The 124,453-nt window shown below is 43.1% G+C and overlaps 1 protein-coding gene across 1 annotated transcript; it reads left to right on the top strand.

Moving 5' to 3' along the window:
* The first annotated feature begins 51,229 nt into the window (after positions 1 to 51,229).
* Positions 51,230 to 116,491, top strand: LOC100380647 (guanine nucleotide-binding protein G(i) subunit alpha-1). Its single transcript, XM_014125082.2, has 9 exons — positions 51,230 to 51,697; positions 82,684 to 82,726; positions 85,106 to 85,247; positions 87,932 to 88,089; positions 96,319 to 96,447; positions 96,683 to 96,812; positions 99,735 to 99,888; positions 103,032 to 103,223; positions 115,387 to 116,491. Exons 1-8 carry the CDS (start codon positions 51,580 to 51,582, stop codon positions 103,220 to 103,222), a joined length of 1,065 nt encoding a protein of 354 aa, XP_013980557.1. The 5' UTR covers positions 51,230 to 51,579; the 3' UTR covers position 103,223; positions 115,387 to 116,491.
* The last annotated feature ends 7,962 nt before the right edge of the window (positions 116,492 to 124,453 follow it).

The following is a 124,453-nucleotide window of genomic DNA, read 5'->3' as shown; positions in this document are numbered from 1 at the left end:
CTCACGTCGGTAGCCATGAAGTGCTTTGAAAGAATGGTCATGGCTCACATCAACAGCATCCTCCCGGATACCCTAGACCCACTCCAATTCGCATACCGCCACAACAGATCCACAGATGACGCAAACTCAATCGCACTCCACACTGCCCTTTCCCACCTGGACAAAAGGAACACCTATGTGAGAATGCTGTTCATTGGGCCCCCTCAGGGGTGTGTACTTAGTCCCCTCCTGTACTTGCTGTTCACCCATGACTGCGTGGCCAAACACGACTCCAACACCATCATTAAGTTTGCTGACAACACAACGGTGGTAGGCCTGAACACCGACAATGATGAGACAGTCTATAGGGAGGAGGTCAGAGAACTGGTAGTGTGGTGCCAGGACAACCACCTCTCCCTCAATGTGAGCAAGACAAAGGAGCTAATCGTGGACTACAGGAAAAGGCGGGCCGAAAAGGCCCCCATTAATATCAACGGGGCTGTAGTGGAGCGTGTCAAAAGTTTCATGGTACAAACACACCAAGACAATCGTGAAGAGGGCACGACAACACCTTTTCCCCCTCAGGAGACTGAAAAGATTTGGCATGGGTCCCCAGATCCTCAAAAAGTTATACAGCTGCACCATTGAGAGCATCCTGACCAGTTGCATCACCGCCTGGTATGGTAACTGCTCGGCATCTGACTGTAAGGCGCTACAGAGGGTACGGCCCAGTACATCATTGGGGCTAAGCTTCCTGCCATCCAGGACTTATATTCTAGGCGGTGTCAGAGGAAAGCCCATAAAATTGTCAGAGACTCCAGTCACCCAAGTCATACGGCAAGCGGTACCGGAGCGCCAAGTCTAGGACTAAAAGGCTCCTCAACAGCTTCTACCCCCAAGCCATAAGACTGCTGAATAATTAATTAAATGGCCACCGGACTATTTACATTGACACCCCCTCCATTTGTTTTGTACACTCCTGCTACTCACTGTTTATTATCTATGCATAGTCACTTCACCCCTACCTACATGTACAAATTACCTCGACTAACCTGTACCCCCGCACATTGACTCAGTACCGGTACCCCCTGTATACAGACTCGTTATTGTTATTTTATTGTGTTACTTTTTATTATGTTTTACTTTAGTTTTTTTGGTAAATCTTTTCTTAACTCTTTCTTGAACTGCACTGTTGGTTAAGGGCTTGTAAGTAGGCATTTCAATGTAAGGTCTACACTTGTATTCGGTGCATGTGACAAATAAAGTTTGATTTGATTTGATTTGGTGTACAGGGAAAATACTTTAAGAATGGCCCATGTTCTGAATTCTGTTGCTGTACATTTCAAAAGTGCTGAACAAATAGTTATATTGACTTCGTCCATTCTAGCTCACTCATTAATGTCTTAATCGAAATTACAGATTGCCTCTTATCCGCTCGTCGTCCCCTTATGCCGTAGTTTTTACATCTCAATTGTCAGTAGAAGCCACGTTTGTTTAAGCAAGTCAGCCATGTCAGCTATGTCTTTTAAAAAGGCAGTAAATGAGGCTGAATGAACTGTTTCTCTGCCAGACAAGGCTCCGCTGATAGCCAGGTGTAGCAGTGGTAAGGTGTTGGGACTGCTGTTGGGACTCTGCTGTTGGGACAGCTTTATGTAGGCCCTAACACTTTGTGGGGACCGTTTGTCACCGTTATAGTGCAATTAATGTATTGTTTAGTGTTGTATTGTGTTGTGTAGTGCTGGCATGCATTTAAAAAATGTTTTGTTTTCTTTGCCCCACATGCTAAAATCGCCACTGAGTGGTGTAAAGCTCGCCGCCATTGGACTCTGGAGCAGTGAAAATGCTTCTCTGGAGTGATGAATCACGCCTCACTATCTGGCAGTCCGACAGATGGATCTGGGTTTGGCAGATGCCAGGAGAACGCTACCTGCCCCAATGCACAGTGCCAACTGTAAAGTTTGGTGGAAGAGGAATAATGGTCTGTGGCTGTTTTTCATGGTTCAGGCTAGGTCCCTTATTTCCAGTTAAGGGAAATCTTAACGCTACAGCATACAATTACATTCTAGATTATTCTGTGCTTCCAACTTCTTGGCAACAGTTTGGGGAAGGCCCTTTCCTGTTTCAGCATTACAATGCCCCCTGTGCACAAAGCGAGGTCCATATACAGGAATGGTTTGTCGAGATCGGTGTGGAAGAACTTGACTGGCCTGCACAAAGCCCTGACCTCAAGTCCATCAAACACCTTTGGGAGGAATTGGAACGCCGACTGTGTTCCAGGCCTAGCCACCTAACATCAGTGCACAACCTCACTAATGCTCTTGTGGCTGAATGGAAGACAGTCCGAGCAGCAATGTTCCAACATCTAGTGGAAAGCCTTCCCAGAACAGTGGAGGCTGTTATAGCAGCAAAGGGGGGACCAACTCCATATTAATGCCAATGATTTTGGAATGAGATGTTTGACGAGCAGGTGTCCACATACTTTTGGTCATGTAGTGTATCTCTTTGATATAGTACAGACACTTCAGAACAAACTTCCTTTAGATTTTTTTGGGTGACTATCTATTGTTCCATGTAGTGAATCTGTTATTCAATGTGATTGTATGGGCTAATAGCAGTAAGGTCTAAAATATAATTTACATTTTAAAAATTGATACTTCAAGGGCTCCTAAAATTCCAAATCAAAAAGCTAAATGATCCTTGGTGTGACCATCTTAAAACAATTCCACATAGCTTAGTAGAACCCCCTCCCCCCTTCCCCGGCTTGGACAGGGCTTAGACTGTTATTAGTTAATTAATCAGCTTCTTGATATGCCACACCTGTCAGGTGGATGGCAAATAAGAAATGCTCACTTACAGGGATGTAAACAAATTTGTGCACAAAATTTGAGAGAAATAAGCTTTTTGTGCGTATGGAACATTTCTGGAATCTGTTATTTCAGCTTATGAAACATGGGATAAACACTTTACATGTTGCATTTATATTTTTGTTCCGTGTAGTGACCAGGTCGTTGAAGCATGGGGGGATGACAGCTTTCTCTCAAAACAGAGGAGGATGCAAAGGCTGTGTTGTCCAGAGGAAAGAAGAGAATGTAGCGGAGCAGCAAGCAGAGCCAGTGTGTGGATGCATCAGGGGGCAGAGCCAGTGTGGGGATGCATCAGGGGCCACTGGCGTCGGGGCAGACAGGATGCAGGCAGGGTGGGATGGACAACCTGTGGACCAAGAAACGACCGTACAGCTGTCGAGAGCGCTCCAGTATGTGCTGACATTTCACTGTAGGAGCCTTGAGACAGTGACAGACAAAAGCAGGCCATGGCATTCGTAGACTGTTGCGCCACCAAAATGAACGGCTAGATCCATAATGATGGAGTGGGAGTCATCCAAATTCTAGCAGCGAGAAGGGTGAGCCAGGCAGATGACGTCTGTAGTACGAGAAGGCCAAGGACGGGGCCGGAGGGACCTGAGGTGGGGAGAGAGGTTGTCACTGGCAGAGAGAGGGGTGAGCCAGTGGTACCTTTTAGGATCTACTGGTGAAGCGAGGAAGAGACAGCAGTCACAGGGCCAGCGGGACCTAAGGGAAAGAGAGGTCAACACTGGCAGAGAAAGAAGGTAAGCCACTGTCAGAGCACCAGACATGGGGCCAGTGTGACGACCTCACTCTGTCTGCCGAATTCTTCCTTTTTGCTCTTGTTGTACTTAATAGGATGTCGGTGGGTGGAGTCGGGAGTGTCGTCACCGAAATGGGACAAACCTGGGCTCGGGTATGTCCCAGGGATAAATACAACTTTCCCCCATACATTAAGGAGACTCCCTCCACGCAGACACACTGTTATTTTTGGTTGTGGCATTTTGAGGCTTCTTTGTTTTCATTTGTTTTGGCACCTCTCAACACCCCTCATTATCACCGTCTATGAATGCATCCACTCAGTTACACTACTGACTACTGACTACACACACCATTATTAATTGTATATACACTGCTCAAAAAAATAAAGGGAACACTAAAATAACACATCCTAGATCTGAATGAATGAAATAATCTTATGAAATACTTTTTTCTTTACATAGTTGAATGTGCTGACAACACAATCACACAAAAAGAATCAATGGAAATCCAATTTATCAACCCATGGAGATCTGGATTTGGAGTCACACTCAAAATTAAAGTGGAAAACCACACTACAGGCTGATCCAACTTTGATGTAATGTCTTTAAAACAAGTCAAAATGAGGCTCAGTAGTGTGTGTGGCCTCCACGTGCCTGTATGACCTCCCTACAACGCCTGGGCATGCTCCTGATGAGGTGGCGGATGGTCTCCTGAGGGATCTCCTCCCAGACCTGGACTAAAGCATCCGCCAACTCCTGGACAGTCTGTGGTGCAACGTGGCGTTGGTGGATGGAGCGAGACATGATGTCCCAGATGTGCTCAATTGGATTCAGGTCTGGGGAACGGGCGGACCAGTCCATAGCATCAATGCCTTCCTCTTGCAGGAACTGCTGACACACTCCAGCCACATGAAGTCTAGCATTGTCTTGCATTAGGAGTAACCCAGGACCAACCGCACCAGCATATGGTCTCACAAGGGGTCTGAGGATCTCATCTCGGTACCTAATGACAGTCAGGCTACCTCTGGCGAGCACATGGAGGGCTGTGCGGCCCCCCAAAGAAATGCCACCCCACACCATGACTGACCCACCGCCAAACCGGTCATGCTGGAGGATGTTGCAGGCAGCAGAACGTTCTCCACGGCATCTCCAGACTCTGTCACGTCTGTCACATGTGCTCAGTATGAACCTGCTTTCATCTGTGAAGAGCACAGGGCGCCAGTGGCGAATTTTCCAATCTTGGTGTTCTCTGGCAAATGCCAAACGTCCTGCACGGTGTTGGGCTGTAAGCACAACCCCCACCTGTGGACGTCGGGCCCTCATACCACCCTCATGGAGTCTGTTTCTGACCGTTTGAGCAGACACATGCACATTTGTGGCCTGCTGGAGGTCATTTTGCAGGGCTCTGGCAGTGCTCCTCCTGCTCCTCCTTGCACAAAGGCGGAGGTAGCGGTCCTGCTGCTGGGTTGTTGCCCTCCTACGGCCTCCTCCACGTCTCCTGATGTACTGGCCTGTCTCCTGGTAGTGCCTCCATGCTCTGGACACTACACTGACAGACACAGCAAACCTTCTTGCCAAAGCTCGCATTGATGTGCCATCCTGGATGAGCTGCACTACCTGAGCCACTTGTGTGGGTTGTAGACTCCGTCTCATGCTACCACTAGAGTGAAAGCACCGCCAGCATTCAAAAGTGACCAAAACATCAGCCAGGAAGCATAGGAACTGAGAAGTGGTCTGTGGTCACCACCTGCAGAACCACTCCTTTATTGGGGGTGTCTTGCTAATTGCCTATAATTTCCACCTGTTGTCTATTCCATTTGCACAACAGCATGTGAAATGTATTGTCAATCAGTATTGTTTCCTAAGTGGACAGTTTGATTTCACAGAAGTGTGATTGACTTGGAGTTACATTGTGCTGTTTAAGTGTTCCCTTTATTTTTTGGAGCAGTGTAGTTTACTTTATTTAATAAATGTATTTTTGTTATTCCATTATCTCCACGTTGTTTCCCTCTTTGTTACGGGCTGCGAGCTGGTTCGTGACACCAGTGAGACCTGAGGCGAGAAGAGGAGCCAAAGGCTGTGAAGATGGAGCAGGCAAGATAGCTGGGAGGCCAGAGCAGCCAACCGGAAAACCAGTTGCACCACCAGCGGAGGCAGAACGTGAGAGGTATATGGTAGAAGATGCGGAATGCTGAAACGAAGGCCATCTCTGGCAGAGAAATAGGGGGAGCCGCGGCCAGAGCAGCATAAAAAAAAATATTAAATAATGATTTGATAAAATATTTAATTTGGCCTTTACTACTATAGCCCATAGAAATCCATTGAATAACACATTCATAAATGGCAAAAAATGTATCATAAGGAATGAGGTTTTCTACTGTCTGCCCTATATCTAGGAGATATAAGAAAGCTCAGGAAATATTTTGGGTTTTTTGGACACATATTTAACACCTTATTTTTGTTAGCACAAAACTACAGTACCTCCAAACTTCCATTCATTTGTATGGGTTACTTTCAAACAAGTCCCGTGATACATGTGGGGGTCATAGAGCAAAACGGAGAACACTACGTTTCCCTGAGAGTCTACCCTTTCCATAGAGTGGTCATAATAGTTTGTAGGCCAAACCGTTAAGACGCTACAGACATTTTTGTGAGAAGACCAATTTTCAGGATGTCTCATGGTCTGACATACACAAGTAATTACATTATTTCTGCCAGCCAGCAGTCTAAATGGCAGCCTTGCAACACTGTGTTTAGCCTTGTGAAATGTTAGGCTTAACATGAGAAAATGACGGCCAAATAGGCTTACCAATAAGCATTTATCCAAGTTTTTACTTCAGTTTATTTGAGTAAATACTTTCTTAACACTTTTTTCTTAAAACTGCATTATTGGTTAAGGGTTTGTAAGTAAACATTTCACTGTAAGGTCTACACCTGTTGTATTCGGTGCATGTGACAAATACAATTTGATTTGATATTTCATGAGCTAAAATAAAATATCCCAGAAATGTTTATACGTACAAAAACTTACTTCTCTAAAATGTTGTGAAATTATTTGTTTACATCCCTATTAGTGAGCATTTCTCTTTTGCCAAGATAATCCATCCACCTGACAGGTGTGGCAAATCAAGAAGCTGATTTAACAGCATGATCATTACACAAGTGCACCTTGTGCTGGGGGGCAATAAAAGGCCACTTTAAAATGTGCTGTTTTGTCTCACAGCACAATACCACAGATGTCTCAAGTTTTGAAGGAGCGTGCAATTGGCATGCTGACTACAGGAATGTCCACCAGAGCTGTTTCCAGAGAACTGAATGTTCATTTCTCCACCATAAGCCACCTCTGACGTCGTTTTAGAGAATTTGGCAGTACGTCCAACCGGCCTCACAACCGCAGACCACGTGTAACCACGCCAGTCCAGGACCTCCACCTGTGGGATCGTCAGAGGCCAGCCACCCGGACAGCTGATGAAACTCTGGGTTTGCACAACCGTGTGTGTTGATGTCAACATTGTGAGTGCCCCATGGGGGTTGTGGGGTTATGGTATGGCATAAGCTATGGACAACGAACACAATTGCATTTTATTGATTTGAATGCACAGATATACCGGGAAGGGGAATGGGACAACATTCCACAGGCCACAATCAACAGCCTGATCAACTCTATGTGAAGGCGATGTCGCGCTGCATGAGGCAAATAGTGGTCATACCAGATACTGAATGGTTTTCTGATCCACTCCCCTATTTCTTTTGAGGTACTGTATCTGTGAACAACAGAGGCATATCTGTATCAGTAGATTAGGGCCTATTGAATATATTTCAATTGACTGATTTCCTTAAATGAACTGTAACTCAGTAAAATCTTTGAAATTGTTGCATGTTGCGTTATATTTTTGTTCAGTGTAGTAGAGAGAGAGAAAAACATATGCTGCGTTCATAACATCTTGTAAATTCGTAAGTACCAGCATATGAGTGGGAAAAATCCCCTTGAACGCCCCTCCAACTGATAACTAGTGGTGGGAAACTGTTCTATCTTCTCTGAGCTCCGACTTCTCCCACATGATGAAGTCTGACATCACCTACTAAGGAAATGACCACTATAACATCATTTTCGGCAGTTAAATGAAACAACAAAATATTATTTATCTATTAATAATTTGTTTGCTGCAATGATAGCTGTACTGTTAGTTCATGCTTGATGCAGCTTGTTTCCCATTAGCCAATCGGCGTTCTCAGCGAGTTCAAAGCCCCTGAACACACAACACGTTGCTCCCAGTTTACAAGCAGTTTTTTCCCCCAATTGTTATGAATGCAGCGTTAGTGACTATTTTTGTAGCAGGTTAGGAGAACGTACGCAGCAGGTTAGAAGAATTAACAAAGTAAGTTAGGAGACGGCAGTTAAGGTTAGGAAAAGGGTTAGGGTTAGCAAAGTCGAAGTGGCGTGAAAAAACTGCTTCCTGACACCATATAGTGCCAACTGATTCCTGTTTGTTTACATCAGAAATGTCCCTTAAGAGAGTATGTTCTCTAGTTGTAATGCTTTCTTTAGGAGAAGTATCGGAGTCAGGCGCAGGACACAGGAATGAGTGCAAACAAAATGTGTTTACTCAAAACTATAATCAAACTTCTCCCACAGTAATAAAACATAGTTGGGAGAAACACCTCCAACAACTACAAACCAGGAAACAATCACGGACAAGACAAACAGGAAAGCCAGAGGGTTAAATAATGACCATAATCAGGGAATATGAAACAGGTGTGTATAATTAAGACAAAACCAAACGAACAGGGAAACATAGATCGGTGGTAACTAGTAAGCCGGTGACGTCGACCGCCGAACGAACAAGGAGAGGGGCCGACTTCGTTGGAAGTCTTGACAGTACCCCCCCTTGACGCGCGGCTCCAGCAACACGCCGACACCGGCCTCGGGGACTACCCGGAGGACGGGTTATCAGGGCAATCCGGACGGAAGCGGTGAAACTCCTGGATTAACGATGGGTCTAGGATGTCCTCCGCTGGTACCCAGCTTCGCTCCTCCGGGCCGTACCCCTCCCACTCCACGAGGTACTGAAGGCCCCTCGCCCGACGTCTGGAGTCCATAATGGCTCGTACTGTATACGCCGGGGCCCCCTCAATGTCCAGAGGGGGCGGAGGAACCTCCCGCACCTCAGACTGCTGGAGCGGACCAGCCACCACCGGCCTGAGGAGAGACACATATGATAATCAGGGGGGAGTTGTAACCTATAACAAACCTCATTCAATCTCCTCAGGACTTTGAATGGTCCCACAAACCGCGGACTCAGCTTCCGGCAGGGCAGGTGAAGGGGCAGGTTTCGGGTCGAGAGCCAGACCCGATCCCCCGGTGCATAAACCGGGGCCTTACTGAGGTGGCTGTCGGCACTCGCCTTTTGCCGCCTGATGGCTCGTTGTAGTCGTACATGGGCAGCGTTCCATGTCTCCCTCGAGTGCCGAAACCATTCATCCACCGCAGGAGCTCGATCTGGCTCTGATGCCATGGTGCCAGGACCGGCTGATAACCTAGCACACACTGAAAAGGGGTAAGATTAGTAGAAGAGTGGCATAGGGAGTTTTGGGCCATCTCTGCCCAGGGGATAAACGGTGCCCACTCTCCCGGCCGGTCCTGGCAATAGGACCGTAGAAACCTACCCACCTCTTGGTTGACTCTTTCCACCTGCCCGTTACTTTCGGGGTGGAAACCTGAGGTAAGACTGACCGAGACCCCCAGGCGTTCCATAAACGCCCTCCAGACCCTAGACGTAAATTGGGGACCCCGATCAGACACTATGTCCTCAGGCACCCCGTAGTGCCGGAATACATGGGTGAACAGGGCCTCCGCAGTCTGTAGAGCAGTAGGGAGACCGGGCAAAGGAAGGAGACGGCAGGACTTAGAAAACCGATCCACAACGACCAGGATCGTGGTGTTAACCCGTGACGGGGGAAGATCCGTCACGAAATCCACCGATAGGTGTGACCACGGTCGTTGTAATTTCCCTCTGGGTAGATGTCTAGGTGCCTTGCACTGTGCGCATACCGAACAGGAGGAGACATACACCCTCACGTCCTTAGCTAACGTGGGCCACCAGTACTTCCCCGCAAGGCAGCGCACTGTCCGACCGATACCATGGATGACCAGAGGAGGGTGATGTGTGGGCCCAACAGATCAAACGATCGCGAACATCAAACGGAACGTACACACGCCCAACGGGACACTGGGGGGGAGTGGGTTCTGCATGTGACGTCCGTTCGATGTCCGCGTCCACCTCCCATACCACCGGTGCCACCAGGCAAGAAGCTGGAATTATGGGAGTGGGCTCCGTGGACCGCTCCTCTGTATCATACAGCCAGGACAGGGCGTCTGCCTTCACGTTCTGGGAACCTGGTTTGTAGGAAAGGGTGAAAGCAAAGCGTGTGAAAAACATAGCCCACCTAGCCTGGCGAGGGTTCAGTCTCCTCGCTGCCCGAATGTACTCCAGATTTTGGTGGTCAGTCCAAATGAGGAAAGGGTGTTTAGCCCCCTCAAGCCAATGTCTCCACGCTTTCAGAGCCCCGACAACAGCCAACAACTCCCTATCCCCCACATCATAGTTTCGCTCCGCCGGACTGAGCTTCTTCGAAAAGAAAGCACAGGGGCGGAGTTTTGGTGGCTTACCCGAGCGCTGAGATAGCACAGCCCCTATTCCAGCCTCAGATATGTCCACCTCAACCATGAACGCTAAGGAGGGATCAGGATGCGCCAGCACTGGAGCCGTGGTAAACAGAGCCTTCAGGTTACCAAAAGCTCTGTCCGTCTCAGTCGACCTCCGCAGTCGCACCGGTCCCCCTTTCAGTAAGGAGGTAATGGGAGCCGCCACCTGGCCAAAACCCCGGATAAACCTCCGGTAGTAGTTGGCAAACCCTAAAAAACGCTGCACCTCCTTTACCGTGGTTGGAGTCGGCCAATTACGCACGGCTGAAATGCGGTCAGTCTCCATCTCTACCCCTGACGTGGACAAATGGTACCCAAGGAAGGAGACGGACTGTTGGAAGAACAGACAATTCGCCGCCTTGACGTAAAGGTCATGCTCCAACAGTCGACCAAGCACCATGCGTACAAAGGACACATGCTCAGCGCGGGTAGTGGAGTATATTAGAATGTCATCTATATAGGCCACTACATCCCGCCCGTGCAGGTCCCTGAAGATCTCATCCACAAATGATTGGAAGACGGATGGAGCATTCATTAACCCATACGGCATGACGAGGTACTCATAGTGCCCAGAAGTGGTGCTAAATGCCGTCTTCCACTCATCTCCTCCCTTGCTACGCACCAGGTTGTACGCGCTCCTGAGATCCAATTTTGTGAAGAAGCGCGCCCCGTGCAATGACTCTGTCATACTAGCGATAAGAGGCAGTGGGTAACTGTATTTTACCGTAATCTGGTTCAAACCTCGATAGTCAATGCACGGGCGCAAACCTCCATCCTTCTTCACAAAAAGAAACTCGAGGAGACAGGCGAAATGAAGGGCCGAATGTATCCTTGTCCCAGAGATTCGGTGACATATGTCTCCATAGCCTCCGTCTCCTCCTGTGACAGAGGATACACGTGACTCCTGGGAAGTGCAGCGCCCTCCCGGAGATTTATCGCACAATCCCCTGGTCGATGGGGTGGTAATTGAGTCGCCTTCTTTTTACAGAAGGCGATTGCCAAATCGGCATATTCGGGGGGAATGTGCATGGTGGAAACCTGGTTTGGACTTTCCACCGTAGTGGCACCTAAGGAAACACCTAAACACCTCCCTGAACAATGACAGGACCATCCCCTGAGAACCCTCTGTTGCCATGAAATAATAGGATCATGAGAAGCCAACCAGGGAAGACCGAAAACAACAGGAAACGCAGGAAAATCAATCAGAAAGAGACTAATTCTCTCCTCATGACACCCCTGCGTTACCATAGCAATGGGAGCTGTGACCTCCCTAATCAGCCCCGACCCCAAAGGACGACTATCTAGGGCATGTACAGGGAAGGGAACATCAACGGGAACAATAGGAATCCCTAATCTATGGGCCAAGGACCGATCAATAAAGTTCCCAGCTGTGCCTGAATCTACTAGCACCTTATGCTGGGAATGCGGGGAAAACCCCGGAAATCCTATAGATAACCACATGTGAGCAACAGGGGGGTCTGGGTGAGTCATGTGCCTACTCACCTGAGATGAACCACTAGTGTTCCGCCTACCACCTCGACTTCCTGGAGAACCTCCCCAGCACCGACCAGCAGTGTGCCCTCTGCGGCCACAGCTAGTGTATGGAATGGTTCCCCCTTCTCCCTCGTACCAGCCCCTCCCCACTCCATAGGTGTTGGGTCTGAGGGGCTGGGGGATGGAACCAACGGACCCCGATCCGGACGTCCGCGGGAGGCCAACAGGTTATCCAGCCGAATCGATAAGTCCACCAGCTGGTCCAGGTGGATGGTGGTGTCCTTGCAGGCTAGCTCCCTACGAACGTCCTCCCGCAAACTACACCTGTAGTGGTCGATCAGGGCCCGCTCATTCCATCCCGCACCCGCCGCCAGAGTTCTAAAGTCTAGCGCAAACTCCTGAGTGCTCCTCATCCCCTGTCTTAAATGCAACAAGCACTCCCTCGCCGCTCTCCCTTCCGGTGGATGATCAAATACAGCCCGAAAGCGGCGGGAAAGTCCTCATAGTTATCCAGAGTAGGGCCATCCTCTCCCCAGATGGCGTTGGCCCACTCCAGGGCTCTACCAGTCAGACAGGAGATGAGAGCGCTCACTCTCTCGCGTCCCGAAGGTGCCGGCTGGACAGCCGCCAGGTAGAGCTCCAGCTGGAGTAGGAACCCCTGGCACCCGGCAGCTGTTCCGTCATACGCTCCCGGGAGCGAGAGCCGAATCCCACTGGATACTGACGACGGATGGGTGGGCATGGGTGTATGATGTGGTTCTGGTGGCGGTGGAATGGCTGGGTCGAAGGGAAATCCTCTTCTCTCAAATCTGTCCATAGTCTGCAGCACGTGATCCATGGCTGTCCCGAGACTGTAATATTTTCGCGTGCTGCTGGACGCGCTCCTTTACTGGAAGAGGAGGGCTGGCTGCTCCTGCTGACTCCATTATAATGGTCCGTGATTCTGTAATGCTTTCTTTAGGAGAAGTATCGGAGTCAGGCGCAGGACACAGGAATGAGTGCAAACAAAACGTGTTTACTCAAAACTATAATCAAACTTCTCCCACAGTAAAGAACATAGTTGGGAGAAACACCTCCAACAACTACAAACCAGGAAACAATCACGGACAAGACAAACAGGAAAGCCAGAGGGTTAAATAATGATCATAGTCAGGGAATATGAAACAGGTGTGTATAATTAAGACAAAACCAAACGAACAGGGAAACATAGATCGGTGGTAACTAGTAAGCCGGTGACGTCAACCGCCGAACGCCGCCCGAACAAGGAGAGGGGCCGACTTCGGCGGAAGTCGTGACACTAGTCTAAAGTTGGAGGATAGGAAAGCCTGAGTCAAACCTGGGTTTACCAAGCAAATTAAAGTGATGCTCCAAAACCTTTGGATAATTTCAGCCAGTAGTTTTGAAAGTGGAGCACATGAGCCAAAACACTACTATGTCATCCAATTGTGTACTACGTCATCCATTTCGTATGATATGTTACGACCTGCAATTTTTTTTTATTTGCTATTCATATGATATGTTACTTATTCTATTCATACAATATGTTACACATTTATTGTGCTTAAAGATCCCAGACTGCATCTTTAATAAATGTCTCATGTCAACCACTAGGCTGTAAACCTGATATTAATGATTATGGACAGAATAGGCTACATTCACAACATGATAAGGCTCCCCCCTAGCTCGCACAGGGCAATGTTGAAGTCACCTTTGTTTTTGGCAGCAAAGCAGTATATCCCAGTCCATACCACAATGCTCACACTATGTATTGTGTACATCTATTACTAATAACAATGTCTTTATTTTATATAGTGCTTTTCATTACATACAAAATGTCAAAGTGGCTGTAGAAACTGCAGCCAACTGGCATGCAAGTATCACTAAGTTGTTGTGTCCCATCGATTTTACCTCTAGAGAGCACTAACACCTTAATAATCCATGCAAGGGGAGCTGGTAGGAGTTCAGACATCGGAATCCAAGTACAGTGAATAACAGACATGAGCCACTGGAGCTCCCACAACCTGCTACTCATCCTGACACCCACAGTATCATAGTACCATACAGTACATAAACAAAAACACAGCACACATAGGGTGTGTGTGTGTGTGTGTGTGTGTGTGTGTGTGTGTGTGTGTGTGTGTGTTTGGAGAGCTGTGTTACACTTGATGTCCCCCATACAATTTGACAGTCCATTAATAGGTAATGTGGAACAAAGGGAGTTATATCACAATAGGCTACATTGTACATTTACGGGGATGACAGATGTGGTATTATTGGTATATAGTATACCCCTATCCCCCCATAACCACAGAAAGACATGTGCAGAGTACGCACAGATATATGTATACTGAACAAAAATATAAACTCAAAATGCAGCAATTTCAAAGATTTACAGTTCATGTACAGTTCTGTGATTGGGAGTCCCATAGGGCGGCGCACAATTGGCCCAGCGTCGCATGGGTTTGGCCGTCATTATAAATAAGAATTTGTTCTTAACTGACTTGCCTAGTAAAATAAAGGTTCAATTTATACCCTCCAAGGGTGGGCCTTGGAGGGTATAGGCCCACCTACTTTGCAGGCAGGCCCACCCACTGGGGAGCCAGGCCCAGACAATCAGAATGATTTTTTCCCCACAAAAGGGCTTTATTACCAATAGGGGTGCAGCCATTGGTGGGCCTTGGAGGGTATATGCCCACCTACATGGCAGCCAGGTCCACCCACTGGGGAACCAGGCCCAGCCAATCAGAATGAGTTTTTCAAAAGGGCTTTAGTACAGACAGAAATACTCCTCCCCCTCAGACAATCCCACAGGTGAAGGAGCCAGATATGGAGGTCCTGGGCTGGTGTGGTTATACATGGTCAGCGGTTGTGAGGCCGGTTGGTAGTACTGCCAAATTCTCTAAAACGACGTCGGAGGTGGCTTATGGTAAAGAAAAGAACATTCCATTTTCTGGAAACAGCTCTGGTGGACATTCCTGCAGTCAGCATGCCAATTGCACGCTCCTTCAAAACTTGAGGCATCTGTGGCATTGTGCTGTGTGACAAAACTGCACATTTTAAAGTGGTCTTTTATTGGCCCCAGCACAAGGTGCATCTGTGTAATGATCATGCTGTTTAATCAGCTTCTTGATATGCCACACGTGTCAGTTGGATGGATTATCTTGGCAAAGAAGCAATGCTCACTAACAGGGATGTAAACAAATTTGTGCACAACATTTTCGAGAAATAAGCTTTTTGTGCTTATGGAACATTTCTGGGATTTTTGATTTCCACTCATTAAACATGGGACCAACACTTTACATGTTCCGTTTCTATTTTTGTTCAGTGTGTATTTACAGGTGTATTTGTACAGCAGTGGAGGCTGCTGAGGGATGAACGGATCATGATAATGTCTGGAATGGAGCGAAATGAATGGCATCAAACACATAGAAAGCATGTTTTTGGTGTTCTTTCTCAGAAACCTCATTTATACTTACAAATGGGAAGATCTATAACCATGTGTCATAGTACTGTATCACCACATTAACAACAAACCTTTAGTATCTGAAAAGTGCAGAAACAGCTCTGAACAAACGTCTGCCACTGCACCTGTGTAACAAACAGCAAACAAGCGCTGGACAATAACCAATCACAAGACGTAAGACAGAATCACCCAGACACACCCGAGACATCCCTATACATACCTTAGAGTAGACATACCCAATACATACTATAGATACCCATTATGTAAACAGAGTTTGGCCACAATGTTGGAACCAAACACTTCATGATCATAGCATTCTAATTTGGAACCAAATCATAGAAAACCCCCACCACCAACTCCACCATAGATAGATACACCAGATGTTTTTCATTCACAAAAAGTGCTCCCCTCGTCCATCTTTCGTGTTTCTTCTGCCTGTGCAGATCTAAAATGACTGGATAGATGTAAACGATAGCTTTAAGTACTTTCAGCACATTTTCTACACTTATCCAGTCCTGAGTGAATGAAGACAGCAGCTTCTGAGCACTAACCCCTGACCACCTGGTCCTCATGACCTCATTGTGTTATGCTTATGTTCCTGTACTGGCGAAGCAGCAGCTGTCTGAAGGTGTTCTTGAAGGTGGTGTTGCACAGGGCGTAACAGGCTGGATTGATGGGTTGACGTAGCACAGCCAGTAGCTGATGGTCCACGGCGAGTTGGGGATTCAGCTGGAGCAGAAGGTGATGATGAGCACCATCACATTGTAGAGTATCCACATGGCCACGAACACCACCAGGATGGCCATGATGGTGCAGGTCATCTTCTTCTCCCGGGACGGAGGGTCTTCCTCTTGGGGCTCTGCTTGGAGTTCCTGGTCACCTGGAGACAGAAAAGTGTTCGAGGTTTAACTGGGATGCATGCATTTTTTCATGTTGATACATTTTACCCTACCACACATAAAATATCTTCTGATTTTAGATTTTGGTTAGAAATAAAATAAATGTTTAGATCACTTGAAATTTCTCCTTCAGTATTTGCATACACATACTTCATATTCTTACAGTGACGGAAAAAAGTATTTGATCCCCTGCTGATGTTGTACATTTGCCCACTGACAAAGAAAGGATCAGTCTATAATTTTAATGGTAGGTTTATTTGAACAGTGAGAGACAGAATAACAACAAAAAATCCTGAAAAACGCATGCCAAAAATGTCATAAATTGATTTGCATTTTTTTGAGGGAAATAAGTGTTTGACCCCGCTGCAAAACATGACTTAATACTTGGTGGCAAAACCCTTGTTGGCAATCACAGCTTCCTGACTGGTAGTGGAGAGAGCAGGTGTGTGTTTGTGTGAGTCTGTGTTCCTTAACTCAGGTGTGAAATAATAGTTAGGTGAGCAAATGCAGGTCCTTTCCCATAGATGCAGGGTTTAGAAATACACACAGTAGTGTCCTATTTACCTAAATCAATATGCAGTATCACCCTGGACATTTTAAGACAGGTATGAAGGATTATGGTTTTCTAATATCCCAAACAGAATTGGCAGTTTCACCAAATAAGGATTCAAGTAACTTCATCGAGCTACACAATCAATTTCAGTCATGTTGGGATGATTTGGAAACATATTGAAATACATTTTGTAATTTAGGTGAACTATCACTTTAATGCTCTTCTGCAATCCCATGGCCTACTTGTACTGTATTTGGCTCATCTTTGCTATGAATATAAGGGCACAAGGCAAGACCCAGATGCAGACACAGGAGGTCCAAGATGTTTATTAACAATCCAAAAGGGGTAGGTAAGAGAACGGTCGTGGACAGGCAAAAGGTCAAAACCAGTTCAGAGTTGGTACAGAATGGCACGCAGGCTCGAGGTCAGGGCAGGCAGAATGGTCAGGCAGGCGGGAATGGAGTCGAGAAAAACAGGCAAAGGTCAAAACCAGGGGGACAAGAAAAGAGAATAGAAAAAGCAGGAGCACAGGAAAAAACTTGAACATACAAGGCGAACTGGCAAAAGAGACAGGAAACACAGGGATAAATACACAAGGGAAAATAAGCGACACCTGGAAGGAGTGGAGACAATCACAAGGACAGGTGAAACAGATCAGGGCGTGACAATGAATGCATTTTTACCTGTATGGTTTCCCTCCTGGCTCTTTGGTGACATGGATGTACTCACTGGGATAGGATGTGACCTGACAGGTCAAGTGTCAGCACATAATTAGGTCATCCTCAACTCTAAGAGAGATCGTTTCCATTTCCTGGTTTGCCTGGAAACATACAAGGTGACATTTAAGCAGAAAGCTAATCTAGGTATAAAAGCCAAGTTAAGAATTTCAAGTTGTTTCCCTTAATCCTATAGGCCTGTAGAAGTCATTTCCTCAACACTTTCCTGGCCCTCAACACAGAATTGTTTCTGAGGTAAAATTGGAATTTGACTCAGGCAAATCTTGGAATCCAGAACCAAATCTTGTGTCTGCAGAGGTTGGAACTGGTTCAGGGAACAGAACTGAAAGCCAGAAGATAAATACATTTTTCGAAAGAACCGAATAAAAACTAAGAATAAAAGTGATCTATACTGTCCAGGAACAGAACTGCTATTTCAAAAGCATGGGAACCGGATAACTTCTTAAAACCTGTTGGGGCTAGGGGGCAGTATTTTCACGGCCCGGATAAAAAACGTACCCCATTTAAACTGGTTACTACTCTTGCCCAGAAACTAGAACATGCATATAATTAGTAGATTTGGATAGAAAACACTCTAAAGTTTCTAAAACTGTTTGAATGGTGTCTGTGAGTATAACAAAACTCATATGGCAGGCCAAAACCTGTGAAGATTCCATGCAGGAAGTGCCCTGTCTGACAATTTGTTGTCTTCTGTTGCATCTCTATCGAAAATACAGCATCTGTGCTGTAACATGACACTTTCTAAGGCTTCCATTGGCTCTCTAAAGCCGCCAGAAAGTGGAATGGGGTGTCTGCTGTCTCTGGGCAAAGTATAGGAGCAGAGTTTGTAAGTGGTCAGCCTGTGGACAGTGAGACTGAGATGCGCGTTCACGAGACTTCTCCATTTTTTTCTTTCACTCTTTGAATGAATACAACGTTGCCCGGTTGGAATATTATCCCTATTTTACAAGAAAAATTGCATAAAAATTGATTTTAAACAGCGTTTGACATGCTTCTAAGTACGGTAATGGAATATTTTGAATTTTTTTGTCACGAAATGCGCTTGCGCATTACCCTTCGGACAGCGACCTGAACGCACGAACAAAATGGAGGTATTTGGATATAACTATGGATTATTTGGAACCAAAACAACATTTGTTGTTGAAGTAGAAGTCCTGGGAGTGCATTCTGACGAAGAACAGCAAAGGTAATAACATTTTTCTAATAGTAATTCTGAGTTTAGTGAGCCCCAAACTTGGTGGGTGTCAAATTAGCTAGCCTGTGATGGCCAAGCTATGTACTCAGAATATTGAAAAATGTGCTTTCACCGAAAACCTATTTTAAAATCTGACAGAGTGATTGCATAAAGGAGTTCTGTATCTATAATTCTTAAAATAATTGTTATGTATTTTGTCAACGTTTATCATGTGTAATTTAGTAAATTCACCGGAAGTTTTCGGTGGGTATGCTAGTTCTAAACATCACATGCTAATGTAAAAAGCTGGTTTTTGATATAAATATGAACTTGATTGAACAAAACATGCATGTATTGTATAACATAATGTCCTAGGAGTGTCATCTGATGAAGATCATCAAAGGTGGTGCTGCATTTAGCTGTGGTTTTGGTTTTTGTGACATATATGCTTGCTTTGAAAATGGCTGTGTGATTATTTTTGGCAGGGTACTCTCCTGACATAATCTAATGTTTTTATTTTGCTGTAAAGCCTTTTTGAAATCGGACAATGTGGTTAGATTAACGAGAGTCTTGTCTTTAAAATGGTGTAAAATAGTCATATGTTTAAGAAATTGAAGTTATAGCATTTTTGAGGTATTTGTATTTCGCGCCACACGATTCCACTGGCTGTTGAATAGAGTGGGACGTTAACGTCCCACTGGCCCAGAGAGGTTGGATCAGACCCTTTTTTTAAATTTTCGCCTAAAATGACATACCCAAATCTAACTGCCTGTAGCTCAGGATCTCGTAAAAAAAAACAATACAAACAAAATCATCTTTAAAATGCAAGAGAACGGCCATAATATAATATTGCAGTTTAGGCGCAGTTTAGATTTTGTGTGTGTGCAAAGTTTCAGATTGATCCAGTGAAGCATTGCAACACTGGACAATATTTTGTATCAAGTCTGCCCAAATGTGCCGAATTGGTCAATTGTTATATTTTCAAGTACATAACTATAGAGAACATACAAAAATGATATGGCAATACAAAATGTAAGTTTACACACTCTCAGGAATGTCATACATGATGGGTCATTGGCTTGTACACTAACTTTCACACATCTAGATGGCCGGCGTGGTGGGTGTGGAGCCAGAGACAGCAGGGCTTCAAACTGTAGAACCCAGTTCCTACATTTAAATATAAAAATGGATTTTATCAAACAGAACTATGCTACATTTTATCTCTGGGAACCTCAGGATGACAAATCAGAGCAAGATTATTGAATGTAAGTACATTATTTACCTTCAGAGGTGAATGTATCAAATCAGTTGTCACAAAGTGTTATACAGATACCTAGCCTAAAACACCAAAGAGTAAGCAATGCAGAAGCACAGGGGCTAGGAAAAATTCCTTACAAAGACAGGAACCTAGGAAGAAACCTAGAGAGGAACCAGGCTCCGAGGGGTGGCCAGTCCTCTTCAAATGTTCATACTGTAGATGACCAGCAGTGTCAAATAATAACCACGGTGGTTATAGACGTCGCAGCAGTTCAACACCTCAGGAGTAAATGTCAGTTGGCTTTTCATAGCTGAACATTCAGGGGTTGAGAGAGAAAAAGAGAGAGGGAGACCCTAAGCTTTCTCTGATCCAGTCTTGGCTAATCTCTAGCTGACTGAGCGCACCAACCCCAACCCTCTCCTTCTTATGTCTGACAGTAAAAAAGCACATACCTTGGTTTCCAGGTATAGCATTTCCCTATGACAACTACATTTAGCAAATGGAAGAAGACCACTGAAATAGCTGTTAAGGGACAACAACTGAAACATTACTCTGACAGAGATGTGATTACCTGATCTGTCCTGATAAAAAAATAATTGGAAAGACAATCAGGAGAGAGTAAGAATCATTGCTTGCTGCTGAAGCAGCCCCATAAGCTAGTCCATTATAATATGTGATAACATCGTAACTGACAGAAGCTTCCTTCCTGCTCAGTCAGAGACCTGACTGTGTGGTACAAGGACAACGTGATCAAGACAAAGGAGATGATTGTGGACTACAGGAAAAGGAGGACAGAGCACGCCCCCATTATCATTGACGGGGCTGTAGTTTAGCAGGTTGAGAGCTTCAAGTTCCTTGGTGTCCATATCACCAACAAACTAACATGGTCCAAGCACACCAAACGCAGTCGTGAAGAGGGCAAGACAGAACCTATTCCCCCTCAGGAGAAATGATTTGGCATGGGTCATCAGATCCTCAAAAGGTTCTACAGCTGCACCATCGAGAGCATCCTGACTGGTTGCATTACTGTCTGGTATGGCAACTGCTCGGCCTCCGACCGCATGGCCCAGTACATCACCGGGGCCAAGCTTCCTGCCATCCAGGACCTCTATACCTGGCGGTGTCAGAGGAAAGCCCTAAAAATTGTCAAAGACCCCAGCCACCCTAGTCATAGACTGTTCTCTCTGCTACCGCACTGCAAGCGGTACCGGAGCTCCAAGTCTAGGTCCAAGAGGCTTCTAAACAGCTTCTACCACTAAGCCATAAGACTCCTGAACATCTAGTCAAATGGCTACCCAGACTATTTGCAGTGCCCCCCCTTCGCCCACCCCCTCTTTACACCTCTGCTACTCTCTGTTGTCATCTATGCATAGTCACTTCAATAACTCTACCTACAAGTACATACTACCTCAACTAACTGGTGCCCCCACACATTGACTCTGTATCGGTACCCCCCAGATATAATCTCGCTATTGTTATTTTACTGCTGCTCTTTAATTACTTCTTACTTTTATCTCTTATTCTTATCCATATTTTTTTGAAACTGCATTGCTGGTTAGGGGCTCGTAAGTAAGCATTTCACTGTAAGGTCTGTTGTATTCGGCGCATGTGACAAATAGAATTTGATTTGATTTGATTTTTAATTAGCTGTTTAAACAGTACTTTTTTGGAAGAAAAGTCTCCATTTTTGCCATAGCCCTCATTGGCGTCCATGCGATTTATATATGAGCTTGTCCTCGGTGTTGGACTCGACGACATTCGCTATCCAATTGGAGCACTGCAATTGGTTGCCCAAAATTATGGGGCGGGGCTTAGCAAAGGGTCAATTAGCTGCCTGAGTGGCAAACACCTTCATCTATGAAGGGTGGGGGTAGGGGTCAGACCAACGTCAGACAAATTGTTAACATTATGCAATAATAATGTACATGTACATTTGGAATGTACATTTCAGAGCCATTGACTTTTTCCACATTTTGATACATTACAACCTTATTCTAAAATGGATTAAAACATATTTGTGTTCCCTCGTCAATCTACACACAATACCCAATAATGACAAAGTGAAAGCAGATTTTTTCTTTCTTTTGCAAATGTATTAAAAATTAAAAACAGAAATACCTTATTTACATAAGTATTCAGACCCTTTGCTATGAGACTTGAAATTGAGCTCAGGTGCATCCTGTTTCCATTGATCATCCTTGAGATGTTTCTACAACTTGGTTGGAGTCCAGCTGTGGTAAATTCAATTGATTGGACATGATTTGGAAAGGCACACACCTGTCTATATAAGGTCCAACAGTTGACAGTGGATGTCAGAACATAAACCAAGCCATGAAGTCGAAGGAATTGTCTGTACAGCTCTGAGACAAGATTATGTCGAGGCACAGATCTGTGGAAGGGTACCAAAAAATGTCTGCAGCTTTGAAGGTCCCCAGGAACACAGTGGCCTCCATCATTCTTAAATGGAAGAAGTTTGGAACCACCAAGAGTCTTCCTAGAGCTGGCCGCCCGGCCAAACTGAGCAGTTGGGGGATAAGGGCCTTGGTCAGCGAGGTGACCAAGAACCCAATGGTCACTCTGACAGAGCTCCAGAGTTCATCTGTGGAGATGGGAGAACCTCTGATGAAACCAAGATTGAACTCTTTGGCCTGAATGCCAAGCGTCACATCTGGAGGAAACCTGGAACCATGCCTACGGTGAAGCATGGTGGTGGCAGCATCATGCTGTGGGGGTGTTCTTCAGCGGCAGGGACTGGGAGACTAGTCAGGATGGAGGGAAAGATGAACAGAGCAAAGTACAGAAAGATCCTTGATGAAAACCTGCTCCAGAGCACTCAATACCTCAGACTGGGGCAACGGTTCACCTTCCAACAGGACAATGACCCTGAGCACACAGCCAAGACAACGCAGGAGTGGCTTCAGGACAAGTCTCTGAATGGCCTTGAGTGGCCCAGCCAGAGCCTGGACTTGAACCCAATCAAACATCTCTGGAGAGATCTGAAAATAGCTGTGCTGCGACGCTCCCCATCCAACCTGACAGAGCTTGAGAGGATCTGCAGAGAAGAATGTGAGAAACCCCCCGAATACATGTGTGCCAAGCTTGTAGCGTCATACCCAAGAAGACTTGATGCTGTGATCACTGCCAAAGGGGCTTCAACAAAGTACTGAGTAAAGGGTCTGAATAATTATGTAAATGTGATATTTCAGTTTTCAAATTTTATAAATGTGTTAATATTTATAAAAACCTGTTTTTGCTTTGTCATTCTGGGGTATTGTGTATTGATTGATGAAGAAAAAAAACAATTTAATACATTTTAGAATAAGGCTGTGTCACGTCCTGACCAGTATCGGGGTTATTTGTATTTGTAGGTTGGTCAGGACGTGGCAGAGGGTATTTGTTTTATGTGGTTCGGGGGTTATGTGTATTGTAGAGGGGTGTTTTATTTATGTATTACGGGGTTTTGGTGTATGTTCTGGGTTTTGTATTCTAGGTTGGTTTTCTAGTTTGTTTATTTCTGTGTGGTCTGTGTGGCTCCCGATCAGGAACAGCTGTACGTCGTTGTTCCAATATATGATTGGGAGTCATATATGAGTTGCGTGTTTTCACCTGGGGATTTGTGGGTAGTTGTATTTCATTTTAGTCATTTAGCAGATGCTCTTATCCAGAGCAATTTACAGTAGTGAATGCATACATTTCATGCCCTTTTTTTTTTGTACTGGCCCCCCGTGGGAATCGAACCCACAACTCTGGCGTTGCAAACACCACGCTGGCGTTGCAAATACCATGCTCTACCACTGCTAGTGATTATTGTAGCCTGTGAAACTGTCACCTGTCGTTCTTTGTTTATTGTTTTGTTTCGTGTTATCTTTATTCATTAAATATAATGATGAACATGCAACCCGCTGCGCCTTGGTCCTCTCTACAATACGACAGCCGTTACAGAACTACCCACCAAAAATGGACCAAGCAGCGGAGGAGGGAGCAACGGATGGACTATCGTGAGACATGGGCAGAACTGAGGATAAGCATTTCCAGGGCTATGGAGGAGTTAAGGGAGCCCGAGAGGCAGCCCCAATCATTTTTATAGGTGGGGGGGGGGCACACGGGTAGTTTGGCTGGCCGAGGATTGAGCCCCAGGCCAAATCCCCGTACCTTTTTTGGGCAACATATGACTGGACAGGTCCCGTGCTTTGGGGTGATTGGTGCTGTGGCGAGGCTGGGTATTTTCAGGCCGGTATGCGCAGTACCAGCGCCCCGCATGTGCCAGGGGAAAGTGGGCATCCAGCCAGTAGGGATGATGCCAGTCCTGCGTTCGAGACCGCCAGTGCGCCTCTACAGTCCAGTGTTTCCCGCTACACGCACTAACCTTGAGGTGCGTGTCTACAGGCTGGCACGTCCAGTACCAGCACCACGCATCAAGCTTCCAGTGAGTCAGCCTAGTCCTACTCAGCCTGTTCCCGCTCCTCGCACTAGCCCTGAGGTGCTTGTCCCCAGGCTGGTACCTCCACTACCAGCCCCATGCATCAGGCTTCCAGTGCGTCAGACCAGGCCCGAGACTCCGATGACAGTGCCTCGTCCAGAGTGTCCGGCAACAGTGCCTCGTCCAGAGTGTCCGGCAACAGTGCCACGTCCAGAGTGTCCGGCAACAGTGCCTCGTCCAGAGTGTCCGGCAACAGTGCCTCGTCCAGAGTGTCCGGCAACAGTGCCTCGTCCACCTTTAGGGGGGGGGTACTGTCACGTCCTGACCAGTATAGGGGTTATTTGTATTTGTAGGTTGGTCAGGACGTGGCAGAGGGTATTTGTTTTATGTGGTTCGGGGGTTGTGTATTGTAGAGGGGTGTTTTATTTATGTATTACGGGGTTTTGGTGTATGTTCTGGGTTTTGTATTCTAGGTTGGTTTTCTAGTTTGTTTATGTCTGTGTGGCTCCCGATCAGGAACAGCTGTACGTCGTTGTTCCTGATTGGGAGTCATATATTAGTTGCGTGTTTTCACCTGGGGATTTGTGGGTAGTTGTATTTCGCACTGCTAGTGATTATTGTAGCCTGTGAAACTGTCACCTGTCGTTCTTTGTTTATTGTTTTGTTTCGTGTTATCTTTATTCATTAAATATAATGATGAACATGCAACCCGTTGCGCCTTGGTCCTCTCTACAATACGACAGCCGTTACAGGCTGTAACATAATAAAATGTGGAACAAGTGGGTCTGGATGCTTTTCAAATGCATTATATTTCTATGGGTCAGACAAAGCTCCTCCTCCCTCCCTTATACCTCATACACCTGTAGCCCCTCACACGAAGACCCTCTGATTCAAACATAACAGCATTCTAGCAGATACCCATAGACTTCCAGTCATTGTGCTAACGTTAGTTAGCATTGGCTCCCAAAACTACCTCTTTAGTCCTTCATACTGGACACAGAGACATAACAATGGTATCCACAAGTTCATCTGACTGCAGAAATAGATAAAGGGCATCAGTGCCAAAATCCCGAAGTATCTCTTTAAAGCTCCTACTAATTGTCATGGAGGGCATCTGAAGAGTAGAAACAAAACATTTCATTGACAGGCCCACTACCTTAGCTAGTATGATCTGATTCAACAGCTGCTTTCCCCAACAGCTGGTTCCGGTAATATGCTAGTTTGACTGACAGTCCTGCTGAGTTGGTTTGAGGGAAGACTTCTCTCCTCACTGAGACTCTGAGAAGGACTCTGTGTGCTGCTACATTCTGTCCCACCATGTTACAGAGAACGACAAGGGGGCACTGGAACACAGTTAGTATGTCAAATGACATGACTGGGAACGTGTGAGCGTGTGTGCATGTTTGTGTTCAGTCTACCTGATGCAAGTTACTCTGTTTTTCCATTGAGGGCTTGGATCACATTTCTTCCTCTGTCTGTACAGGTAGTTGCAAATAAACAACCTGACATTATTATTATTAAGTCCAATAAAGTTGCCACCACGTGTTGGGAAGTCTGTGCTACACTTGGAGGGGTGGGACACTTCACATCTCTGTGCGCTCTGCAACAAATGGGACTTTGCTTTCTGCATCACAGGAGAGCCAGAAACAACCTTCCAACACTAGATTCTACCAAACACTGTACACACAGGCAGAAAGAGAGTCTGCCTGTCTGAGCCAGGACACCCTGGGGGCGAAAATGAGAGTTAATATGAGAACTTTAGGAAACATAATCAGATCTACCATGTACAATTCCCAGGGAGGTCCATAGAAAATCGAATTTAGCTGTTAAACACACACACAGTACAGCATGGGAGATTCTTAGGGAATAAAACCATTTGACCGATTTTGAGAAATTTAACCGAGACGCACACCGACAGAAAGACGCATCAATCTCTGATAAATCATCCGAACGAGAGAAACAGCGCTCCTCTGTCTCCGTACGTGCAGACCATGTATCTGATGCTGTCTGGACAAAAGGAGTATGGCATGTCATACTTTTTCTGGCCAGACAGCACGAGATACATGGGCTACATATAGTAAGACAGAGGAGCGCTGTTTCGCTCACTAGTTTCAGCAGAGGTGAAGGGAGAGGGCTAACTCTCGTGAAAATCTGTTATGAATAAACCCTGTGCTTTTCTATGGGCGTAATACGCAGACCTAAACTTGTCGCCTGCATTCCCGCCTTTGGGACAATTCCTCGCATTGTTAGGGTGGAGATATGAGCATCTCATCATTATGTACAGAACTCTGGTTTCAGCCACTTGCGAATTAGAAAGGAAAGTTGGCAAGTGCACAGTGCACTATTCGGACGCTGGCTTCCCCTAAAGTAAATTGATGTTTTGCCAAAATTATTTAATTACTTATCTAAATAAAATCATTCAAAATACTTTAACAGAGAGCTTGACTCAGCCACAGAGGATCATTAGCTTATTTAATAAAGCTGTGGATTGTTTCAAACCACAAGTGAAAAGGCCTAGCTGATTATTGAGTTGAAGCTGCCAGTGAAAAGCATCTAAAATGTGTGAAGATAATGTCTTGAGTATAATTTAAAATGTTGAGACAAAAAGAAGGGGAGGGGTGTGTGGCAAAGATATGGGAATCTCTCCAGAATGCATGCACTCAGCTCTCCAGAATGTGCTGCCTATCTCCTGCCAATTATTGTACATTCATTGTTTCATGGTGTGAATTGTTTGCCCTTTGGATTGTTTATTTTATAAATTCCCCATTACATACAGTTGAAGTCGGAAGTTTACATACACTTAGGTTGGAGTCATTGAAACTTGTTTTTCAACCACTCCACAAATTTCTTGTTAACAAACTATAGTTTTGACAAGTCGGTTAGGACATCTACTTAGTGCATGACACAAGTCATCTTTCAAACAATTGTTTACAGACAGATTATTTCACTTATAATTCACTGTATCACAATTCCAGTGGGTCAGAAGTTTACAAACACTAAGTTGACTGTGCCTTTAACCAGCTTGGAAAATTCCAGAAAATTATGTCATGGCTTTAGAAGCTTCTGATAGGCTAATTGACATCATTTGAGTCAATTGGAGGTGGACCTGTGGATGTATTTCAAGGCCAACCTTCAAACGCAGTGCCTCTTTGCTTGACATCATGGGAAAATCTAAAGAAATCAGCCAAGACCTCAGAAAGAAAATGTAGACCTCCACAAATCTGGTTTTCCTTGAGAGCAATTTCCAAACCCCTGAAGGTACCACGTTCATCTGTACAAACAATAGTTTGCATGTATAAACACCATGGGACCACGCAGCCGTCATACCGCTCAGGAAGGAGACCTGTTCTGTCTCCTAGAGATGAACGTACTTTGGTCCGAAAAGTGCTAATCAATCCCAGAACAACAGCAAAGGACCTTGTGAAGATGCTGGAGGAAACAGGTAAAAAAGTATCTATATCCACAGTAAAACGAGTCCTATATCGACATAACCTTTTCAGCAAGGAAGAAGCCACTTTGACCCACTGCTCCAAAACCGCCATAAAAAAAGTCAGACTACGGTTTGCAACTGCACATGGGGACAAAGATCGATCTTTTTGGAGAAATGTCCTCTGGTTTGATGAAACAAAAATAGAACTGTTTGGCCATAATGACCATTGTTATATTTGGAGGAAAAAGGGTGAGGCTTGCAAGCTGAAGAACACCATCCCAACCGTAAAGCACGGGGGTGGCAGCATCATGTTGTGGGGGTGCTTTGCTGCAGGAGGGACTGGTGCACTTCACAAAATAGATGGCATCATGAGGCAGGACAATTATGTGGATATATTGAAACAACATCTCAAGACATCAGTCAGGAAGTTAAAGCTTGTTCGCAAATGGGTCTTCCAAATGGACAATGACCCAAAGCATACTTAAAAAAGTTGTGGCAAAATGGCTTTAGGACAACAAAGTCAAGGTATTGGAGTGGCCATCACAATGCCCTGACTTCAATCCTATAGAAAATTTGTGGGCAGAACTGAAAAAACGTGTGCGAGCAAGGAGGCCTACAAACCTGATTCAGTTACAGCAGCTCTGTCAGGAGGAATGGGCCAAGATTCACCCAACTGATTATGGGAAGCTTGTGGAAGGCTACCCGAAACGTTCGACCCAAGTTAAACAATTTAAAGGCAATGCTACCAAATACTAATTGAGTGTATGTAAACTTCTGACCCTGGGAATGTGATGGAAGAAATAAAAGCTGAAATAAATAATTCTCTCTACTATTATTCTGACATTTCACATTCTTAAAATAAAGTGGTGAGCCTAACTGACATAAGACAGGGAATATTTACTAGGATTAAATGTCAGGAATTGTGAAAAAATGTGTTCAAATGTATTTGGCTAAGGTGTATGTAAACTTCAGTACAGTTTTTGAAGCATAAGGACCTTGTCTTTCATATCAGCGAGAAATCTTAGTTTTTTTAAACGAAAGGTTAAATTGATACACATCTTGATACACATCTTGATAGGATTAGCGTTCCCACAAGGCCATATCTCCATGTGACAGCACTTGTTTACGGAAGACAATTAGATAATTAGATATCTAGCATGCTCCAAACACCTGTGTTAAAGCGTAACTAGGGAAGTGTAGAGGAAGTCGTTTTGTTGGATTGAGGCACCTATAGCCATATGGATCAGTGCAAAACTGCTACAGATGGTATATTTTTTATTTGAAGGATTCTTTCTTGCTGATGAAAAATGAGGGCCATATGTTTCAAAAGCCATATTGCCATGAAGCCTCTTCCAGAAAACATTATTTGTGGTATGTGCATGGGGATTCTTCAAAGTAGCCACCCTTTGCCTTGATAACAGCTTTGCACACTCTTGGCAATCTCTCAACCAGCTTCTTAATGCATTTGAGCCAATCAGTTGTGTTGTGACAAGGTAGGGGTGGTATACAGAATATAGCCCTATTTGGTAAAAGACCAAGTCCATATTACGGAAAGAACAGCTCAAATAAGCAAAAATAAATGACAGCGCATCATTACTTTAAGACATGAAAGTCAGTCAATCCGGAAAATGTCAAGAATTTTGAAAGTGCAGTCGTCAAGCGCTATGATGAAACTGGCTCCTATGAGGACCGCTACAGGAAAGGGAGACCTAGTGTTACATCTGAATGGTCGGGGACCAAAAAAAGGTTCAAGAGAAGCCAGCCTGGATTTTGGAGTCACTCCTATCAAAACCCATTGAGAGCATACGTCATTGACAGAAAAACTTGAATTGTTGTGTTGTTGTCCTCCGCTGGCTAACTAGCTAGCTAAAATTGGCACTTTCCTAAATTAGCCATGGGATTTGGGAGATAGGGATTTGGACTTATGGTTTTAGTAAATTCTCTATACTGGCCAATGATTATAATAGCGATTCAGATCCAACCATTAATTAATACATTGTTGTGCCCCTGGCCTAAAAGGATGGAAGTTCAATACGTAGCTAGATGTAGAAGGCTAATGTTAATTAGCTAACATTGTCCATGAATGGAAGTTAGGCTACATTTACATTTTACATTTACGTCATTTAGCAGACGCTCTTAACCAGAGCGACTTAGAAATTGGTGCATTCCACCATTGGGGTGCCAGAGCAGTGAACAGTTTTAACTGGGCTGAGCGGGAACTGTGCTTCCGCAGAGGTAGGGAGGCGAGCAGGCCAGAGGTGGATGAACGCAATGCCCTTCTTTGGGTGTAGGGACTGATCAGAGCCTGAAGGTACGGAGGTGCCATTCCCCTCACAGCTCCGTAGGCAAGCACCATGGTCTTGTAGCAGATGCGAGCTTCAACTGGAAGCCAGTGGAGTGTGCGGAGGAGCGGGGTGACGTGAGAGAACTTGGGAAGGTTGAACACCAGATGGGCTGCGGCATTCTGGATGAGTTGTAAGGGTTTAATGGCACAGACAGAGAGCCCCACCAGCAGCGAGTTGCAGTAATCCAGACGGGAGATGACAAGTGCCTGGATTAGGACCTGCGCCACTTCCTGTGTAAGGCAGGGTCGTACTCTGCGAATGTTGTAGAGCATGAACCTACAGGATCGGGTCACCACCTTGATGTTAGCGGAGAATGACAGGGTGTTGTCCAGGGTCACGCCGAGGCTCTTAGCACTCTGGGAGGAGGACACAATGGAGTTGTCAACCGTGATGGCGAGATCATGGAATGGGCAGTCCTTCCCCGGGAGGAAGAGCAGCTCTGTCTTGCCGAGGTTCAGCGTGAGGTGGTGATCCGTCATCCACACTGATATGTCTGCCAGACATGCAGAGATGCGATTCGCCACCTGGTTATCAGAAGGGGGAAAGGAGAAGATTCATTTTGTGTCGTCTGCGTAGCAATGATAGGAGAGACCATGTGAGGATATGACAGAGCCAAGTGACTTGGTGTATAGCGAGAATAGGAGAGGGCCTAGAACTGAGCCCTGGGGGACACTAGTGGTGAGAGCACGTGGTGCGGAGACGGATTCTCGCCACGCCACCTAGTAGGAGCGACCTGTCAGGTAGGACGCAATCCAAGAGTGAGCCGCGCCGGAGATGCCCAACTCGGAGAGGGTGGAGAGGAGGATCTGATGGTTCACAGTATCAAAGGCAGCAGATAGGTCTAGAAGGATGAGAGCAGAGGAGGGAGAGTTAGCTTTAGCAGTGTGGAGGACCAGTCTTGAAACCTGACTGATTTGGATCGAGAAGGTCATTCTGAGAGAAATAGCAAGAGAGCTGGCCAAGGACGGCACGCTCAAGAGTTTTGGAGAGAAAAGAAAGAAGGGATACTGGTCTGTAGTTGTTGACATCGGAGGGATTGAGTGTAGATTTTTTGAGAAGGGATGCAACTCTCGCTCTCTTGAAGATGGAAGGGACGTAGCCAGCGGCCAACGATGAGTTGATGAGCGAGGTGAGAAGGTCTCCGGAAATGGTCTGGAGAAGAGAGGAGGGCATAGGGTCAAGCGGGCAGGTTGTTGGTTGGCCGGCCGTCACAAGACGCAAGATTTCATCTGGAGAGAGAGGGGAGAAAGAGGTCAAAGCATAGGGTAGGGCAATGTGAGCAGGACCAGCGGTGTCGTTTGACTTAACAAATGAGGATCGGATGTCGTCAACCTTCTTTTCAAAATGGTTGATGAAGTCATCCGCAGAGAGGGAGGAGGGGGTGGAGGGGGAGGAGGATTCAGGAGGGAGGAGAAGGTGGCAAAGAGCTTCCTAGGGTTAGAGGCAGATGCTTGGAATTTAGAGTGGTAGAAAGTGACTTTAGCAGCAGAAACAGAGGAAGAAAATGTAGAGAGGAGGGAGTGAAAAGATGCCAGGTCCGCAGGGAGGCTAGTTTTCCTCCATTTCCGCTCGGCTGCCCGGAGCCCTGTTCTGTGAGCTCGCAATGAGTCGTCAAGCCACGGAGCAGGAGGGAGGACCGAGCCGGTCGGGAGGATAGGGGACATAGAGAGTCAAAGGATGCAGAAAGGGAGAAGAGGAGGGTTGAGGAAGCAGAATCAGGAGATTGGTTGGAGAAGGATTGAGCAGAGGGAAGAGATGATAGGTTGGAAGAGGAGAGAGTAGCAGGAGAGAGAGAGCGAAGGTTGCGACGGCGCAATACCATCTGAGTAGGGGCAGAGTGAGTAGTGTTGGAGGAGAGCGAGAGGGAAAAGGATACAAGGTAGTGGTCGGGGAGTTGCAGTGAGATTAGTAGAAGAACAGCATCTAGTAAAGATGAGGTCAAGCGTATTGCCTGCCTTGAGAGTAGGGGCGGACGGTGAGAGGGTGAGGTCAAAAGAGGAGAGGAGTGGAAAGAAGGAGGCAGAGAGAAATGAGTCAAAGATAGACGTAGGGAGGTTAATTAAAGTCACCCAGAACTGTGAGGGGTGAGCCATCCTCAGGAAAGGAACTTATCAAGGCGTCAAGCTCATTGATGAACTCTCCAAGGGAAACTGGAGGGCGATAAATGATAAGGATGTTAAGCTTGAATGGGCTGGTGACTGTGACAGCATGGAATTCAAAGGAGGAGATAGACAGATGGGTCAGGGGAGAAAGAGAGAATGTCCACTTGGGAGAGATGAGGATTCCAGTGCCACCACCCCGCTGACCAGATGCTCTCGGGGTATGCGAGAACACGTGGTCAGATGAGGAGAGAGCAGTAGGAGTAGCAGTGTTTTCTGTGGTAATCCATGTTTCTGTCAGCGCCAAGAAGTCGAGGGACTTGCTAGCGGGCAAGCTTTTAAGCCAGGTAGCCTAGGACAACAAAAAATACAAGCGTGTACTGTATGACACCGTTTTGTCAACATTAAAGAGAGGAGGATGGCATTTGCATTTCTCTACAAGTAGGGTGAGTCAGCATGTTTTTTCACTTGCACAATTGTGCACACACACACACAGAAATCAGAACCATGGACAGCCACATCATATTTAGCTTACGTTGATTTAGCTTATGTTGTTTTTGGTATATTTTAGTTGTTACTGTATTAGACTAAGCAGTGGTGATTTGATGATGTTCAAATGTTAAAGTTGAAATGGTGTTGGAATAGTGGAGGCAGCTCCTGTTTTCTTTGCGACAAATCAATAGTTGTTTAGTGGTTCGAAATAGGATATATAACCTATAATAGGATATATACACTACATGGCCAAAAGTATGTGGACACCTGCTCGTCGAACATCTCATTCCAAAATCATGGGCATTAATATGGAGTTGGTCCCCTCTTTGCTGCCAGAACAGCCTACACTCTTCTGATAAGGCTTTCCACTAGATGTTGGAACATTGCTGTGGGGACTTGCTTCCATTCAGCCACAAGAGCATTAGTGAGGTTGGGCACTGATGTTGGGCGATTAGGCCTGGCTCGCAGTTGGCATTCCAATTCATCCCAAAGGCGTTCAATGGGGTTGAGGTCAGGGCTCTGTGCAGGCCAGTCAAGTTTTTGCACACCGATCTCGACAAACCATTTCTGTATGGACCTCACTTTGTGCATGGGGGCATTGTCATGCTGAAACAGGAAAGGGCCTTCCCCAAACTGTTGCCACAAAGTTGGAAGCACAGAATTGTCTACAATGTGATTGTATGCTGTAGCATTAAGATTTCCCTTCACTGTATCTAAGGGGCCTAGCCTAAACCATGAAAAACAGCCCCAGACCACACTATGCATTGGCGCAGGTGGTGTTCTCCTGGTATCTGTCAAACCCAGTTTGTCCATCGGACTGCCAGATGGTGAAGCCTGATTCATCACTCCAGAGAACACGTTTCCACTGCTCCAGAATCAAATGGCGTTGAGCTTTACACCACTCCAGCCGACACTTGGCATTGCGCATGGTTATCTTCAGGCTAATGTGCTGCTGCTCGGCCATGGAAACCCATTTCATGAAGCTGCAGACGAACAGTTCTTGTGCTGACGACATTGCTTCGAGAGGCAGTTTGGAACTCGGTAGTGCATGTTGCAATTGAGAAAATACTACATTTACATTTACATTTAAGTCATTTAGCAGACGCTCTTATCCAGAGCGACTTACAAATTGCAATGAAACAGATGAAACCAAGATTTAACTATTTTGCCTGCATGCCGAGCATCACATCTGGAGGAAACCTGGCACCATCCCACCGCATTTAATCATGGCAAGGCGACTAGAAACATGACAGAATTCAAACAGTGTAATTATTCCCTCCATAAGGCAATCAAACAAGCAAAGCGTCATTATAAAGACAAAGTGGAGTCGCAATTCAACAGCTCAAACACGAGACGTATGTGGCAGGGTCTACAGAAAATCACAGATTACAAAAAGAAGCCCCATCGCGGACATCGATGTCTTGCTCCCAGACAAATTAAACAACTTCTTTGCGTGCTTTGAGGACAATACAGTGCCACCGACACGGCCCACTACCAAAGACTGTGGGCTCTCCTTCTCCGTGGCCGACGTGAGTAAAACATTTAAACGTGTTAACCCTCGCAAGGCTGCCGGCCCAGACGGCATCCTTGGCTGCGTCCTCAGAGCATGCGCAGACCAGCTGGCTGGTGTGTTTACGGACATATCCAATCAATCCCTATCCCAGTCTGCTGTCCCCACATGCTTCAAGATGGCCACCATTGTTCCTGTTCCCAAGAAAGCTAAGGTAACTGAACTAAAGGACTAGCACTCACTACTGTGCCTTGAGAGACTAGTCAAGGATCATATCACCTCCACCCTACCTGTTACCCTAGACCCACTCCAATTTGCTTACCGCCCCAAAAGGTCCACAGATTATGCAATCGCCATCACACTGCACACTGCCCTATCCCATCTGGAAAAGAGGAATACCTATGTAAGAATGCTGTTCATTGACTACAGTTCAGCATTCAACACCATAGTACCCTCCAAACTCATCATATCATTGATACCCTGGGTCTCGACCCCGCCCTGTGCAACTGGGTCCTGGACTTCCTGACGGGCCACTCCCAGGTGTTGAAGGTAGGAAATAACATCTCCACTTCACTGATCCTCAACACTGGGGACCCACATGGGTGCGTTCTCAGCCCTCTCCTGTACTCCCTGTTCACCCACGACTGCGTGGCCATGCACGCCTCCAACTCAATCATCAAGTTTACAGACGACACTACAGTGTTAGGCTTGATTACCAACAACAACGGATCTAGAAGCATAAGCATTTCGCGACACTCGCAATAATATCTGCTAACCATGTGTATGTGACCAATACAATTTCATTTGAAGCATGGTGGTGACAGCATCATGCTGTGGGGATGTTTTTCAGTGGCAGGGACTGGGATACTAGTCAGGATTGAGGGAAAGATGAACGGAGCAAAGTACAGAGAGATCTTTGATGAAAACCTGCTCCAGAGTGCTCAGGACCTCAGACTGGGGAGAAGGTTCACCTTCCAACAGGACAACGACCCTAAGCACACAGTCAAGACAACGCAGGAGTGGCTTTGGGACAAGTCTCTGAATGTCTGAGTCGCCCAGCCAGAGCCCGGACTTGAACCCAATCTAACATCTCTGGAAAGAACTGGAAATAGCTGTGCAGCGACGCTCCCCAACCAACCTGACAGAACTTGAGAGGATCTGCAGAGAAGAATGTGTGAAACTTCCCAAATACAGGTGTGCCCAGCTTGTAGCGTCATACCCAAGAAGACTTGAGGCTGTAATCACTACCAAAGGTGCTTCAACAAAGCACTGAATACTTACGTAAATGTGATATTTCCGAATTTTATTGTCATGATGGGGTATTGTGTGTAGATTGATCAGGGAAAAAAATATTTGATCAATTTTAGAAAAAGCATGTAACGTAACAAAATGTGGAAAAAGTCAAGGGGTCTGAATACTTTCCTAATGCACTGTATATTGTGTATATATACAGTATATATTAATATGTCTCCTAATATTGTACAATCTGTGTGGCACTTCATTGGCCTGGGCCAATTATTTTCCCGACCCTGGTAACAAATGTTCTGAATGTGTGAGAAAACCCCCCACCTCTGCTCAACTGTAGCCTATGCCACATCACAAATGTTATCATGGCTTTATTGTAAAGGGGCGTTTTCTTCAACAGTACAGTTTCCACATATCGAATTGCATCTTGGTGAACTGATTTTTTTTGTAACAATGATGGTGTAGTGGGAAGTGTGTGTGTGTGTCAGCCCACTAATACCACTAAACTGAATTTGCTTTTTAATCGGGATTGGAATGATTTTAGTAAGCTATTTTAAATTGTTAGTGTTGAGCTAGGGTGTGGCGATTGCCCCTGCGGGCATGGTTGTGTTTCAACTATGGAATGCGCTCACTCACGGTGCCAATCGAACGGACGTCGGTAAACAACTTTGCTATACTGCATTGGCCATGAATTCATTACAACAAGCTCTAACAAACAGAAAGCCTGCCAGTGCTTGAGAATCCAAGCATTTCATTTTTAATTAAAAATGAATTAATTTTACGCTTTTTAACCAGAACAATGACAGTTCAGTGGAAGAGGGTGTTTGTTGAGTGCTCTCTGTGTGACAATACTAGGAGTTGATTGTTATGACTGAAAATGTATAAAACACCATTCAATCATTATACCATTCACTCAGTGGATGAAATATATCCCTGTATCAGTCCTATTTGCTGTATAAATCATGTATTCCATGTTAATGGGCCTAGCTGTTTCTTACTTACTTGTATCCCAACAATCATATGAGGGACATTACAAAAGTATTTAGAGAAAAATGGTTATGGAGAATGTGAAAAATGCTCCACAAAATGGATCCATGTAGAACAGTCTGGTTTTCCCTCTCAGCACAATGAGGGAACGAGACTCTGCTCATCTCCATAGATATTCTGTAGCCGGAGGATGTTAACCTTTAAAACTCTGTCGTCTTGACCTTCACCATGTTTGACGTAAACTGCCCCAGTCTGAGTGTGACCTTACCCTGATGGAATTACTAGAGGGAATAATGGCCTCCACACTCAAACAATTACACACCAAAAATCGAACAGGCTCATATAAGGCACTTAAATATAATTCAGGCTGAGAATGGAAGAGCTCACATATCATTCTCATGTTATTCTCATCCCAAGTCATGGTTAATAGTAGCATAGTACATACTGTTCTGTACAATGTAACATAGTAATCTGACATCCTATCAGATTGTACCTCAGTTTTGGATATGGGTCTTTGTAGTTATGTCCCAAATCTGCACACAATACAATTCATACAAAACAGATGAGTAAGTAAAAAAAAAAGGGTTTAGTGTTGCCATGCTGGGGTCCCTGCAGAGACTACTATTGACCACAACACAAGAATGTCTGCAGCTTCCACCCCATTTGTCACATCCCCCCCGCTCCCCCGTATCGGCTCTCGACATCACCGGTCTACTAACCACCGGTCTTGGCGACCCATCTTTACTCACACCTGGCAACCATCATTACGCACACCTGCGTCTCATCTTCAGTCACACCTGGACTTCATTACTCCCTTGATTACTTACCCTTTATATAGCACTCTTTTGTTATCAGTCATCAGGTAGTATTGTTTATGTTTCTATGTCAGATGTTGCGCTTATTTTGCATCGCACCATGTTTGTTATTATTAAACGCACTAACTGCTTCCTGACTCCCTGCATCTATGTTACAAAATACTACCTCAACAAATGGAAGCAGCAGTTAACCAAGACATCTCCCAGATGGTCGGCGAACAGGGATACCTACTTTGTCAACACCATGACCAGCTGGCTAATTTAGGGACGGCTATGGATGAGGAACTTCAATGAGTTGGCATTTCTCAAAGGCCGTAGTCTCCAAACAGCAGAGGATTCTCTTCCACAAGTCAACCCAGCGAGCAGTACCCCAGCCCATCCAGCAGTCCGTTCTGGTCAGCGGTGCCTGATTGTCCCTACTGGACAAATATGATGGGACTCCATTGAAATGCTGTGGCTTCCTAATCCAGTGCTTCAGAAGAGGATTGCATGAAGAGGTCCAGATGAGGTTGTCGTCTCAGTACGCCAACTCATTCTTGGACGCCCTCATCACGATGGCCATCTGTCTGGATAACCTTCTTCGTGAGCGTCGGTACCCCCATCGCCTCTCTCCCTCTGATCATTGAGTCAGAGCCTGAACCCATGGATATGGGGGTCACACGTTTCTCCGCGGCTGAGCGACGCCATCGTAGACAGCTGGGGCTCTATCCTTATTGTGCACAAGAAGGGCACCAGCTTCAACGGTGTCCGGTACATTCTAACCGGGGATCCATGGGAGCAGAGGGACAGCCACGTGATCATCTGTCTCCTGGGTTAGGAGTGCGTATTCCATCACTTTCCGCCAAACCTTTCCTAGTAACGAGTTCACTGGCTGGCTGTCCTTCATGTTTTGTTTCTACAGGTCTAGTGGACTCCGGTGCCCTATGGAATTTTATTGACCAGGTCCTCACCTCCACCCTTAACATCACCTCATACCCGCTCTCCTCTCCTTGTCCGGTTCAAGCACTGGATAGTCAACCACTGGGATCTGGGACAATCACACACATCACAGCACCACTCACCCTCATTGTGGAATCCATACATTTAGAAAGTATTCCCTTCCTCATCAGTGCACCTGTACACAAGATCATCCTCGGCCTCCCAAGGCTTCAACATCATTACCCCACCATCTCATGGCCGAGGATGAAAATCAGACTGGGCACCTGAATGCCAGAAGACCTGGTTACCCTTTCCCTGTGGTTTCACGTTAGTTGAGAGCCCTGTAGTTGCCCAACATCCCGGAGATATACCAAGAACTTCGGGAGTTTTTTTCCAAGACCCGCACCACCTGTTTCCCTCCTCATCACCCCTGGGACTGTGCCATCAACCTGCTTGCAGGCTCTGCGCAGCCACATCTACCCTCTGTTGATGGCCGAAACCAAGGCTATGGAGGAGTACATCCAGGAGGCTCTCCAGCTGGGCTTCATTCATACGTCCACCTCCCCTGCATCGGCAGGCTACTTCGACATTGCCAAGAAAGACGGAGGAGCACATCGCTCTCATCCGAGTAGTCCTGGAACGCCTCCTGGCCAACCACTAGTACATCAAGGCAGAGAAGTGCCAATTCCATCAGGAGGATGTCTCCTTTTTGGGTTACCAGATCGGCCCGCAAGGAGTCATGATGGATGAGAGGAATGTAGATGCTGTCAGGTCATGGCAGTGTCAACTGCTACCGCTGATTCATTAAGACCTTTAGCTCGATCGCCTCTCCTCAAGGGTGGTCCCCAGAAGTTGGGGACCACTTCTGAAGGGACGTTTCACCTCCGTCCCGTTGCTCAAACATCCAGATCCTATGCTGTCCTTTGTGGTGGGGGTGGACGCTTCAGAAGTAGGTGTGGGGGCAGTCCTGTCCCAACATCAAGGTAATCCACAGATTGTATCCATGTGCATATTACTCAAAAAAGCTGTCTCCTGCAGAGAGGCACTATGATTATTGCCATCAGGAGCTCCTGGCTGTGAAGTTGGAGGAGTGGAGACACTGGCTGGAGGGCGCCCCGGACCCATTTCTCATCCTCACCGACCATCGGAACCTGGAGTACATACGGACAGCGAGGCGACTGAACCCCGCTCCAAGCCAGGTGTGCCCTTTTCTTCACCAGATTCGATTTCACGCTGACATATTGCCCAGGTTAAAAAACACATCAAATCCAATGTCCCATCTCTACAATTCGGGAGATGTTCCTGTCTTGAGTGCACCCATAATCCTGCTCTCGAGTCGTAGCCCCCGTGCTTTGAGACGTAGATGTGGACATTTGCCAGGCCCTGGAAAGGGAACCCGCGCCTGCCACCTGTCCTCCTGAGCGCACCTACGTTCCCACGGGATAAGGGATCAGCTGTTTCCCTGGCCGACACACGGCTTTCTTCGCTGGACATCCAGGTATCACCCACACCATTCATTCCATCTCTGGAAAGTACTGGTGGCCCACCTTGATGCAGGATGTCACTCACTCTCTTCTGATGGTTTTACCACGACATCACCTGTCTACTAACCACCAGTCTTGGCAACCCATCTTTACACACACCTGGCAACCATCATTACGCACACCTGCGTCTCATCAGTCACACCTGGACTTCATTACTCCCTTGATTACTTACCCTTTTTAATATAGCACTCTTTTGTTATCAGTCATCAGGTAGTATTGTTTGTTTCTATGTCAGGCTCTTCTATTGTTTTGTATCACTCCATGTTTGTTATTAAACTCACTACCCCTGCTTCCTGACTCTTTGTGTCTACGTTACACCATTAGACTCCACACCGGGGAGGATGCTGAGGGGAGAACGGCTCCTAATAATGGCTTGAATAGAGCGACTGGAATGGCATCAAACACATGGAAATTCCACTCCAGCCATTACCATCAAATCAAATCAAATCAAATGTATTTATATAGCCCTTCGTACATCAGCGGATATCTCAAAGTGCTGTACAGAAACCCAGCCTAAAACCCCAAACAGCAAGCAAAGCATGTGAAAGAAGCACGGTGGCTAGGAAAAACTCCCTAGGAAAAACTCCCTAGAAAGGCCAAAAACCTAGGAAGAAACCTAGAGAGGAACCAGGCTATGAGGGGTGGCCAGTCCTCTTCTGGCTGTGCAGGGTGGATATTATAACAGAACATGGTCAAGATGTTAAAATGTTAAAATGTTAAAATGTTCATAAATGACCAGCATGGTCAAATAATAATAATCATAGTAGTTGTCGAGGGTGCAACAAGCACGTCCGGTAAACAGGTCAGGGTTCCATAGCCGCAGGCAGAACAGTTGAAACTGGAGCAGCAGCACGGCCAGGTGGACTGGGGACAGCAAGGAGTCATCATACCAGGTAGTCCTGAGGCACGGTCCTAGGGCTAAGGTCCTTCGAGAGAAAGACAGAAAGAGAGAAAGAGAGAAAGAGAGAATTAGAGAGAGCATATTTAAATTCACACAGGACACCAGATAAGACAAGAGAAATACTCCAGATGTAACAGACTGACCCTAGCCCCCCGACACATAAACTACTGCAGCATAAATACTGGAGGCTGAGACAGGAGGGATCAGAAGACACTGTGGCCCCATCCGATGATAACCCCGGACAGAGCCAAACAGGAAGGATATAACCCCACCCACTTTGCCAAAGCACAGCCCCCACACCACTAGAGAGATGTCTCCAACCACCAACTTACCGTCCTAAGACAAGGCCGAGTATAGCCCACAACGATCTCCGCCATGGCACAACCCAAGGGGGGGCGCCAACCCAGACAGGAAGACCACGTCAGTGACTCAACCCACTCAAGTGACGCACCCCTCCCATGGACGGCATGGAAGAACACCAGTAAGCCAGTGACTCAGCCCCTGTAAAAGGGTTAGAGGCAGAGAATCCCAGTGGAAAGAGGGGAACCGGCAAGGCAGAGACAGCAAGGGCGGTTCGTTGCTCCAGCCTTTCCGTTCACCTTCACACTCCTGGGCCAGACTATACTTAATCATAGGACCTACTGAAGAGATAAGTCTTCAGTAAAGACTTAAAGGTTGAGACTGAGTCTGCGTCTCTCACATTGGTAGGCAGACCATTCCATAAAAATGGAGCTCTATAGGAGAAAGCCCTACCTCCAGCCGTTTGCTTGGAAATTCTAGGGACAATTAGGAGGCCTGCGTCTTGTGACCGTAGCGTACGTGTAGGTATGTACGGCAGGACCAAATCGGAGAGATAGGTAGGAGCAAGCCCATGTAATGCTTTGTAGGTTAGCAGTAAAACCTTGAAATCAGCCCTTGCCTTAAACAGGAAGCCAGTGTAGGGAGGCTAGCACTGGAGTAATATGATCAAATTTTTTGGTTCTAGTCAGGATTCTAGCAGCCGTATTTAGCACTAACTGAAGTTTATTTAGTGCTTTATCCGGGTAGCCGGAAAGTAGAGCATTGCAGTAGTCCAGCCTAGAAGTAACAAAAGCATGGATTAATTTTTCTGCGTCATTTTTGGACAGAAAGTTTCTGATTTTTGCAATGTTACGTAGATGGAAAAAAGCTGTCCTTGAAACAGTCTTGATATGTTCTTCAAAAGAGAGATCAGGGTCCAGAGTAACGCCGAGGTCCTTCACAGTTTTATTTGAGACGACTGTACAACCATCCAGATTAATTGTCAGATTCAACAGAAGATCTCTTTGTTTCTTGGGACCTAGAACAAGCATCTCTGTTTTGTCCGAGTTTAAAAGTAGAAAGTTTGCAGCCATCCACTTCTTTATGTCTGAAACACAGGCTTCTAGCGAGGGCAATTTTGGGGCTTCACCATGTTTCATTGAAATGTACAGCTGTGTGTCGTCCGCATAGCAGTGAAATTTAACATTATGTTTTCGAATGACATGCCCAAGAGGTAAAATATATAGTGAAAACAATAGTGGTCCTAAAACGGAACCTTGAGGAACACCGAAATTTACAATTGATTTGTCAGAGGACAAACCATTCACAGAGACAAACTGATATCTTTCCGACAGATAAGATCTAAACCAGGCCAGAACTTGTCCATGTAGACCAATTTGGGTTTCCAATCTCTCCAAAAGAATGTGGTGATCAATGGTATCAAAAGCGGCACTAAGATCTAGGAGCACGAGGACAGATGCAGAGCCTCGGTCTGACGTCATTAAAAGGTAATTTACCACCTTCACAAGTGCAGTCTCAGTGCTATGATGGGGTCTAAACCAGACTGAAGCGTTTCGTATACATTGTTTGTCTTCAGGAAGGCAGTGAGTTGCTGTGCAACAGCTTTTTCAAATTTTTTTGAGAGGAATGGAAGATTCGATATAGGCCGATAGTTTTTTATAATTTCTGGATCAAGATTCGGCTTTTTCAAGAGAGGCTTTATTACTGCCACTTTTAGTGAGCTTGGTACACATCCGGTGGATAGAGAGACGTTTATTATGTTCAACATAGGAGGGCCAAGCACAGGAAGCAGCTCTTTCAGTAGTTTAGTTGGAATAGGGTCCAGTATGCAGCTTGAGGGTTTGGAGGCCATGATTATTTTCATCATTGTGTCAAGAGATATATAATACTAAAACACTTTAGTATCTCCCTTGATCCTAGGTCCTGGCAGAGTTGTGTAGACTCAGGACAATGGAGCTTTGGAGGAATACCCAGATTTAAAGAGGAGTCTGTAATTTGCTTTCTAATGATCATGATCTTTTCCTCAAAGAAGTTCATAAATGTATTACTGCTGAAGTGAAAGCCACCCTCCATTTGCGAAGGCTGCTTTTTAGTTAGCTTTGCGACAGTATCAAAAAGAAATTTCGGATTGTTCTTATTTTCCTCAATTAAGTTGGAAAAATAGGATGATCGAGCAGCAGTGAGGGCTCTTCGATACTGCACGGTACTGTCTTTCCAAGCTAGTCGGAAGACTTCCAGTTTGGTGTGGCGCCATTTCCGTTCCAATTTTCTGGAAGGTTGCTTCAGAGCTCGTGTATTTTCTGTATACCAGGGAGCTAGTTTCTTATGACAGATGTTTTTAGTTTTTAGGGGTGCAACTGCATCTAGGGTATTGCGCAAGGTTAAATTGAGTTCCTCGGTTAGGTGGTTAACTGATTTTTGTCCTCTGACGTCCTTGGGTAGGCAGAGGCAGTCTGGAAGGGCATCAAGGAATCTTTGGGTTGTCTGAGAATTTATAGCACGACTTTTAATGCTCCTTGGTTGGGGTCTGAGCAGATTATTTGTTACGATTGCAAACGTAATAAAATGGTGGTCCGATAGTCCAGGATTATGAGGAAAAACATTAAGATCCACAACATTTATTCCATGGGACAAAACTAGGTCCAGAGTATGACTGTGGCAGTGAGTAGGTCCAGAGACATGTTGGACAAAACCCACTGAGTCGATGATGGCTCCGAAAGCCTTTTGGAGTGGGTCTGTGGACTTTTCCATGTGAATGTTAAAGTCACCAAAAATTAGAATATTATCTGCTATGACTACAAGATCCGATAGGAATTCAGGGAACTCAGTGAGGAACACTGCATATGGCCCAGGAGGCCTGTAAACAGTAGCTATAAAAAGTGAGTGAGTAGGCTGCATAGATTTCATGACTAGAAGCTCAAAAGACGAAAACGTCATTGTTTTTTTTTTGTAAATTGAAATTTGCCATCGTAAATGTTAGCAACACCTCCGCCTTTGCCGGATGCATGGGGGGTATGGTCACTAGTGTAACCTGGGGGTGAGGCCTCATTTAACACAGTAAATTCATCAGGCTTAAGCCATGTTTCAGTCAGGCCAATCACATCAAGATTATGATCAGTGATTAGTTAATTGTCTATAACTGCCTTGGAAGTGAGGGATCTAACATTAAGTAACCCAATTTTGAGATGTGAGGTATCACAATCTCTTTCAATAATGGCAGGAATGGAGGAGGTCTTTATACTAGTGAGATTGCTAAAGCGAACACCGCCATTTTTAATTTTGCCCAACCTAGATCGAGGCACAGACACGGTCTCAATGGGGAAAGCTGAGCTGACTACGCTGACTACGCTGACTGTCCGCTGCCCGTCCTCCCCAATTAAGGTGCCACCAACCTCCTGTGCTCCACACATCATTATTACCATATGTAATGTGGTAATATGTATCTCTGATTACATTGTGTTTATTGTCTGTGATCAGTCATTTTTATTACAGTAAGCATCATATTCAAAGACCTCGTCTCTCCATGGTGACAAACAATGCTAAACGTTGGCCCATTCTTTTGTCACTTTGTGATTGGTCTTTTAGACACAGAGCGTTGATCATCTGAAGCATTAACCAATATTCAATGATGGCAGCACAATGGTATATGATACCCAGAACCATATTTAGAGCTACTGTATCTGATGCCTGTTTATCACTGTCGTATCATTTGAGAAGGGCAGCTTTATGGTATGTCTAAGAGGGCCAGTGACTGGACGGTTGACAAATCTGTTGGTATGTAAGTGTGCAACCTGAGGGTTGCTGCTGATATCACTGTCTCAGGTGCTATATACTGACAATGTGCCCTTGAACAAGAAATGTAGCCCATCAACTGCTCCAGGGGAGCATCTCTGTCTGCTTCCATTCTTATGTATGTGTAGACTGTGTCCCAGGGTGCTGGGTATTGTATTGTGACAAAACAAATGCACATTTCCACTCAATTAATGATAAATGTCCAAAGGTGCATCATGCTTTGCTTTCTGTTACAGTGTTTGTGTAACAGAGGTAGTTTCTCTGATTCACTTTTATGCCTGAGACCTGAAGACTTGTGTTAGCTGCCAGCTCTTACACCTAGGCTTAGGATCAGTGGGTTAATAGTCTTGAGGTATGTAGATTTCCTAGATTTGATCAACTGTTGGTTAGAATAGTCAGAGGATTAATCCAAGCCTACCAATCAACTAAATGTCAGGCCTTGGGTTTCTCTCCCTTTTATTTTCTGTTGGGTTTATACCTGGGATTTTCAGTGCATTATTGCCCAAAGCAAACTTGTGTGTTTGTGACAGTGCCTTTCTGTAGGCTGCTCTTTGATAAGTATGTTATGTGACTATGAGTGACATAAATTCCAAAAAGTACCTTTTACTTTTGGACGAAATCTGTTCCTGCATCAGTTCTACTAGCCATATAGGTAATAGGCACTGAAGCAGTCTCATTCCATAATAAACATATGCAAGAGGGCCATAGGCTTCAGAATTGTTTTTATAACTTGAAGGGTAGAACCTTTTGGGGTTCCCTGTAGAATCCTTTTCACAGAGGGTTCTACATGGAACCCAAATGGAACCCACCTGGGTGCTCCTGTGGGGATAGCCAAAGAGCCTGTTTGGAACACTTTTTTTCTAAGAGTGTACTACTGTGTGTTGTGTGTACATTCATAAGCTCTAATGAATGAGCTTTTAGAGGTAAAAGAGTGGACATGTCACATGATCAGTATAAAAGAGATGCAGTAGTGCCGAGGGGGCATGAACTATAATCCAAGACTTAGTGATACACACACACACACATCCCCCACGCACCAGAGTGTTTTTTTGCTGTCTAAATTCAAGAGTGGTGCTATGGGTTTCATTCTATGGTGGGAGGCCCCTTTATTACACTGTTCCCATGAAAGATGATGCTCCACTAATCTGTGTGTGAGGAAGAAAAGACCAGTGAACAAAGCAGTGCTCTCCTGTTTGACTCTATATGGAGAAATGCCCCAAGGTGCCAAAGGAAATGAGGTCACTCTGTAATATCCATAGCATCTGATTGCAGTGCGGACACATTTAACTTGAGACTTCCTCTTCATAAGAAAAGATAAAGCCGGCCTAGTATTTTCACTAGCCACTGGCTTCTGTACTGGTTGATGCTTGTCAGTTATGCAGTGCCAGACCAGAGCGGTAACATAAGTTACCGATACGCAAGAATGTAATTGTCTTGGAACATGTGTTGCAAACATACAGGATAGGCAGCCAAACTATATATATGGCTCTAAAGCAATATTGTTATGGATCATCCTCTTTCTTTGTAACATAGACACCGACAGCTAGATGAAAGGGGTGAGGTGGTTTAGGCCTTCTGTTAGTATGGGTGGAATCAACCAGTCTTACAAAGCAACTGTAACGCCCTGGCCATAGAGAGGGGTTTTTGTTCTTTATTTTGGTTAGGCCAGGGTGTTACATTGAGTGGGCGTTCTATGTTCCTTTCTCTATGTTTTTGTATTTCTTTGTTTTGGGCCGTGTGTGGCTCCCAATCAGGCACGCTGAAGCTCGTTGTTGCTGATTGGGAGTCACACATAAGGAGCATGTTTTTCCTTTGGGTTTTGTGGGTAATTGTTTCTGTTAGTGTTTTGCACCTGACAGGACTGTTTGGCTGTCAGTTTTCTTGTTTTGTTTGTATAGTGTTCTTTCTTTATTAAATATTCAATGATGAACACTAACTCCGCTGCACCTTGGTCTACTCTCTCTCACGACAGCCCTTACAGCAACCAAATAAAAAATTCTGATGATGAGAGATGTGTATTCTTTTAGGTTATAATTGGTTGGATGAATAAGTTTACAAATCAGGGAATGCATGTGATATAGGCTACATTTCACATTGACAGGGCTGTAGAAGAGCAGGTCGAGAGTTTCAAGTTCCTTGGTGTCCACATCACCAACAAACTACCATGGTCCATTCACACCAAGACAGCTTGAAGAGGGCATGACAACACTTTTTCCCCCTCAGGAGACTGAAAAGATTTGGTATGGGTCCTCAGATCCTCCAAAAGATATACAGCTGCACCATCGAGAGCATCCTGACCGGTTACATCACTGCCTGGTATGGTAACTGCTTGGCATCCGACCGTAAGGAGCTACAGAGGGTAGTGTGCACGGCCCAGTACATCACTTGTTCCAAGCTTCCTGCCATCCAGGACCTATATATTAGGCGGTGTCAGAGGAAGGCCCAAAAATGTTTCAAAGACTTCAGTCACCCAAGTCATAGACTGTTCTCTCTGCTACCGCACGGCAAGCGGTACCGGAGCGCCAGGTCTAGGTCCAAGAGGCTCCTGAACAGCTTCCACTCCCAAGCCATAAGACTCATGAACAATTAATCAAATGGCCACCCGGACTATCTACACTGACACCCCTCCCCCCCACTTTGTTTTTACACTGATGCTACTCGCTGTTTATTATCTATGCATAGTCACTTTACCCCTACCTACATATACAAATTACCTCGACTAACATGTACCCCCACACATTTACTCGGTACCGATGACCCCTGTATATAGCCTCGTTATTGTTATTATATTGTGTTACTTGTTATTTTAGTTTTTACTTTAGTTTATTTGTAAGTCTTTTCTTAACTCTATTTCTTGAACTGCATTGTTGGTTTAGGGCTCGTAAGTAAGCATTTCACAGTAAGATCTACACTTGTATTTCTGCGCATGTGACCAATAACATTTGATTTGATATGACCTGCTGCCAAGATCAGAGTTGTCTTTCAGCGACTTCACTGCCATCTAGTGGATAATTGTTTAAGTGTTTTAGTACTGACGGGACACCACCAGCTGACAGCAGAGATGGGAGTCAAGCCTAGAACCCTCAAGACCCAGACCAAGACCTGACCAAGACCAGACCAAGACACAGCCTCTTGACACAGAGAGACCTACAAGACCCTGTTTATCAAGACAAGACCCAGACTTAGACCTAGAGACCCAGCATGATATCAAGACTAACACTCTTGACCAGCATGGCCATTTATAGTAGAAACATGGTTAAGATTAGTGAAAAGGGGTGACATCCTCAGTTCCAAATGTTCACCAGGCTGTTTTTCATCTTATTAACAAAGAGGTGTAATAGCTTTACACTCAAAAATATGTTGCATAACGCTTACTTCATTATTCAATGTTTTTAACTATTTTCACTGCATCAGGGATAGCGTTTCAGCTTTACCGCCTTCTTCAGTGTGTAGGTACAATGTTCTTTGAATTCAGAAAGGCATTTGTAAAGAACCACAGATGAGCAGCAGGTGCTTCTAATCAGGGTTGCCACTCTTCTGCCAATCAGGCATGTGGTTTTTCTGGAGTACCTGTATACAAATTAGTCACAAAGAAATACAGAATTATAGGGTGTGCAAGGGGCAACTCACAAATCAATCATCTTACTAACACAAAGAGACATTGTTTGACAACACCATGTGATGGTGAAACTAGCAGTTCAAACTCCTAAAAGTCCAACTCTCCTAAGAGTTACTCTCTCAGACAGTGATTTGTTCTCATGGTAACCCCAACACACCTTGCATCGTGTGTAAGTGCATTTGAATAATGATATGGGATTATGGGTATAGTTTAAACAAAATAGTTTAAAGCGGCAGTTAAATGTTTTGTGGCCAACCCTGGTTTTAGAGGGCTGTGGTTGTGACAACTTTTGTTCCTGCTCAGCACTACTAACACAACTGATCTAAATAATACACTAACAATGATCAATTGATCATTTATTCAGATGTTTTAAAGCTGGATTGGAACAAAAGACTGCACACACTGTGGTTCCTCTGGACCTGGTTTATCCACCTCTGCTGTATAGCAAGGAGTTACTGCTCCTGGAGTGAGGGAGCAAAGGGGGTAGAGTGGAAAGAGAGACAGAAGAAATGGATATAGACAGAGCATTGAGAAAGGGTGGAGAGAGATTGTGAGGGAGGGTTGAGAATGAGGAATCTCATCCCTCAGTGGGAAGACCATGTAACCCCTAAAGGAGCCCTAAAGGAAATTGAATAGAAACATATTGGGCTGTCTGTGCATTTCTCTCCACCCTGTGGGACCCTGTGCACATTACACAGACGTCACACACACACACACACACACACTAGTCAGTCCCACGTGGAGGTCATGTTCTCTTGGGAGCATAATAAGTACCACAGTGCTAGCAAGGCACTAATTTAAACTCTCCATTAACCACACACATACACACATACTGGGGGTGCTATCACTTACTGCTAAAAGAAAGCATAGCTTAACTGGAACCTTAGTGATAGGGTTGTTCACATGGCAAGCCTGTGTATAACTAAACAAGTCTCTTGCCCTGTCTTCGCCCCCTAAGAAACCGGTACAACTCCTATTCACAGATTTAACTCACTGTGTTAGTCTCACTAAAAATCCCAGACCATCTTTATACTTTATAACAAGTTTGTTTACTCAAACGCGAGTAGACACTGGTATGTTGTTGTAGATAATGAATTTGAGGTCTAAAAGCAGTGAATTGTCCCTTCAGATTATAAATCTAATGAGGGCACAGAAATGTGTGACAACAGAGAAAAAGGAAATAAGACTTTGTGCTGAAATGTAAGCCCCTTGTGTTGAGCCCTACCAAGTCTTTGTTTTTGTCTGTGCTCTCTAATCCTGTGTGGTTGCTTAGGAAAATCTTTCCCTGTGAGTGGATCGAACAAATTCTGCCACTAGTTTGCATGTAAGGCCCCATCTGAAATGGAAATGCCATGTAAAGCAAGGAGGAGGATTATGACCATATCTCCCATTGCCTTTTTTATATATCTAAGCATTGCACCTGTGTGACTATATCTATGGTGAAGCCATAGATATATAAACAATAGAATGAAGCCACCTATTTAGACAATATTTAATGGATCTGGAATATGCCATAGCTGCATGTGTGAAGCACTGAAAGAGGCACAGTATTCTGAGCAAAGATGAGATAATCAAACATTCCAAATGGTCAGCCGTGACCCATTATGACTGTGGTGGTCCACACACCACAAAGAGTTGCTTAGAAAGGAACGTCCTTTGTCCATTTTACTCATTCTACTTCTATGATTGAGGTTCATTCTCTCTGTATTCTATGACCCATTAGGCATCTGTCAGGATACAGTCATTTGAATGTCTAATCCCTCTGGATGTGGTTGGAGTGAAGAACTACCCAAGGGTTATGACCCTTATGTCAGGGTCATGTTCAGTAGGCAAGGTGTAGAAACAGTGAAACAGGAAGTTAGGCTACTACCTGAACATGTCCAATAAGAAAGCTTATTTTTTCTTTCAACCAATGGCCCTGAATAGCATCTCTGTCTGACAGTATATAGGGCTGCTGTGTATAACTCTTATTATTATGGCTGTAGCTTTCAATGCAAATCCGCTCCTGCTCATAAACTATGTCAGTTACCATGACAGCATAAATGAAATATGAATTAAAATCTACACAAACACTTGCACGCAAAACATGTACTACGTATGAACACAAACGCACACATTGAATGGAGATTTGAAATTTGGGCCAACATATGACTGTAAAACATAGGCTACCTTCTTCAGATATATTAATATTCAGATGTATTAACATTGTTTTTCAGGGAGTCTTGGGATCCATAAAAACATTACAACTCGTCATCATCTAAATGGCTGAGCATCTTGACTGGGCACAATGCCCCCGCAGCTGCCAACAAACTAACAAACATCAGCCATGCAAATGAAGGCATTCATTAGTTAACTTAATGCCTAATCTCCATTAGTCTCCGTTAACTCTCTATAATCCATTTTAGATTACGCTGGCTAGCCTGTCTGGATCCTCTCCATAGGTCCTACACAGTCAACCCCCATGCATTTGACATTATAAAGCATATAATCACATATCAACACATAATCAACTATATTGTGAATTATTAGCATTTTCTAAATTAGGATTTAACATTGATGATGTTAAATCAATGACTATTAAAGTGCAATTGAACAAGGAAATGGACCCTCATCCAGATACTGTATCTACACTGTTTGTAGGGTATATAGTCAAATCTTTGGGCCAGGCTCTGAAACCTGGCACTGCACTATTAGCTAGGCTACTTTCCTGACTTCTGAATGTCTGTAAAGATAACACAGCGATAGGTTAGATAAGATATTGTATGTAATGCACCCAACTGCTTTTTTAGCCTGTCATGTATGTAAACTCATAGGTACAACATTTTGCCCTCATCTCAAAGGGTTCAGCGAAACACCTCAAGAAAGCAGCAATATTCTAACTTTGGTGCCACTGTGCCGACAGAAAATACAATTTTGAGGAAAGGGCTGCGCGCTATCACGCATGCGCAGACATCGGGTACGTGAACAACGGGAAACAGTCCATTGATCAACAGCTCAAACAGGCAAAGAAACGCTGCCTAACCGTTGCTCTTTTTAAAATTGGGAAATGATCATCTGAGTACTTCTAAATCGTTATAGAAAATAAATAGAAACCATAACGAAAAGCTTTTTTTTGAAGGAAAGTAATTTTAGAAGTGCTGCTGAGAAACAATTTATTTGGCTAGACTGGGTGCGAGGCAAGGGCGTGTTTGAATCTCAGAGGGAGGCTCCCTCCTTGTTTTAGCTTGTGCATGTTATTGCATTGTGTATATTTGGTCTTTTTAACTGTTACAACGTTTTGGGAATCGGCTTGAAGATGGGGTGTACTCTGAGCACGGATGATAAGCAGGCGCAGGAGCGCAGTAAAATGATCGACAGAAATTTACGGGACGACGGGGAAAAAGCAGCACGGGAGGTTAAGCTGCTTCTGCTCGGTGAGACCAAGACGGAGTGTTGAACGAATGGTTGAATGAAAAATTAGCTAGTTCACTAACCTTGGTTAACTAGCTACCTATATACCCAGCTAACGTTAGCTAGTTTTATACAGGTGGTGTACAAGAGTTTGATAGTGCCAATATTGGCAACTTTTTATGAATGGAATTAAAATTAACTAATTCAAATTGCTAGCTAACGTTAGCTCGCTGAATAGCTAACTAACGTTAGCTACTTAGCATAGTTAGCTAGTCCTGTTGAGTTAGTCCTACTGGCAATGAACTAATTAAGCTTGCTAGGTAACTATCCCTAGCCTTATTGGCCACTAAACTCAACGATGTACAATGGAGTTGAGCGGTGATTAGTGTGAGCGGACTAGAGCTCTGACGTCACACGTGTTATCAAATACAATTGTACTGATTTCAGCACCTAAAGAACATACCGCAAGTACACAAAATGTCGTGTTTAATTGCGGAAAATTCTTTGGGTGATGAAATCAGTAGTTTTTAATAAAACATACATTTTATGTGACGTATGACCTCCAGTCCGCCTACACGAGTTGCCGTTCAACTCCATTGTAAATGGTGGAATTTAGTTTAAACGCCTAGCTAATCCCTCTAGGTATCTCAGTGACTCGGGTGTCACGGCTAACTAACGTTAATGTTAGTCTCAATGATCAGATTAACTAGGTGGCTAACATTACCTACTTAGTAAACCAAATGATTTCCCTAGCTAATGTTAAATTAGCAAAGTATCCTGTCTTGATTTGCACTGCCTTCTCAAAGACGTTTGAGCTACTACAGCCAGGTTTTTCTGATTGACACTGATTTATTGAACAAAGGGCTCTCAAATTTTCAGCTGTGTGCACTCAGATAGCTTGAAAAATAATGAATCATAGCTACACTATATATACAAAAGTATGTGGACACCCCTTCAAATTAGTGGATTCGGCTATTTTTTAATTAATTTTTTTACATTTTTTAATTTCACCTTTATTTAACCAGGTAGGCAAGTTGAGAACAAGTTCTCATTTACAATTGCGACCTGGCCAAGATAAAGCAAAGCAGTTCGACACATACAACAACAGAGTCACACATGGAGTAAAACAAACATAGTCAATAATACAGTAGAAAAATAAGTCTATACAATGTGAGCAAATGAGGTGAGATAAGGGAGTTAAAGGCAACAAAGGCCATGGTGGCAAAGTAAATACAATATAGCAAGTAAAACACTGGAATGGTAGATTTGTAGTGGTAGAAATAGAAATAATGGGGTGCAGAGGAGCAAAATAAATAAATACAGTAGGGGAAGGGGTAGTTGTTTGGGCTAAATTATAGATGGGCTATGTACAGGTGCAGTAATCTGTGAACTGCTGACAGCTGGTGCTTAAAGCTAGTGAGGGAGATAAGTGTTTCCAGTTTCAGAGATTTTTGTAGTTTGTTCCAGTCATTGGCAGCAGAGAACTGGAAGGAGAGACGACCAAAGGAGGAATTGGCTTTGGGGGTGACCAGAGAGATATACCTGCTGGAGCGCGTGCTACCGGTGGGTGCTGCAATGGTGACCAGTGAGCGGAGATAAGGGGGGACTTTACCTAGCAGGGTCTTGTAGATGACCTGGAGCCAGTGGGTTTGGCATCGAGTATGAAGCTAGGGCCAGCCAATGAGAGTGTACAGGTTGCAGTGGTGGGTAGTATATGGGGCTTTGGTGACAAAACGGATGGCACTGTGATAGACTGCATCCAATTTATTGAGTAGGGTATTGGAGGCTATTTTGTAAATGACATCGCCGAAGTCGAGGATCGGTAGGATGGTCAGTTTTACGAGGGTATGTTTGGCAGCATGAGTGAAGGATGCTTTGTTGCGAAATAGGAAGCCAATTCTAGATTTAACTTTGGATTGGAGATGTTTGATGTTAGTCTGGAAGGAGATTTTACAGTCTAACCAGACACGTAGGTATTTGTAGTTGTCCACATATTCTAAGTCAGAACCGTCCAGAGTAGTGATACTTTACGGGCGGGCAGGTGAAGGCAGCGATCGGTTGAAGTTTTACTTGTATTTAAGAGCAGTTGGAGGCCACGGAAGGAGAGCCACACCCGTTGCTGACAGGTGTGTAATATCGAGCACACAGCCATGCATTCTCCATAGACAAACATTTTCAGTAGAATGGCCTTACTGAAGAGCTCAGTGACTTTCAATGCGGCACCGTCATAGGATGCCACCTTTCCAACAAGTCAGTTTGTCAAATGTCTGCCCTGCTAGAGCTGCCCCGGCCAAGTGTAAGTGCTGTTATTGTGAAGTGGAAACGTCTAGGAGCAGCAGCTGCTCTGCCGCAAAGTGGTAGGCCACACAAGCTCACAGAACGGTACCGCCAACTGCTGAAGCACTTAGCGTGTAAAAAATCGGCTGTCCTTGGTTGCAACACTCACTACAGAGTTCCAAATTGTCACCACAAGAACCGATCGTCGGAAGCTTCATGAAATGGGTTTCCATGGCCGAGCAGTGCACTCAAGCCTAAGATCACAATACGCAATGCCAAGCATTGGCTGGAGTGGTGTAAAGCTTGCCGCCATTGGATTCTGGAGCAGTGGAAACGTGTTCTCTGGCATGATGAATCACGCTTCACCATCTGGCAGTCCGACCGACGAATCTGGGTTTGCCCATGATTTTGGAATGAGATGTTAGACGAGCAGGTGTCCACATACTTTTGGTCATGTAGTGTATCTAGCAAGCTAATTTGGCAACAAAACTGCAATGAATTCATCCACTAGCTAGCTATATTACGTAGTCATATAGCTAGCTAGTTAGACTTGGAATTGCATTTACAGTAACATAGATAGCTACTAGTATGAGCCATATGACAAATCGTAGTAGCTAAAAGTATGAATCATTAAACTCTTGCTGAAAATGGACATGGCTTCTTCCACTCTCCTTTTTGCTGTAATAATAGTTCTAAGATTCCCACAGCATAATAATGTGTCTGTTTGTCAGTCAACTACCCACGTTATTTGTGTGATGGTCAGGCTTTATCATTTATTATGTTTCTCAGTTTGCTTCTCAAATAGATGTATGTTTTGTGTATACTATTAAAATATTAAATGTTTTTATTTATTTTAAAGATAGCCAGTAGGGTTACACATTTTGGGGAATATTCAGAGGTGGAAACATTCTGTGGAAATTAACGGGAATATATGCAAATTAATATTAATACAATTTAAATGTACATGTTTTTTGCATTGGATATATTTACCATACCATGTGGAGACAGAAACATAAACCTTTTACCTTATCATAAGTAGACATAATTGCAAATGATTAAATCCTTCCAAGAGAAATAAAAAAAGAAACAATTTAGTTATAAATATTGAATGATCCATCGCATCTCCCAAAAACCTTTTCAAAATACATCTCTAAAATGATAGTCTAGAAACTAAAGCTTTGGTTGCCTTCCTCTCAGGCTTCCATGTTTTCTCCTTGGACCACCTCAATGTCCACCTCTTGAACATCAGACTCTGAGGCCTCATCTTCACTGTCACTTAACCTTGTTGAGGATGGCTCGTTGCCAGGCTCAAAAAGCCTGAAATTTGCCCGGATGGCCCCCAATTTTTCAACCCTTGTATTGGTCAGCGTGTTGCGTGCCTTGGTGTGTGTGTTCCCAAACAAGGACCAGCTGCGCTCTGAGGTGGCTGATGTTGGGATCTGGAGGATGATGGAGGCAACAGGGGAAAGAGCCTCAGATCCACAAGTCCCTTCCACCAGGTGGCTGATGAGATATGTTGGCACGACTGCCATATTGCATCTCCATCCCAAAGCCATTGCTTGGAAGTGTACTTCACCAGACTGCCAAGAACCTTGCCCTCATCCAGGCCAAGGTGGCGAGACACAGTAGTGATGACACCATAGGCCTCGTTGATCTCTGCTCCAGACAGGAAGCTCTTGCCAGCATACTTGGTGTCCAACATGTACGCTGTGGCGTGTATGGGCTTCAGGCAGAAGTCTTCACACTTTTTGATGTATTCCAGAACTGCAGTTTCTTCTGCTTGGAGCAACAGTGAAGTGGGCAGGGTAGTACGGATTTCTTCTCTTACATCTGCAAGCATAGTCTGAACATCAGACAGGATGGCATTGTCTCCCTCAATCCGTGCAATGGCTACTGCTATAGGTTTCAGGCTGCTTACCACTCTCCCAAAATACATCATCCAGGAGGATCCTCTTGATTGGGCTTTCCATATCGTCAGACTGTGATATGGCCAGTTCTTGGAGAGACTCCTTCCCCTCCAGGAGACTGTCAAACATGATGACAACGCCACCCCAAATGGTGTTGCTGGGCAGCTTCTATGTGGTGCTCTTATTCTCACCTTGCTTGGTGAGGTAGATTGCTGCTATAACTTGATAACCCTTCACATACCTAACCATTTCCTTGGCTCTCTTGTAGTGTATCCATTGTTTTCAGTGCCATGATGTCCTTGAGGAGCAGATTCGATGCATTAGCAGCACAGCCAATGGGTGTGATGTGAGGGTAGGACTCATCATAAGATCAAGCAGCCTTCATGTTCGCAGCATTGTCTGTCACCAGTGCAAATACCTTCTGTGGTCCAAGGTGATTGATGACTGCTTTCAGCTCATCTGCAATGTAGAGACCGGGGTGTCTTGTCCCGTGTCTGTGCTCTTGTAGAATACTGGTTGAGGTGTGGAGATGTAGTTAATTATTCCTTACCCACAAACATTCGACCACCCATCAGAGATGATTGCAATACAGGCTACTTTATTTGATTTGCTTGACCTTCACTTGTCCTCTGTTGAACTCTGCATCCAGCAAATGAGTAGATTTAGCATGTCTGGTTGGAGGGATGTATGCTGGGCGAAGAACATTCAGAAATCTCCAATACACGTTGCCTGTGAGCATCAGAGGTGAGCCAGTTGCATACACAGCTCAAGCAAGACATTCATCAGCATTTCTCTGACTACGTTCCTCCATTGAGTCAAACTTCTGATTCCGGGAGGACCATGAGCTGTTGCTATCGATAAGGTGTCCGATTCATCATTTTCACCTCGAATAGAAGTAGAGGGACTTTTGTCAGAGGTTGCTTGTTGTGAGCGCTGAGGGAACTTGATGCACTTGGCCAGATGATTCTGCATCTTTGTTGCATGATTTGGCACAGTATTTGCAAATGTACACAGCTTTTCCTTCTACATTAGCTGCAGTGAAATGTCTCCACACATCAGATAGTGCCCGTGGCATTTTCCTGTAAAACAAAAACCCAAATACAGATACAGTGGGGGAAAAAAGTATTTGATCCCCTGCTGATTTTGTACGTTTGCCCACTGACAAAGAAAGGATCAGTCTATAATTTTAATTGTAGGTTTATTTGAACAGTGAGAGACAGAATAACAACAAAAATATCCAGAAAAACACTTGTCAGAAATGTTATAAATTGATTTGCATTTTAATGAGGGAAATAAGTATTTGACCCCCTCTCAATCAGAAAGATTTCTGGCTCCCAGGTGTCTTTTATACAGGAGTGCTCCTAACCGCAGCGTGTTACCTGTAAAAAAGACACCTGTCCACAGAAGCAATCAATCAGATTCCAAACTCTCCACCATGGCCAAGACCAAAGAGCTCTCCAAGGATGTTAGGGACAAGATTGTAGACCTACACAAGGCTGGAATGGGCTACAAGACCATCGCCAAGCAGCTTGGTGAGAAGGTGACAACATTTGGTGAGATTATTCGCAAATAAAAGAAACACAAAAGAACTGTCAATATCCCTCGGCCTTGGGCTCCATGCAAGATCTCACCTCGTGGAGTTGCAATGATCATGAGAACGGTGAGGAATTCGCCCAGAACTACACGGGAGGATCTTGTCAATGATCTCAAGGCAGCTGGGACCATAGTCACCAAGAAAACAATTGATAACACACTATGCCGTGAAGGACTGAAATCCTGCAGCGCCCGCAAGGTCCCCCTGCTCAAGAATACATATACATGCCCGTCTGAAGTTTGCCAATGAACATCTGAATGATTCAGAGGACAACTGGGTGAAAGTGTTGTGGTCAGATGAGACCAAAATGGAGCTCTTTGACCTCAACTCACCGTGTTTGGAGGAGGAGGAATGCTGCCTATGACCCCAAGAACACCATCTCCACCGTCAATCATGGAGGTGTAAACATTATGCTTTGGGGGTGTTTTTCTGCTAAGGGGACAGGACAACTTCACCGCATCAAAGGGACGATGGACGGGGCCATGTACCGTCAAATCTTGGGTGAGAACATCCTTCCCTCAGCCAGGGCATTGAAAATGTGTCGTGGATGGGTATTCCAGCATGACAGTGACCCAAAACACACGGCCAAAGCAACAAAGGAGTGGCTCAAGAAGCACATTAAGATCCTGGAGGGGCCTAGCCAGTCTCCAGACCTTAATCCCATAGAAAATCTGTGGAGGGAGCTGAAGGTTCGAGTTGCCAAACGTCAGCCTCGAAACCTTAATGACTTGGAGAAGATCTGCAAAGAGGAGTGGGACAAAATCCCTCCTGAGATGTGTGCAAACCGGGTGGCCAACTACAAGAAACCTCTGACCTCTGTGATTGCCAACAAGGGTTTTGCCACCAAGTACTAAGTCATGTTTTGCAGAGGGGTCAAACACTTATTTCCCTCATTAAAATGCAAATAATTTTATAACATTTTTGACATGCGTTTTTATGGTTTTTTTGTTTTGTTATTCTGTCTCACTGTTCAAATAAACCTACTATTAAAATTCTAGACTGATAATTTCTTTAAGTGGGCAAACGTACAAAATCAGCAGGGGATCAAATACTTTTTTCCCCCACTGTAAATAGTTAAGCAGTTAGATTAAACAAATACTTTGTAAGATCAATGTTTTAAAATGAAACATGTATGGAAGCAGGTGAATTAACACTCAAGTTCCTTGCTCAGAACATGAGAACATATGAAAGCTGGTGGTTCCTTTTAACATGAGTCTTCAATATTCCCAGGTAAGAAGTTTTAGGTTGTAGTTATACGAATTATAGGACTATTTCTCTCTACCATTTGTATTTCATATACCTTTGATTATTGGATTTTCTTATAGGCACTTTAGTATTGCCAGTGTAACAGCATAGCTTCCGTCCCTCTCCTCGCTCCTACCTGGGCTTGAACCAGGAACACATCGACTACAGCCACCCTCGAAGCAGCGTTACCCATGTAGAGCAAGGAGAACAACCACTCCCAAGTCTCAGAGCGAGTGACGTTTGAAACGTTATTAGCGCACACCCGCTAACTAGCTAACCATTTCACATCAGTTGCACCAGCCTAATCTCGGGGGTTGATAGCCTTGAAGTCATAAACAGCGCAATGCTTGAAGAATTGCGAAGAGCAACTGGCATAACGCACGAAGGTGCTGTTTGAATGAATGCTTACGAGCCTGCTGCTGCCTACCATCGTTCAGTCAGACTGCTCTATCAAATCATAGACTTAATTATAACATAATAACACACAGAAATACGAGCCTTTGGTCATTAATATGGTCGAATCCGGACACTATCATTTCGGAAACGAAACGTTTATTATTTCAGTGAAATACGGAATCGTTCCGTATTTTATCTAACGGGTGGCATCCCTAAGTCTAAATATTCCTGTTACATTGCACAACCTTCAATGTTATGTCATAATTATGTACAATTCTGGCAAATTAATTACGGCCTTTGTTAGGAATAAATGGACTTCACACAGTTCGCAATGAGCCAGGCGGCCCAAACTGCTGTATATACCCTGACTGCTTGCACGGAACGCAAGAGAAGTGACACAAATTCATGTTAGCAGGCAATATTAACTAAATATGCAGGTTTAAAAAATATATACTTGTGTGTTGATTTTAAAGAAAGGCATTGTTTATGGTTAGGTACATTGGTACAACGACAGTGCTTTTTTCGCAAATGCGCTTGTTAAATCAACACCCGTTTGTCGAAGTAGGCTGTGATTCGATGAGAAATGAACAGGCACCGCATCGATTATATGCAACGCAGGACACGTTAGATAAACTAGTAATATCATCGACCATGTGTAGTTAACTAGTGATTATGGTAAGATTGATAGTTTTTTTTATAAAATAAGTTTAATGCTAGCTAGCAACTTACCTTGGCTTCTTGCTGCCCTCACGTAACAGGTAGTCAGCCTCGTGGAGTGCAATGTAAGGCAGGTGGTTAGAGCGTTGGACTAGTAACCGGAAGGTTGCAGAAACGAATTCACCCTGAACAAAGCAGTTAACCCCCGTTCCTAGGCAGTCATTGAAAATAAGAATGTGTTCTTAATCTGACTTGCCTAGTTAAATAAAGGTCTAACATTAAAAAAATATATAATAACAATAATAATATTCGGCAAATCGGTGGCCAAAAATACCGATTTGTTATGAGAACTCGAAATCGGCCCTAATTAATCGGCCATTCCGATAATTGGTCGACCTCTACGACCCAAACGGCGTTCCATAGAAATCCTGGTTGAGAATGAAATGACTGAACAAATGAACAACAAAACAGCACAGCAAGTAAGTGAAAGAAATAGTTTTTGATTATGTTTAACTTGTAATGGGGACATGCGTAAATGCCAACAAAATAACTTTTTGGTCAGTGTGTGTAACCTTTTTATTTAACTAGGCAAGTCAGTTAAGAACAAACTCTTATTTACAATGACTGGCTGAACGACGCTGGGCCAATTGTGCGCTGCCCTATGGGACTCCCAATCACGGCCGAATGTGATACCGCCTGGATTTGAACCAGGGACTGTAGTGACATCTGTTGCACTGAGACGCAGTGCCTTAAACCACTGTGTCCGTGTGTGTGTTAAGCATTCTAGTACAGTTAAATAATTTAAAGGCCCCAATTTTTTTTAAATATTTGGGAATTCTTTTTTGGGGGGTAGGGAAAATATTGGATATTGGTACCGGCCAAAAATGTCATATCGGTGCATCACTACTGTTGAATGCTGAACTGGAGTCAATGAACAGCATTCTCACATAGGTGTTCCTCTTGTCCAGATGTGTTATGGTCGTGTGAATAGCGATGGAAATGGCATCTTCCGTGGATCTGTTGCAGCGGTAGACATTGGAAGGGGGCAAGTGTACCTGGCATGCTGACCTTTGAGGGCCATGACGAGCTACATTACACACATCTGTTGCAAAAAGTGCAACCCAAAGCCTCTGTAGGAAATGTCTACCAGTCTTTCTTCCCTGAACTTGTGATTTAGCCTAAACTTTGGATGGCCATAAGTATTTTTATTGCATCACACGAACATTGTACAGAAAAATATACAAATATCACAAAAGACCAAAGAAAAGTAAATATACAGAACAAAAAATAAACGCAACAATTTCAATGGTTTTACTGGGTTTACAATTCATATCAGTCAATTGAAATAAGTAAATGAGGTCCTAATCTATGGATTTCACATGACTGGGCCCACCCACTGGGGAGCCAGGCCCAGTCAATCAGTGTGTCTTTACCCACAAAAGGGCTTTATTACAGTTAGAAATACACCTCAGTTTCATCAGTTGTCTGAGTGATTGGTCTCAGATGATCCCGCATGTGAAGAAACCGGATGTGGATGTCCTGGGCTGGCATGGTTACGCGGTCGTCTGCGTTTGTGAAGCCGGTTAGACATACCGTCAAATTCTCTTGTGGTAGAGAAATTAACATTATATTCTCTGTCAACAGCTCTGGTGGACATTCCTGCTGTCGGCATGCCAATTGCACGTGACATTGTGTTATGTGACACAACTGCATATTTTTTGTGGCCTTTTGTCCCCAGTACAAGGTGCACCTGTGTAATGGTCATGCTGTTTAATCAGCGTCTTGATATTCCACAGCTGTCAGGTGGATGGATTATTTTGGCAAAGGAGAAATGCTCACAGGGATGTAAATCAATTTGTGCACAAAATTTGAGGAATAAGCTCTTTGTGCTTATTGAATATTTTATTTCAGCTAATTAAGTGGTGCACTGGTCTAAGGCTGTGCTGAGGTGTCACTACAGCCTCCGGTTCAATCCCAGGCTGTGTCACAGCCGGCCATGACCGGGAGACCCATGAGTCGGTGCACAATTGGTCCAGCGTCGTCAGGGTTAGGGGTGGGTTTGGCTGGCCTGGATTTCATGTGCTCTAGCGACTTGTGGCGCCTGCAAGCTGACGTTGGACAGTGCTTCCTCCCACACATTGGTGTGGCTGGTTTCCAGGTTAAGCGAGCAGTATGTCAAGAAGCAGTGCGGCTTGCAGGGTCGTGTTTCGGAGGACGCATGGCTCTCGACCTTTGCCGAGTCCGTAGGGGAGTTGCAGCGATGAGACAAGACTAACTACCAATTAGTAAAATTTTAAGAAATAAAACAAAAACATGGGACACTTCACATTGCGTTTTATTTTTTTTCAGTATAATAAATACAACCAGAGAGACACAAGCATATTACACTATAAACAAATTACACACTTTGATCATTTCCTATTTATGCCTTTCAGGGATGTTTTCTAATATTCTATATCAATTAGAAAAATATGTACATTTATTTTTTACCCATGAACTTCATTTATATCTTTGAGTACATTGCGTTAGTCACCTCCCTCACCCATTTGGTAGTCCTGTCCCTCCAGTTGGTGGTTGGCGGTTGCTTGGCAACATGCACAGGCTGGTTCACATTACCAGCACTGAGGTCAACAGCGGGCTAAACAAACGCAACTGGGGCATGATGAACCACTCACCTGACTGCTGCTGGAAGACCTACGCATTATTAATTAAACTTACCTGGCTCTAAGGCTTGGGGATGAACCGAACTCGCCTACAGTGCCTTCAGAAAGTATTCATACCCTTTGACTTATTCCACATTTTGTGTTATAGCCTGAATTACAAATTGATATATTTTCTCACCCATCTACACACCATGACAAATTGAATACATGTTTTTAGAAATGTTTGGAAATGTATTAAATTAAATACAGAAATATCTAATTTACATAATGTAAGTACCCACACCCCTGAGTCAATACTTTGTAGAAGCACCTTCGGCAGCGATTACAGTCTTTCTGGGTAAGTCTCCAAGAGCTTTCCACACCTGGAATGTACAACATTTGCCCATATTTATTTATTTATTTATTTTTTTTCCAAAATTATTCAAGCTCTGTCAAATTGGTTGTTGATCATTGCTAGACAATCATATTATGGTCTTGCCATAGATTTTCAAGTAGACTTAAGTCAAAACTGTAACTCTTCCACTTAGGAACATTCTCTGTCTACTTGGTAAGCAACTTCAGTGTAGATTTGGCCTTGTTTTAGGCAGTGTTGGGGGAAAAAGTACTCCATTGTCATACATAAGTAAAAGATACCTTAATAGAAAATGAGTCAAGTGAAAGTCACCCAGTAAAATACTACTGGAGTAAAAGTCTAAAAGAATTTGGTTTTAAATATACTTAAGTATCAAAAGTAAATGGAATTGCTAAAATGTACTTAAGTATAAACCATTTAAAATTCCTTATTATGCAAACCAGATGGCATATTTTCCATGTATTTTTTTAAAAAGAATTGACGGATAACCAGGGGCACACACCAACAAACGAAGCATTTGTGTTTTAGTTAGTCCGCCAGATAAGAGGCAGTAGGGATGACCAGGGATGTTATGTTGATAAGTGTTATTAATTGGACCATTTTCATGTCAAAACGTGTCGAGGAAAATGTATGGAGTACATTATATAGAATTTGGCAAAAATATAAATACCACAAAAAACTACTTACGTACAAATACTTTAAAGTACTACTTAAGTACTTTACACCACTGGTTTTAGGTCATTGTTCTGCTGAAAGGGGAACTAATCTCCCGGAGTCTGTTGGAAAGCAGAATGAACCAGGTTTTCCTCTAGGATTTTGCCTGTGCTTAGCTCCATTATGTTTATTTTTTTATCTTGAGAAACTCCCCAGTCCTTAATGATTACAAGCATACCCATAACATGATGGAGAATGGTACTCAGTAATGTATTGGATTTGCCCCAAACATAATACTTTGTATTCAGGAAAAAAGTTAATTGCTTTGCTACATTTTTTGCAGTATTACTTAAGTGCCTTGTTGCAAACAGGATGCATGTTTTGGAATATTTGTATTCTCTACAGGCTTCCTTTTCACTCTGTCAATTAGGTTAGTATTGTGGAGTAACAGTTTTCTCCTATCACAGCCAATAAAGTATGTTTTTAATTCAGTCTGCTTTTTAAAAAGATATGTTAAACACTATTGCACTTATTGAGTCCATACAACTTGTGACTTACTTGTTAAGCAAATTTTTACTCCTGAACTTAAGGCTTGCCATAACAAAGGGATTTAATACTTATTAACAAGACATTTCAGCTTTAAATATTTTATTTGTCAAATATTCTAAAAACATAATTCAATTTTGACTATGGCGTATTGTGTGTAAGTCAGTGACACAAACATTGAGTGTAATCAATTTTAAATTCATGTTGCAACACAACAAAATGTGGAAAAGTTTCTGAAGTCACTGTAGCTCTAAGATTGGGTGAACCAAACTTACCTGACTGCTTTGAAGCTGCCCCAATGAGCCAGTAGAGTCTCTGGCATTAAAGCAGCTTTTCCCAGCCATTGGGTTCTCTGCATATCGGGCATGTTCTAGGCCAGGGCTTAATTGCAGTATCAGGTGCTGTATCCACAAAGTGTCTCAAGTATAAAAAAAAGTACTGAGAAGAGACATTTTACTCATATGAGTAAAAATAAAAGCTTTGCATGAATCTTCTTTTTAGTTATGAGTTCCATCTAGTCGACATATTAAGTAGGCAGCGAGTCAGTGGTTCCTGCACAATAGACAGACTTTCTTTGGAGTTGTAGAATTTTTTGGGGGATCTTTTGTAATGACGGACCCATAAATAATCTAGGCCTATATGCAACAGTATTTTGACGATTTCGCATGAGGCCTAATTCACATGAAATGCCAAAATACTTATCAACTCGGCTTATCAAAAATGTCATTAACCTACATGTTAGTTCAACTTATCGCTTTGGAGCGCAGTATCACTTGTATTTTATTTTTAGATGCCTAAATTGGGCATGCCTATATGTTGGGCAATTGAATGCATCCTAGGGCCTATGTTAACTTTGATTGTTTTCGGTGAAAATGATAGACCTTTCAAACATTTTCTTCAACATTATTGACAAGTGACTTTGATGCCTGCTGTGCCAAAGCGATTTAGAGTTGGGGTGTTATCCAAATTCTGCTATTAACAACCATGTATGATTCAGTGCAATATGCCTATCGCATTCAGAATATCAGATTTGGTTAAAAGGTTATTCATGTCAACATTAGGCAAGAATTAAGAGTAAACAAGGTGATCGTGTCAGGCTAATTACAGTGCCTTCGGGAAAGTATTCAGACCCCATGACTTTCAACATTTTATGTTACAGCCTTATTCTAAAATTGATTAAATCGTTTTATTTTTCATGAATACCCTTTAAAAAAAATATATATATATATATATATATTTTTTTTTTACTAATTCAAACCCTTTACTTGGTACTTTGAAGAACCTTTGGCAGAGATTAAAGCATCGAGTCTTCTTGGGTATGACGCTACAAGCTTGGCACACCTGTATTTGGGGAGTTTCTCCCATTCTTCTCTGCAGATCCTCTCAAGCTCTCAGGTTAGCGTAGCTGCACAGCTATTTTCAGGTCTCTCCAGAGATGTTCGATCAGGTTCAAATCTGGGCTGTGGCTGGGCCACTCAAGGACATTCAGAGACTTGTCCCGAAGCCACTCCTGCGTTGTCTTGGCTGTGTGCTTAGGGTCGTTGTCCTGTTGGCAGGTGAACCTTCGCCCCAGTCTGAGGTCCTGAGCACTCTGGAGCAGGTTTTCATCAAGGATCTCTCTGTACTTTGCTCCATTCATCTTTCCCTCGACGTTGACAAGTCTCCCAGTCCTTGCCGCTGAAAAATATTCCCACAGCATGATGCTGCCACCACCGTGCTTTACCGTAGGGATGGTGCCAGGTTTCCTCCAGACGTGACGCTTGGCATTCAGGCCAATCTTGGCAAACCCAGAGAATCTTGTTTCTCATGATCTGGGAGTCCTTTAGGTGCTTTTTGGCAAACTTCAAGCGGGCTGTCATGTGCCTTTTACTGAGGGGTGGCTTCTGTCTGGCCACTCTACCATAAAGGCCTGATTGGTGGATTGCTGCAGAGATTGTTGTTCTCCCATCTCCACAGAGGATCTCTGGAGCTCTGTCAGAGTGACCATCGGGTTCTTGGTCACCTCCCTGACCAAGGTCATTCTCCCCCGATTGCGCAGTTTGACGGGGCGGCCAGCTTTAGGAAGAGTCTTGGTGGTTCCAAACCTCTTTCATTTAAGAATGATGGAGGCCAATGTGTTCTTGGGGACCTTCAGTGCTGCAGAATCTTTTTGGTACCCTTCCCCAGTCTCTGTGCTTTACGGACAATTCCTTCGACCTCATGGCTTGGTTTTTGCTCTGACATGCACAGTCAACTATGGGACCTTTATATAGACAGGTGTGCCTTTCCAAATCATGTCCAATCAATTGAATTTAACACAGGTGGACAACAATCACGTTGTAGAAACATCTCAAGCATGATCAATGGAAACAGGAGAATTTTATTTATTGAATCCATTTTAGAATAAGGCTGTAACGTAACAATGTGGAAAAAGTCAAGCGATCTGAATACTTTCCAAAGGCACTGTTTATCAAACGGTTTACCATTGCAACATTTGATGTACAGTCACATTCACTATGGTTGTCTAAAGTGTGCTATAGAGTTCACATCTGGCAACGCCTCATCGAGATTGACATTGTTGCAAATGAGGAAGAATAACCAATTAGTGCCGTCATCACTAGCTTTCCTTTGCATTACCTCAAACTGTCGTGATTACCAGCTGAGATACTTTTGAGTTGTTTTTACTCCTGGCTCAGTTTGTCTGAGCAGTGTCTTACAACATCATCCTAAAACCTACTCTGAGTTAGGATTTATTATTTTCTTTTCTGGTTAGCAGTTAAAACAGTGTTATCACTGCCACTTTGGTAAAAAGCTGAGGGATGGGGCTGGAGAAATGTAACCACTCTAGAATTCTTAGAGCTATGGATGCAAGGACTGACCATCCATGATATAAAAATGATAGTTTTAACCATGTTTTGAGACTAGTGTTTGTTTACATTTACTTTGTTTCCAAACAGTAAAACAAGCTTATTTTTAGTTCTGATGGGGTACGACAGTTGAAATAAGCTCATGAGTACATATCAGAGGAGGACGGCTCATAATAATGGCTGGAAAGGAGCAAATGGAATGGCATGGAACCCTTGTGTTTATTTGATACCATTCCACTCCAGCCGTTAACACAAGCTTGTCCTCCCCAGTTAAGGTGCCACCAGCCTCCTGTCTGTAATAGCCAGAGTTTTTTTTTTTTTTTTTTTTTTTGTCACAGTGGACCACCCTGTGTTAACTAATATGATAACATCATGGTCAGAGTAGGAGAGCTTAACACTGCACATTACGCTCACTGCAGCAGCAGTATGGTGATCAGAGAATGTGAGCAGAGCTGGAGCAAAGTTTTCCCAATTTGCCTGGGCCAAGAGGCCCCTCCAATTTCACTCCAGTAGCGCCCACTTCACGAGCTCGTGGCATGTCTGGGCCAGTATGCATTTGTAGTCTACTTGTTTGCTGCTATAACTCCTTGCTTTAGCTATTGTCACAGAGTTCACTAAATGTTTTTTATAAAGAAACTGATAGAACACACAGGTGCAAAATCAAGGTGACTTACAAAGATGAGGACCGAGTGCAGTGATGTAGTGTCCAACTATAGAATTGTGGAATCTGAAAAGACACTTATCCCGAAAGCATGATGGTGTACTATGTGCACATTCTAAAAGAAAGGAACAAGGTGGGTAGCTAAGTGTGTCATTGTAGCAAAGTATTTTAGAAACAAAAAATCAGATCTTAAAAGTTTTGCTCATTTTTGTTCTATTATCTAGGCTATACAATAGGCTGTAATTGATTTAGGCCCAATAGGCCTGGCATATTCCCACTTTCAAGGAGCTTTCTGTTTTGATTGGGTTATTTTGCCTTAACTTTTAGGCCTACCTATATAAAAAATATCATTACATTACATTTAAGTCATTTAGCAGACGCTCTTATCCAGAGCGACTTACAAATTGGTGCATTCACCTTATGATATCCAGTGGAACAACCACTTTACAATAGTGCATCTAAATCTTTTAGGGGGGGGTCAGAAGGATTACTTTATCCTATCCTAGGTATTCCTTAAAGAGGTGGGGTTTCAGGTGTCTCTGGAAGGTGGTGATTGACTCCGCTGTCCTGGCGTCGTGAGGGAGCTTGTTCCACCATTGGGGTGTCAGAGCAGCGAACAGTTTTGACTGGGCTGAGCGGGAACTGTGCTTCCTCAGAGGTAGGGGGGCCAGCAGGCCAGAGGTGGATGAACGCAGTGCCCTTGTTTGGGTGTAGGGCCTGATCAGAGCCTGAAGGTATGGAGGTGCCGTTCCCTTCACAGCTCCGTAGGCAATCACCATGGTCTTGTAGCGGATGCGAGCTTCAACTGGAAGCAGGTGTTTATCATCCCCAGTGGTTCTCCAAGCGTGGAGAGGATGTTCTGCTGCTGGCCTGTTCTCCAGGCACTATTGCATGAGCCTGAAGCCACAGATTCTGGCCAAACTCTGTTTCTAAAAATGAATTCAAAGGCACTGCAGACTAAGGCATTTTTTGTTTAATTTGTATTTAATTCTAAGTAAGTCACAGCATATATGTGCAATTTATAGACTATAATGATTGAGAACAATGAAATGCTGAGTGCTTTATGTCCCTACCAGCCTAGTGTCGCACTCGCAGATGCTTCACAATGTATTTGTTTGTAGGCTATAGCCTTGAAATAATATAGCTAAAATATTACATTTTTGTTCCTTCTTAGGCTCCCTATCTGGTTCCTGACCTAATTTAGTGTTTATATGCTGTTTTAATACGACATGTAGCCTATTTGAAATGATGAGCGCTTCTTACATTCACCTTTTCATGTTTATTAAAATACTTTTCTTTCAAATCATATGGCTTGGTTTCAATACTTCAAAACCAAATGGTAGGTCCAGGTTGTCACAAAAATAGATGGGTGTTGGTTAAATGTACATTTTATGAATGGAGCAAATTTGAGCGGCAGTTTTTTTTTTTTCCTGTGAGCGGAGTGTTTAGCGGAGCGGTTGGAAAGAATGTGGAGCGCCAAGCTCCGCTCCATGAGTGATGAGTGGGATTTCCGACCGCTCACATACTCTGATGGTGATGTGTAGACTACGCATCATTTGAGATGAGCCTAATTTGAATTTTTATGGCAGGTTCTTTTCCTCGCCCACAGTAGCACCTGCATGGGGCATGTGTGGGGGCTTGGCTGGCTGGCTCTGTGAGCAGTTCAGGAGTACTCCACAGGAGGGGGTATGTGGACAAGTGTCTTCAACAGAACATGTGGTTGTCTCTAATCTTGAATCTTTAACACGTTGATCCACTACAATGCTTTAAATGGGATATCCTTTGTGTGTGCGCAGTCAGACTATGACTCATAAGCACATTGATTTTCCCATGCCAGGGATTGCGCTGGGGGTGTCTGCATTAATCCTCAGATGAAATCATCTTCAGATGAGTGTTTTGAGTGGGTGGATCATCACAGATTGTGTGTTGGAGCTGTGTAGTGAGTAGTCTCATTGTTTATTGTGCTTAGGAGAGTGTTTCTATTTCACAGATGCTCAGAAGGAAATTTCTGTCCCCTGGGCCAGTGGTGTTCGCTTGTAATAATAAACCCTTTTTCAGGACCCTGTCTTTCAAAGATATTTAGATTTTTTTTTACAAATTAACTTCACAGATCTTCATTGTAAAGGGTTTTAACACTGTTTCCCATGCTTGTTCAATGAACCATAAACAATTAACCTGTTATGGCTAGGGGGCAGTATTTTCACGGCTGGATAAAAAACGTACCCGATTTAATCTGGTTACTACTCCTGCCCAGTAACTAGAATATGCATATAATTATTGGCTTTGGATAGAAAACACTCCAAAGTTTCTAAAACTGTTTGAATGGTGTCTGTGAGTATAACAGAACTCAAATGGCAGGTCAAAACCTGAGAGATTCCTTTACAGGAAGTGGCCTGTCTGACCATTTCTTGAACTTCTTTGCCATCTCTATCTTTTACAAAGGATCTCTGCTCTAACGTGACACTTCCTACGTCTTCCATGGGCGCTCAGAGCCCGGGAAAAACCTGAATGTCGTCATCCCAGCCCCAGGCTGAAACACATTATCGCTTTTCTCAAGTGGCCGATCAAGGGACTGTGGGCTTAGGCGCGTGCCCTGGCCGCCCCCGTCTTTGTGATTTTTCCTCTGTTTGCCGAAAAGGAGATTCCCGGTCGGAATATTCTCTTTTTTTACGAGATAAATTGCATAAAAATTGATTTTAAACAGCGGTTGACATGCTTCGAAGTACGGTAAAGGAATATTTAGAATTTTTTTGTTGCGCGGTGCGCGACCCTGATTTACCATTTCGGATAGTTTCTGGAACGCACAAACAAAACGCCGCTATTCGGATATAACGATGGATTATTTGGGACCAAACCAACATTTGTTATTGAAGTAGCAGTCCTGTGAGTGCATTCTGACGAAGACAACAAAGGTAATAACATTTTTGTTATAGTAAATCTGATTTTGGTGAAGGCTAAACTTGCCGGGTGTCTAAATAGCTAGCCCGTGATGGCTGGGCTATGTACTTAGAATATTGCAAAATGTGCTTTCACCAAAAAGCTATTTTAAAATCGGACATATCGAGTGCATAGAGGAGTTCTGTATCTATAATTCTTAAAATAATTGTTATGCTTTTTGTGAACGTTTATCGTGAGTAATTTAGTAAATTGTTAGTAAATTCCCCGGAAGTTTGCGGGGGGTATGCTAGTTCTGAACGTCACATGCTAATGTAAAAAGCTGTTTTTTGATATAAATATGAACTTGATTGAACAAAACATGCATGTATTGTATAACATAATGTCCTAGGTGTGTCATCTGATGAAGATCATCAAAGGTGAGTGCTGCATTTAGCTGTCTTCTGGGTTTTTGTGACATTATATGCTAGCTTGAAAAATGGGTATCTATTTCTGGCTGGGTACTCTGCTGACATAATCTAATGTTTTGCTTTCGCTGTAAAGCCTTTTTGAAATCGGACAGTGTGGTTAGATAAAGGAGAGTCTTGTCTTTAAAATGCTGTGAAATAGTCGTATTTTTGAGGAATTTGTAATTCGCGCCACGCCTATCATTGGATATTGGAGCAGGTGTTCCGCTAGCGGAACGTCTAGATGTAAGAGGTTAATGAACATGCACCTGTGGAACGGTCGTTAAGACACTAACAGCTTAGACGGTAGGCAATTAACCTCTCTGGGCTAGGTGGGACGTTAGCGTCCCACTCTATTCAACAGCCAGTGGAATCGCGTGGCGCAAAATACAAATGCCTCAAATGCTATAAGTCCAATTTCTCAAACATATGACTATTTTACACCATTTGAAAGATAATACTCTCGTTAATCCAACCACGTTGTCCGATTTCAAAAAGGCTTTACAACGAAAGCAAAACATTAGATTATGTTAGGAGAGTACATAGCCAAAAATAATCACACAGCCATTTTCAAAGCAAGCATATATGTCACAAAAACCCAAACCACAGCTAAATGCAGCACTAACCTTTGATCTTCATCAGATGACACTCCTAGGACATTATGTTATACAATACATGCATGTTTTGTTCAATCAAGTTCATATTTATATCAAAAACCAGCTTTTTACATTAGCATGTGATGTTCAGAACTAGCATACCCACCGAAAACTTCCAGTGAATTTACTAAATTACTCATGATAAACGTTGACAAAATACATAACAATTATTTTAAGAATTATAGATACAGAACTCCTTTATGCAAACGCTATGTCAGATTTTAAAATAGCTTTTCGGCGAAAGCACATTTTGCAATATTCTGAGTACATAGCTCAGCCATCACGGCTAGCTAATTTGACACCCACCAAGTTTGGGGCAACCTAAACTCAGAATTACTATTAGAATAATTGGATTACCTTTGCTGTTCTTCGTCAGAATGCACTCCCAGGACTTCTACAACAAATGTTGTTTTGGTTCCAAATAATCCATAGTTATATCCAAATACCTCCGTTTTGTTTGTGCGTTCAGGTCACTATCCGAAGGGTAATGCGTGAGCCATTTCGTGACAAAAGATTTCAAGATATTCCTTTACCGTACTTAGAAGCATGTCAAACGATGTTTAAAATACATTTTTATGCTATTTTTCTCGTAAAATAGCGATAATATTCCAACCGGACAATGTTGTATTCATTCAAAGAGTGAAAGAAAAAAATGGTGAGGTCTCGTGAACGCGCTTCTCCAGTCTCACTGTCCCCAGGCAGACCACTTACAAACTCTGCTGCTGTACTTTGCCAAGAGACAGGAGACGCGTCATTCTGCTTTCTGAACGCTTTAGAGAGCCAATGGAAGCCTTAAAGTGTCACGTAACAGCACAGATGCTGTATTTTCTATAGAGATGCAACAGAAGGACAACAAATTGTCAGACAAGGCACTTCCTGCATGGAATCTTCTCAGGTTTTGGCCTGCCATATGAGTTCTGTTTAGTTCAAACAGTTTAAGAAACTTTAGTGTTTTCTATCCAAATCTACTAATTATATGCATATTCTCGTTTCTGGGCAAGAGTAGTAACCAGTTTAAATCGGGTACGTTTTTTATCCGGCCGTGAAAATACTGCCCCCTAGCCCAGACAGGTTAAGGTCACAGTTATGAAAACGTAGGACATTAAAGAAGCCGTTCTACTGACTCTGAAAAACACCAAAAGAAAGATGCCCAGTGTCCCTGCTCATCTGTGTGAACATGTCTTAGGCATGCTGCAAGGAGGCATGAGGACTGCAGATGTGGCCAGGGCAATAAATGGCAATGTCTGTACTGTGAGACGCCTAAGACAGGGCTACAGGGAGACAGGACGGACAGCTGATTGTCCTCGCATTGGCAGACCACGTGTAACAACACCTGCACAGGATTGGTACATCTGAACATCACACCTGCGGGACAGGTATAGGATGGCAACAACTGCCCAAGTTACACCAGGAACGCACAATCCCTCCATCAGTGCTCAGACTGTCTTCAATAGGCTGAGGCTGGACTGAAGGCTTGTAGGTCTGTTGTAAGGCAGGTCCTCACCAGACATCACCAGCAACAACGTCGCCAATGAGCACAAACCCACTGTCGCTGGACCAGACAGGGCTGGCAAAAAGTGCTCTTCACTGACGAGTCGCGGTTTTGTCTCACCAGGGGTGATGGTCGGATTCGCGTTTATCGTCGAAGAAATGGCCGTTACACCGAGGCCTGTACTCTGGAGCGGGATTGATTGGAGGTGTAGGGTCCGTCATGGTCTGGGGCGGTGTGTCACAGCATCATCGTACTGAGCTTGTTGTCATTGCTGGCAATCTCAACGCTGTGCGTTACAGGGAAGACCTCCTTTTATGTTGTACCCTTCCTACAGGCTCATCCTGACATGACCCTCCAGCATGACAATGCCACCAGCCATACTGCTCGTTCTGTGCGTGATTTCCTGCAAGACAGGAATGTAAGTGTTCTGCCATGGTCAGTGAAGAGCCTGGATCTCAATCCCATTGGGCACGTCTGGGACCTGTTGGATCGGAGGGTGAGGGCTAGGGCCATTCCCCCCAGAAATGTCCTGGAACTTGCAGGTGCCTTGGTGGAAGAGTGGGGTAACATCTCACAGCAAGAACTGGCGAATCTGGTGCAGTCCATGAGGAGGAGATGCACTGTAGTACTTAATGCAGCTGGTGGCCACACCAGATACTGACTGTTACATTTTGACCCCCCTTTTGTTCAGGGACATGTTAAGTTTGCTGAAAATAAATGCAGTTGACAGTGAGAGGATGTTTCTTTTTTTGCTGAGTTGATGTACAATTTAGCAGAAGCTTTTATTCAAAGCGACTTAGTTATGGGTGCATGCATTTTTACATATGGGTGGTCCCGGAAATTAAACTCACTATCCTGGCGTTGCAAAGGCCATTCTCTACCAACTGAGCTACAAGGCCTGCAGTCTTATTTGTCCACTCAGCCAACCCAGTGTGTCTTGGGGTGTGTGTTTGAGCTCTGACAGACTTTAGATTAAATAGCAACGTAATCAGTGAGGTTTACTGAGGTGTGTGCATGACATGTGCGTGTTTCCTCTGAGAGAGACAGTTAACTGTGTGTTACTTAAGTGACAAGTTAGCCATGTGTGTTTCCTATACAGGATGTGTGTGTTGTCATGTGGGACAGCGAGTTGGAGAACAGTGCTCTCCAGGGAAACCAAGCCCTCAGCACAGCGGAGGTAATTAAAATGTGTGCTGAGCTCAATAAACCAACCAAGGCTTCAGAGGATGAGGCCACGCTTCAAGGACTGCTACCTTTTCTTTCACTTGTATTCGAACTGTTAACCTCTATGGGCTAGGTGGGACACTTGCGTCCCACCTACTCAACAGCCAGTGTAATCCCGTGGGGCGTTATTCAAATACCTCAAATGCAAAAACGTAAATTTTTCAAACATATGACTATTTTACACCATTTTAAAGACAAGACTCTCGTTAATCTAACCACACTGTCCGATTTCAAAAAGGCTTTACAACGAAAACAAAACATTAGATTATGTCAGCAGAGTACCCAGCCAGAAATAATCAGACACCCATTTTTCAAGCTAGCATATAATGTCACATAAACCCAAACCACAGCTAAATGCAGCACTATCCTTTGATGATCTTCATCAGATGACAACCCTAGGACATTATTTTATACAATACATGCATGTTTTGTTCAATCAAGTTCATATTTATATCAAAAACCAGCTTTTTACATTAGCATGTGACTAGCATTCCCACCGAACACTGCCGGTGAATTTACTAAATTACTCACGATAAACGTTCACAAAAAGCATAACAATTATTTTAAGAATTATAGATACAGAACTCCTCTATGCACTCGATATGTCCGATTTTAAAATAGCTTTTCGGTGAAAGCACATTTTGCAATATTCTAAGTAGATAGCCCGGCATCACAGGGCTAGCTATTTAGACACCCAGCAAGTTTAGCCTTCACCAAACTCCAATTTACTATTAGAAAAGTTTGATTACCTTTGGTGTTCTTTTGTCACAATGCACTCCCAGGACTGCTACTTCAATAACAAATGTTGGTTTGGTCCCAAATAATCCATTGTTATATCCAAACAGCGGCGTTTTGTTCATGCGTTCAAGACACTATCCGAAAGGGTAAATAAGGGTGGCTAGCATGGCGCATTTCGTGACAAAACATTTCTAAATATTCCATTACCGTACTTCGAAGCATGTCAACCGCTGTTTAAAATCAATTTTTATGCAATTTTTCTCGTAAAAAAGCGATACTATTCCGACCGGGAAAGCCTGTATATGTACAAAGAGAGAAAATAAATACATCTCGTGCACGAGCGTGAGTCTCAGAGTACTCTGACCAGCCACTATCCAAACGCGATAATGTGTTTCAGCCAGAGGCTGCCTCGATATCATTCAGCTTTTTCCCGGGTTCTGAAAGCCTATGGGAGCCGTAGGAACTGTCACGTTACGACAAAGATCCTCAGTCTTCAATAAAAAGAGCCAAGATGAACAACAACTTGTCAGAGAGGGCGCTTCCTGTTTGGAATCTTCTCAGGTTTTTGCCTGCCATATGAGTTCTGTTATACTCACAGACACCATTCAAACAGTTTTAGAAACTTCAGGGTGTTTTCTATCCAAAGCCAATAATTATATGCGTATTCTAGATACTGGGCAGGAGTAGTAACCAGATTAAATCGGGTACGTTTTTTATCCGGCTGTGTCAATACTGCCCCCTAGCCCTAACAGGTTAAAGGATGTTTTAGGTCCTTCAAACGCAACTCTCGAAGCCAGTTCCACTTTTTTAAAATTATTGTTCCTTTCGAGTCAGGGATTGATTTCAGACCTCGGACAATTAATTATCAGGTAGAATAGAACCAGCTGGCTCCGGACCTCGTAGGGTAAGAGTAGAATACCCCTGCTAGGTAATATCTGAACTGCACCAACCTTTTAATACTAAGATGTTTCTCTGCCGACTTTACCATACCTTAAATCTGAAAGGTATTGCCGGTATCAAAGCCGAAAATTTTATTTACGCCTAACAACCTAGTAATCATTTCGGTAAACATCTGCCTACAGCTTAGTATGAAACCGTACTGCTGAAGGTGGCATTGGCACGCACTACGCTCTTAAACTCTTGATGGTTGCTATGCAGCACCAGTTAACCGTCCTCCTTCCTGTTCTAAAAACTTAGAGGCATGACACTTCTCCCATCTCTTCGCATAGCCCACCACTAAGCATGCACTGTTTTCTTAACCACAACTGAATTACTGTGGGATTAAATATCACTGAATGAAAATATTGGAATAAAGTAGGCTAATGCAATTGAAGGCATGTATCAAATTCTTTCTTACTGAAAATCCGAAAGTCATCCAATCGTTGTAATAAATTTGAAGCAATAGCCTACCTGCATGTGGTCAACTAGATGCCAATTTCGGCACCGTTTTGATTGGGACAGCACTATCGGGCTGCTTTGAGACGAGCGTGGGGACTCGTCTTGATAAATCAATGTCAGCTTTTTGTGTACACTGAATCTCCGTTTGGGTATTGGTTAGGCTACAATTAAGCTAGGGAAATGTTAGCTAAGTTGAGGTGAGTGCTGCTCATGATCATCTTATCTAGTTGGCTCAATTTATTAGAACATTTTGCCAGCGTGTTATGTACGCTGAACAAAAAAATCTATGCAACATGTAAAGTGTTGGTCCCATGTTCCATGAGCTGAAATAAAAGATCCCAGAAATGTTGCATATGCACAAAAAGCCTATTTATCTCAAATTGTGTGCACATCCTTGTTAGTGAGCATTGCTCCTTTGCCAAGATAATCCATCCAACTGACAAGTGTGGCATATCAAGAGGCTGATGAAACAGCATGATCATTACACGGATGCACCTTGTGCTGTGGACAATAAAAGGCCACTCTAAAATGTGCAGTTTTATCACACAACACAATGCCACAGATGTCTCATTTTGAGGGAGCATACAATTGGCATGCTGACTGCAGGAATGTCCACCAGAGCCGTTGCCAGAGAATTGAATGTTAATTTCTCTACCATAAGCCGCCTCCAACGTAGCTTTAGAGAATTTGGCAGTACGTCCAACCGGCCTCACAACCGCATACCATGTGCAACCATGCCAGCCCAGGATATCCACATCCAGCTTCTTCACCTGTGGGATCGTCTGAGACCAGCCACCGGACAGCTGATGAAACTGTGGGTTTGCACAACTGAAGAATTTCTGCACAAATTCAGAAATCGTCTCAAGGAAGCTGTGTCGCGCTGCATGAGGCAAATGGTGTCACACCAGATGCTGACTGTTTTTGATCCACGCACCCCATTTTTCTTAGTATTTAAAAAAGAAAAAAAAGTTTATTTTAAGATGTCTGTGAGCAACAGGTGCATATCTGTATTGACTGATTTCCTTATGAACTGTAACTCAGTAAAATATTTGAAGTTGTTGAATTTTTTAAAATATTTTTGTTAAGTGTAGTTTAACAAGTGGATTATTTTTGCTCTTGACTTGCAGTCGCTTAGTAGCCTAGGCCTACTCATGAGCAAAAGGCTGTAACTTCACTGACTTGTCTCAATCCTTGTGATTTTGTTTCACTGAATTGCTGTCTGAAAAGCTATTTGATTAATTGGTTTCTGGCTGGGCAAATAAGTAGTAGTGGTATAGCTCATCTATTTGTTTGCTCATCTGTTACTGATCAGAAACATTTAGCATCCAATAATGTAGCCCAAATCAAGTGTAGGCCTATTATTTTGCTCGGTCGCTTTATAGGAAACTCCAAAAGCCCGCAGATGTTGTACATAGGGTTGGAAACTTTGGGTGAAATTTCCGGAAATTTTCCATAGGAAGTTAAGCCCGGGAATTTTGCTTAAATTCGTCAAAAAAGTTAGCTTATAACAGTGAGCCTTTTTTTGTGGGGTACACGAGGCAATTCTAGGTCTTGTGGCATATTTTGGTTAAACTACCCCCAATTCAATGGAATTGCCCTCTACATTCTTCCATCACATGTACAGCTGATTCTCAAGCGCTTGCACACTAATGAGATGCTTTTGAGCCCACACTACTACACTGTCTGACGCAAGGACTACATGCTTTCTGGTAAGTTAACGATTACAATACTGGGTGGGGTGAATATACATTTAATTTTTTGTTAACTAGTAAATAGTAGCCTACAGCAAAGTGTATTTAAATCATTTCTAACTTAACAATTTCTGATTGTTAGTTTTTGCTACCATGTGGGTTGCTTGAGCCTGTTAACTGAGTGTTAACCTCTCTGGGCTAGGTGGGACGAATTCGTCCCACCTACGTAACAGCCAGTTGAATCCTGTGGCGCGATTTTCAAAACGTTTGAAATGCTATTACTTCAATTTCTCAAACATATGACTATTTTACAGCTATTTAAAGACAAGACTCTCGTTAATCTAACCACACTGTCCGATTTTCAAAAAGGCTTTACAACGAAAGCAAAACATTAGATTATGTCAGCAGACTACCCAGCCAGAAATAATCAGACACCCATTTTTCAAGCTAGCATATAATGTCACAAAAACCCAGAAGACAGCTAAATGCAGCACTAACCTTTGATGATCTTCATCAGATGACAACCCTAGGACATTATGTTATACAATACATGCATGTTTTGTTCAATCAAGTTCATATTTATATCAAAAAACAGCTTTTTACATTAGCATGTGACGTTCAGAACTAGCATACCCCCCGCAAACTTCCGGGGAATTCGCTAACAATTTACTAAATTACTCACGATAAACGTTCACAAAAAGCATAACAATTATTTTAAGAATTATAGATACAGAACTTCTACTCCCAGGACTTCTACTTCAATAACAAATGTTGGTTTGGTCCCAAATAATCCATCGTTATATCCGAATAGCGTCGTTTTGTCCGTGCGTTCCAGAAACTATCTGAAATGGTAAATAACGGTCGTGCGCATGGCGCATTTCGTGGCAAAAAAATTCTAAATATTCCTTTACCGTACTTCGAAGCATGTCAACCGCTGTTTAAAATCTATTTTTATGCCATTTTTCTCGTAGAAAAGCGATAATATTCCGACCGGGAATCTCCTTTTCGGCAAACAGAGGAAAAATCACAAAGACAGGGGCGGCCAGGTCACGCGCCTAAGCCCACAGTCCCTTGATCGGCCATTTGAGAAAGGCGATAATGTGTTTCAGCCTGGGGCTGGGATGATGACATTCTGTTTTTTCCCAGGCTCTGAGCGCCCATGGACGACGTAGGAAGTGTCACGTTAGAGCAGAGATCCTTTGTAAAAGGTAGAGATGGCAAAGAAGTTCCAGAAATGGTCAGACAGGCCACTTCCTGTAAAGGAATCTCTCAGGTTTTGACCTGCCATTTGAGTTCTGTTATACTCACAGACACCATTCAAACAGTTTTAGAAACTTTAGGGTGTTTTCTATCCATATATAATAAGTATATGCATATTCTAGTTACTGGGTAGGATTAGTAACCAGATTAAATCGGGTACGTTTTTTATCCAGCCGTGAAAATACTGCCCCCTAGCCCCAACAGGTTAATTCACCTGTTTACATGCATGTTTCATTTTAAAACATTTATCTTACAAAGTAGTTGTTTAATCTAACTGCTTAACTATTTATCTGTACATGTAATTGTATTTGGGTTTTTGTTTTACAGGAAAATGCCACGGGCACTATCTGATGTGTGGAGACATTTCACTGCAGCTAATGTAGAAGGAAAAGCTGTGTACATTTGCAAATACTGTGCCAAATCATGCAACAAAGATGCAGAATCATCTGGCCAAGTGCATCAAGTTCCCTCAGCGCTCGCAACAAGCAACCTCTGACAAAAGTCCCTCTACTTCTATTCGAGGTGAAAATGATGAATCGGACACCTTATCGATAGCAACAGTTCATGGTCCTCCCGGAATCAGAAGTTTGACTCAATGGAGGAATGTAATCAGAGAAATGCTGATGAATGTCTTGCTTGAGCTGTGTATGCAACTGGCTCACCTCTGATGCTCACAGGCAACGTGTATTGGAGATTTCTGAATGTTCTTCGCCCAGCATACATCCCTCCAACCAGACATGCTAAATCTACTCATTTGCTGGATGCAGAGTTCAACAGAGGACAAGTGAAGGTCAAGCAAATCAAATAAAGTAGCCTGTATTGCAATCATCTCTGATGGGTGGTCGAATGTTTGTGGGTAAGGAATAATTAACTACATCTCCACACCTCAACCAGTATTCTACAAGAGCACAGACACGGGACAACAGGCACCCCGGTCTCTACATTGCAGATGAGCTGAAGGCAGTCATCAATGACCTTGGACCACAGAAGGTATTTGCACTGGTGACAGACAATGCTGCAAACATGAAGGCTGCTTGGTCTTATGATGAATCCTACCCTCACATCACACCCATTGGCTGTGCTGCTAATGCATTGAATCTGCTCCTCAAGGACATCATGGCACTGAAAACAATGGATACACTCTACAAGAGAGCCAAGGAAATGGTTAGGTATGTGAAGGGTTATCAAGTTATAGCAGCAATCTACCTCGCCAAGCAAGGTGAGAATAAGTGCACCACATAGAAGCTGCCCAGCAACACCATTTGGGGTGGCGTTGTCATCATGTTTGACAGTCTCCTGGAGGGGAAGGAGTCTCTCCAAGAACTGGCCATATCACAGTCTGACGATATGGAAAGCCCAATCAAGAGGATCCTCCTGGATGATGTATTTTGGGAGAGTGGTAAGCAGCCTGAAACCTATAGCAGTAGCCATTGCACGGATTGAGGGAGACAATGCCATCCTGTCTGATGTTCAGACTATGCTTGCAGATGTAAGAGAAGAAATCCGTACTACCCAGCCCACTTCACTGTTGCTCCAAGCAGAAGAAACTGCAGTTCTGGAATACATCAAAAAGTGTGACGACTTCTGCCTGAAGCCCATACACGCCACAGCGTATGTTGGACACAAAGTATGCTGGCAAGAGCTTCCTGTCTGGAGCAGAGATCAACAAGCCCTATGGTGTCATCACTACTGTGTCTCGCCACCTTGGCCTGGATGAGGGCAAGGTTCTTGGCAGTCTGGAGAAGTACACTTCCAAGCAAGGGCTTTGGGATGGAGATGCAATATGGCAGTCGTGCCAACATATCTCATCAGCCACCTGGTGGAAGGGACTTGTGGATCTAAGGCTCTTTCCCTTGTTGCCTCCATCATCCTCCAGATCCCAACATCAGCACCTCAGAGCGCAGCTGGTCCTTGTTCGGGAACACACACACCAAGGCACGCAACACGCTGACCAATACAAGGGTTGAAAAATTGGGGGCCATCCGGGCAAATTTGAGGCTTTTTGAGGCTGACAACGAGCCATCCTCAACAAGGTTGGAAAGTTACAGTGAAGATGAGGCCTCAGAGTCTGATGTTCAAGAGGTGGACATTGAGGAGGTCCAGGGAGAAGACGTGGACAACCAAAGCTTTAGCTTCTAAACTGTCACTTTACAGATGTATGTTGAAAACGTTTTTGGGAGATGTGATGGATCATTCAATATTCCCTTTTGTTGTTCAGTGAAATCATCCCATGTAAAACTCATTTTATTAAAGTTACATTCGTAACTAAATAGTTTTTTTATTTCTATTGGAAGGATTTAATCATTTGCAGTTCTCTACTTATGATAAGGTAAAAGGTTTGTCTCCATATGATAGGGAAAATATATCCAATGCAAAAAACATCTACATTTAAATGGTATTAATTTGCATATATTCCCTTGGCAAGTTTCCACCGCTGAATATTACCCAAGATGTACAAGCCTAGTTGTACATGAGACTCGCATGCTTTTGAAAATAGGATTGCTATTATTTTCTAACGGTGTCATGAGGATACTCTCAATGTAATACCCTAAGCCTGCTCCCTTACAAAGTGGAGTGAGGGTGGGAAAGAGGAAAGGTGGATCAAAAAAGCATGGGTTTGAGCTCTGTTTCAAAATATCACTTTTATGTGACACCGGTTCCACATGTTCCTGTGACACAAATATTTGTGTTATATTCTTACTATAAAATGTGTGTTTACTGTGATCGGGGTATGTGTGTCTTGTCTTTTTAATGAACCATTGATTTCATTAATTTGGACGTTGCATAATTCAACTCAATGCCATTCTATTGTTTTGAAAATTAATGTTATTAGTCTTATGTTTTAGGACATGCCTAAAAAAAAATTATAATGGATTTCTTTTTGATGGTGTACATTCACTGTATTTATTAAAATGGATGCACACCCACATCTGCACACCACTAATACCACTCATCACCAGCATCCGTATGGGAGATATAAAAGAGATATTAAAGGCGTATGCAGGCAAGAATGTGGTAAAACTGGGCCGGTTTGTAAGGTGGTCATATAAACATTGGCCATTTTTTCTCACGGGCAAAATACCGTAAATCCTATGTGAAATCAGTTTAGGTCTCTGCCACGCTGGAGCTATAATCTCATTGGTGGGAGGATCCAGTTGATTAATCCAATTTAAACTAATGCCTGTAACTCTCCTGTTAGAGCTGATCAGACACTTGGTTTCCCAACGTTGTATAGCTATTAGCTACTCAGTATCTGGACAGGTGACTCTCGTAGGGCCTTGTGCAAAACGTGAGTTAGGCCTACAACAAGTTATGATCAGCCCAATTTCTCAAGTCAAAACAACTGAGTGAATGTGTTATGTGTAATGTCTGCCTATCCCTCACTAATTGGCCTCTTTCACTATCTCTCAGGTGCTGGGGAGTCAGGGAAGAGTACAATTGTCAAACAGATGAAGTAAGTTTCTCGTTATCTACACAAAGTATTGGGACATGGACATCATAAATTGTAATTTTGTAGTTACTTTTATTGTAAATAAGAATAGAATGTTTGTTAACACTTCTACATCAATGTGCATTCTACCATGATTACAGATAATCCTGAATAATGAGTGAGGAAAGTTACACGCACAAATATTATACCCCCCAGAAATGCTGACCTCCCAAGTTTATTTTAATGGTGAGGTAAACATTTCTTGGGGGTATGATTTTTTTATGTTTCTGTAACCTTCTCATTATTCACGATTCATTCAGGGTTATCATGGTAGCGTCCACATTAACCTCTATGGGCTAGGTGGGACGTTAGCGTCCCACTCTATTCAACAGCCAGCGGAAGGGCGTGGCGCGAAATACAAAAACCTCAAATGCTATCAAATTTATTTATATAGCCCTTCTTACATCAGCTGATATCTCAAAGTGCTGTACAGAAACCCAGCCTAAAACCCCAAACAGCAAGCAATGTAGGTGTAGAAGCACGGTGGCTAGGAAAAACTCCCTAGAAAGGCCAAAACCTAGGAAGAAACCGAGAGAGGAACCAGGCTATGAGGGGTGGCCAGTCCTCTTCTGGCTATAATTTCAATATTTCAAACATACGACTATTTTACACCATTTGAAAGATAAGACTCGTTAATCTAACCACATTGTCCGATTTCAAAAAGGCTTTACAGTGAAAGCAAAACATTAGATTATGTTAGGAGAGTACATAGACACAAATAACCACACAGCCATTTTTCAAGCAAGCATATATGTCACAAAAACCCAAAACACAGCTAAATGCAGCACTAACCTTTGATCTTCATCAGATGACACTCCTAGGACATTATGTTATACAATACATGCATGTTTTGTTCAATCAAGTTCATATTTATATCAAAAACCAGCTTTTTACATTAGCATGTGATGTTCAGAACTAGCATACCCACTGCAAACTTCTGGTGAATTTACTAAATTACTCATGATAAACGTTGACAAAAGACATTATTTTAAGAATTATAGATACAGAACTCCTTTATGCAATCGCTATGTCAGATTTTAAAATAGCTTTTCGGCGAAAGCACATTTTGCAATATTCTGAGTACATAGCTCAGCCATCACGGCTAGCTAATTTGACACCCGCCAAGTTCGGGGCTGACTAAACTCAGAATTAGTATTAGAAAAATGTGATTACCTTAGCTGTTCTTCGTCAGAATGCACTCCCAGGACTGCTACTTCCACACCAAATGTTGTTTTTGTTCCAAATAATCCATAGTTATGTGCAAATACCTCTGTTTTGTTAGTGCGTTCAGGTCACTATCCAAAGGGTAACGCGTGAGTGCATTTCGAGACCAAAAAATTCAAAATGTTCCATTACTGTACTTAGAAGCATGTCAAACGCTGTTTAAAATCTATTTTTATGGTATTTTTCTCAGAAAATGGCGATAATATTCCAACCGGACAATGCTGTATTCGTTCAAAAAGGAAGAGAAAAAATGGTGATGTCTCGTGAACGCGCATTTCCAATCTCTTAGTCACCAGGCAGTCCACTGACAAACTGTGCTCCTGTACTCTGCCCAGAGACAGGAGACAAGTCAATCCGCTTTCTGAACGCTTTAGAGAGCCAATGGAAGCCTTAAAGTGCTACATAACCCCACGGGCACTGTAGTTTTGATAAAGAAGCAAATGGAGAACTACAAATTCGCAGACAGGCCACTTCCTGCTTGGAATTTTCTCAGGTTTTTGAATGATGTCTGAGTATAACAGAACTCATATGGCAGGCAAACAGTTTTAGAAACTTCAGAGTGTTTTCTATCCAAATCTACTAATAATATGCATATTCTCGTTTCTGGGAAAGAGTAGTAACCAGTTTAAATCGGGTACGTTTTTTTATCCGGCCGTGAAAATACTGCCCCCTAGCCCAGACAGGTTAATGTAGAAGTGTTTAGAAACATACATTCTTATTTACAATGAAAGTCACTCCAAAATGACAGTCTATATACTATTAATTTCTATTGGGCACAAAATAATCTGAAACGCAACCAAAACAAACAGCAAATGCATCGAGCAAGTTTGTAGACTCAAGCTTGACGTAATCATTGCGTGCTATGAATATGGGACCAAATACTAAACTTTTGACTACTATAATACACAAGTGAATTTGTCCCAATACTTTTGGTCTCCTAAAATGGGGAGACTATGTGCAAAACGTGCTGTATTTTCTAAACAGTTAACCCAATATGGATTAAAATACCCTCAAATTAAAGCTGACATTCTGCACCTTAATAACCTCATAGTCATTGTAGCATTTTCAAATCCAAAGTGCTAGAGTACAGAGCCAAAACCCTCCCTCCCCCCCTCCCAGGATCATCCATGAGGCGGGCTATTCAGAGGAAGAGTGTAAGCAGTACAAAGCGGTGGTGTACAGCAACACCATCCAGTCCATAATCGCCATCATCAGAGCCATGGGGCGCCTCAAGATCGATTTCTCCGATGCAGCCAGAGCGGTGAGTGGAATAGGACACTGGGAGCTCTAGACACTGATCTAAGAGCAGTTTCGTACTTTTAACTCCTTATAGTTGAGGTTAGGATTAGGGCTAGGATGATACCAGTATTGCAATATTTTTCTCATGGCTAAAATGAAAACATGAAGCAGACCACTCTTTGGTCCTTAAAAAAAACTTCTGTATATATAATTGTGTGCTACAGTATGGAAAATAAATAAATGTGACTGAATGACAACATAATGATGTTGGTTTCCAACATTTGGGCTGTTTTCCTAAAGAAGTTAATCCACTTCGTGTTTTGTTTCCTTGCCATGATACAAACAAGTATCACAATACTGGTATTGTTCTGGCCCTAGTTAATATTTGGTGAAGGAAAGCTGATCCTAGATCTGTGCCTGGGAGTCTAGGAGGGGTGGAAGTTGAGTCAATGGGGTTAAACAGCAGGGGGTAGGGTTCGACTGTAAGAGGAAGGGGTAGGGTTGATTAGGGCGTAATGACCAACATATATATGGTATTTTTGACGGTTTGACATGTTTTTGATTTAATAAAAGTTCTACATTTGCTTTGAGTAGTGTGACCTAGGGTGGCAACACATACACTACCGTTCAAACGTTTGGGGTCACTTAGAAATATCCTTGTTTTTGAAAGAAAAGCAATTTTTTTTGCCCATTAAAGTAATGTCAAATTGATCAGAAATACAGTGTAGATGTTGTAAATGACTATTGTGGCTGGAAACGGCAGATTATTTTTTTTCTTTAAATGGAATATATACATAGGCGTACAGAGGCCCCATTAACAGCAACCATCACTCCTGTGTTCCAAAGTCACGTTGTGTTAGCTAATCCAAGTTTATCATTTTAAAAGGCTAATTGATCATTAGAAAGCCCTTTTGCAATTATGTTAGCACAGCTGAAAACTGTTGTTCTGATTTAAAGAAGCAATAACACTGGCATTCTTTAGACTAGTTGAGTATCTGGAGCATCAGAATTTGTGTTTGATTACAGGCTCAAAATGGCCAGAAACAAAGAACTTTCTTCTGAAACTCATCAGTCTATTCTTGTTCTGAGAAATGAAGTTTATTCCATACGAGAAATTGCCAAGAAACGAAGTATCTCGTACAACACTGTGTACTATTCCTTCACAGAACAGTGCAAACTGGCCCTAACCAGAATAGAATGGCCCTTGATCAACATCATAAAACATGAATAAAAAAAAAAAAAAATGTTTTCCTGTAGTCCCATCCATTTAAGTGCTCTCAATCAGTGTCACTCAACATACCAGTTACAGCCAATAAGAACTGCTAACAGGGGTACATGGTCTGTCTGCCTGCCTATTGGCTCTTTCACTGCAGATGAGATCACTACACTGCCTGATACCAGAGTGTGCTTTACACTTTACTCAGTGGTGAGTTAGCCAAAACTGAGTCCATGGTGTTTATAATAAACTGTATCCAATCAGCATCTAGCCTTCAACATTGCTTGTTTTGTAGTCTGCTGAGCATAATGATCTACTTTTACATAATGTTCGGTGGCTAAGCAAGGGTAATAATGCTTTCGAGAGCAGCCTATGTGAGCTTAGGGAGAAGATGCTTTTCTCCGCAATTGCCGCCAAAAGACAGCCAACACATATCTAGCAAATGCTGGATGAGTTTGTATCAGATGTTTTATTTTTTGGTGACATTTTAAATCAATTGAATGGACTTAATTTGGGACTACAGGGGAAGTTTAAAACAGTTATTGACATGATTGAAAAACAAATTTTATTTTCTCCTCTGATTTGAGCCCAAACAGTACACTCAATTTCCTTACAACTATATTCAGTCATCAGTACAGATCACTCCCGTGATGTCGGAGTTTTTAGATAAACTCATCAAATCTTGTTGGAAACTTAGCTTTCAGTTTAAATCCCCACAGAGGTGGCGTAGTTTGTTATAGGGACCAGTTCTCTACTGATGTGGGGGGCGAGAGACTACTCTGCAAAAGCTGGTCAGCTGATATGCAACGCATTTAAGGTTTCTATGTGTAAAACAATACTTTTTTTTTTTTAAATACTTTTTTCTATTTCATTATTTTCTATTACCTTTTCTATTTAACTAGGCAAGTCAGTTAAGAACATTCTTATTTACAATGACGGCCTAACCCGGACAACACTGGGCTAATTGTACGGCGCCCTATGGGACTCCCAATCACGGCCAGACGTGATGCAGCCTGGATTTGAAACAGGTACTGCAGTTCTCTTGCACTGAGATGCAGTGTCTTAAACCACTGCGCCACTCGGGAGCCAATATGATGCTGGTCAACTGAGATATGTCATGCGTTAAAGGTTTCCTGTGTGTAAGCTTAATCTTTAGTTTTTATTATGTAAAACGGACATGTGATGTGATACAGGTCAAGTGTGTAATCAGTACAAATGTGTTTCACTATTTAAACAATTTGTATGCACAGAATTGGGCTAATTGTAAAGCACTTTTAGCAACTTTTAATAAAGTGCTTTATAAGATTGTAATTGTTTGTGCATTGTTTTATATACCGGTTTTAGGAAGTGTAATTCCATGTAGAAAATGTCTGGTCCCCCCAGTTAATAACTATTTCAAAATCTAGCCCCTCAAAGAATATAGTTGAATAGCCCAAACTTCACCTAGTTTTGCCTCCAAACCGTTGGTTGTGTCTCCTGTCCCCCACCAGGATGATGCTCGTCAGCTGTTTGTGCTGGCGGGATCGGCAGAGGAGGGCTTCATGACCGGCGAACTAGCCGGAGTCATCCAGCGCCTCTGGAAGGACGTTGGGGTCCAGGCCTGCTTCAGCCGGTCACGAGAGTACCAGCTCAATGACTCCGCTGCCTAGTGAGTAGCAAACACACACACACACAACAGAGTTCTGCCCCAAGGTTCTTTAACAAGGTGGTGTAGATGAGTAACGAGCTGTGGGGCAGCGTGTTTTTGAACCATTCTATAACTAGAGGACCCCTGATGAGTGATAAGTACTGTCTTTTTGCTCACTAGGTCGGTCTACGTTAAGTGCTGCCTGTCTTTCTAGAGGCCAACTTGGTGTGTGGACTACTGACTGCTTATAACTTGCAGATGATTGACACATCAACCAGGATTAAGGGGCAGGGCAATTTGTGACTTGTTTGGGTAATCACTGGCTGTTCAGGAAGGGGAGTGGTTTCTCCTCTCCTAGGCAATCAGCAATAAGTACAGGGAGGTGTGCTCTTCACCTCTGATTGGCAATTAGTATTAGTACTTCAGTCTCCCCTGGTTTCTCAGCAGCAGTCGTGGCGGTCACGTTAGTGGCGGTCTTGTCGCCAAAACGAAGACTGTTCTGACGAGTTGTTCTTTGAGGAAGGCGCCACACCAGTATCTTACCTAGTTATTTTTTTTAATCTAATTTAGCTTTTGTAGCTTTCGCAACTGTTTTTCTATACCTGTATACCTCCTCTCCGTGTAGGCTTTACAGACGCTCCCCATGCCTTGGCTGCAACCCTTCTAATTTAATGTACTCTGCATTCACAACTCCAGTGGAATTCCGTATCTCTGGCAGCGTTTTGAACTGCCGATCTGCGGTGAAGAACACTGAGTTCATCTTAGCCTATGCTGCCATTGTCCCTTGACTTTTTGGCTTTGACGGAGACCTGGATCACCCCAGAGAACACTGCTACTCCATCTGCTCTCTCTTCATTTGACTACGTTTTCTCTCATAGTCCAAGAGCATGTGGTCGTCGCAGTGGTGGCACAGGGCCACTCATTTCTTCTAACTGGAGATTTTCTCATCTCACTCTCACCTGTCCATCCTCATTTGAATTCCATGCTGTCACTTCTCCACTCTCAACTTTGTCATCTATTGCCCACCAGGTGTCCTTGGAGAGTTCCTCAATGAGCTTGACACTTTGATAAGCTCATTTCCTGACGATGGCTAACCGCTCTTCGTACTTGGCGACTTCACCATCCCTGCATCGGTCTTCAATTAATTTCTTTCCAACTCTCTCTTGACCCTCCTTGCCTCTTGAGCTCACCCTTTCCCAATCCCCTCCAACTCACAAGGCAGGCAATATGCTTGAACTCATCTTTACTAGCGGCTGTTGGCCTACTAATCTCACTGCAACCCCCCTCAAGGTCTCTGGTCACTACTTTGTTTCCTTTTCTCCAATCCTAGCCCTTACCCAGATGGTCATGAACCTTCTCTCGCTCTCGCATATATATATCTCATCATCATCATCATGTCTTCTATCCTATCATCTCTCCCCTCTGCTAAATCCTTCTCCCTTAGCCGGTCACCTCTCCTGATTCTGCCTCTTCGACCCTACTCTCCTCCCTTTTCGCGTCCTATGATTCACATTGTCCGCCTTCCTCTCCTGCTCCGTGGATGAGTGACTCATTGCAAGCTTAAAGAACAGGCTGCTAGCAGCTGAATGAAAATATTTGTAAAACTTCCTGGGGACCAATCATCGTTTCACTCACTCCTCTACCTTCTCTTCCTCTGTAACTGATGCTTAAGACACTTTCTATCACTCTACATTTCAAGCTTCTGCCTCTAACCCTAAAACTCTTTTCCACCTTCTCCTCCCTCCTAAATCCTCGTCATTCACTCAGCCTATTGAGTCCACTGGTCCCACTCACACTGAACTACCCTACGCCTTGACCTCTTTCTCCCCTCTTTCTCCAGATGACATCCTGCGACTAATGATGTCTGACCGCCCCACAACCTGCCCGCTCAAAGTTATCCCATCCTCCCTTCTCCAGACCATCTCTGGAGACCTCCCATTCCTCCCTCATCAACTCATCCCTGACCACTGGCTGTGTCCCCCCTGACTTCAAAATGTTCCGAGTCGCTCCCCTCAAGAAGCCAACACTCGACTCTTCTGACGTAAAAAACTATAGACCTGCTATCTTTCTTTTCTTTCCAAGACACTTGAGCGTGCTGTCTCTGATCAAATAAGTGAAATAAGTGTTTGACCCCTCTGCAAAACATTACTTTGTACTTGGTGGCAAAACCCTTGTTGGCAATCAGAGGTCAGACGTTTCTTGTAGTTGGCCACCAGGTTTGCACACATCTCAGGAGGGATTTTGTCCCACTCCTCTTTGCAGATCTTCTCCCAAGTCATTAAGGTTTCGAGGCTGACGTTTGGCAACTCGAACGTTCAGCTCCCTCCACAGATTTTCTATCGGATTAAGGTCTGTAGACTGGCTAGGCCACTCCACTTCTTCTTGAGCCACTCCTTTGTTGCCTTGGCTGTGTGTTTTGGGTCATTGTCATGCTGGAATACCCATCCACTACCCATTTTCAATGCCCTGGCTGAGGGAAGGAGGTTCTCACCCAAGATTTGACGGTACATGGCCCCGTCCATCGTCCCTTTGATGCGGTGAAGTTGTCCTGTCCCCTTAGCAGAAAAATACCCCCAAAGCATAATGTTTCCACCTCCATGTTTGACGGTGGGGATGGTGTTCTTGGGGTCATCTGAATCATTCAGATGTTCATGTATATGTGCTTTCTTGAGCAGGGGGACCTTGCGGGCACTGCAGGATTTCAGTCCTTCACGGTGTAGTGTGTTACCAATTGTTTTCTTGGTGACTATGGTCCCAGCTGCCTTGAGATCATTGACAAGATCCTCCTGTGTAGTTCTGGGCTGATTCCTCACCGTTCTCATTATCATTGCAACTCCACGAGGTGAGATCTTGCATGGAGCCCCAGGCCGAGGGAGATTGACAGTTCTTTTGTGTTTCTTCCATTTGCGAATAATCGCACCAACTGTTGTCACCTTCTCACCAAGCTGCTTGGCGATGGTCTTGTAGCCCATTCCAGCCTTGTGTAGGTCTACAATCTTGTCCCTCACATCCTTGGAGAGCTCGTTGGTCTTGGCCATGGTGGAGAGTTTGGAATCTGATTGATTGCTTCTGTGGACAGGTGTCTTTTATACAGGTAACGAGGTGAGATTAGGAGCACTCCCTTTAAGAGTGTGCTCCTAATCTCAGCTCGTTACTTGTATAAAAGACACCTGGGAGCCAGAAATCTTTCTGATTGAGAGGGGGTCAAATACTTATTTCCCTCATTAAAATGCAAATCAATTTATAACATTTTTGACATGTGTTTTTCAGGATTTTTTTTGTTATTCTGTCTCTCATTGCTCAAATAAACCTACCATTTAAAATTATAGACTGATCCTTTCTTTGTCAGTGGGCAAACGTACAAAATCAACAGGGGATCAAATACTTTTTTCCCCTCACTGTAGCTGTGCCACCAGAGACTCTGGGTTCGAGTCCAGGCTCTGTCGCAGCTGGCCCCGACCGGGAGGCCCATGGGGCGGCGCACAATTGGCTTAGCGTCGTCCGGGTTAGGGAGGAGGGTTTGGCCGGCAGGGATATCCTTGTCTCATCGCGCACTAGCGATTCCTGTGGCGGGCGCAGTGCACGCTGACCAGGTCGCTAGGTGTATGGCGTTTCCTCCGACACCTTGGTGCGGATGTTAAGAAGCAGTGCGGCTTGGTTGGGTTGTGTTTCAGAGTACGCATGGCTCTCGACCTTCGCCTCTCCCGAGTCCGTTCGGGAGTTGTACCGATGAGACAAGACAGTGACTACTAACAATTGGATACCACAAAATTGGGGAGAAAAAGGGGGTTACATTTTTTTAAGAAGAAATTAGGTAAAATTGATTTAAGTTGGGGTGGTAAGTGCAGCACAATGCACAAAACTAAATGCCTTATCAATCTAGCTAGCTAGTAACATAATTAAGTCACAATGGATTAGTTTCCATGAAGCAGCTGCCTGTAGCTGGCTGCCGAGAGTCAATGCCGTGTCTTTCTACGTAGCTAGCTGGCTAATGTTAGCCAGCTAGCAAAAACTGTATCTGTGGGCTGTTTGCGATTGTGGAGAATTAATTAAGTTGTCTTTGTCATCTTGCTAGCTACTTATTCAGCCGTGGCCAAATTTACGTTTGCGCAGTTTTTTTTTCAGCTTTCCTTTTCCCTCAGTTTTTTCAGGGTTTCGCTCTCAATCACTTTGTTTTATTGTTTTTTTTTTACTTCAATTTTGTTGTTTTTGTAAGGCCACAATGCTTAAACCACATCAGGAGCCACTTTGTAGGTATGGAAAAAATAGATATTTTCATTTTTGTGTGTAGTTACCCTTTTAATGCAAGTGTGCACCATCAAGAGACCATTGTTTGGTAAGCGATGTTTCTATAGTGCTCATGTGATTGCAGAGTTTTCTAAACAGATGGCTACTGGATTGATGCAAATAATCATATTCTGCCAGGTAGGCATAGGCTACGTTGTAGTGAACAATTGAAGGTTTTTGGGAAAGCCTTTCCATCTTTACCAGAAGAAGGTTTTCATTAGTGTAATCGCTAACGGCTACACAAAGTAGACATACACTACCATTCAAAAGTTTGGCGTCACTTAGAAATGTCCTGGTTTTTGAAAGAAAAGCACATTTTTCTGTCCATTTTAAAATTACTTCAAATTGATCAGAAATGCAGTGTAGACATTGTTAATATTGTAAAGGGCTATTGTAGCTGGAAATGGCAGATTTTTAATAGAACATCTACATTGGTGTTCAGTGGTCCATTATCAGCAACCATCACTCCTGTGTTCCGATGGCACGTTGTGTTAGCTAATCTAAGTTTATCATTTTAAAAGGCTAATTGATCATTAGAAAACCCTTTTGCAATTATGTTAGCACAGCTGAAAAACTTGTGCTAATAAAAGAAGTAATAAAACTGTCCGCCTTTATACTAGTTGAGTATCTGGAGCATCAGCATTTGTGGGTTCGATTACAGGCTCAAAATGGTAGAAACAAAGAACTTCTGAAACTCGTCAGTCTATTCTTGTTCTGAAGATCTCGTACAACGCTGTGTACTACTCCCTTCACAGAACAGTGCAAACTGGTTCTAACCAGAATCGAAAGAGTGGGAGGCCCCGGTGCACAACTGAGCAGGAGGACAAGTACATTAGTGTCTAGTTTGAGACAGACACCTCACAAGTCCTCAACGTTGCCACATTGAAAGTCACGGAGCGCTTCAGTAAGGTCATTCTACTGCCAAAGTTTGTCTATGGAGATTGCATGGCTGTGTGCTCGATTTTTATACACCTGTCAGCAATGGGTGTGGCTGAAATATCTGAATCCACTCATTTGAAGGGGTGTCCACATACATTTTGTTTATATACAGTGCATTTAGAAAGTATTCAGTCCCCTTGACTTTTTCCACATTTCATTACATTACAGCTTTATTCTAAAATGGATTAAATACATTTTTTTTTTTACAGAAATCTACACACAATACCCCATAATTACAAAGCAAAAACAGGTTTGTAGATATTTTTGCACATTTATAAAAACATATACATTTTTTACGTACGCATTCAGACCCTTTGCTATGAGATTCGAAATTGAGCTCAGGTGCATCCTGTTTCCATTAATCATCCTTGATGTTGTTACAACCTTGATTGGAATCCACCTATGGTAAATTCAATTGATTGGACATGATTTGGAAAGGCACACACCTATCTATATAAGGTACCATAGTTTAGCAACAACCAAGCCATGAGGTCAAAGGAATTGTCCGTGGAGCTCATAGACAGGATTGTGTCGGCACAAATCTGGAGAAGGGTAGCAAAACAATTCTGCAGCATTGAAGGTCCCCAAGAACAACGTGGCCTCCATCATTCTTAAATGGAATAAGGTTGGTACCACCAAAACTCTTCCTAGTGCTGGCCGCCTGGCCAACTGAGCAATCGGGGGGGAAGGGGCTTGGTCAGGGAGGTGACCAAGAACCCGATGGTCACTCTGACGGAGCTCTAGAGTACCTCTATGGAGAACCTTCCAGAAGGACAACGACCCTAAGCACGCAGGAGTGGTTTCAGGACAAGACTCTGAATTTCCTTCAGTGGCCCCGCCAGAGCCTGGACTTGAACCCAATCGAACATCTCTGGAGAGATCTGAAAATAGCTGTTGAGTGATATTCCCCATCCAACCTGACAGAGCTTGAGAGGATCTGCAGAGAAGAATGGGAGAAACTCCCCAAATACATTTGTGCCAAGCTTGTAGCGTCATACCCAAGACTATTCGAGGCTGTAATGGCTGCCAAAGGCGCTTCAACAAAGTACTGAGTTACTAGGTCTGAATACTTATGTAAATGTGATATTTCCATATTGTTTTCTGTTTTTGCTTTGTCATTGTGGGGTATTGTGTGTAGATTGAGGGGAAACAATTTCATCAATTTTAGAATAAGGCTCTTACGTAACAATGTGGAAAAAGTCAGGTCTGAATATTTTCCGAATGCACTATATATATTGTATTTTCATATTTGTCTTATTTTTATATACATACACACAACCAGTCAAGTTTGGACACCTGCTCATTCAAGGGTTTTTTTTTCTTTTTTTTACCATTTTCTACATTGTAGAATAATAGTGAAGACATCAAAACTATGAAATAACACATGGAATCATGTAGTAACCAAGAAAGTGTTAAACAAATCAAAATATATTTGAGATTCTTCAAAGTAGCCACCCTTTGCCTTGATGACAGCTTTGCACACTTTTAGCATTCTCTCAACCAGCTTCATGGGGTGGTCACCTGGAATGCATTTAAATTAAAATGTTTATTTGTGGAATTTCTTTCTTTCCTTAATACGTTTGAGCCAATCAGTTGTGTTGTGGCAAGGTAGGGGTGGTATACAGAAGATGGGGCTATTTTGGCAAAAGACGAAGTCTATATTATGGCAAGAACAGCTGAAATAAGCAAAGAGAAATGACAGTCCGTTACTTTAAGACATGAAGGTCAGTCAATCCGGAAAATTTCAAGAACTTTGAAAGTGCAGTCGCAAAAACCATCAAGCACTATGATGAAACTGGTTCTCATGAGGACCGCCACAGGAAAGGAAGACCCAGAGTTACCTCTGCTGCAGAGGATAAGTTAATTAGAGTTAACTGCACCTCAGATTGCAGCCCACATAAATGCTTCAGAGTTCAAGTAACCGACACATCTCAACATCAGCTGTTCAGAGGAGACTGTGTGAATCAGGCTTTCATGGTCAAATTTCTGGAAAGAAACCACTACTAAAGGACACCAATAAGAAGAATTGACTTGTGTGGGCCAAGAAACATGAGCAATGGACATAAGCCCAGTGGAAATCTGTCCTTTGGTCTGATGAGTCCAAATCTTTGCAAGATGCAGAGTAGGTGAACGGATGATCTCCACATGTGTGGTTCCCACCGTGAAGCATGGAGGAGATGGTGTGGGGTGCTTTGATGGTGACAGTATGTAATTTATTTAGTATTCAAGGCACACTTAACCAGCATGGCTACCACAGTATTATGCAGCGATACTCCATCCCATCTGGTTTGCACTTAGTGGGACTATCATTTGTTTTTCAACAGGACAATGACCCAAGACACATCTTGAGGCTGTGTAAGGGCTTTTTGACCAAGAAGGAGAGTGATGGTGTGCTGCATCAGGTGACCTGGCCTCCACAATCACCCAACCTCAACCCAATTGCTATGGTTTGGGATGAGTTGGACCGCAGAGTGAAGGAAAAGCAGCCAGCAAGTGCTAAGCATATGTTGGAACTACTTCAAGACTGTTGAAAAAGCATTCCTCATGAAGCTGGTTGAGAGAATGCCAAGAGTGTGCAAAGCTGTCAAGGCAAAGGGTGGCTAAATTGAAGAATCTCAAATATAAAATATATTTTGATTTGGTTAACACTTTTTCGGTACTACTTGATTCCATATGTTATTTCATAGTTTTGATTTCTTCACTATTATTATACAATGCAGAAAACAGTAAATATAAAGGAAAACCCTTGAATGAGTAGGTGTGTCCAAGCTTTTGACTGGTACTGTATATTAGAAATGCAGGGCACTTTCGGACTTGATCTTTTTCGGAGGGGAGGTTTTTATATGGTGGCGCAGCCAAGTCCACAAGGAGGTGTTGTGCCCCTCTTACATTCTTTGGGGAGAACTCACACTCACACTCCTTCAGAGTACACTAACATCCTTCACACAACTACAACAGACAGACCTCCCTATCCACCCCCCCTCATCTCACTCCCACTCTCTCCTTCTGCCTTTTCTCTCTCAGTTATCTGAATGACCTGGATAGGATAGCCCACGGAGCATACGTACCCACCCAGCAGGATGTGCTGAGGACCAGGGTGAAGACCACCGGCATTGTGGAGACGCACTTCACCTTCAAAGACCTCCACTTCAAGTGAGACACAGTCCCTAGTGTACCCACTCTAAGTGTACCAACCTATCTCAATAGTCTAAGCCAACTCATGACACCCGCTGGGTGTGCGTCACCCTCTATATTCTATAGAGTTCAGTTCAGGGCTGAAGTTTGCTGGCTGTAGTGTTAATGAGTAGTGTGATGTTTGAAAATACTTTGAGTTTTCATGTGTGTTTGCGCATACATGCTAAGTCTGTATTTTATATTTTCTCCCCAGGATGTTTGACGTGGGGGGTCAGAGGTCCGAGAGGAAGAAGTGGATCCACTGCTTTGAGGGAGTCACTGCCATCATCTTCTGTGTGGCGCTGAGTGACTACGACCTGGTGCTGGCCGAGGACGAGGAGATGGTGAGATTCATCCTCCCTCACCCTCATTCTATCTCTCTCAGCCCCTGCTCATCAGTCATTGTTATTGTGTACTCTCCCTCTGTCAAAAAAAAGTATTGTCCCTTGTTCATTTTCATCCTTTCCTCATCCCCCTTCTTCTACACTTTTTCTCATTCTTTGCGCATTTGTCACCCCTTACTGGCGGGTAGGAGCGTTGGGCCAGTAACCGAAAGGTTGCTGGATTGAATCCCCGAGCTGACAAGGTAAAAATCTGTCATTCTGCCCCTGAGTAAGGCAGTTAACCCACTGTTCCCCGGGTGCCGATGACACTGGATGTCGATTTAAGGCAGCCACACGCACCTCTCTGATTCAGAGGAGTTGGATTAAATGCCAAAGATGCATTTAGTTTTACTACTGACTAGGTATCCCCCTTTCCAAGTGATTTCTCGTATAAAACAAGTTTATTGATTTTCACATTTTCCGCCCTTATTGCATCAAAGACAAACTACATAACCGTAGCAACGGTTGTGATATCTGTTATATGCATTTCTAAAAACGTGTGCTGTGTTCTTTATTTCAAATAATGTACTTGTATGGTGTGTTACCCACAACCTGATGAATTTCCCTTCTTGGGAGACTGGGGCTAGCCAAGGGTTGGGCGGTATCCATATTTTCTTATCGTCATACCGTCCTTCTCTCTTCTGGGATTTACGGTATTACCGTTTTAGTACACGAAGGCACTAAAAGTGGGAATAGGCCATTGGGCATATTGTACCAGAATGCTAACAAAATTAGCACAAGTACTAGCGAGTTTCCATAGAGGCTGCTAGCTAAATAGGCTAACGAGCTTTCTCTCATTGTGCTATTTACAAACAAACACCTGACTGGGGCAGCAGGTAGCCTAGTGGTTGACGCATTGGGCCAGTAACCGAAAGGTTGCTGGATCAAATCCCTGAGCTTACAAGGTAAAAATGTGTCATTCTGCCCCTGAACAAGGCAGTTAACCCACTGTTCCCCGGTATGCTGTCATTGTAAATAAGAATTTGTTCTTAACTGACTTCCCTAGTTAAATAAAGGTGAACTAAGCATCATACTGTAAAGTAATCTCCTAATTTATTGCAGGTACTAATTTAAAGTAGCTAAAAATGTATTAATAAACTTCAAAGAAATTGGTTTGAATAAGAAAAATAAAAAAATATATAATCAAAATACCCAGGTATATGGTATACAGTGCCTTGCAAAAGTATTCACCCCCTTGGCGTTTTAGCTATTTTGTTGCATTACAACCTGTAATTTAAATTAGATTTTTATTTGGATTTCATATAATGGACATAGACAAAATAGTCCAAATTGTTGAAGTGAAATTTAAAAAAATAACTTGTTTAAACAATTCTAAAAAATAAAAAACGGAAAAGTGGTGCGTGCATATGTATTCACCCGCTTTGCTATGAAGCCCCTAAATAAGATCTGGTGCAACCAATTACCTTTAGACTTCACATAATTAGTTAGATTGCACACAGGTGGACTTTATTTAAGTGTCACATTATCTCAGTGTGTATATATACACCTGTTCTGAAAGGCCCCAGAGTCTGCAACACATTTTACATTTTAGTCATTTAGCAGATGCTCTTATCCAGAGCGACTTACAGTAGTGAATGCATACATTTCATACATTATTTTTCCCGTACTGGTCCCCCCCGTGGGAATCGAACCCACAACCCTGGCATTGCAAACACCATGCTCTACCAACTGAGCCACACGGGACTACCATTAAGCAAGGGGCACCACCAAGCAAGCGGCACCATGAAGACCAAGGAGCTCTCCAAACAGGTCAGGGACAAAGTTGTGGAGAACTACAGATCAGGGTTGGGTTATAAAAAAATAACAAACTTTGAACATCCCATGGAGCACCATTAAATCCATTATTAAAAAATGGAAAGAATATGGCACCACAACAAACCTGCCAAATGAGGGCTGCCCACCAAAAACTCATGGACCAGGCAAGGAGGGCATTAATCAGAGTGGAAACAAACAGACCCAAGATAACCCAGAAGGAGCTGCAAAGCTCCACAGCAGAGATTGGAGTATTTGTCCAGAAGACCACTTTAAGCCGTACACTCCACAGACCTGGGCTTTATGGAAGAGTGGCCGGAAAAAAAGCCGTTGCCTAAAGAAAGAAAAAAGCAAAGACGTTTGGTGTTTTCCAAAAGGCATGTGGGAGACTCCCCAAACATATGGAAGAAGGTACTCTGGACAGAAGAGACAAATTGAGCTTTTTGGCCATCAAGAAAAACACTGTCTGGCGCAAACCCAACACCTCATCACCCCGAGAACGCCATCCCAGCATCATGCTGTGGGGATGTTTTTCATCGGCAGGGACTGGGAAACTGGTCAGAAATTGAAGGAATGATGGATGGCGCTAAATACAGGGAAATTCTTGAGGAAACCTGTTTCAATCTTCCAGAGATTTGAGACTGGGACGGAGGTTCACCTTCCAGCAGGACAATGACCCTAAGCATACTGCTAAAGCAACATTCGAGTGGTTTAAGGAGAAACATTTAAACATCTTGGAATGGCCTAGTCAAAGCCCAGACCTCAATCCAATTGAGAATCTGTGGTATGTTTAAATGATTGCTGTACACCAGTGGAACCCATCCAACTTGAAGGAGCTGGAGAAGTTTTGCCTTGAAGAATGGGCAAAAACGCTGTAAGGAAATAAAATAGGAAAAATGCCAAGGGGGTGAATACTTTCGCAAGCCACTGTATACGGTACACTGTCCAAGCCTAGACTAGCCTGCCTGGTCCCAGATCTGTTTGTGCTGTCTTGCCAATACAATGGTCATTTTCACGGCAAGTCGGCTCAAACAGATCTGGGACCAGGCTATAATGGGACCACTGGACATGTAACTAAAAGCATTGTGTGGTTGTCTTTCTGTCCCTCAGAACCGGATGCATGAGAGCATGAAGCTGTTTGACTCCATCTGCAACAACAAGTGGTTCACAGACACCTCCATCATCCTTTTCCTCAACAAGAAGGATCTGTTCGAGGAGAAGATCAAGAAGAGTCCTCTCACTATCTGTTACCCGGAGTACACAGGTAAGAAACACACACCATCTGTTACCCTATCTACAAATAATCTTGAATTCCAAATTCTGGTGAATCTGAAGTCTTGCTCAGGTCAATCGACTCGGAACACACAGGGCGTTCCAAGTCGTCTTAATTGCAGTCGCGTTGTGCAGATTATTAGATCTCGCAACACCTGGAAAAGTGTTTAACCTGTTGGGGATAGGGGGCAGTATTTACACGGCCAGATAAAAAACGTACCCGATTTAACCTCTATGGGCTAGGTGGGACGCAAGCGTCCCACCCGTGGTGCACTCCATCAACAGCAGGTGCATTTCAAGAGCGGCAAATTTGAATCCAAATAAATGTCAAAATTCACATTTTTCAAACATACAACTATTTTACACCCTTTGAAAGATAAACATCTCCTTAATCTAACCACGTTTTACGATTTCAAAAAGGTTTTACGGCGAAAGCATAAATTTAGAGTATGTTAGGACAGTACATTTACAAGAGTTGTGTGTAATGCTGTGCAAATTCAAAGACAGGCGTCACCAAAACCATAAAATCAGCTATAATTATGCACTAACCTTTTACAATCTCCAACAGATGACACTCCTAGGACATTGGGTTAGACAATGCATGCATTTTTAGTTCTATCAAGTTCATATTTATATCCAAAAACAGCGTTTTACTGTGGCGTTGATGTTCAGGAAATCGTTTCCCTCCAATAACCGGCATTCAAGTCAGCACCACAAATTAAATAATTAAAATTAGAAAACATTGGTAAAATATTATATTGTCATTTAAAGAATTATAGATTTACATCTCTTGAACGCAATCAACTTGCCAGATTTAAAAATAACCTTACTGGGAAATCACACTTTGCAATAATCTGAGCACTGCGCCCAGAAAAATACGCGTTGCGATACAGACTAGCCGCCATGTTGGGGAGATCTAAAATCGAAAATACTATGTAAATAATCCATTACCTTTGATTCTCTTCATCAGATGTCACTTCCAGGTATCACAGGTCCATAACGAATGTAGTTTTGTTCAAAAAAGCTCATCATTTATGTCCAAAAATCTCCGTCTTGTTAGCACATGATCTAAGCCCGCCGGACTTCACTTCATGAACGAGGGGAAAAAATATATTTGCGTTCGTTCAAACATGTCAAACGTTGTATAGCATAAATCATTAGGGCCTTTTTTAACCAGAACATGAATAATATTCAAGGTGGACGAATGCATTCTCTTTTATAACGTATTGGAACGAGGGTACCCAACATGAACTCGCGTGCCAGGTGTCTAATGGGCCATCATCGTTCCATGGCTCTTGTTCGGTCAGATCTCCCTCCAGAAGACTCGAGACACTTTGTAAAGGCTGGTGACATCTAGTGGAAGCAATAGGAAGTGCCAAAATATTCCTCAGCCCCTGTGTTTTTCAATGGCATAGGTTTAAAGGTAATACAACACATCAGGTATCCACTTCCTGTCAGAATCTGTCTCAGGGTTTTGCCTGCCAAATGAGTTCTGTTATACTCACAGACACCATTCAAACAGTTTTAGAAACTTTAGGGTGTTTTCTATCCATATATAATAAGTATATGCATATTCTAGTTACTGGGTAGGATTAGTAACCAGATTAAATCGGGTAAAAAAAATTTATCCAGCCGTGCAAATACTGCCCCCTAGCCCTAACAGGTTAATCTGGTTACTACTCCTGCTCAGTAACTAGAATATGCATATAATTATTGTCTTTGGATAGAAAACACCCTAAAGTTTCTAAAACTGTTTGAATGGTGTCTGTGAGTATAACAGAACTCATATGGCAGGCAAAAACCTGAGAAGATTCTGAACAGGAAGTGGCCTGTCTGACAAGTTGTTGTTCATCTTGGCTCTTTTTATTGAAGACTGAGGATCTTTGCTGTAACGTGACACTTCCTACGGCTCCCATAGGCTCTCAGAACCCGGGAAAAAGCTGAATGATATCGAGGCAGCCCCAGGCTGAAACACATTAGCGCGTTTGGATAGTGGCCTGTCAGAGGACCATTAGACTGGGGCTCGGGCACGAGATGTTTTTATTTTCCCTCTCTTTGAACGAAAACCACCACTCCCGGTCGGAATATTATCGCTTTTTTACGAGAAAAATGGCATAAAAATTGATTTTAAACAGCGGTTTACATGCTTCGAAGTACGGTAATGGAATATTTAGATTTTTTTGGTCACGAAATGCGCCATGCTCGTCACCCTTCTTTACCATTCGGATAGTGTCTTGAACGCACGAACAAAACCCGCTATTTGGATATAACAATGGATTATTTGGGACCAAACCAACATTTGTTATTGAAGTAGAAGTCCTGGGAGTGCATTCTGACGAAGAACAGCAAAGGTAATAACATTTTTCTTATAGTAAATCTGACTTTGGTGAGTGCTAAACTTGCTGGGTGTCTAAATAGCTAGCCCTGTAATGCCGGGCTATCTACTGAGAATATTGCAAAATGTACTTTCACCGAAAAGCTATTTTAAAATCGAACATAGCGAGTGCATAGAGGAGTTCTGTATCTATAATTCTTAAAATAATTGTTATGTTTTTTTATCGTGAGTAATTTAGTAAATTCACCGGCAGTGTTCGGTGGGAATGCTAGTCACATGCTAGTCACATGCTAATGTAAAAAGCTGTTTTTTGATATAAATATGAACTTGATTGAACAAAACATGCATGTATTGTATAACATAATGTCCTAGGGTTGTCATCTGATGAAGATCATCAAAGGTTAGTGCTGCATTTAGCTGTGGTTTGGGTTTATGTGACATTATATGCTAGCTTGAAAAATGGGTGTCTGATTATTTCTGGCTCGGTACTCTGCTGACATAATCTAATGTTTTGCTTTCGTTGTAAAGCCTTTTTGAAATCGGACAGTGTGGTTAGATTAACGCGAGTCTTGTCTTTAAAATGGTGTAAAATAGTCATATGTTTGAGAAATTGAAGTAATAGCATTTCTAAGGTATTTGAATATCGCGCCACGGGATTACACTGGCTGTTGAGTAGGTGGGACGCAAGCGTCCCGCCTAGCCCAGAGAGGTTAACATCTCAGGAACTCCTAATGGTGAAGGAAAAACAAACGACCTAATGTTATAGGTATTTCTCTCTCTCCTTGCCCCGTCTCTCCCAGGTTCCAACACGTACGAGGAGGCGGCGGCCTACATCCAGTGTCAGTTTGAGGACCTGAACAAGAGGAAGGACACCAAGGAGATCTACACCCACTTCACCTGTGCCACCGACACCAAGAATGTGCAGTTTGTCTTCGACGCAGTCACCGACGTCATCATCAAGAACAACCTGAAGGACTGTGGCCTCTTCTAGGGTAGGCAAAACATAATTATAAACTGGGTGGTTCGGCCCTGAATGCTGATTGGCTGACAGCTGTATATCAGACCGTATACAACAGGTATGACAAAATATTTGTTTTTACTGCTCTAATTACTTTGGTAACCAGTTTATAATAGCAGAAAGGCATTTATAACATTCGCGACGTGATGCGTCGTGCCTAAGAACAGCCCTTAACTGTGGTATATTGGCTATATACCACAAACCCCCGAGGTGCCTTATTGCTTAAATATAACTTGGCGTGTATAACGTAATGTTATAAATACTCTGTTCCTAAAAGGCAATTAATTACATGCAGTAATACCAGAAAGGTTGTAATAAAGGTCCTGAACAGTCAATATGTTTTTCATGAAATTTGATGATACTTGGAAGACACCAGATCAAAGTAGAACTACCAAAGTATGAAAAATTACTGTTGCCGCTACACTGATAAAGTTTGATCATAAAGTTACTGGTTCCCTACCCCATGTCCAACACTTGGAATAAGTACCGCCTTGTAACCAACATCGCAGAAGGCGTGTTTGCAAAGGGGCGTGGTTTACATAGCTAGTAGCTAGTATACTGGTTCCAAAATTTGACTTCAGCATGTCAGCAAATATAATTACAGGTTTCCTCTACTCATCTACAGTACCTTCAGAAAGTATTCACACCTCTTGACCTTTTCCTTATTTTGTTACTACAGCCTGAATTACATTTAGATTTTGTCACTGGCCAACACACAAATACCCCATAATGTCAAAGTGTAATGATGTTTTTAGAACTTTGTACAAATTAACAAATGTACAGCGGAAATGTCTTGAGTCAAATTTGCTTAACAAGTCACATAAGTTGCATGGACTTTCTGTGTGAAATAGTGTTTAACATAATTTTTCAATTACTTTTTCTGTACCCCACACATAGAATTGCCTATAAAGTCCCTCAGTCGAGCAGTGAATTTCAAACACAGATTCAACCACAAAGACCAGGGAGATTTTCCAATGCCTCGCAAAGAAAGGCACCTATTGGTAGATGTTTTTTTTTTTTTTTTTTTAAGCAGACGTTGAATATCCCTTTGAGCATGGTGACGCAATTAATTACACTTTGGATGGTGTATCAATACACCTGGTCACTACAAAGATACAGGTGTCCTTCCTAACTCAGTTGCCGGAAAGGAAGGAAAACGCTCAGGGATTTCCCCATGAGGCCAATGTTGACTTTGAAACAGAGTTTAATGGCTGTGATAAGGTGCATTAGCATCCTCTCCTTCCGTTCCCTCCCGGCTCAATGGTCGTTCGATTACCCTTGGAGCTTTGGTGCAGTGGTTTAGATGTTACCACGTGGTGCTTCCTTCCACCTGTTCGTGTTGCTAGGTCCACCTTGTAGGGACCCTCTCGCCTTGGCTTGTTCCACTTCCTCCGGAACACTCGGATGTAGACCTGGTCCCTTGGGATCACCGGACGGGGAACCTATGGTCTTGGTTCAGGTTTTCACCTTCTTTCCGTGAGGTTTAAAAACTCAGAGACTTATGGCCTCTGTATGGTGTGATCATAGAACAATCTTATTTCTATCTCTCATCCATCACACAACAGAATGACATTCCAGCTGAAGCTGGTGACTTCCTTCACTTCAGCTGAGCTGCTTTTAGTTTCTCCACTTTCTCCTCCTGGTTCCTAAGAGTGATAGCACAAGACTTGCAAAGCAACGAGAAACACAAAACATAACGGTATTAACAATGTGATAATAATTATATATGCATAATTATATATGCATGAAAACCAAAGTCTGAGACCATGACAATTCCCACTCTCTCTTCACCTGACTCTATGCCTCCAGGATACCTTTCTGCTGGACTCCACAAAAATGAAAGCCCTATAAAGCTTCCTCATGCTTTCGCCCAGTCTTCCCCTTTTCGCCCCCAGGTTCCGAGAGGTGTTCCCAAGCCATGTCATTTTCACTTTGTTCTCCTTCATTGCCACTTGATAGGCACGTGACCTGATAGGCAAGTGCGTATCCCTAATCAACTCTACATCCTCTTGAGGTAACTCAGCACTGTATATGCTTTCACATCAATGTCTTCAAAATGTTTAGAGTACAATACCCCAACATCTATCCTCTTTCATATGATGCATTAACCAATAAAGCAGCTAACCCAACCCAACTATGATAAAGTAGCTCCTAGACCCAACCCATTTGCATGTTTACAGTGGAATCTAGTCTCTCTTTTTAGCTCCGCTTCCACTGTCATGGTGTCTTCAAGCTCACCCATTATGCCACTGGACCTCACTTCTCGTGAGAACTATGCACCCAACGAAGAGAGACATGATGATCTTTACCGCTGCAGGTGCTGTAAGGAGTACTGTGTGTGGACCAGACCAATGCTGTCCCAATACCAACCCCACAACATGCCACCCCGTGCTTCACGGTTGGGATGGTGTTCTTCGGCTTGCAAGCATCCCCCTTTTTTCTCCAAACATAACGATGGTCATTATGGCCAAACGGTTCTCTTTTTGTTTCATCAGACCAGAGGACATTTCTCCAAAAAGTACAATCTTTGTCCCCATGTGCAGTTGCAAACTGTAGTCTGGCTTTTTATGGCGATTTTAGAGCAGTGACTTCTTTGCTGAGCGGCTTTTCAGGTTATGTCGATATAGGACTCGTTTTACTGTGGATATAGATACTTTTGTACCCGTTTCCTCCAGCATCTTCACAAGGTCCTTTGCTGTTGTTCTGGGATTGATTAGCACTTTTCGCACCAAAGTACGTTCATCTCTAGGAGACAGAACACGTCTCCTTCCTGAGCGGTATGACGGCTGCGTGGTCCCATGGTGTTTATACTTCCGTACTATTGTTTGTACAGATGAACGTGGTATCTTCAGGCGTTTGGAAATTGCTCCCAAGGATGAACCAGACTTGTGGAGGTCTACAATTTTTTTCTGAGGTCTTGGCTGATTTCTTTTGATTTTCCCATGATGTCAAGCAAAGAGGCACTGAGTTTGAAGGTAGGCCTTGAAATGCATCCACAGGTACACCTCCAATTGAGTCAAATGATGTCAGTTAGCCTATCAGAAGCTTCTAAAGCCATGACATAATTTTCTGGAATTTTCCAAGCTGTGTAAAGGCACAGTCAATTTAGTGTATGTAAACATCTGACCCACTGGAATTGTGATACAGTGAAATAATCTGTCTGTAAACAATTGTTGGAAAAATGACTTGTCATACACAAAGTAGATGTCCTAATCGATTTGCCAAAACTATAGTTTGTTAACCTCTTACATCTAGACGTTCCGCTAGCGGAACACCTGCTCCAATATCCAATGATGGGCGTGGCGCGAATTACAAATTCCTCAAAAATACAAAAACTTCAATTTTTCAAACATATGACTATTTCACAGCATTTTAAAGACGATACTCTCCTTTATCTAACCACACTGTCCGATTTCAAAAAGGCTTCACAACGAAAGCAAAACATTAGATTATGTCAGCAGAGTACCTAGCCAGAAATAATCAGACACCCATTTTTCAAGCTAGCATATAATGTCACATACACCCAAACCACAGCTAAATGCAGCACTAACCTTTGATGATCTTCATCAGATGACACACCTAGGACATTATGTTATACAATACATGCATGTTTTGTTCAATCAAGTTCATATTTATATCAAAAACCAAGTTTTTGTATTTTTGAGGTATTTGAATATCGCGCCACGGGATTACACCTCTAGCCCATAGAGGTTAAAATCAATTTTTATGCCATTTTTCTCGTAAAAAAGCGATAATATTCCGACCGGGAAAGCGTGTTTACGTTCAAAGAGAGAGAAAATAAAAACGGGGTCGCCTCGTGCACGCGCCTCAGTGTCATTGTCCTCTGATAGATTCTGAGTTCAGAGCTCAGCCATCAAAGCAAGCTATACAGTTACCCGCCAAGTTCTGGAGTCAACTAAACTCAGAATTAGTATTATAAATCTTCATTTACCTTTGCTGATCTTCGTCGGAATGCACTCCCAGCACTCCCATTTCCACAAGAAATGTTTTTTTTGTTCGAAAAACTCCATATCACTAATCCAAAGGCGAGCATAAAACCAGAGACAAAAAGTCAAAATGTTCCATTACCGTTCGTAGAAACATGTCAAACGATGTTTACAATCAATCCTTAGGGTCTTTTTAACATAAATCTTCGATAATATTCCAACCGGACAATAGCGTATTCATTACAGAGGAAAAAGGACGCCTGTGTGCTCGCGCAGTAAACAACTTGTTGGTCCCAGGCTTGAGACAGCGCCTATTCTCTGCCCAGTAACAGTAGAAGCATGAAAAAAGGTTCTAAAGACTGTTGACATCTAGTGGAAGCCTTAGGAAGTGCAAAATGACCCCACAGACACTGTAGTTTGAATAGGGATTAGATAGAAAAACTACAAGTCACTGCCTGGTTGGATTTTTTTCTCAGGTTTTTGCCTGCCCTATGAGTTCTGTTATACTCGCAGACATCATTCAAACAGTTTTAGAAACTTCAGAGTGTTTTCTATCCAAATCTATTAATAATATGCATATCTTAGTTTCTGGGAGTGAGTAGCAGGCAGTTTACTGTGGGCACGTCAGTCATCCAAGCTACTCAATACTGCCACCATCCATAAGAAGTTAATAACATGTCTATGACAAATGTCAAAGAGCATAACATACTGTTACTACTAAAACCCTTTTCAAAATTAGTTCATACTGTCTTATTTTACTGGCGATCTCTCGGAAGAGTTACCAGATCAGAAAGTTATCACCCTAACCACTCGCAGAAATCCCACACTCCATAAATCCCAATCTGGTGAAATTTGTATGGAAACAAAAAAAATTAAATCAGCAAATCACATGACACACTCCATTTGGAGTAACTGTCATCCCTTAACGTGTATCTTTTCTTCTATATGCAGACTGAACAAAGTACATTTGTAGATTTACCCAAAGACCGGGACCCCAGGAAACTGGTAATTCTTCCCTTTGAGCACATGATTCAAAAACATGTTAAATCAAAAATAAACTAATTTGAATAACTAATCAACTTAGAATTACAACAGTAATGGTACAATTTTAATATAGACTGGTGTTTCTCATTCATTTTATAATTACATCCCACCTGTTCCTGTCATTTCTAGTGAGATTGATCAGGCCTCACCAGAGAATCAGGATACAGAGCATTCGACCTCATTAAAATATTTTGTCTCCCTTTCCCTGACCTTCCGAAAGCATTTCCATCCTTGTGCATACCCAATTTAAAACTGAATTGAAAAAAAACCCATCCAAAATAAATCCCACAGTATTAACACCACTCATTCATATTTATAACCGGGAAATGTTGTGCGCATGCTGGTGTGTGTGTGTGTGTGTGTGTGTGTGTTTGTTAAACCATATGGCAAAAGCAAACAAAATGCCAGGCCTTATTTAATTTGTTAACTTCTCTTTATCACCTAATCCGGATACCTTTTATACCTATAAAACTGCCAAATTTCACTAACTGCTCTCCCAAGACCATAGCCTCAGGAAACATTTCAAAAAGAGATAATGAAACCCCTCTTCTGGAAAAGAAAATGTAAATTTCATTAGCATTCACTATGCTACATCTTAATCAGCAATCCCAAAGTATTATTTATAAACCAAACATCCTTACTCCAATCATTAAATGTTTGTTTTTAATCCACCCCATTCTTTATTTAGCATGTACTACCCTTAGACACAATTCACTCCCATATGGTATTATATGATTGGTCTCTCTCTTCCGTAACCATGTACAATTATCCTGGTATCTTTACTAGACCAAGTTCAATCAACATATGTAATAGCTGTTTCACCTTAGATTGTTCCTGCTAAACTTTCTAAATGTAATACTTTTTCCTGTCGCAAATGTAGTCAATTTCTCAGCTTAAAGAATCAGTGATATTTGATCCCAGGCATCTAATAAAAAGTTGTTTGAAACATTAGTCTCCTATGGCTCGCTTAATTACCATACCTACTGTATTGGACTTCCATCAGTCCTGGATGCAAGAATCCTACTCAAGACACATCAGATGATACAGTGTTCCATTAAGTGGAATCGACCCCATCTAAAATAAACAATCCCAGAACCCCTTTCCGGTAATCCTATCAGTTTAACCTGTTGCATTAATTTAGTAAAATACAAAACTGTTGTTTAACAAATGTAGAACCTTTTTAAAAAGCTGGTGTTATCTTATCAGCTTAATAGTCAATACTTATTTCATTCTACTTTTATTGACACTGTTCTACATAATTTTAGAATACATTCAATTCCTGCTCAAATTCACTGGTGTTACCTAACTATAAAACCAAGCAACAACAATCAAACTTTCAAATAATGTTTCTCATACCGCTACTTAAAATGTCCCACTACCTGCTTGCTTTCAACCGCAGCTAATCCTTTTTTACAATCTCAAGGCTCAATCCCTCTACTCATCAATTAACCTTGTATTGAAACCTCAGCTTTTCAAATTACTAAAATATCGCATCATTAGTGCTATAAAAAAACACTAACATATTACTATTCACATACTGTCAACACTCATTATGTTTACATCAATCTTCCTCATCAATATGACTATTTTTTATCACTAACCACTGCTTCACACTCATTAAACATCTGCTATTTTAAGATTAACTTGTAATGCCAAAATATAGAAAATACATCAACCAATTTTTTTATCAATCCAAACAATTCAACTTCTAAATTCTTCCTTTCCAATTGACTAACTCTCCTTTGTTACCTTCCCTAGTCTACATCTCTTCCCTTAAACTCAGAAATCTCTACAATCTTAACCATACTCCACCTCTTTCCACTAACGTTACTTTACTAAGTGAACAATTTTTCTTTAATTATAGTCAAAACAACAACTTCTGTTCACAGGGAGGCCACGTTAATTACTCTGATCTCTTCCTCCCTTTCATCAATTCAATAAATATTTTTTAGAATAAAACAAAATAAAGTCTCACGAGTTTCAAACTACTAGGGTTTTCTTCTTGAGTTGCATGGTTCTCAAAACCACCAAATATGTTCTCTTGTTTCGCCGCTTGTACTTTACCATAGCTATAATTCCATGTGACCCTGCTCTACCACATAGTTTACTAATGTGGCGATGTTTGGCATATGAGTTTCTTCGTCTTTTTATGCCAATAACAAATACACTACCTTAGATATTGTATCAACACAGAACCCTCAAATCTACAACTTTTTTGCAATTGTTTGAATGCGGCGTTCAAAGAGACAATTTTTAACATCATTCGTGCTCTCGCCCATATATACCGCCCATGTTAATGTTACCTAATATCCACTGTCCTTGATTCTCTGAAGGATTACTCAACCCTGCTCTGCTAAGAAGCTGTGTTGATCCAAACTCTGATGCATACCGTAATTTCCGCACTATTAAGCGCACCTGAATATAAGCCGCACCCACTGAATTTGAAAAAATATATATATATTTTCAACATAAATAAGCCGCACATGTCTATAAGCCGCAGGTGCCTACCGGTACATTGAAACAAATTAACTTTACACAGGCTTTAACGAAACACGGCTTGTAACAAAAATAAATAGGCTTTAACGAAACACGGCTTGTAACAAAAAATAAATTTGCAGTAAGCTTTAGTTGTCTTTTTGCACTGAGTCAATTCCTCACGCTGCTGTTTCCAACGTCTTATCATCGACTCATTAAGACCAAGCTCCCGTGCAGCAGCTCTATTTCCTTTTCCAACAGCCAGGTCAATCGCCTTCAACTTGAAAGCTGCATCATATGCATTTCTCCGTGTCTTTGCCATGATGAGGGTGACAAAATGACTACCGTAATCAGAATGATGGGAAGTTCGAGAGCGCTCGATTTAATCTAAACAGTAAACAAAAAAGTTGTTTGACCTTAACTCGTTCGGCAATTTCATTGGTCTAATGAAAGCTTCATGCCGGCAAAAAACTGAGCACGTCACAATGTGTTTTTTGGGGGGGAGAAAAAAAATTGAAAGCGGGAAAAATCCATATATTAGCCGCGTCATTGTTTAAGCCACGAGGTTCAAAGCTGGGAAAAAAGTTGCGCCTTATAATCCGGAATTTACGGTAATTATTTTCTTGAACCAAGGCAGTCAAGCACCTAAGCTAACTGGCTAAAGTTGGCTAGCTAATTTAGCTATCGCTACTTCCAGACATAAACAAGAGAATACATCTTCACTCTCCATTCTACTCACCTCGCAGAGCTGGTTAGGCTCTTTACTTTGTTTGTTAAAAACGTTGCTGACTAACTGTGCTGCTGGCAATAATTCAAATTACGTTATTTCCCCTGACGCTTACTGACACCGGCCATATTCAACCCGGCTTTGAGCATTTGTAAATTCATCAGTTATTCTGCACTCTGGTTCATCCAAGCTAGTGCTTTGAAATCCGAACAAAATAGCCTGAGCGATTCTACCAAGTACCCCATTCAACAGTATCCATACTCAAATAGTGCGGTTCGTGCACTTACGCTGATAGAACACTAACTTCAATACGCTGGTATATTGAGCTTTTGATTTTGGTTTTATGGGATTGTGCCAAGTCATAATTGCCTCCCTGAATTCTTTATTTGATTTGAATTCTCCGTCAGCAGGGAAATGTTGCCCAATATTATCCAGTTTGCTCAATTCTTCCCATATTTGAGCCGAATTGGTAGAATTGTCATGCGCTTCTTTCAGCGACTCCATGGCTTTTTAAAATCCTCTAGCTCCATATTAAAGAGAAAAACAGGCCATTTGTCAACATATGAATAGTTATTGTTCCCAAACTTCTCCCTGCTGTGTCTAGGGTGTTTTAGATTTCTTCACTCCCTAGTTTTGTTTTATTGTGCTATTCACTTTATTAAAACCACTCTCTTTCTCTTGTTCTTAGATTTCTCCCTACAGGTCCAGGGCTAAATCTTTCTAAAAGTCTGTTTAATCCCTGGAGGGCTTGACCACAACCTAGTCCCTCCAATTTTTAGCCACGTTATTTTTCTTTCTCTGATTATTGTACTCGGTCTATTGGTTATTGCCCCTGTCTCTTTAAATTGTGCTTTCTTTTTGAGTATATTCTTACTTCAAATGTTCCAATTTCTATATTTCTCTGTACTGTATATTCTTCTACCTTGCAACACAGTATGCAATTTTTAATGGCCTTACCAGGCAATCGCTGATGTCGTCTTGACATTTATTACTATTTTACTATAATGTTCATGTATTTTTTTGTATTTATCTTAACTATTCAAACCTTTAGTATCATATTACTTCAGTGGTTATTCATGTACCATTCACAGTCCACTCCTTTAGTGTGGGACTGGGTGCATCCTCCCTACCAGGTTACACTTTAAGCAACGGTTCGGGAGAGGTGCGCATTCCCTTCCCCACCAACAGCAGAGAACTTACACACTCACTTTCACACACCTCTTACGCTTTCCTAAGCAACCTGATAATACAGGGTTTTACCTGTCGATACATTTACCCTAGAGCGGTATCCACACATTTATTTTCCTGTCTGAGCAGTCCTCAATTAATTTATAAAGCAGTAACCACAGATTTATTTTCCTGTCTGAGCAGTCCTCAATTAATTTATAAAGTGGATTCCACAGGAAAAGAAATCTCTCTACGCAGGCTTTATTAATTAATTTATATATCATTTTATTTGACCATGCAGATAGACTTGACACTTCAAACTAGATTGTACAGAACAGTCAATAGGGCAGACAGATTACCTGAACGAGACTGAACAACCATCCCAGATGAGCGACTGAGCGAGCTGGATGACTTGAATGACCCACCTGACTCGGACTGACTGAATAAGATGAATGGGTTGCGTTTTGTGCGCAAACTCAAACGGGTCTAAACAAATAAGTCCAGTCACACTGAATCAGACAACACAGTCACAACTCAAAACAGACTGAACAAACTGGTCAGATGAACTGCCTGAACAAATTAGTGAATAACCCCACTCAACTGAGCCTGTCAAGACAGATGAAGCACATAAATCTCCTTCTGCAGTGGTCACACACCAATTACTATCCTCTGTTGCAACCCTCAAAGCTTTTTATCCCCTCATTATATTGCATGTATTTCATTGAACCCAAAAGCTCCCAATATTTATTTGGTTCGTCAAATTTGGAGGGACCCACTTGGTGACCTACCGCTGAGGCAGGTCCCCAGAGCGAACCACACAAACTCTATACTATAGGCAAGCCTGTTGCTTACCTTTTGTTATCAAGTGGCCATTTTATCTCTGGTCCCTTTTTGCCACTCCTGGCAAGCTCGCCATTTGTCGTGGAAATATTGTCAATAATATTTCTCAAATACCGGAGTCTGAGTTCAATTAGACTTTATTACAAAGTAATATAAGCCGAGCTGGTTCATGAAGTAACTCCGTTTCCAGCCTTGGCACACACTTTTTATACAGGTTTCATCCTTACGTCTCACACATAGTAACTCTTCTTTATGTTAATGATTCATCCCCTATGGCATTTAGCCACCATTATCTTTTTGCCTTGCACAAATTGTAGTTTGGTTTCACATTAGGGCATAGAAACATTATGCCATAGCAATGGTACAAAAATAACCAGACATGCCCACTCCCCAGACAGGTGCATGTCCAATGGTGTCTAATGACCTAGACATACACACACAGAGTGCACTTATCCTGCTGACTACTACGAAATGTATAATGGGTACATATGTACTGGAAAATGTCCAATAATGGGTGAGGAAAAAATACAATGTATTCCATTTAGAATTCAGGCTGTAACACAACACATTGTTGTACTTTTTACCCCCTTTTTCTCCCCACTTTCGTGATATCCAATTGGTAGATTGTCTTGTCCCATCGCTGTAACTCCCGTACGGACTAGGGAGAGGCAAAGGTCGAAAGCCATGCGTCCTCTGAAACACGACCCAGCCAAGCTGCACTGCTTCTTGACACCCTGCTCGCTTAACCCGGAAGCCAGCCGCACCAATTTGTCAGAGGAAACACAGTACACTGGCGACCGAAGTCGGCATGCACTGCGCCCGCCATTGCTAGAGCGCGATGGGACAAGGACATCCTGGCTGGCCAAACCCTCCCCTAACCCAGGCGACGCTGAGCCGATTGTGCGCCACCTCATGAGTCTTCCGGTCGCGGCCGTCTGCGACACAACCTGGTATCAAACCCGGATCTGTAGTGATGCATCTAGCACTGCGATGCAGTGCCTTAGACCGCTGCACCATGAATACTTTTCTGAAGGCCCTGTAAGGCAAATATACTTATAGGTTTCCGCTTTCATCTGTGTCAGGTGTTCGCTAGGTCATCAGCCTGCATGGAACAAAAGCGGGGGAAGGGTTTCTCAAAACTCTGACGCAGTTGCCATGTCATTACATCATGAGACATGTAAAACGGGAGACTCCTATAATCTTCTTGACATTATTGATAGTCATGATATATTAATATTGTCTGACAGTCAATACACTGTATATATGTAATGTACCCTGACTTCACCCTGCAAATTTGATGAGCTAGCTAGCATGATAAACAGTGCTGACAATTCCATTTGGGCTACATAGCAAAATGATATAGCCAACATTTTGATTATATTGATGCTGTTACAATAACCAAACAGTTGGATAAACAAATCATTTGTTAAACCTTATGTGATGTATGACAGAATTGGATGATGCATGCAATTTTGTTTGTTGCTTTGTGTATCAGCAAATTTGCTTGAAATAATCTCACTGCGATACTGCTCACCATAGGTGTTTTCAAAGAACTGTCAGAGAAGGTGAGCTCTCCACCCACTCAGCCTTTTAGTTCCCTGCCCACTCAGTCTTTCTTTTCAGACTTCCTGGTAATTTGACATACGAGAAAGTCGTAAAAAAAAAAGAATTTGAGCATTTTTATTGGGGGAAAATATTGTGGGTGATTGTTTCGGTCACTCAAAAGGCTATTTTACGTGGGAATCGAAATAACTGTTCGGGACCTTTTTAAGACTTTCTAGAGTCAGGCCTGGACAGATGCTCAATTGCCCAGATGCCCAAATAAACCCCCCTAACCTGGTGTGAATGTCTGAAGAGATTGTATTGGCATTATGATAAGGCACCTAGCATATCAGAGGTGTTATCTAAACATTTTGTTTTACCCTCTTTCTGTACAGGCAGTGTGGTGGCCAGTGCGCTCAGTGACTTTCTTGGGGACGTCTGTGACTGGAGGGGGGCGGATCATGGACACTTTGTAGAGAACGTCTCTTTTAACCTCTTTATTAACTTATGTTGATCTCTGAAAGGTTTTAAAATGCCTTGTAGAAAACGTTTGTGTAAAATATTTGTACAACTGTCACTAAGGCTGGCGTTTTTCACTGTTTTTAAAATGTTTTTGTTTTAACCGGTCAAGGTTTTTTTGGGGTTTTTTTTAAAGGGGGGGGCCTTTGCATTTTGTTTCTTCTTATTCTAGGAGAGGAATGGACACTTCTATTTGTAGGTACTTGTGCCTTTGCATGCCTTAGTTGCAGTGTGTTTGTTTTTGTTAGCTAAATTGTAATAGATGTATTTTAGATGTTATAATTAATTACACCACCCTCCCCAAATATTATCTCTACTTGGTTCCAAATATGGTTTCCATGACTGACATCCCAGAATTATTGTGTCCGTGGAAATGATGGAATAGACCAATTTAAGACCAACTTGCTCTCGATAGACCAACTCACTCTGACATACTGAGAGCTGTGTGTGTGTCTTTGTGTGCATGACTGTGTGTGAGTGCCTTTGCTGCATGACTGTATGCTTGAGTGAGTGAGTAGCATGCATGTGCAGCATGCATGAATGTGTGGATATAAATACAAAGGGACTCTTCTTTTTACTTGTCATCCTCTTTCACAGTCTGGTTTTCTGGAACATGTACCAAAAAGGCAACTTTATATTTAATGCGACGTCACATGGTTGGTGTGACATTGCGGATGGTAACATTCCTACACCAAATCATTATTTTAAAGAGAAACTTTGAAAAGAGGATGACGACTACAGCCTTGTAGCAGATGAGAGGACCATAGATATAAAGTGCATAGATGGACAAAGGGAGGTGAATGGGTGGATGTGCACTGTTATGATGTTGACGATAAATTTCATAATGGTTTCAGGTTACATATCCCCCTAACCCCCCCCACCCTTCTGTTTCCATTGGATGGGGACGTTAGTGGACTAATTTCCATTATTTTGCTAATAAAATAAATGCTGTGGTGAAACGATGGCATCATTCAACAATGATGGCTTCAATTTCTTTCTTGTGATGATTTTGGACTAATGTTTGTATTTTTCTGTCACCTTTGGCTTGCAACATTGACACTACATGCCAACACGCACAAACACTCATGCATACATGTGGGTTTACACGTGCTCAAACATTGTTCACCTGACAAAACGGGTCAAACTCATGCTCCTTGCCCTTACCTGTGACATCACTCCAGGTATCCATGGCAATGGACTGACTGGAGGTTCATCTAATTTGCAATGGACAATACATGTGGTAACTTAAATTATACCAATAAGACATGCATATTAAAGGTTTGTAAGTAGTAACATTGATTCATGACGTGTATTCACAACTCATTCTAGTTCATGATGGACTGTCTAGACGGGCAGCCCAATTTTGATATTTTTTCCACAATTGTTCTTTTGACCAATCATATCTGATCTTTTCACATCGTCATGTTCAAAGCTGATCTGATTGGTCAAAAGACCAATTAGTGAGGGAAAAAAATCTGTGTAGTTGAATAGCTGGCTCACAGCACCCTCTACAGGTAATGAGTGTGTAATAGTCTTGCTTCTGTCCCTCTCCTTGCCCCAACCCGGGTTCGAATCAGGGACCCTATAAACATATCAAATCAAAGTTTATTGAACCTATTGTTCACCTTACAGTGAAATGCTTACTTACAGGCTCTAACCAATAGTGCAAATAAGGTATTAGGTGAACAATAGGTAAGTGAAGAAATAAAAACAACAGAAAGACAGGCTATAAAAGTAGCGAGGCTACATACAGACACCGGTTAGTTAGGCTGATTGAGGTAGTAGGTACATGTCGATATGGTTAAAGTGACTATGCATATATGATGAACAGAGTAGCAGTAGTGTAAAAAGAGGTGTTGGCGGGTAGCGGGACACAATGCAGATAGCCCGGTTAGCCAATGTGTAGGAGCACTGGTTGGTTGGGTCAATTGAGGTAGTATGTACATGAATGTATAGTTAAAGTGACTATGCATATATGATAAACAGAGAGTAGCAGCAGCGTAAAACAGGTGTTGGGGGGGGCACACAATGCAAATAGTCCGGGTAGCCATTTGATTACCTGTTCAGGAGTCTTATGGCTTGGGGGTAAAAACTGTTGAGAAGCCTTTTTGTCCTAGACTTGGCACTCCGGTACCGCTTGCCATGCGGTAGTAGAGAGAAGTCTATGGCTGGGGTCTTTGACAATTTTTAGGGCCTTCCTCTGACACCGCCTGGTCTTGGAAGGTCTTGGATGGCAGGCAGCTTAGCCCCAGTGATGTGCTGGGCCGTACGCACTACCCTCTGTAGTGCCGTGCGGTCGGAGGCCGAGCAATTGCCGTACCAGGCAGTGATACAACCAGTCAGGATGCTCTTGATGTTGCAGCTGTAGAAGCTTTTGAGGATCTCAGGACCCATGCCAAATCTTTTTAGTTTCCTGAGGGGGAATAGGCTTTGTCGTGCACTCTCACGACTGTCTTTGTGTGTTTGGACCATTCTAGTTTGTTGGTGATGTGGACACCAAGGAACTTGAAGCTCTCAACCTGCTCCACTACAGCCCCGTCGATGAGAATGGGGGCGTGCTCGGTCCTCCTTTTCCTGTAGTCCACAATCATCTCCTTAGTCTTGGTTACGTTGAGGGATAGGCTGTTATTCTGGCACCACCTGGCCAGGTCTCTGACCTCCCCAAAGGCTGTCTTGTCAGTGATCAGGCCTACCACTGTTGTGTCGTCTGCAAACTTAATGATGGTGTTGGAGTCGTGCCAGGCCATGCAGTCGTGGGTGAACAGGGATTACAGGAGGGGAGCTCCAGTGTTGAGGATCAGCGTGGCAGATGTGTTGCTACCTACCCTCACCACCTGGGGGCGGCCCGTCAGGAAGTCCAGGATCCAGTTGCAGAGGGAGGTGTTTAGTCCCAGGATCCTTAGCTTTGTGATGAGCTTTGAGGGTACTATGGTGTTGAACGCTGAGCTTTAGTCAATGAATAGCATTCTCATATAAGTGTTCCTTTTGTCCAGGTGGGAAAGGGCAGTATGGAGTGCAACAGAGATTGCATCATCTGTGGATCTGTTTGGGTGGTATGCAAATTGGAGTGGGTCTAGGGTTTCTGGGATAATGGTGTTGATGTGAGCCATTACCAGCCTTTCAAAGCACTTCATGGCTACGGACGTGAGTGCTACGGGTCTGTAGTCATTTAGGCAGGTTGCCTTGGTGTTCTTCGCCACAGGGACTGTGGTGGTCTGCTTGGAACATGTTGGTATTACAGACTCAATCAGGGACATGTTGAAAATGTCAGTGAAGACACCTGCCAGTTGGTCAGCACATGCCCGGAGCACACGTCCTGGTAATCTGTCTGGCCTTGCAGCCTTGTGTATGTTGACCTGTTTAAAGGTCTTACTCACGTCGGCTACGGAGAGCGTGATCACACAGTCATCCGGAACAGCTGATTCTCTCATGCATACCTCAGTGTTGCTTGCCTCGAAGCGAGCATAGAAGTGATTTAGCTCGTCTGGTATGCTCGTGTCACTGGGCAGCTCGCGGCTGTGCTTTACATTGTAGTCTGTAATAGTTTGCAAGCCCTGCCACATAAGACGAGCGTCGGAGCCGGTGTAGTATAATTCAATCTTAGCCCTGTATTGACGCGTCGCCTGTTTGATGGTTTGTCGCAGGGCATAGCAGGATTTCTTGTAAGCTTCCGGGTTAGAGTCCCGCACCTTGAAAGCGGCAGCTCTACCCTTTAGCTCAGTGCAAATGTTGCCTGTAATCCATGGCTTCTGGTTGGGGTATGTACGTACAGTCACTGTGGGGACAACGTCCTCGATGCACTTATTGATAAAGCCCGGTGACTGATGTGGTTCACTCCTCAATGCCATCAGAAGAATGGAACATGTTCCAGTCTGTAATAGCAAAACAGTCCTGTAGTTTAGCATCTGCTTCATCTGACCACTTTTTTATAGACTGAGTCACTGGTGCTTCCTGCTTAAATTTTTGCTTGTAAGCAGGAATCAGGAGGATAGAGTTGTGGTCGGATTTACCAAATGGAGGGCAAGGGAGAGCTTTGTACGCGTCTCTGTGTGTGGAGTACAGGTGATATAGAATTATTTTCCCTCTGGTTGCACATTTAACATGTTGATAGAAATTTGGTAGAACTGATTTGAGTTTCTCTGCATTAAAGTCTCCGGCCACTAGGAGCGCCGCCTCTGGGTGAGTGGTTTCCTGTTTGCTTATTTCCTTATACAGTTGACTGAGTGCGGTCTTAGTGCCAGCATCTGTCTGTGGTGGTAAATAAACAGCCACGAAAAGTATAGCTGAAAACTCTCTAGGCAAGTAGTGTGGCCTGCAATTTATCACGATATACTCTACTTCAGGCGAGTAAAATCTAGAGACTTCCTTAGATTTCGTGCACCAGCTGTTGTTTACAAATATGCACAGACCACCCCTCCTCGTCTTACCGGAGTGTGCTGTTCTATCTTGCCGGTGCAGCGTATATCCCGCTAGCTGAATATCCATGTCGTCATTCAGCCACTATTCCGTGAAATATAGGATATTACAGTTTTTGATGTCACGTCAACTGCTTCCCATGAATCATTAACTATCACTCCACAAAAGCCGCGGCCCTTGCAGAGCAAGAGAAATAACGACTTTAAACGCTACAAGCGCACCACTAACTAGCTAGCCATTTCACACAAATGCGTACTACATACTAAACACCTTTGCCCGCTTTGAGGATAATACAGTGCCACCAAAGCGGCCCGCTACCAAGGACTGTGCCCCCCACGTGGCGGACGTGTATAAGACATTTAAACGTGTTAACCCTCGCAAGGCTGCTGACCCAGACGGCATCCCTAGCCGTGTCCTCAGAGCTTGCGCAGACCAGCTGGCTGGTGTGTTTACGGACATATTCAATCCCTCCCTATCCCAGTCTGCTGTCCCCACATGCTTCAAGATGGCCAACATTGTTCCTGTACCAAAGAAGTCAAAGATAACTGAACTAAATTACTATCGTCCCGTAGCACTCACTTCTGTCATCATGAAGTGCTTGAGACACTAGTCAAGGATCATATCACCTCCACCTTACTTGCCACTCTAGACCCACTTCAGTTTGCATACCGCCCCAAAAGGTCCACAAATGATGCAATCGCCATCACACTGCACACTGCCCTATCCCATCTGAACAAGAGGAATACATACAGTTGAAGTCGGAAGTTTACATACACCTTAGCCAAATACATTCAAACTCAGTTTTTCACAATTCCTGACATTTAATCCTAGTAAAAATTCCTTGTCTTAGGTCAGTTGGGATACCCACTTTATTTTAATAATGTGAAATGTCAGAATAATAGTACAGAGAATGATTTATTTAAGCTTTTATTTCTTTCATCACATTCCCAGTGGGTCAGAAGTTTACATACACTCAATTAGTATTTGGTAGCACTGCCTTTAAATTGTTTAACTTGGGTCAAATGTTTTGGGTAGCCTTCCACAAGCTTCCCACAATAAGTTGGGTAAATTGTGGCCCATTCCTCCTGACAGAGCTGGTGTAACTGAGTCAGGTTTGTAGGCCTCCTTGCTCATACACACTTTTTCAGTTCTGCCCACAAATCTAATATAGGATTGAGGTCAAGGCTTTGTGATGACCACTCCAATACCTTGACTTTGTTGACCTTAAGCCGTTTTGCCACAACTTTGGAAGTATGCTTGCGGTCATTGTCCATTTGGAAGACCCATTTGCGTCCAAGCTTTAACTTCCTGACTGATGTCTTGAGATGTTGCTTCAATATATCCACATAATTGTCCTTCCTCATGATGCCATCTATTTTGTGAAGTGCACCAGTCCCTCCTGCAGCAATGCACCCCCACAACATTGCTGCCACCCCCGTGCTTCACGGTTGGGATGGTGTTCTTCAGCTTGCAAGACTCCCCCTTTTTCCTCCAAATATAACGATGGTCATTATGGCCAAACAGTTCTATTTTTGTTTCATCAGGCCAGAGGACATTTGGTTAGAGCGTTGGGCCAGTAAACGAAATGTTGCTGGATCAAATCCCCGAGCTGACAAGGAAAAAATCTGTCTGCCCCTGATTAAGGCACTGTTCCCTGATGTCGATTAAGGCAGAGGGGTTGGGTTAAATGCGGAAGACACATTTCAGTTGAATGCGTTCAGTTGTACAACTGACTAGGTATCCGCCTTTTCCTCATGGGTCTTCTAAAGTACCCCCTGTGGATAGGTCAAGTACCCCCAAGGTCCTAGTACCCCTGGTTAGGATTCCACTGCTCTAACGCACATGCATGTCAGTTGCAATGGTTGGTTGGACTTTGGTCCCTAGCCTAGACCCTTTCCTTGCACCTACATACCACTCCCGTGTTCACATATGAGTCTCAACAACGCCTTGCCCAAGTTGCCATTGTGTAAGTTCCACTTCTCAGGAATCACATTGATATAGATTTCTGCATGCACACATCTCAGTAGATTGCTATGATACTGATGTGGTTTGTCAGGGAAATTGCAAGATTATGTTATAATGCTTGTATTGTATTATAATGGTTGATTTATTCGACAGAATAGAGTATTCTGTTAACTATTGTGTGTGTTTTTCTACTGAGGATGGGTCTCTATGGGATAACACTGACAGAGGAGATTTACGATGTTTTGGGGTGATAAAACCTAAAGAGCATTCCAGAGAACATGAGTTAATGGTTCTGTTCTATACCGTATCAGGGAGAGAAGGTTCCAGTTTGGAGTAGGAGGACCAGACACTGGTCTATACAATGAAAACTGTTGACACAGCAGATGCTGTCTGCTATGTTTTATAGATATCTTTCATACAAATCTTAACCTTGTGACCATTCTATGTATCTGTTGTTCGTCATGTAGGTTGAAAGGGGTGTATCTTGGTTATAAAAGACCTTTGTACTTTTGTTTTGTCACTCTCAACGGATCATTAGAAAATGGTGAATCGTTGAAAGTCATTGCAATTGCAAAGCTCTTATTATTAAAGATGTCGTTTAAGTATAACTCTGACTTGTGTGAAAGGTTTGTCTCTCCTATTTTGATAATACAGAAATAAACCACCACAGGTTCCTGAGAGTTTAACCATTTTCCAGGTGTTTTTGGCGATCAAAAACCAGACCTAGTCAATAAAAACTACAACTCCCAAGATGCCATGTATACCTTACTTCCTGGTAAACACTTGCGCTCATGCCTCAAGGTGTTCCATGGCAATACAGTTTTCTGTTTTCTAATGATCCTCCATTTGCTTTATTGTTTGCTAAAGTATGAACCCTGTGTAGCTACTGGATTAACCATTTTTCAGGCATTCAGGCTATTTACTTTTGGAAAAAAGAGTCTCACGGAGTTGGCTGTCTTGCTTCCTCTTCTGTCTCTTTCTACATGTCGACTACATGAACTTTACAAAAACCATGAGATCAAAGGTCAGTCGCCTTCAAGTCGCTGCAGTTGCTTCTCACCAGAGAGGAAGAGGCGAAGCGAGAGGGTTTACTCCCCCAAAACTCTGTCCACGAAAATAAGACCATGAAGTGAGGAATTTTTGTGTGGAGGTCAATGAGAGTGTCGAATTTGTTCAACAAAAAATGTAATTTTGATTGAATGCAAGTTTCATAATGGTTAAGTTGTTACAAATGTACTGATACAAGTGGACGCACGTGGCATTTCAGCAATTTTGAAAAACAATGTGTGGAATTTGTTCAACAAATTGTTTTATTGCTAATTTGCTACGAGGACTTATTTGACCAAATCGAGGTTTCATAATGGTTAGGTTGTTACAAATGCACTGATATAAGTGGACGTACGTGGCATTTCGGCAACTTTGGAAAAAAATGACTTTACATCGGAGTTGTGCCTATTATTCACACATGTATCTGCCCTCTCATTGGCTAGAATGGTTCCACCTTGGGCCGTTGCAGTGACCGTATTACCGCCACAGCGGCGGTCACTAGTCATGAAGGCAGTCAAATTCCACATGACTGTTTAGTCACGGTAATTATACTTCTCTGAGCTCTGATGCTGTTGCTGATCATTAGTATCCTACTAAACCTGCTAACTGCCTGGTACTCAGCACTCTATTGGCCCTCTAATCACTCTGACATCAATGAAAATCTAATGAAACACTTCATGGGAGCCATCAGCTCATGTTGCGCAACATTTCTATAGGCTATGCAATGGCAGGAGAAAACAGAGTGATGGCCGCCAATAAATACAGGAGGTGCCCATCTGCTTTCTCAACTTTCCTAATATTAAGCACATTGTTTATATTTCTAACAGGAGTATAGCCAACCTGTCTGGCATGAAAATAAACCACGGGGAAAAGTGTCCTCCATTCGCTATTTAAGTGCATAGATGACGTATTTTTTTCCTGCTGCCCGTTTCAATACATGTGCATGGTAATGGTCCATTCTAAACCAAAACAAATGTCACACATGCATTATTTAGTATATGTAAAGACAAGATTAAATCAAGAATAGTCTGATGGGTGACAATATTAGCCTATCACTTGTGAATTAAAAATTAGCACTTGTGAATGATGCCCAGCATTAGAAACAATGCCTTTTTTTTGCAACTTGTTCGAATCATAGTCGCACGCCTCATGTAGTCTAGCCCATAAGCCTATATGTTTTGATAAGGTTTGTATCACAACTAAAGTGTCCAAATAACTTCTTAAATTTAAGCAAATTAATCTGCTTTACAAGGGGTGTAGAGCCTAACCGGCATACATAAGCAGCGTGTGGGTTTCAAGTTTGGGGAAGATAATTTTCACCATAAAAATGCACCTTTATAATAAAAGCATTACATGCATAATTGCATTTGTGGTCACTTTTGATAATGGTGTTTTCCGCTAATTAGCCTACTGCAATGTGTGCATTGCTGCCCTTATAATGTGAAGAAATATCCTAATAGTTTATCAACATTTTAAGCTAAACGTTCTGATCTGTTGTCAGCCACATTGCATAAA

The sequence above is a fragment of the Salmo salar genome, chromosome ssa10 (genome assembly GCF_905237065.1).
Source record: "Salmo salar chromosome ssa10, Ssal_v3.1, whole genome shotgun sequence".
Lineage (NCBI taxonomy): Eukaryota > Metazoa > Chordata > Actinopteri > Salmoniformes > Salmonidae > Salmo > Salmo salar.
Note: the sequence above shows the minus strand (reverse complement) of the source record. Positions and strands in the feature narration are given on the sequence as shown.

Excerpts from the sequence above, each read along its gene's own strand:
- LOC100380647 (XM_014125082.2), top strand. The coding sequence starts at position 51,580 with ATGGGGTGTACTCTGAGCACGGATGATAAGCAGGCGCAGGAGCGCAGT. Across the intron at positions 82,727-85,105 it reads ACAATTGTCAAACAGATGAA|GATCATCCATGAGGCGGGCT; the intron begins GTAAGTTTCTCG and ends CCCCCCTCCCAG. Across the intron at positions 85,248-87,931 it reads TCTCCGATGCAGCCAGAGCG|GATGATGCTCGTCAGCTGTT; the intron begins GTGAGTGGAATA and ends GTCCCCCACCAG.